Genomic DNA, 144,179 nt, shown 5'->3' with positions numbered 1-144,179 from the left:
GTGTAGTTCCCAAGGAAGGGCTTAAACCAATATGTTTCCAAAGATAGCAACAGACTGTTATAGTGTGACAAAATGACAGTCACAAAAAATGTAGCCTCATGTGGGGGCCATAGCTCGGAGTTGAACCATTGGATTTGTCTAAATTTTGGATATGTTTTTCCAAATAAATTTATTCATAATATTAATGGAGAGACTGAGGATTTTAGAACCGGGTCAAAAGTATATACCTCCGTGTATAGGTATATCTAAGAGGACAACAAGAACATAACTTTGGTTTTATTTAATCAAAGTGTTAATCATGTTTGGCTTGTGAACCTAGTTTGGATTCTAGTGGATTGTAGGGATTTAAAATGCAATGTGGGAAGAGTATAACTTGGAGTGTTGATCCTTTAGTAGGGTCCAAAGGAGTGAGTAGGTTATCAAACCTTAAGAGTGTAGTCTTAAACAAACCATGAGATGGTCAATCATGATCAATAGAAATTGGAATGGGAAGTTGGTTTCACCTATCATGTAGAAGGATCTTTTGGAGTGTCACCTTGAGTTATTGAACCCTTGAGAGGTCTAGAGTAGGGGATCCCTCTGCATCACAACCTAGATCCCCAACACTTGAGATTCTTATTATTCTTCAATATGAGGTTCTTTCCCTCACGGATAGAACTAATCTCCCTCCTAAGGAAGGTTTTCAACCTATTCATATGGATGTGACTATACCTTCTCTTGAGGAGAACAAAAATATTCCTCCTAAGGTTATACCTGTACCTCCTCCTCCTCATGATAGAACTGGCCTCCTTCCTACACCTAATATTCCTCCTTTCTATGGCGCAGTTCCACCTCCTTCCTCTTATCAAGAGAAGAGGCTTGCTTTTCCTATTGTTCAACCTAAATGACCTCAACCTAAACCTTCAACTATCAAGGAGAGAAACATTCCTACTTTTTCAAGTGTTCTTCCTCCTTCTCAACCTTCCACTAAGACTCGACAGAATCATTGTGCAAGATAACGTCGATGAAGACACTGTGTTCGATCTCGTGAATCTATCCCTCAAAATATTCAATCTCCTTAGATTGTGATAGTTGACATGATTCCCTTTTTTCCTAAGCAAGATGTTCAACCTATATCTCCAAATCATAAGTTGCACAAAACATGTGATGGTTTTACTCCTATTCATTTTATTGCTCCTCTTTCTCTAAACTTTGATGAAGAAATGGGTGAAAATGTTATTCTTAATGGCAATACAACTCCTAATGCTTCTGATAGTGAGTATGAATATGTTGATGTGTACAAGCATTTATCAATTGATTTTTCACATACCCTAATCCTAGCTCCTAGAATCGAACAAAGTGACTTACAACACGAGCATAGTCCTTGTTTGGATCTTGTGATAGCTCCATATGCTATGCTTGATGTCGCTCCTCTGGCGTGTTGCTCGCCTTCCCGAAATAGTGATTAGCAAGATCGGGAGGCGGATGTCATGCTAGATTAGCAATATTAGCAATGTAGATATTCTCTCTATCTCCTTTCTTGCTCTTTGGTGACCATTCTTCTATGTGTATCCTTGTTCTTCTATTATCCCCTTAGTGTCTACTTGGGGATGATGCAAATTATTGAGATATTTTCTTGGTCTCTTTCATGTTGACTCAAAAGACATCCTCTCTTCCCTTTATTCTAAGGTAGTGTCCTTCTTTGGGGAATGATGATTATTACATGCACATATAAATACATGATATACACGAGTTATCATACAACATATTGACCCCAAGAAAAGTGAAACAACCTTGTACCTCATGTTTTGTGTTCATTATCCTTGGGTTTATTCATTTATTGGGGCTTAAATCCTTGCGATAACATGCTTCCGCTCTTCTCTCTCTCTTGGGTGTATCCTACCTTAAAGCAATTGCTCCTGATAAGGTGTGTGTGATCGCTTTAATGTGGGGGCATGCACTTCGCTCATATTTTCTTTCTTGATACTTAAAATTACTTAGTGAACTTTGTTTTGCTTTGTAATCTTTAGTATCATTGCTTTCATGACTCATAGTGAGGGGAGCTTTGCTACTTGAAGTCATGGTTCTCCCCTTCTCGAATTCCCTTTTACTCTATCAATTGACATCGTAAGATCCTAAGTCCATTGTGAGCTTGGTGCATCTTACCTCCTTGATGTGGTAAAATCCTTTCATTCTTGTTTCCTTGTACTTTACCGACAGTATTGGCATACAGTCATACTCTCGCTAAAGTGTGGGCTAAATATGGTGTCATAAAATTATGACCCTAGAAATTTTCGATCGTATTAGGGTCCTCACACACGCGACATCAAATCCTCTATCCGAATCAAAGATCGGAGATTGCTCAACCCTCAGAATCTGCTTCTTCCTTGGCCTCCACATCACCCTGTCTGCACTCTTCCCTGGAGACAGGGGTAGGATAGGGGTGGAATGCCCCTATCCCTGCTCTACTTTGGGGCAAGACCATTCCTAATCATGCATTGTAGGTTGTGCAGTGAGCGGTAAAACTTCCCCGATGTCGGCTTGTGATGAAAATCGGTTTCATTAACCCTAATTCACATGTATTTAAGAGGAATTTTCCCTCTCATTTGCATAAGTTTGATAAGGTGAAAATTTGCGATCAAGCATTCAAGAGCATTCAAGCATTCAAGGATTCATTTCTAGCATTGAGCATTCTCAAGTCTCCCTTCAACACTAGGTGTTGCATTCAAGTCAAGGATTCAACCATTGAAGAGGAGATTGATTCCAACATTCAATTCCACATAAGAATTTCTATCAACATTTATATCACAACCTCCCTTGAGGTGATTTACATTTCAATCTTTCATTTACATCTACTTGCAAGTAATTTCTTTCATTACTTGGTTAATTCCAAAACTAGGGTTTGACCTAAAGGCAAACCCCCAATCCCAACCCATTTTCTTCTCTTTTTTGTGTGCAAGTTGCAGGTGCACAGCTGTACTTTTAGATTTGGGCTCCATTTGTAGAGGTGGAAAAACCCTTTTCGATTCACGGATTTTTCCGAGGACCACGTACATTCCCCCCACAGTCTGGGAAACTTTTCCCCAAATTTGCAGGGTGACTTCGTCTCAACATATTACTGACTTTATCTTAAGTTATAATCAATTCTTTGTCACTTTTGCACTACATAATTCAATCAATTGCTTTTCATTTCAAATAGGAAGAGGGGGATTATCTTTTTATTCCTATTTCACTCAGAATTCTATCTTCTTCTTTGAAGGTTGAATATAGTGAATTATCCTCTCCTCTTCCAATGTAATTAGGTGAAAAGTGTTTGAAGGGAAATCCGTAGTAAAAATCTCATCTCTCCTTGGAGGGAAAGTGTGGTTTTCCTGAATTTTTTCACAAGCTCTTGAACATCTTGATTTCTGAATAGTTGCCCATTATCAGTGATAATGGAGTTGGTAATGCCATAGTCACAAATAATGTAGTTTAGGATAAAAGAAACAATCTATTTTCCTATGACCGTTGTGAGAGGCATCGCTTCAATCCATTTTGTAAAATATTCTATGGCTATCAGGATGAACTTGTGTCCATTGGAAGACGATGGATGTATTTTTCCCACAAGATCAAGACTGCATTGAGAAAAAGGCCACAAACTTGTTGAAGGATGTAGCTCTTGGGCTGGTGCATGTATGAGATTGCCATGAATTTGGCATTGTTTGCATTTCTTAGCATATTGAAAGGAGTCTTTTTCCATAGTAGGCCAATAATAGCCTAATCATATGAGTCTCTAAGCAAGAGTAAGGCTACTTGAAATGAGTGTCACAAATACCTTCATGGACCCCGTTTAGGGCCTTCTTAGGTTCTTCACGTTCAAGGTACTTGAGAAGAGTACCATTTAGCTCTCGTCGATAAAGTGTGTCAGTGATGATGGTGTAACGAATAGATTGTCAAATGAAGTTTCACTTTTGATTCCTTTATAGGTCGGGAGGCAGAGTGTTATCTATCAAGTATGTATAGATTTGGCCATAGTAAGAGGAATCATGTCCAAGTAGGTGACAAATGAATTGGGTATTAGGATAGTCATGGGTGGGGTAAAACATTTATTCTACCAGGAATTTGTAACAAATTTGATTTTCTTTTGTCTGGAGCAAAGAAGCAATTGTAGCCATGGCATCTGTTGCTTTATTGTCATTCCTTGGAGTTTGTTCAAAAGTGATTTCTACAAAATACTTTTTGAAATCATCAACCATCATTTTGTAAGGCATTAGTTTATCATATTTTGTTTGGTAATCATCATTGACTTGATTGATGACCAACTGAGAATCTCCATAAACATGTAACTGTGTGATGTTTCGTTCTATGGCCATCTTGATTCATGTGACCAATGCCTTGCATTTTGTCGTATTGTTGGTACAACTAAAGCTTAATCTGTATGACTTCGAAATGGTGTGACCTTGAGGTGTGATGAATAGGATGCCTTCTTCTGATCCATGTTGTGTATAAGAGTCGTCAACATATAACTTCTAGGTTTGCTTGGTAACCCTGAAGACATCTGCATCTAGGAATTAATTGTGCAATGGATGGTCATCATGAAGTGGCGCTTCTCCTAGTTGGTTAGAAATTAATTGACATTTAGTGGCTTTTCTATCAACATACTCAATATCAAATTCACTCAAAATCATTACCCACTTTTCTAATCTTCCTGTTAATGTCGCCTTGCTGAGAAGATATTTTAATGGATCTATTTTGGCTATCAGTTTGATTGAGTGAGTTAGCATATAGTGTCGTAGCTTTTGGAATGCAAAAACTACAACTAAAGATGCTTTCTCAGTTGTTGAGCATTTGAACTCGTATCCAACTATGGTCCTAATGATATAATAAATGGCTCATTCTTTTCCTTCATGATCCTATTGTGCGAGAGGAGCTCCCAATGATACATCAGTGACTGACATGTAAAGCAACAATGGCTTGTCTTTTATTGGTGATATTAACATAGATGGATTCATCAAATATTCCTTTATTTTGTTGAAGGCTTGTTCACACTTGTCATCCCATCTGAATGAAATTTTTTTATGTAGTACATGAGTAAATGGGTGGCGCTTATCAACCAACTGAGCAATGAACCTTGAGATAGATTGGAGTCTTCCTTGTATAGTTTGTAATTGACTGATATTTTTAGGTGATTCCATTTCCATGATTTCCTTTACTTTAGCCAAATCCACCTCTATGCCTCGAGCTGAAAGATACCAAAAGCACATTGCTTTGGACTTAACTATAGCTTGTATTTTTCTAATCGGTCAAAGATCTTTTCTAGGATCTCAATATGTTTGTCTTTGTTATATGATTTAGCCAATATATCATACACATAATCTTCCATGAATGTGTGCATCATGTCATGGAAAACTGTTGTCATCGCTCTTTGGTACGTCGTACCTGCGTTCTTTAGTCAAAAAGGCATGATGTTCCAGCAAAAAGTACCCCAAAAACATGTAAAAGTTGTATTCTCCTGATCTTCAGTTGCTATTTAATTTGATTATACCTTGAAAATCCAGCCATTAGAGAAAAAATTTTGTGTCATGTTGTTAGGTCCACAATGATGTCTATGTTTGGTAAGGGAAAGTCATCTCTTGGACACGCTTTATTGAGATCTCTAAAGTTTGTGCACACCCAAATAGTTTTGTCTGGCTTAGAAACAAGAACTCTATTTGATACCCACCTTGGATATGCTACAGGTTTGATAAACCCCACATCTAGTGGTTTCTTCAATTCTGCTTTTTAAAGTAAGGCTATGTGAGGATGCATCTTTCTTACCTTCTATTTTACTAGTTCGGCATTTGGCAAAACATTCAAGTGATGCATTATGAGTTTGGGATCCAACCCTGGCATGTCTACATATGACTAAGTAAATTTTATCTGTCTCTTTTTTAAGAACTCAATGTAGTTTTGCTTCTCTTGTTCTGATAGTGATGTTGTTGTATGCAAAATCTTTGGATTGTCTGGTGTACCAATGTTAACTGCTTCTATTGGCTCAATCAATATAGAAGATCTTTGTTGATAATACTCGAGCAGGGTGTCAAATCTTGCATCCTTTGGTGCCTCCAAGAGGTTTTCACCATTAGATATGTCCTTTCTTTTTACTTTTCCTTGATCTAATGTTGCCATTAAATGGTTTCAACATTAGACCTGATATTTATTTCTTTATTTTCACTTTTGCGACTGAGAGATTTAGCACCCCCTTGATTAGAAGATGCATTAGCGAAATCACTATTGGAAGTTGTTTTAGGTTCTACTGCATTGAGATATATGGTAATGGCATGATCATCAAGAAATGTATCTATCTCAATGGGTCCATTATTTTCCTAGTCAATAAGTTTTGGGTGTATCAAAGGTAAAGGATCATCAGATTGTTGTGTGTTAAAGGCATTAAGGGTCATAATGGAGATATCAAAATCTTCAATGATTATTTCTATGTCTAGGATGTTACCCTCCTCAAAATTACCTCTCACGAGTAGTTCTTGATCGTCCTCAATGGAGTCAGAATCAATAGATTGGAATTCTAATTCAAGTGGTTAGTACTCTGACATTTGTCCTTCATACGAGTGAACTACATCGACGTCAACATCTTTTATATAACATGAGGCTTCAGAAGATTGTCCAGAATTGTAGGAATCCTATTCCCACTCATTTGAATCCATTTCACTGGAAGCTTGCAATCTGAGGATTTACTCATAAAGGTTATGAGTAGCTTCTTCTTTCTTTATGGTGAGTTCTTCCTGTCTTCGTTCCTTTGTGTCTTCTTGTTGCTTGCAAGCTGCCTCTTCTTCCTGTTGTGTATCGATTGCTTCTTCTTGTCGTTTGCGAGCGACTTCTTCTTCCCCTTTAATGGCAAGCTCTTCCTATCTTCACTCATTTTCCTCTTCTTGTCGTCTACGTGCTACTTCTTCTTGTTGTTGATCTAGATTGTTTTGACCAAAACCTAGTGCTGATTTGTCTTTGGGATTTTGAGAAGGAGGTTGTATGGGTTCTAGGATACCTTCTTTTCTTTTTCCTATAGTGCCATTGCTGCCATATCCCATTTTTTGCATGATATCATATCCTTTTCCATACAACTCGATTAGGATACTGACATTGTTAACCTTTGGTTGAACGTCTTCTTCATCTTTGTATAGCCACTATAAAACATATTTATCCTTAGTTTCCTCAGCTAGAGTCCCTGCTTTGACAAATGATCTGTCAATTATTTTAAGTGGTTTTGAGGTTGGTTGTTGTTTTGACACCAATGGCTTTCCATATGATTTTGGAGAGAGTAGTAAATTTGGTAATGAATATTATCCTACCCTTTGTCTTCTAGTTGTAATTTTTTCTCAAAACTTTCCAAGATTGAAGCAAACACTTTCTCTTTGGGTGGTACACTAGAAGAAGATGCTTCTTTGTTGTGTGGAACAATTACTTCTTGCACTAGTTTCAAATTACTGCCATTTTGAAATGGATTTGTGTCTTCTAAAATTGTGATCTCTTGTCCATTGTAGAGAAACTTTAAGCACTAATGATAAGTTGAAGGAATATCTTGCATGTCATGGATTGATGGTCTTCCCAAAAGTATATTGTTAGACAAACACAGATCCAAAACTTGACACACTATGTTTTATTGTACAGGTCCTATTTTGATCGGTAACACCATTGTTCCTTTGGAAGAGCGCTCTTCTTCATCATAAGATTTTATTGTGATCTTTTTGCGAGGTTCAACTGCATCTTTGGAGTAGCCTAAGGTACAAACAAGACTTATGAGAAAATATTTAGGCCACCTCCTCCATCTATCAGGACACATTTAACACACGTTTTATGGATGAGAATTTCGATATGCAAAGGAGCGTTATGTGGATGTTGCAAAGACGTGTCATCATTTTCAGTGAAGGATAGGCAATGAGGCATTGTTAGGTGTCCCACCATGGTTTGGAATTGATCAACACCAAGATCTTTGGGGACTGTAGTATCTACTAGAGCTTTTTCTGAAATCTCTTTATGCATGGGCGAAAGTTTTTAAAGCTCTAGTATTGATTTTTGTGTGGGGGTCTTTTGCAACTGGTCCTATATATTATATTATTTATAAGTGGATGATGTGTTGGTTGTAGGACCCAACAAAGTTACCTTAACCTTACTCCTAGTGATGGCATGTGCTGGTTCTAGTTGTGGTTTCTCTTTAACAACAATAACATTAACCATGTTATCATAGGCATGAGTATAGTTGACTTTTTCTTTTCCATCTCATCTTGTTGATGCTTCACCATTCTTATAATTTGGGAGTGGGGTATTAAATTTCGTGTTGGATTCATTTGTTTTATGCCCATATATAGTTATAACTCCGTTATCTATTTATTCATGAATGACATGTTTCAATCGTTGGCAATAATTTGTTTGATGTCCCTTACTTCGATGATACTCACAATAATGATTGTCATTCCACCATGCAAGTCTAACTTTTGGCTCAAAATCCCTTACTTCTAGTAAGATGATCAATTTATTTGCAAGAAGTGGTTTCAATGCCGATTCACGTGGTTTGCCAATGTTAGTAAATTTTATACAAAAATTAGAAAAAGATGGTTTTGGTTTCTTATTATTTTGATTAACCATCATTGTGTGACTTGATAGATTGAATATGGGATATTTTGGTTTTGAATTGTTAGCATCCACTATTCTATCATTGACAATGTTTCTATTCCTATTCTAAAACTTGGGTTTGTCATTGTTGTTGGAATAATTAGCCTCTTCTTTATAAAGTGTCAACACTCCTTTCTTAACCATAATTTCTTCAATTTTGATTCCATTTTCAATCATCTTGTCAAAGCTTGTTGGACATTGCAATTTTAGTCTATATCTCATTTCCTCACTTATATTGTCAATGAAAATGTCCTTCTTTTCATTATCAGCCACAGGATGAGGATATCTTGCAAACAATCGTCTCCACCTTTGTTAAAATGTCACGAATGGTTCTTTTTTTTTTGTGTGTGTGTGTTGCACAAATCTAACATGGTTATCTCATGTTGAATGTTATATGAGTATTGAGAAATGAATTTATCCACCAATTCTGTAAACGTTCTAATACCAGGTGGAAGTTTAGAGAGCCACTCCATGGCTTGTCCACTTAAACTCTTTGGGGATAACCTCATTAGATGGGTGTCTTCATGGGAAAAATCCATGCTCATTGTACAAAATTCCCTTACATATTCTTGTGGATCAGTTCGATCATTATATTTGTCATATTTAGGGATTTCACAGGTTGGATGGAATTGTATCGTGTTTAGATTTATGTCAAACGAATAAGGACAAATATCTTGCAGCGAGTACCACTTTGTGGTTCCCCTTTTCATATCTTGAATTTGTGTTTGAAGATCTTACATTTGTTGAGTGAGAGCCAAAAGGGGATTATCCACATTGTTCCTTGTTTCACTATCTTGACTTCTTTCATTATGTGTCTCACTAGTATTAATTCAAGTCTCACTTGTTCTTTCACTTTGTTTCAATCATGTGACATAAAAGTCTTGAGGAAACTTAACACCTTGATGTGCTAACATGAGGAAGTATTTCTCTTTATTCATTTCTAAGACCTTTTCCATGAATTTACCAGATTTTAGGTCTTTTTGCACTTCTTTGATAGTCTCTTCAGTTATTTCCTCATCATCGTCATATTGATTGCATGATATATAGAAAGGATTTTCCTCAGCCATCATAGGTTTTTGTTTTTATTTTCACTATTTTTCGTTTCTTTTGTTAATATCTAGTCAAAACCGTTATACAAGTATTTGAGATTTTTTAAGTTTTTGATTTGTGTTTGAAATGCAAGTTTTTGATATACTTTGACCAAGTCCAATAGGAAAGATCTATCCTATTGATAATGACAAGGTTAATCTAATCTGAACATTTTAGTTTTGTGATGAAGGATGATAAATCTTGATAAAGAAACTATGTCTAAGAGATCAGATATCAAAGATGTTGATTCTGCACTTAAGATGTTTGGATCCTAACTTTATTAAAATTATGCACTTGTAAAACCTATTTTTATCGTTTCAAATTATCCTGACAAAAATAACCTTAGAAGTACTCTAAAAAGTGTATCCAGAACTATGTTTAAGTTTATGAGAAAAGTTTTATTTTTCTCTCTGCCTGTGATACAAATCCATGGATGCGCTAAAATAAGGTACGCAAATGATACAATGTCAATGCACAACCTTACTCTAGACATTGAAAATGCTATGTTATCCTAGGAGAACGCTAATCTACTTTACTAAAACGCCAATTCTAGGTCTTAAAGTGTTATTATGCTCTATGGACTGAGAACGCTAGAGAATGAACTGAGAATGCTAGAATATGACTTGGGAATGCTAGAGTATGACCTGAGAACGCTAGAGTTTCAGCTTGGAATGCTAGTGTTTCCCTTGAGAATACTAAAGTTTCACCTAAGATCGCTATAGTTTCACCTGAGAATACTAAATTGTTGTGTGATGGGTATTTTGACAGTTTGATGTTTGTAGTTAAATTTTGATGAGTCTCAATGAATGATATTATGATTTGATTAAAAAACACAGAAGTTGGATTTTTAATAGATTGTCTTTGTCTCAAAGTATAATATTATGTGCATGTTTGAGGCTTGAATAAACCCCAAGTTTCCATGACTATATAACATAAAAACACTTCAAGTAGTTCTAGCCTAAGGAGAATTGGCTTCACTATTATTTCTCAGCCCACAACTTGGTACCCTTTTGGCTCACACAACCTTGTTATCTAAAAGGCGCTCGTGTTTTTTCCTTTGTGAGAGCTAGTAGAATCCCTTTAGGATCCTTGCAATAAGTACTCAAAAGGGGAGTTCACATGTACACTCAAGTGGGACATATGGTGAGTGTCTTTGGGAGAGATTATTCCCCCTCCCTACACTAAGAGAATAAAAGTGTTTGGAGGTGAACTGGGTAGCTTCTAGCTAAAAGAGATACTAGTAAGGGTATCTGTTCGATGTGTTGGGGTATAAATTCAAATAAAAGGTCTCCCAGCCTTGGAAACCAAGGTTTGATATACCTGAAGGTACGAAGGAGATCTATTCCCAAGCATTGTCGTTGACTTCAACTTTTATCGAAATCACTTTTATTTTAGAGTGGGTTAGATAAACTTGGCATTAGTCGTTCCCACTTGGGTTGTTCCCCTCTCACCCAGCCTTATGGGCTACTCGGGAGGGCATGCCCACTAAATATATTGCATTAATGAAATGAAAAATGATGAGTCTAGCTTTCTGATCACCCAATGAAGGGGAGAGCATACTCACCTATCATCTCAGACACACAAGACATGTTGTTCTTTGATCTTTTAATTAATCTATGTTCCTATTTAAAACAATAAAAGGCAATATCCCATGGTTGCACACAATGTTAGTAGTTTATAATTGAGTCTTTGGTAGCAAAAAGTTTTGTAACTACGATCTTTGACAACGAAAAGGTACCTAAAAAGAATGATGCGAATTAGTTATGGAAAAATGAAATTCTGGAAGAAAAACTAAAAACATTGAAGAAAATCATCTAAGTGCTATTTTGGACTATGAAAACGCTACTCTATGAACCCAAAACATTTTTCTGTGAAACCAAAACACTAAAATATGAAACCAGAACCCTAAAATATCAAATCAAGGTGCTAATCTGTCAAACCAAAATACTATTTTGTGAAATAAATTCGCTAAACTATCAAAGCAAAATCCCAATATATCAAATTAGAACAATATTTCGTAAAACCAGAACACTAATCTAGTAGATGTATGTGATGGAACGAAAGCTGAATACACCAATTTTAGTCACCAAAATGCTAGAATGGATTTTCAGATGTACCTGTTAAGAAAGAAAATCCTACATGAAAAGATATCAAAATTCGGGGCAAGGGCCCCACGGTGGCTGCCAGAAAATGTGTATGTAAATAATGTGCTAATCATCAAACTATTCTACACAACACATAAATGAGACAATAATAAAGTGGATAGAAAAGTAGAGACAAGCAATACAAATTCAACCCTCCTTGTGATGCCCCATTTTCCTCTAATTCCAAGGATCATAGATCTTTTGAGGTGGCTCTCAATAGCAACAAGATCAACAAAATGACTACCTAGAATATGAGTAGGTACATGATATTATGTTAAATGCGTGATGGATGTGGTATGATGCTAAAATACTATGTTAATTTGCTATGATAATTGCTAATTTCTCAAATGATAAATGTATAATTAAACTAGCATGAAGAAGCTAAAAACATGAGGGGGAGCCAAATTGAATGCAAATGAGATGCTTTTATAGATTTTCCAAGGCCAAGATTGAGGTGGCAGGAATCAATGGTTGAGATCTGATCTAGAGATATTGAAGCCTGAAAATGAAGTTGGAAAAGAGGTTGAGAGAAGGGACACTTGTTATCCCTAGAGTGACAAGTGTCAAGGAATCTCCACCAAGTTCCAACAAAGAGGCAAGTTGCAAGCAGGGGAGGGACAAGTAGAAAAGGTGACATGTGTTCTCAAGAGAGGGTGGACACTCCAAAGAGGTTGGAAAGAGATTAGGATGAGCAAGCTAGAAGGGATAGGGTTAGTTAGACCCAGGGTTAGACTAAATGGGTTAGGTTAGAGGGTGGTTAGGATTAGAAGCCATGTACTCATTTGAATTATAAAATCAAATTAAATGAAAAGGGATAAATAAATTCAACAAATAATTAAATTTGTTTATTTAATTATGGAATAGAATAAATGAATTATGATGGGAAGGATTAATTAATTCACGGGATTATTGAAATGAACCGTATAAATAAATCCTTAGATTTACTTACAAGTAGAAGAATAAAAGGCTAATTAATTAAATCACTTTGTATTAATTAATTAACAAGGCTTATAATAATTAAATCACTTCATGTTTAATTAATTATCTCTAGGTCAATTTTAGGTGTATAAACCTATGTATGATATATCAATGCCGCAATTGTTGTAGATGCAAATAATATGATTGCAATTGATTTTTGGATGTCTAAATGGTCTAGTGGTTTGTTTTTAATATAACACCCTTAAATTTAAACTTCAATATTATGTGGATGAGTTGGTGGATATTCACTAGTTAAGCTAGAGCCAAGTTAGACACATAATTAAATTTGAATTTAGAAGAGATAATGAGTGTTTCCCTAATGATCTTAATCAAGTATCAAGAGGACCAAAAAAATCTCTATCTAAACCTTGAACACATTAATTAAAAATGGATTTGAACCACTAAAAATAGACTTTAAATTTAAATTAGCTACAAATTAAATATGTATTCTTTTTTTATCAATACAAGATTAAATACTTAACTATTATAATATTAAATTCTCTATGAACTATTATGTACTTTCCACTTTAGTATTTTGTTTTCAATTTAGAAAGTTTCAACCTCAAACTAGTGTTCAATTTGAATGAGCTTTTTGAAGAGACATGGCTTCACAACGACGAGTTTCTTACTTGAAATTCATAACTAAATAAGAGTGGGTATTCTCTCCTTCACATCTTCTTTCCATATAGAAGATATAGAGGAGATACAAAGATAGTAGCGGAACATCGAGAGTATAGGAACACGAAGCACAAGGAGTGAAACCCAAAACATGGGGAGAACACAGGATACAAGACATACATCCTGGTAGGAAAGACTGCCCATCAGTCTCTCTCGTGATAGTCAAAAAGGGATGAGAATTTTTTTTTCGAAGCATACAAGGGTAAAAGGGTCCCACATGCCAGCTATAGAAGACACAAAGTCCAGGTCCTTCTTGTGTCTTTTCCCATTTCTCTTTATTTTATGGTTTTTCTATCTTCCTTCTGCAAAAGAGGACAAATCAAACAAAACTTGAAAATTGGCAAACCCACATTTTATATCACATTATATGATCAAATGTTAGTAAAACAAAAGTGGTTGAATGAAAACTTAGGCCTGACAGGTCAAGGTTTCAGTCATGTTGGGGCTTAGAAGTCGACTTTTAAAAACGTCCTCTTAGACAAAAATTAGTGCTCATAAACCCTAGGGGTTGAGAAATGGACACCAAACAATTTCAAATCAACACAAGGGTCTCCAAAACCATGCTTAGGCTCTAAATGGGGAGACTATGTTAGACCATGGAAGTTTCTTTTACTAGATTTGCATCAGTGGAACGAAGACAACATAAGAGATAATCTAATTTTTGTGAAAGAAAAGCAGTATTTTGGGATATTAAGATGTAGGAAAATACGTAAGAGGAGGCAGGTGCAGAAAAGAGACTTATTATGATTCTACCAAAGTCAACTAAAAACAACTCCACTGTGGTTGCTAAGATGTAGTGCCTCTCCCTAAGCCATCTAGCTCTTTTGTACAATAATAGATCTCTTTGTTATATCTTAGTCTACTTAATGTTGATTTGATGATATTATATGATGTACTTACCCTAATTCATGATGTGAGATCTATTATGAGATTGTTTGATTGTTTGTAGGTGTCTTCTACTGTCTTTGTGATAGGGATGATGTCACATCACTCATTTGCAAGCGAGATGTGTCATTGTGATTCTCTATCACTTGCCTGTATTATATATTGTATATGTGGTATCGTGGATTTGTGGATGCAAGATTTGTAGGTACCAGACATCGACTCCACCTTGCTTCACAGGTCTGAGTGTGTCTTATCCCAATGACAAGTTGATCAAAGATGACATGAAAGCCCATTCTACACTCTAGGTTTAAGTTGATTACCCTTGTCGGTTTGGTGTCTTGGTGCGAGATGTTATTTAGCATCTAGTGATCTCTTGAGTTGCCCTTTGTTATCTTGCGTGGCATATTGTGTTTATTGTTTGATTTAATTATTACTATTTAATTAATTGAGTTATATAGTTTAATAATGCTAAATTAAATTAATAGATTTATATAGTTTATAATAAAATAAATAAATATAGTTGGCAATAATAAATTAAATAAATATTTGGTAATAATATTTAATATAACTAAGAAAACAATGTTGGTAAATGATTTTATAATCATTGAATGTTTACTATTTATTATTTATTATTTATTAAATTTTGGTATTATTATTAATATTGCTTTGTAATACTAAGGCTTAGATATTTAATTAATTAAATAGCCTTTGATTATTTATTGTGGCTTTAATCTATTTATAGTCCTTGGTTTATTATATTTAATTATTTGTTGATCTTTATAGTTAATTGTGCCCATGAGTATTATTTTATTGATTGATTTATTATTTATCTTCTTGGGTTGATTAAATATTATACTACCTACCCTTTTCTATGATTGGTTGAGTTATTGGGTAAGTAAATTAACTATTATTTTATTTATATTTACCTCAATTTTTTATATGGGTTGGTAAGAAATATTATTTAGTCTAATATTTTGATTGGCCGACATGTTCTATGGTTTTGGCCTTGTTTTCTATTTATTTGCTTTCCCAAAATTTCACAGGGGTTGGCTGGAAATGCATTTTGCGTGACCTTGGATTTTGGAGTTTCTTTGAGGAGCTTGGATTGTTCTGGTTAATCTTGGTCGGATTCCTTCTTCCTCAAATTTTCATCTCAACATGTTTTTTTTACCAGGTTGGAGGTTCTTGCTTCTGCATTTTCCATTCAAAAAGATTGTCTTCTTCGTGGCTATATGCAGGGGTTGGGAGAAATAATTTTAATCATATAGTTTTATATAGTTTCTGAATATAGTTTTATTGAAATATTATTATTCTGGAAATTATTGTTGTTGTGAGTGCACTTCTCTATGAAGGCTTGTCTGAGATTTCTTTGTGCTTGTGTTTGTGATTTGGATTATGTTGGTTTTGAGAGGCTTATTGCATTTTAGAGGAATGCCTTTTTGTATTTCACTTTTTGTGTAGTTTTTGGTTGGAAGTTGTGAGGCTTTGATGTGTGAGGTCTTTCACTATGATTTATGTTTAATCAACTTGATTACGCCTTTCTTTTGGTATTGGTTGGGCATCACTTTTTAGTCTGATTTTGAGACTTAGATCTTTTTCCCCGATTTTTGAATTTGAAGTCGTAACTTAGCATTTTCCATCAGTTTTTGCATTCTGTGTCATATGCGTTATTTCCTGTCATAAATGTGCCATGAGATGTTCTATATGCACCACTTCCTATCGCAGATGCGCCAGACTGGGTGGCAAATGTGCCAGGAGATATATGCACATTCCTATCGCAAATGCGCCTAGGAGATGTTTCATATGCGCTAATCTGGACATTTTTTACTTCTGGGTCTGTTTTCCGTGTTTTCAGAATTTTAGTTGGTTTTTCTGGTTTCCTCGGATCGTTATGATGTCTGTCCAGAGGCTTTGCCTTGGTCTTGAGTGACTCTTGAATGTCTGGAGTAGTGTTTTGATACATTATTTGATCATTTGTATTATTGCAAGATGAGTAATTCCTTGTTATATTAATGGTTCTTTTCTCTATGATGTTGTGGGATCTATGTGACTATGTGATATATGTTGTTGGCTCCATGTGCATTGATGAGACTTTATCTTGGTTAGTCGGATTGTGCTTTTTTGAGCCTTCTTATTTTGATTTCATGTGTTGTTGAGGCCTAGGTGCATGATTAGGGGGAGTGGGTTTCCATGAGTCTGTCGAGGTCACGAGGAATAGACTGCTAGGATTCTTGAGTAATAGAGTCGAGGTCTGGACCATTTGGATAGCTCATTGGAGGTTTTCCTATAGCTTAATAAGTGATAACATAATAATTAATCTTAGGTGAGTTGGGTAGTAGTAACTCATCTAAGTAATATAAGAAATGAGTTTAGTATTACCTGTATCATGGATCGAAGACCTGAGTGAGGTGGTAGATCTTGCAACTGGATAAATCGAACTCCCTTGATTTCTTCAAAGGTTGAGATGGTTTCACAAGCGTATCCTATGTGGTAGCATGTGATGTCACTCTTTCCTTACATGTTGGTCCTAGTTCCTTATGTCTTGATGTTGAGTTGCCTCTGAAGGTCTCTTGGTTGTTTGGTATGTTTTACTTGGTTGTGTTAGAGTTGTTTCCTCATTGGTTGATAGATGTCAACTTAGATCTAGAGTGTGTGTGGGATCTTGTGTCATCTCCTAGCACGGGGGGGGGAGTGGTTCCTTTGGTTCCACATGGTAAGGTGGTTGGTGCCTTTCTTCCATTGGGATGTTCTTCAGTGGATGCTTTGCGTGGATGTGGATCTTTTATCTCCTCATCTCATGGATGGATATTCGTAGTAGCTTTTGATCATATTTTATTAGACCTGTATATGTAATTGTATTTGATAGCTATGCTCATTGTTGTAAAAGACATTGTATTCATGTATCTAGTAGATGTTATTAAGGGAAATAATGTATCATATGTATCTTGAGAATGTTTAATAATGAGATTAATGGATATTTAATCCATGGGTGTGTACTTAGTGCTATGCTTTTATGATGTAATTAGTTTATATTGCTATGATTTAATAATGTGGTAATTGGCATTGAAAAGGTTATCCGATGTTAAAAGAAATGAATGGTTTGGTTTAGGGACATTTGGTATTGGTGTTTTAAATGAACCTCATGGGATGTTTTGAGTAATCATAGAGGGATGTAATCATCTTGGGTTAAGTAACAAATCATATATGATTGTGTGAAGGAATTATTGATAGTAAGTTTAGACTGCATTTGGATTATGAAAATAAATATGTTATCATGTTTAGGAATTGTGAAGTGTTAGTATAAGTAATGGTGTTGAGATACCCTAGGGAAGTTAGATGTTATTGATGTAGTTGTGTTCAATTCTGCTTGCGTGTCTTAATGGCGTTCATGTTCATATTGATTTAATACTATTAAAATAATGAATGTTATTGCACATGATAAGTTATTGTATTGGATGCATGTATAGATTAAAAAAAAAAAATTGTTCTCTATTTTTGTATGTTAGTTAGTGTATTTCTCTAGGGTATTTTGGCGCGCATTACATAAGATGTGTGACCTGACTGTTGATCAGATATGTCAGGAGTGGGACAAAGGTAAAAAGAAAGAGGTTTTATATTTCAAGGATGAATATGAGGTAGTACAAACTAAACATGGAACTTTCTCCTAAAACAAGGGGACAAGGGAGGAAGTTCATTAAGGCAATAAAGAAGTATACAACCCAACAACCTCTCCTTTGCTATGTTCGTCAGAAGTCTATGTAAGTGAGCTCATGAACGAAGAGGAGGATTGAAGTTTTAGAAGCAAAGGGGCAACATGAAGGCAAAATATTAAGGGAAATCATAAAAGCTAGGGGAAACCTTGAAAAGGAGAACAAGATGCTAAAAGAGCAGATAATAAGTCTACAAAACAATTTAGAAAGAGGACAGGAAGAGTTAAACAATGTAAAGCAAGGGATAGAAAAAATGAAAGCAGCAGGGAAACATAACTTAGAGTCAATGAAAATAGATATCATGGCATAGTTAGAGGAGTTTCAATATATAGTAGAAGATATGACAATGAGAGAGTACAAGATAAAAGAGAAAATAAAAGAAGTCAAATCTTGGATGAAAGTGGTAAAAGAACTGACAATGGGTCAAAAGGAGATCATAGAAAAAGAAATCAAGAGACAAATAAGAGAAGAAAAAGACAAACAAGACAAGGAGGTAAATATTATCATCAAAGGTTTGAAATAATTTGGTGATAAGGAAAGAACAAATATTCTAGCAAGGGATTTTGTCAAGGACAAGATGAAGTGGACACGTTGTCTTCAAACAAGAAATAGGATTAGAAAGAAGATAAGAGAAGGAAGGGATATGCATGTGAGAGTTACTTTGAGAAGCTTGGAGGATAAACCTATGACCCTAAAAAGTAGGGGGTTGCTTAGAGGTACTTATATTTACTTAGATGATGATTTGACTTTTTCTCCACAAGAAGAATGAGGAAAGAATGGGAGAAAGCAAAATCAACAAGAGATGCGGGAATGTGGGCATGGTTAAAAAATGGGAAAGCTCAAATTAACGAGCAGTGGACACATAAGAAATAGGGACTCGAGGCCCCACAATAATATATAAACATGGTAAATTGGAATCACAAAGGTTACCCATGGAGAATAGGACCAGGGTTGGGGCTCATAGCAGAGGGGAAAGACATTATTTTTCTTATCGAAACACATGAACATGAGGGATGTAGGATCCCAGACTTTGAAGGATACATTAAAATTTTTATGTGGAATGAAGAGATCGAAATAGGTAAAGGACATGGAGGGATAACAATCCTAATAAAAGAAATATAGAGAAATATTGTGAAGTTAGAGAAAGAAGACCTAAATAAATAGCTTATATGGTTGAAAATAATAGACACCGAGGATACAATTTGGATGGCATTTTGTTATTTTTCTCCAGAAAGTTCAAAAGTCTATAAGAAGATAGATTTAGATAACGAAGATCCCTATGTTGCGCTAAAGAGATATATCTCAACTTTTCAACAATGTAGGAGGTATTATCCTAATTGGCGACTTCGACACTAGGACAATGAACAATCAATCTATTCAGTTGAGCAACAATGTGGAGGAAGATACCAACCCCTTATGGTTAGGGGAAAATGTGGTCCTTATTTGGAAAAAGACTTCACAAGATTGGAATGAGAGTGTATCACACTTTGGGGTTGAGTTGTTAGGCCTTTGTAGCTTATATAGTATGGACATATGTAATGGCATGAAGAATTGGTCGAGATCCAATAGTATCACTTGCAAAACTTACAATGGAAAAAGTGTGGTAGACTATGTGATATGTTCTCAGAGCTCTAATTCCAGGCTGTTGGACTTCATTATTGAAGGTTGTCCCATAGATATGAATTTTGATATGGCCCTTTTGTATTAAGTTTGACATTAGTACTAAAGGCCTACGAGAAAAGCAAAATCAACATCCCCTTAGGAAGGTCAACACATGAGGTAAAATCCTTATAAATCAAGAAAACTAGGGGCTCTTCAAGGTAGCTCTATAAAAACACTTGCAGTTGGCAAAAAACAGTATAGGGAACAAGGGAAACAAGAGGGAGAAAGAGTATGTTTGTAGTAGCATGTTGATCCATTTAATACATAATGCTTTGAAGGTCTGTAGGAATTCTAAACCTGTGAATAAGGTATCAAATACCTTTCTAGCTAATCCTTGGTATGATAAAGAATGCAAGGCATCAAAAAAATATCTTCAAGGGAAGGAATCAAACAAGGAAAACAAGCTAATATAGAAGCAATTAATAAAATAGAAATAAGAAAGATGTGTACTTTCAAAAAGGAAAGACTTGATTGCCTTAGGGAAACACATCCCCAAAGGTTTTTGGAGGGAGCTACAAAAAATAAACAACAAATAGAAAATAATATCACAGATGCCCAGTGGCCGGAATATGTGAAGCTCCTCTCTGAAAGAGTAGATGATAAAAATAATCCACCCACAATTGACACTTCAACTGAGATTTTTTTTAGTAACAGACATCAAAGAAGGTATAAAGAATTTGGAAAGTGATAAAGCACAAGATATTAATGGTCTATAGGCAAAATTTTTAAAGTGAGGAGTTGATCTCCTAGCTCCACATATCAAGAAGATCTTTAACAGATTTATCCAAAATATCTTTCCGGTTGAAAGGACAACTAGTGTTGTCATACCGCTTCACAAAAGTGGAGACATCAATAACCCTTCTAATTACCGTACTATCATGGTCAAACCTCTCTTTTGAAATCTTTTTGGGAGTATGCTAGAGCGTAGAATTAGTAAATAGGCAAAAAAAGAGGGAAAAAGGGCTAGAGGGTAGGCTGGTTTCTGGCCTAAACATGCCACCATTGACCATTGTATCACTCTAAGGCATTTTGTTGAAAAAGTTTGGGATAGCTAAGGTGAAGAAGCCTTTTGCTGCTTCATGGATTTCAAAAAAGCTTTTGCATGTTGGACATTGTTGTTCCTAGGATATGTTGTTGTCATTGATGTCAACATATTCCTGTGATTTATTGCTCCGGTGATTGTAGATTGGTTTTATCGGGATCATGGTTTGGTGTATGGAGTATTTCTAGTATCATTACATCTTTCTGTATTGGTTTTGGTGATCTGGAAATCTTAATTGATCATATCATATGATTCAGTTTGCAGTTTGTTTTTCCGATAAGTGCTTTGTAGAGTTTGGTATGTCCTTCGGTATATTCCGATGTGATTAGATCTTGAGCTGAGTTTTTGGGAGATTGTTTGGGATGGCCTTGTTTATCTTCATTTTAAATGCTTCATGATTTGGTGCTCTGCAAGTTATCTTTTTTCGTGACAGTTGTTGTTGTTAAAGTATTTCTGAGGTTTAGATGTTGATCGATGAAGATTTGATAAGTGGTGTTGGTGCAGCTATTACTGTTGATTCTAGCGTGCTTGTTGATGTTTCCTAATTGTGTCATATTTGTCTTTATGATTCACATTGATTGTTGTATGATTTTTTGGTGATTTTGCTGAACCGGTGATGTTCTTCGTGTTATGCGGTTTTCTTGGTGATGTAGCGTGTTGCGGTTGATCTCGACATGATTATTGGTGGTGATGAACATTTGAAATTTTGATTTAGGTTCATGTTATGTCATGTATATCATTATATTGGTCCAATGATCGGTCTTTGTATCGTGTGATGTAATTTTGTAATTGTTAGTTGAGGGTTTGGCCGATCTTGTTGTCAAGGTTGATGAATTGTATAAATAGGTGATATTGTCATGCAATTTAGATGTGATGGTTGTGTCTGCATTATCAGAAAGTGGTGTATGTGCGAACAAAATGATTCATCTTTCAGTATAATATATTGAGCAAAGATTGGTGTTTGTAGAGCAGACATATGTGCTTAACTGGAACTGTCATCAAGCATTAGCAGATGCTATTATTGTAGTTCATTTCTTCCGGATTGTACTCTGAATCTTGTTGTAAGTCAGTGAGACTTCCCTGAGGGTTGTAGACTTTTGGGTTATTGTATCTTGAGTTGTGAGTTCTAGGAAGTGTGCGTGAATGCTGGTGCATTCCCCATTATAATATTTTCACATACTACTGCATAGTATCATCTTATTGTGGGTAGGTTCCCACCATGGTTTTTCCCTTAACCGGGTTTTCCACGTAAAAAGCTTGGTGTTGTGATATTAATTTGTTTATCTTTGTTGTTACTGCAGTTAATCAGATATGTGATTGTGGTTAAGTTTGTAGATCTAGTAGAAAACTGATTCAACCCCCCCCCCCCCCCCCCCCCACCCATCCTCTCAGTTTTCCTTCATTGTTGTTGCCAACATTGCCACCGTCCCTAGGGATAAACTTTGACACGTGATGGAAGAATATGGGTTCCAAAGGAGTTTAGAGCTGTGTTGTCCATAAATTCTATGAGCAGGTTAGAGCTAAAATTAAAACTAAAGAAGGGATGTCTGAATGCTTTGGTAGTGACATTGGGGTCAAACAGGGGTGTCCATTATCTCCCACACCATTCAAATTATCTATTGATACAATTGAAGAGTGGCTAAGCAATACTAAGGGGGAAGGTATCTAGTTGGTAGGATACATGGTGAAATTGTTGTTATATGCACAATGATCTTATTCTTATTCCAAAACCACACAAAGTTTGAGAGAACATTTGAAGGCTCCTGAGTTATTTTGTCAAGAGGTTGGAATACAAGTGAATACCAAAAAGACCAAAGTCATGATATTTTATTTTAAAAAGAAGAAGCAATAGGTCAATTTTATCTTCGAGGGCAACCACTTGGAGGTAGTGGCAGAATACAAGTACTTAGGAATTGATTTTCACAATAGGCTCAACTGGGAGACATGTAGATCAAAGAGGATCTAAGGGGGTTGGAAGTATTTATACCTTCTTCAGAATAGATTTAGGAAAGCAGAGTTGTGGGATTGGAAGACTGAGAATTTAACCCTTTTTGGTTTATTAGTGGTGCCAGTTATCCTTTACAGGTGTGAAGTTTGGGGCAATAACATGTCAAACCTCAAATGAAGACAAATAGAAAGAATTCAAAAACATCTTATCACCAACAACCTCAAAGTCAAATCAACGATACCTTATCAAGTTCTTTTAGCAAAAGTGGGTATGTTCCCAATTAAGGCTTTGACAGTCATTTGGTTGTTATTCTACTTAAAAAAGGTAGAAAATATGGATAAACACTGGTGACCCAATTTGATTGTTGAAGAGGACCTAAGTCGTATGAAAAAGAATTGGAAGAAACAAAATAACAAGTGGATGAAGTGGCATAAATTACCATGATTGTCTTAGTAGTAAAGAGGCGATAAAAAGTAGGTGTTAGAGAATTTTAGGAATGCCATGTGGACAAAATAGCTAGGAAGGAAAAAAAATGTACTATATTAAAGAATTCAACCCTACTTGGGAACATAATGAAAAAGTTTATCTAAGATCTATGATCAATGGAAAACCAAAATTCTAATTGCACAATTATGGACTAGATCTTACCATTTGAGATGTGAAATGGGTCGATGGAAAGTGCCCAAAGAAGACTGGGAAGAAAGGACATGCATTTTTTGCAGCAAGAGGACAATAGAAACAAAATGATATTTTATTAAGGAATGTGTAGCGTATGAAAATATTCACAGCCAGTTTGATAATGAATTAAAGGTGGATAGTCTGAATGAGCTTTTCAAAGAGTCAAGGCATTACAAAACAACATGTCTCTTACTCAAGATTCATAAGAGAAGAATTGACATGGAAAAGAACTTGAAATTTGGCTAACTTTGTACATCTTGGTCTCTTACCCCATGTCCCCATGCGGCTGCTTGTGAGCATTTTCTGCTTAAATTTAAGCAGCTAGAGTGTTCCCATGTAAAATTTTAATTAAGGGAAAAGGATAAATTGGAATCTTTCGCTATTTTAGTGGAGCAACAACTGCTTAAAAAATGAAAATAAGCTTTGAAAAAAAGGGGGGCTAGAAATAAGCAGTGGCTGCTTATTGAAAAAAAAGACACATGGCTTCATCATATTTTTTTGCTCTCCTATTTACTTGCCTAAAATTTTGCTTATGAATTTTATTTGTAAAACATATTAGGGCAGGTCCCCATGCGGCTGCTTAGCTTATTTTAGCTAGCAGTCACTGCTCAACATTTTAAGGAGCATTTTGTGGAGCTGGTGGCCCCATGAAATATTATTTTTTCTGCTTATTTTTAAGCAATCAGTTTAAAATTAATTTTTTTAATTATATAATTTCTTTTTTAATTATTGTTTATTTATAACTATGCTAGTTTCTAAAGATATTGAATTGCATCTTTGTCTTTTTGCATTAACAATATTATGATATCTATTATATTTGTTGCAGTGTTGTGGCAGAGATTGGGCACCAATCTTATGGTTTCATGGAGGTTTTTAATATTCAGCGAGCAATATTTTTTTATAATAAAAATACACCTAGAAATTGCCACTTCGTCATCACAAAAGAATTTTTTGTTTCTCATAGTTTTTATAGTAGCTTCTGTACTTTTGCTTGAGCAACAAATGTATTGAACTTATGAAAAATAGAAAATGGTAATGGCATCAAATTATTTTTTAAAAGCAAAATCAATCTACAATTTTTGGGTTGCAATTTACTGTAGCAATTATAATATGCAAATGATTCATACCTTATCAAATTTATCAAAATTTAGTAGATAGATACGCTTACTGGAATCACGGTTTTTTAATTTTGTTTAGCTTTCATTTTACTACGGGGATGAATAAATTTAAACCTTCATTATGCATGTTCAATTCATTTTTGTATGAAATAGATGGCAATTAAAATGGCATAGTAGATATACTGGCACTAATTATATATTTGTATCATAAATGAAATTAAATACTTGAATTTCAACTGGAAACACCCTACTCTTGAAACAATATGCTACAGTTAATAACTCAATAAATTTATTGTACTGATACTTCCAAGATCAGGTAAACTAAACTCCTGGAAGCAGAATGTAGGAAGCTACAAATGGCTTAGGAGCATTAGGAGATCCCATTATTTTACGGAAACCCATAGAAGGTGAATATTACTATTGTAGAAAAACAACTTAATTCATCCAGTTTGATTGCAACAGAGAATACAAGAAAAATAAACAATTTCCATATGTCACAAGAAGAATGTTAGCAACAGAGAGTACAAGAAAAATAAAAAAATTACCATATGTCACAAGAAGACAATAATGTAAAAGTAATCATTAACAGATTTTAATTAGTCTTCAGTTGTTGTGCATAATATTTTTATTACATTGGGCAATAATATTTCAAGGAGGCTTGATCAGAATTCAACCTTTAATTGTTTGGATGCACATTATAATCATTGCCATTAACGAATTCCATTAAGGCCATTCGGGCTAACCCTGTAATAGAATCCCTTGGTATTGCTTCATTGTTTGGTATATTATTCTCATGTTCATCCAAGTAACTAGGTTCATTGTCATTTTCTTCACATGTCAACATAATATTATGCAAAATACAACACACAAAAACAGTTTTTGGCAGCATTTGTAAATTTGGATGACACACTTTTGAATTTAAAATTATCCAAACACCTTTTAGCTTTCCAAATGCACGTTCAACAACAATGCGAGTTGAAGATAGTTTAAATTTGAATGATTTTTTATCATCTGTTGCAGCTCCACTGAAAGGTGTGGTTAACCATGGTAGCAATGGATATCCCCCATCACCAATAATGTATTCTCTTACACTTGATGAACCAATAGAAACTGGCATTCCATTTAACCTCTCTCCACCTTCACATAACCTTTAGAAGGCAAAATTTCTTTGGAGCCTAGCATCATTGATAGATCCAAGCCAACCTGTAAAAACATCATGAAACACATATTACTATCAACAATGGCTTGTAATGGCATACTGTAGTTGTGATCATGATCATACTAATCAGATGAACATTCATTAGCTGGAAGCTCAAAATCAATATGAGTTACATCTATAGCCCCACAACAATTTGGAAAGCCTTGTTTTTGGTGAAATCCTTGCTTTACAAGTTCAAGTGTTGAATGGTCACTTGGCCATTGTATATAGTTTCGAAAATTAACATGCATAACATTAATGAATTTTGTCACAATTCTTGCAGCTGTTGACTTTCCACACCCAAAAAGTTCACTAATGTTAATCATAGACATTCCAGATGATAGTCTTAAAAGAGCAATAGCAACTTGTTTTTCAATTGGAAGCACCCTACTCTTGATAGATGTTGCTAAGGATAGAGGTATATCACCTTGCTTAAGATCTTTAGATAATGACTCACACAGAAACTGAAACAATGCATATGGTAGCCTAAAGATGCTTCGAAATCGTTTATCATCACATTTAACTTCAAAAATATAATGGTTCCACCAATGCAATGAACATGGCTTGACATACCACTCACCACTAATTTTCCCTTCCCATTGAGAATTTGAAAAATCTGAATTGAGTAAATTTTGTTGTTCAGAACATATTGCATAAAGCTCTAAATCTACTTCATCTTCCACCACATCATCTAAACATTGAGAAGATTGAGATGATTCTTTCTTATTTTTCTTTAATATGTTTGTTGAATCCTCAACATCACACCACACTTGCAAGGTTATTTGTTGTATCACTGCAAGGCATTCTAACAAGACTCTTTTTCTGTTATTTGAATCCATCACCTATGTTGCAAAATTAGAACTAATCAATAAAAAAATGTACTAAAAAAGAAAGCAAGATCTATTATCTAAATATACATTATAAATATGGTAATTGTAAATACAATGATACCATTTACGATAACAATATGTACCAAGACATACAAGAAAAATACAAGAATCACTACAAAAAGATGCAAGTATTATATAGATAAGTGTTATTACAATGAAAAAGATAAACTTTATTCATAAGCAACTCTATACATCTTATTTATTTTGTTTTCTGTTGTTTGAATCCATCACCTATGCTGCAAAATTATAAGTAATCAATACAAAATTGTACTGAAAAAGAAAGCAAGATCTATGCTCTAAATATACATTATAAATATTATAATTGTAAATACAATGATACCATTTAAGATAACAATATGTACCAAGACATACAAGAAAAATACAAGAATCACTACAAAAAGATGCAAGTATTATATAGATAAGTGTTATTACAATGAAAAAGATAAACTTTATTCATAAGCAACTCTATACATCTTATTTATTTTGTTTTGTAGATGTATACTACTAACAAACGAAAAATCAATCTTCTTTTGCTTATGATTGACTGATTTTTAACATTGCTTGACCAATATTTTTTAGTGCTGAAACCATGCTCATTTGGACATTAATTTTCTACTCTTCAAGTTTCAATAACTTTTCCTCAATCAAATCATCCTTATTCATGCGTTGTTCATGGCGTTTCATGCACCCCTCTTCGCCCATTTGTAGAGTTGAAATCAACAACTTATTGTTATCAACAATAACATCCTTCATCCCTGTTACATTTGATATTGATTTTCGTTTTTTCCCTGTACATTGTTTGTCCTTTTCACTGCCATTTTTAGATTGCTCATAACTTCCCATATTTCGTGTTTCAAGTTCATCCAATGGATCATCTTCATTTGGAAGATTGTTCTCATCAAATGCAAAACTTGTATTAGAGGAGTCAATGGTGATATTTCCTGGATTGATGGATCGATCTCTACAAAATGTGCCCTCCATTGCATCATAAAGTTCAGCAACAAACTTTGTAGGAAGTTTTTTTTCAATCCTTTCTCGACTTGTCATATTCCAGTAACTGTCATGCCTAGATGAAATATTGTGTTCATATTCTCTAATTCTTTTGTAATTAGGCTGAATATGCTCCCAACGATCTCAACATTGGTTTGTTGTGCGAGGAACACCATGAGAAGAGCAATATTCTTGAATAATTTTCCACTTTTTAGTGGAACTTAATGCTTTTCTTGTTGCACTACCAGATGATTGTGTTTCTCTCTCAATTCTTTTAGCTTCAATCAAAACCATCATGTTTGCAATGCTCCAACGTACTCTACTTTTTGTTTGAGGAGTTGTTTGAAGAGGTTCATTAGACTGGTTTTCTGTGACTTCAACTTCATTGGTTGGAATTTCCTTTTCAATTATCACTTCATCAGTGACCCCTTCTTTAATGTTCACTTGTGTACTAGGAACAAAGTCTGGGAAATAGTCATCATTTGAGGAAATCAAATTTTCATCCATGCTGTCTTGTGAAAGCATTGAAGTGAAATCTATGAAACCATGTTGAGGAATGGGACGATATGTAGATTTATCCATGAAAAGTAATTGATGGCACCTACATTAAAAAAACTAAGTTTGTGAGAAACAAAGCTGGTAGTCCTATAAAATTATTATCATTAATTTTGAAAACCCCAACAAGGAATAAAATTGTCATTATTTAACATGTTTATTGAATTCTTTTATATCTTTATTCTTTGTTTCTTCCAAAAATCTGTCTTAATTTGATATAGGATCCAAATAAAAGCCTTGAACAAAAATGTCTAATAGCACATCATTGTTCCAAAAATCTGTCTAAATGCGTATTGTTTTGAGTTGTGAAACAATAATCAAACGTCAACAACAACTAAATTGAAAATCAAAAGTTGATAACAACTTCAAGTGGCTAGAAAAATATGAATCAAATTCTCATACGTTGACATAATCCGTCAAATTCATGACAAGAACAAATCTAACTAGTTTCAATCAATGTGATTTTGATTTATTAATTAACAACAATGAAACTCTAGAACAACAATTGATATCAAATATGCTTGTTGATTTGTGAATGGACAACAAGTATGAGACCCTAGAACAACAATGAAATCAAATAGTGCTTGCTAATTTGTGAATGAACAACAATATATTTTAAGACAATAATTATAATGAGATCTGAGACAATAATCACAGTTAGATCTAAAACAATAATTACACTTAAATAACATGATTACAATTGGTAATATATTAAAATTCCACAAAATTTATGCAAAATAAACAATTGAAAATCATTCATAAATATTGAATTGTGGAGATCCAATGGAAAGGTAGATGCTGATAGTATATTTATGACAGCTAGAAACACGATTACAATTGCTGATATACTAAAATTCCACAAAATTTGTGCAAAATAAACAATCTAAAATTGCTCAAAAATACTGAATTGTGCAGATCTAATGGAAAGGTTGATCCTTTGACTTAAAAAAACCAAAATGTTGATGGTATAGCAGCAGGTACAATGGCAAGACCTTGGGTAAATTCTAATACTTGTGCACAGGGTTAAGATTCAACATGGTCATGAGATAAACACAAGACTATACAAAAATTGGTTCTTAAGACTTTGAAGAAAAAACTAAAGATATGAATCCCCAAAAATATCAAATCACAAACATACCTTCAAATGATGCCAATGAAATACTTGGCATTTTTTTTAATATGTAGTTGGTGCTTAATTTCAGCCCCTCCTTTTTTTTCCAGCCTATTTTCAATAATCAAGCAGCCGCATGGGGACATTGGGTTATCAATTATTTCTTTTACAAAAGATTGCATAAAAATAAGCCGGCATTTGACTATCCATGGGGCCACCTGCTCCACAAATTGCTCCTTAAAAAGTTGAGCAGCAGCTGCTAGCCAAAATAAGCTAAGCAGCAGCATGGGGACATGCCCTTAGACTGTTGGATCTCGTGGGCGTCATTAAAATTCATTCATTCATTCATTCAACCCTAAAAAGAGAATTAAAAAAACATACTAGAGATGTAAAGAAATAAAAAAATCTAATAGTCTGATATAAAAAACTCAAAATAAAAATATTGGAGGTGTACAGAAAAAAAATCTAATAAAGACGTCTGTTTATTTATTTAGAAAATTTAAAAGGTATAAGCAGCCGTCTTATTTTGTTGCTTGGTTAAACGAACAGCAAACAAATACGGAGCTATTTTTACGATATGCTTTTTGGAGAAATGATAATAAGGTTGGTGATGAGTAACTGTTTGAAATTCGAACTGGGAGCCCAACCCATCATTGCTCTCTGTTAATATTTCAGCGAAAGATAAATTTCAGATGATCAAATGAAGTGTTGTAGATAGTGTTGAGCATGGCGGGCGGTGTGTCGCTTCTGGCAGCTTGCGGAGGGGACAGCGTAAAGCTCTTTGATGTATCGGTGGAAGCAGGGGATCCTTGCTCTTTTCATTACACTCCTACGCCAGCCTCCCAAATTAACTGCGCCAAATGGAACCATACCAGTCGGTTTAGTTCCTTTTTCCCAATTCCTTTTGTTTTCAGTCTCGATTCCGTCTAGTTATTGTTTCGAGCAATTTAATGCAGATCTCGTAGTTGCCAGTGCGGGTGAGGATCGGAAAATCTCTCTGTGGATGAAGAATGGGCAGAGCGTGACAACTGTCTCGCAATCCGTTAACGATGGCGGCGATTATATCGACGTAAGTGCAAGGAAGTCGTCGCATTTTTTTAGTTCTTTAATTGCTCTTTTGGCTGTATCTGCTTTTTGGGAATTTTCACCTGGAGCTTTGGTGCAGATTTTTAGGGTTTTAGTTAATGCTAACTTGATCTAGGTAGAATTCTGGTTAATTTGATCGCCTTGAAATTTTGGTAAATGTAGTATACCAAAATTTAATCAGTGCACAATGCACTTGAGAGAGTTGTCTGCGACTCCATTTGCCATGCAAGTTACACTAAAATCTGTCTTTTTGGGTCACTGTTATTAGTTTTATCATTATCCAAGATGTCTGTGGCATTTTTTTTATCATTAATCCCATGGCCAGATCATAAATATTTGCTGTTCCTTTTAGAAAAATAATACTTAATGCTTTCAGTTTGTTGGGTTGTGGTCTAGTGGTAAGTTGGTACTCTTCTGGCAGTGCTTTTTCTAAGTTCAACTCTTCACATGCTGATTTATGTATACCACCATTGCCAAATCACAAGTGCTAGGCATTTCAGTTATAGGCAATATTCCCAAATCACAAATTTTAGGCATATCAGTTAGAAGCAATGTTTTCGTTTTAGTCTATTGGGTTGTCGTCTTGATATTTGTTGGAGCACTCAGAGCCATGATGAACTGGGTTAAACTCCTATCATACTGCCTTATCAGTGCCGCTATGTCCAGCTCTCAAATGCTGGACATTCATTTAGAAACACAAATGCCAGTCACTTTAGGTAGAGGTTTTGGAGAATTTATGACTTACCTATGGCAGAGGCCTAATCTTCAAAAAGGCTTCTCTTCTTTTGTAGTTTTATCGCCTTTTCTTTATCCTTCCTATTATTTATTTCAACACATTCTGTATCATGGCTACCCCTCCTTGGTTAGAAGTTGCAATATTCTGGTAGATGTTGTTGCCATGAAGCCTTCCCATTCAAAAGCTGGAAGGTAATTGGACCTTAGCCTTTTTTATTTCATTTTCAAAATTTCAGTTTCTTGTCCTTAAAAGTCTTGATTGAATCCTTCAGGACTTGAAGAATGGTAATATCAAAATCTTGTTGCCATAATAATCTTTCTTTGACAGGGAGTATTATGTGAAATTGGCCTAGAGGGCCATACGTGTATATCGAACCATAGAAAATTATTGGTATTCGGCTGCTCTATTTAGGAGGGCCATATTATGAAAATTCCAATTGGGGTATATTTAATGCAAAATTTCCATTCAGGGGTAAAACAAGAGTCTACTGTTATCTAACAGCTACCTTTCTGCATTTTAGGCTACAATTATATGAAACAGAGCAACAATTATACACTATATTTAGAAGTATTTCACACCATTCTTAAGCCTGCTGAACGACATCTTCCTCCTTGTTGCTTTTTGAAGGCACATCATCATCAACAAAGGACCAGCTGATACTTGAAGAAGGCGGGCCCCAATGGCAAATTTGAGAAACCCAATTCCCCATTTAGATTGATGCTTCCACAATTCATCATTTGTCCCAATTGGTGGGATAATAAAGGGAATCTAGAGAGAAGCCAAGACAGGATTTAAGACCGGCCAAAAAGCCTAAAGCCTTGGCGCCATCTGGGTCTGATTAAAGACTTGACAACAGCTCTCATTATGTCTTTTGATTCCCTGGCTTCCAAAAACACAGCAACAAACATCAAGGAAATGCTTATGTTGACTCTATATATATGCATTGTGGTAAGGACGAGATCTCCCAATGTCACACAAACATCATGGATCAGAATTTGAGCACTAATCTTGAAAACCTTCCTCAAACAAAGATCAAAGATATCCCCCAGAAAAGAAATCTGTATCTTTTTTGCCCACCATGGTATCCATCTTCTTATAAAGACAAATGTGGAATGGTTGCAAATGAAGAGCAGCAATAATACAATTGCCTCCCAATCTCTCCTCATATCTTTCCATAATGATGCGAGTATCAAAGCTACAATTGAAGAACATTCAAACTTCAATTTGCCTGCATAGCCACTTTCTTGCTGCCATTTCAAAGGGCTCGTTCTCCTCAATTAATGATGCCGTTATTAAAATGATTTGGATTTAGTTCCTTCTACTTGTCCAAACACTTGTGAACCAATTGTGGCATCTCTATATCAATGGCAAAATTCACTAGCTTATCCGTGAGAGTAATATTTGCTTGATAAACATGGTTTATTTCACAATCTTCTTGTAATGTAGGAAAATGGGATTTAGCTTAAGGATGCAAACTAGACACCATTTCCAAACACTTACTAGAAACCATTTCCAAACACTTACTTTAGAGAACAATCAGTTAGGCTCAACTTTAGCCCCTTAGGAGAGCTGGGCGCTTGTGGATTGATTGTTCTCTTATGATTTGATTGATTTGATATGATTTAGATATGAAAATGCAAGAACTAGGTATCAAGATGTCAATTTGACAATAATCAGCATGAACAGTAAGCTATAGAACGGATATGCAAACTTTGAGAGCAGATCTAGAAATAGGAATTAGAAAGGAACATGTGTCTGTAATTTGAGCCCAAAAGTGCCAGACTATGTGGCTAGGCATCACCGTCTTGAAGAAATCTGATGCAGATATCGCAAATAGATTCTGAATTAGGATGTCTCACAGATTATCCCCTTGAAATTTCGTCAGAAAAGTTTCCAACATTGTGGCTAAGTCACAGTCTAGAGTTTTCTGCTTCTTCAACATCTGGATCTCTGTCTCATTCTGCACTTTATGAATCTATAATTCTTCTTTGCCAGATCTGAATCCTACACATAGAAGAGAGAGAAAATGGTGTTGGGTTGTATAAGTGCTTGCCCAAGTCAATCCTCAGGTAGGAATTAACCTCCATTACAACAATAATGATTAGAAGGAGAGCTTTCGTGAAATATGCTAGGTATGCAAAAAGAAACTCCCAGTATCTAATATTGCAATTTATAAACTAATTTCCAGCTTAACATATCAACTGAGAAAAATACAAGTGATTTAGAATATTAGCTCACAAACATAATCAGACCCTTCCATTTATGAAATCATTTTGATATATATATAGTCTGCAACAAATATGTCTAATTATCTATAACAGAATAACATTTAGGACCTGCAGCTCATGAATTCATACAATGGGAGTGCGGCATGAATAACATACTGTCTCTTTGATATACATGCTGCTCCATAGTCCTGTTTGATCAGTTGATATCACATAGACAACATGCGTTCCAAGGCGCAAGCACCCACAACCTTATAACCTTGATATGTTGTGATTTTTGGGAATCCTCTTCCTGTGACTTCAATCTGACTCCAACTATAGCTTCAGCCAGCTACCAAATAGAGAGACTCGAGCTCTTATGCCTCAGGTGTAGTTATGTGGATTTAGCCCTTGTGTATTTGCTGCAATCTTTGTGTATTGAATGCCAACCATCTGCACTCCACAGAAGCTCCTACGCTTTCCCAAATACTTGTGGACTGGTACTCAGATTGCTAGTCAATTTTGGAATGATATCTCAGCCTGTATTGTCCTTCAAGAAGCTTGGCCTTTAGTTTCGTCCCTCATGCAAAATACTTGCTCTTCTAATAATTCCGTTCTCCAGGGAAGCTTCATCTCAAACTCTTGGATCTCTGTTATGAATTGATGCGACCCATATTTTTAATATCTCTAACAATACTAAGTCTGCCCAGTGATCAGAGGCTTTCGATTTGATATATGCCTCGACTCTTTAAAGAGATCACCAGCTTTTGTGCTAAAGTTAAGGGGCCGTGATTTCACTAAGAGCCATGCCACAACACAAAGCAATACCAAGAAATAATATCTGGGATGATCTTCGATCCTTTCCTCCAAAGGAAATTTCTCCCTAAGTCTTCACGATAGGAATTATAAATGAAGTGGCAAACCAATATTGTGATTGTTAATTTAATCAAGCAGTCAGACAACTAGTTCGCCAACAATATAGAAGGTCCCTCTATTATTTGATCCAATATAATTTCAAATTTAGAAACTGATAATATGAAAGAGATTCACTAGATGAAATAGAACTATCAACAAACCCACATCTGCAAATATCTTTATTAAATCAACTTATTTGAAAATTTGTCTCCAACTGAGACTTTACAAATTTGGCCTAGCTATGAACTCTGTTGCGAGCCCACTCCCAGTAAGAGTCAAGTTTTCATCCAACCCTTTTGATCAAATGAAGGTTTTCGTCCTCAGCTTCTCATATACCATCATATCAAATCCAAAAGCATGATTTGCCACAACCCTAGGAACCTCTTTATAAAGACCTCCAAGAACTTTCTAGAAGCTTAGGCCGATTTTATTATTTGTCATGACTAGAGAACTATAATTAATAAAGTGACTTATTTTATTATTTTATTATTTTCACTTTATTTTATAATTATATTAATTAATTAAAGTTCATCCTTTAGAAATAAAACTGATTTTTGGACAACTTAACTAATCAATTTAATTATGCCACTTTATAAAAATTTGGGGACATTACATTACCCCTGTTACGACAGATTCTAAATCTGAAATGAATTGCTTGAGTGGAAATGCTGAATTGTAATGATTATACCTTTGATTGGTGATATAATGCTCTTTGGAAAAGCCCTCCAAGTGTTGATTCAATAACATGATAAATCATAACAAAATCCATCATGAAAACATACTTGATGATAATTTGCTATAGCTTGATGCTCCTTGTACTCAAATTTGCTCTTGAGGAAGAATATTTGCACTTGAATTTGAGTGATAGCTTATGAAGGGATGATCAAATGAATTAGAAATGATGCCTTTGTATAGGGTTCTCAAGGTATTTTCACTTTTAGGCTGACTTCCATCAGTCATATCAATTTATTGGGATCAGATCACAAATGGTGGGAACAGACAGTCTGACAAGTTCAAATTTGGGCCGTTTTGGGAGAGACTATGGTGCTAGGCGCTCTAGTCCAACATGACTATGGTGCCTAGTGCCATAGTCCACCTAGAAAGGGGTGGAATAGAGGCAGGTGTTGAGTGTGCAGGTCCAGGACATTGAATCAGGTCACTTCATGAGCTTATGATGACAATTTGAACGTGAAAACACAAAATAGGCTTAAGAAGACCTAGAAGGAGGCACACGAAAGCAAGGGCCTGTTGACGTGTATTTTGTACACCATCATACACAGAATAAAATACCAATAGGCATCTTATCCTCTCTTGAGAAAATAGTCTCTAACTGCTGAAGATACGCATAAAGGATCAGTTAGGTAGACTCCAAGGTTCTTTTAGTAGGGTCTCTACGTGTGGACAAGCTTTTTAGTGGTATGATGTGATTTGCTGTTTCCTCCAAGGGGCCTTACGTAATCCAAAAGCTCAAAATTTTTCTAAACTAAAGAAACTTTCAAAAAAAAAGCAAAAGGAGTAGGGTTTAAAAGAGGTCTAATCTAGCCTAACCCTATGAATGACTTAGTATGGACGAGACTTGGCAAGATTCAACCAACTTCAATTTTGCCATAAGATAACAACTTCAATTGAAATTAGTGCGATCTTCTAAGGTAATATAATGATATTCAATGCATCAAAGATCAAGGACATTACTACGAAGGTACATATCCAAGATACAACAATGATTGAGGATTATGGGACTCAAAGTTTTCTCCAGTCGACCACGCAAGGCGTTCCTACAATCAGCAAGAAGCTAGTGGTTTGGATTACGAATCCTACCAAATATCAAATCTCACACTTTGTCCTTCAAATTAACAAACTACTTTGATTGAGCACGATTCAAGTAGATCAAACAACCATGAAGATAACTCAAGAAATTTGCAACAAAACACCATAACTTCAATATTTTATTGATTTCCAAGTCATCATGTACAACAATTGCTTGAATTTCTCTCTTCAAAACTCAATCTTGCTACAAAATAAAATTACTTCTAACTCTAATCTCTCTTACATCAACTATTAACTCTTACTCTATTTCACTATTTCTCTATTACCCAATGAAATGAAAAATGGGGGTATAAATAGCATCCCCAATTACAATGAAAGGTCCAGATTGAAAGTAAATCAATGGACAAGATCATGACACCTAAACCCTAATTAGGGTTTGTTACAAATGGCCTCCTTTTTACTGAACAATATTAAATACATAGCCAAATATTAAATTTGGCACAAAAACCTAGGAGGTATAAACCAATGAGAAATAAGATGTCATGTCATCTGTAACAACCTTTCATCTAGAATCTTATTCCCTTTCCAATTCTCTTTCTTAGCATATGCAATGAATTTTGTCACGATTCCTTCGATTTCTGCGATTGGAATCTCGGGAAGATTCTTCATACTCTCCTCTAAGTGGATGACCTGATCGAATGCATCTAGAAGAGCTGCGTCCCAAGTAGATTCAAGTTCCTTCGTTCTCTCAATCAGGAGCATGATGGCGAACATCTGATCATACTGCTCATCTGTAACATTTGCGTCCTTGCAAAAGATGACCTTGATTCTATCCTCTAGTTCCTGCATATCCACATCTGTCTCGACCTCGATCCTTCTGCCAAGAATGGTACGAAGTACCTCAAATACTCTGTCCTGGATCGGATTGATCACCTCCTCAACTTGGCTACATCTAGTACTGATGTCCTCAAAGAAAACATTCTTCATATGGAGTAAGGTTGACCAATGAAACAAATTGTGAGGTTCTCCATCCAAGATCCTCTCCTGCGTTAAAATCTTCCTTGATGTGTGTCTAATAACTTTCAAAACAGGAATGATAACGTCCTTGGTATGGGCGAATGCAGCTACTGTTATCATCAAATTGTGGATCATCTCAAGAACCTGGATAGCTTGATGAATAAACTTCATCATCCTCGTTACAAACTCTATGGCCACTGTATGAGATCTATCCATCCAATTACTTGTATGTTGGACCATGTTCCTGAATCTTTCTGCTTCATTGATTGATTGAAGCGGCAATGCTTGTACTGGTGATCTAACTGGATCCTGACGTCCCAAAGGTTCATTGATGTGACTGAAATATGTCCTCCATGCACCGACCTCTCTCTCAAGCTTTCTATTCTTCTCCATTTCTTCTCTAAGCTTGTCTTTCAATGCCTCAAATGGATCGGTAGCATCATCTAGAGTCTGTTCTGCTGTAGGTGGTCCTAACTCGAAAGTCTGTATATCATATTCTTCTGCTAGGATCTCACCTTCATATTTGTCTGCTGCCGGTGTAGCTATCTGCAATTTCCTGGATCCAGTCCCATCTCGAATCATCTTGGACATCTTGGTAGCCTTTCTCTTCTCTGTTACTTCGTGTGAACGTCCAACAAGGCTCCCTAAATCAATTGCATTGTCTTCGTCCTCTACTACGATCACCTTGGTTAATCTTTCCTTCAACCAATCTGGGATAATTGATCTTGTTTCTTGAACTTGAATCTCTTTATGTACTATTTCTTCTTGTCTGGGAGGAGATGTTATTTCATTGTCTTCTTTGCCTTCATCTAACTCATAGTCTTGGAGAGATCCATCTGGTGAACCATGCTGTGCCTGTCCTTCCTCCTGTCTATCGTTCTGTACCATCGACTCCATGGATTCTTCCACTTGAATTGTTCTCTTCTCAGGTCTAGAAGAAGTACCGGATGATCGATCTCTGTTAGCTTCTTGTTTCTTCTTGGAAGACTCTCTCTTTCCAGGTCTCTCTTTCCTCTTCGAACCTCTTGGATGGAGATTGCCCTCACTGGCACATCGAAGGTTACCTTCACCTGAATTTCTAGGATTAGGATTGCCTTCACTCACACTAGCTCCACCTTCGGCAGGTTTCTCTTCCAAAGTGAAAGACATATCTATGCCTTGTTCTCTCAACTTCTGATGCTGAATGTCAACCCATCTGCGAGTACAAGACAAGACTGGTGCCATCAAAGTATCTAAATCCACGACCTCGGGCTCATTCCAATCCAACCTTATTGATTTGCTTTCTCGATCATAGGAAGACTGGATATGTCTGCCACTGTCCTGAGCTTGGTCGGCCACTCTGTAAATCTTGCATTTTCTGATGAAATCCAAAGGCAATCTAGAATGCATTTTCCGTTTCACTTCAAGATCATCTAAGAGATTCATCATAAAATCTTCAATCTGGTACTCATGCCTAAACTTCCTGCCGACTGTCTCCTCCAAATGTCCATGTGGATCAAAGCTTTCTCTTAGAGCAAAAGATGAAAAAGAATACAAGGCTAACTCCTTCTCTGCGTCATCCATGGCTAAAGCATTAGGACATACCTCAACTGAATTACCCAAAATAATGGGTACTGGAACTCCATTCTGATGTCTGTGTCTGAATGCCTTCACATATGCTGCCAACTGTCTTGTTACTTCAAGTAACACAATTCTGTCTGTCGGATATCTCGGCAACATGTATGGTGGTAAAGGACATCCATGCACTCTAATATAAGTGAACTTCGGAAACTGAATGAACCAAGCACCGTACCTCTTTATGAATTCCTGGGCATCCTGAGATAACCTGTTGTGAATCCCACCTTGCAACGTCCTTGTGATGTTCATCGTGAAAGTATCATTAACCAACTTATAGTTGCTCCCTGGCGGATGATGCAAGTAGGCATAGGAATCACAAGCTCTGACCTCGCCGGGTCCTCTTCCAATCACTCCTCTGTGAGGTAGTCCTGCGTATTTAACACTCCTGATCAAGGCATAGATGACATATGAACTCATGTGGAAGGACTTAGTAGCCTTGAGTCTCCTCAACTGTACGTCCAAGCAATGGCTAATCATCCTAGCCCAATGTATTGTACCTTTCCCTTGAACAATCACCTGGATGAAGTAAAACATCCACTTCTCGAAATAGAAGGCATGAGGGGCTCCTGTAACTCGGTTGAGCATGGTAATCAAATCTCTGTACTCCTCCTGGAAATCAATCCTGTGCGGTGTGTTCGGGACCTTGCTCAGACGGGGACGGCTTTTGAGTAGCCAGTTCTTATTGATAATGCTTAGACAAGCATTTGGATCATCTTCGTACATTGATCTAGCTCCTTCTATGCTCTTGTATATCATGTCCCTGTGCTTTGGAAGATGGAAAGCTTCACTTATAGCTTCCTCTGAAAGGTATGCCAAAGTGCTTCCCTCATTGGACACGATCGTTCTGGACTGTGGATCATAGTGACGGGCACACTTGATCATCAATTCATGGCACTGAACAGCTGGAGGAAAGCCGGCCGCCTTAATGATACCACTCTCGATTATTCTCCGGGCGACAGGTGATGGCTTACCAATGTAAGGGACCTCTCGAAACTTCCTCGTGCTGAAGTTCCCCAAGTTGGTATCTCCAATGTTGTTCCACTTTGACACGATCTTGGTCTCCACCTCTTCGGTTTTCTGATCTTCTTTCATGAGAGCTGAGCGACTGGTGGATGCTCCCGCCTTCAGGGTCGCCATACCTACACAACATTTCATAATGAGAAGCTAGATTTTGCAATAAATAACATAGATTAGAGGAGAAATTTTAGGAAACTTCATGATAAGTCTTTGAGTTATCATTTCCTAAAATAAAACGATTGAGCTAGGAATTCAAAATTCAAAATTCAAAACTTAAAAATATGACGATGAATAAATAAAGCAATAAAAATCAAATCACCATACCTCAATAGAGAGCTAACTCTAGAATGCAAAAAGACAAAATTCGCCTAGGCAAAATTGAGGTATGAATGATCTTCAACGTTATCTCCTCAAGAAATCAATTTCGCCACCTTTGTCTTCAATGTGATCTTCAAGTTCACCTTTAACGTGGTCTTCAAATTCTGGCAAATTCGCTCAATATAGATCTATCGCACCACCTTTGATTACTAACGCCACCTTTGGATGAAATTCGCACCACCTCAAACACACTTCGCACTTCCTTCGATTGGGATGAAAGCTCGCACTTTGAATGACAAAACAATGATGTAGAAATAATAGTTTTTACCCCCCTTATATAGCGTTCACATCACAATTCACCCTCAAGGCCGACTTGATAAAATATAGCAATTTCAAACGATAACAAGGCCGACTTACATGCATGAGCGCTCTTATTCGATTTTTTAATGATTAATTGATAATTAATTAAATGCCTTTCGTTTTTTAATTTATAAATTTCGATTTTTAATAAAGGCAAAATAATTAATAAATGCCTAACGCCATATTAAATGCTAATTAAATAGGATTTTCAAAACTCATCGATCTTAGCATTTAAAATAAATTTAAAAAGGTTTATTTGGCGCCAAAAATTTGAAAATGAAGAGGACGTACCTCATCGCCCTGGTCCCTTGGAGAGGGACAGGAGCGATTCACCATTTTTGTCATGATTCTTGCGTTTTCAACGTTCAACTCCTTCATTTCCACGTTCCAAATCGATCATCTTGTTGGGTTCTTCGAATTAGATTGCCCTGCATGTACGCATGAGTGTCTTTAGATGTACCATCGCCCTTGTCCCTTGGAGAGGGACAGGAGCGATCCTAAGGTTTTCGCTTGAAATTCTCCATTTTAATACGGATTTTTCCTTGTATCATCTTCCAAATGCCATTTAAAACCTTGTGCGTCTTTATCTTAACGTGATTGTCAAAGGATATCATGTGTTTTGGCTAACATCGCCCTTGTCCCTTGGAGAGGGACAGGAGCGATCTCCATGTTTTCACGTTCATCTTGCATCTTTGATCTTCGAACTTCCATCGCTAGGCGAATAACATCATTGCTAGTCCATTCCACGCACGTCCCACTTGCTTTCATGAGGTGTTTGGATGTTATAAGGATCATCGCCCTTGTCCCTTGGAGAGGGACAGGAGCGATCCATGTTTTTTCTCCGTTTTGAGCTCAAGTTGGTAACATTTAACCTTGGTTCATCGTTTATTGCCTTTCAAATAGCGTCCTTTACCTCGTCCATCCTTGCCTTGCCTTGACTTTGAAGGAGTATGAGTGTTTTTAATGAAATCGCTTTGGTCCTTGTCCAAAGGACAGGAGCGATATGAGCTCTTTAGCTTGTTTGGCAACATTCGGACGTTCAAAACCTTTGCATATCACCTTCTAATCATACCACGGACCTTGTATGACCTTGAAAAACTTTGACCTTACGTGATTCTTGCATGAGCTGGCCAATATACCTAATATCGCTCTGGTCCCTTCCTGAGGGACAGGAGCGAAGTTCATCATTATGAGCTTGTTCTTGTTTATTTCAACTTACAATTATCTTCAACGCGTGAAATGATGTCCTTTCGATCCTTGTGGTAGCTTGATATTTGCTTGTCTCTTGAAATCTATGCCTTAATGGAAATATCGCTCTGGTCCCTTCCCATGGGACAGGAGCGATCTGGGGTCTTAGAGTGCAAATCCTTCCAACGTGACGACCTTGATGCTTGTGTTTGATTGAAAATGTCTTAAGACGTTCTTGCCACCTTGTTCCTTGTCTTGGAAGGTCCTGAACTTGAAGGAACGACCTTGAACTCGCAAAAGAAGCAACATAACCATGGTATCGCCCTGGTCCCTTGGAGAGGGACAGGAGCGAACTTGCTCTTGTGGTCTTCATTTCACTTTGCTAGCTTCCAAATTTATATTCAACGGATTTGTCATGCTCTACTCCATTCATCCATGCCTTGAAATTGTTTGCAACTTGACAAGAAAATCGTTTATAACAAAAATCGCTCTGGTCCCTTCCTGAGGGACAGGAGCGAACTAGGCATTTTGGGACCCTTGTTGACATTTTAAAATATTCAATTTATATTCAATGAGTTCATTTCACCGTCTTCCTTGCTTTCAAACGTAAACTTGTCTTGATCTTGGCCTGGATTTTACTCTATGAAGAATATCGCTCTGGTCCCTGGGAGAGGGACGGGAGCTATAACATACTTCGCCCTGGTCCCTTCCTGAGGGACAGGAGCGATTTTAGCATTCTGAGTCATTCTTCTTCATATTTGCATTTCAAATTATATTCATCTGATAAAACATCTCCCTTTGGACCTCTTCAAATCGTCAAGTCGTCGAAATCCCGCAAGGACAAAGCAAAATTTGATTTGTAGCTCTGGTCCTTCACTGAGGGACAGGAGCGATTTTACTCCTGGAGGCATTTCTTTGTTCGTGAAAATCTTCAATTTATATTCAATGGAAAGATCTCGCCTTTCTCTATCACTTCCAACTCGAAATTCATCTTGACTCTGCAGGGACAGTAAAATATTTGAAAACGAGCTCCCGTCCTTCACTGAGGGATAGGAGCGATTTTGCTCCTACAGGCCAAAATAACATGATTTTACAAGTTTAATCAATTCACGAGGCAAAAACAAATCATTCTCAATGCCCGGGATCAAAAATAAAAAAAAGTCAAAATTTGGTCAAAATATTCAATTGGACAAAAATTCACAATTCCCTTATCAACACTTAGAAAAGATTAAGCTCTGCACTCAAAATTCCAATTGAAAAATAGACCAATCTGGCGAAATCATTGCATTCAAAATTGCATCCTAGAAAAGAAGCTCAAAGCTCTCAAAACTGACTGGATTCTGGCTTAAAAAGACGTTAACGAAAACCCTAAGGCTTAACCCTAAATCCAGACAACTGACTGACTAACAAAATCCTAAAAAACGAAGCGAAAGGCGAGCAAAAAGAGGGGGTCCCCATTTTCAATGGGGCGATGTGTGAAATGGTCACAACAGGGCCCAAAAAGGAGTGTGAAATTGTAAGTGTTTACAATTTACAACACTACAGTTCTAAACGATTGGGAGAAGAAATTTTTGACTTAAAACTCAATTTATTCCTATTTGGAGATCCCTTCTTTCTTATGGCATTAACAATGATCATTAAATTGCCCTCCACTTGCACCTTCTTTATGTTAAATTCTTGCACATTTAAGTCTCAGGAGCAACCCTTGGGCCTTTGCTTTGTTGTTTGTTCCAGCAACTAGCCCCAACAAAGCAACTCCAATTACCAATCCGTTGCGATGTCTTAGGACACATCCTGCCCTAGAAGCATTGAGGTTTAACTTGGAAGCTGAATCGAATTTGAGCTTACTCCATCCATTAGGTGGCAGAATCCAACCTCCTCCTTTAGTCCTTAGGGGAGAAGTCAAATTATCTTGACTAGCCCCTTGTATGTGGTTTCTATTGTTATTGCTTCTTAGATTTGCACTCTTATATGAAGGGTTACCTTTAAAAATATTTGATCAATGCTCGCATTATGATGTATAGTCAACTTATCGTTTTCCTTATATTCTTGTTGGACAAGGAAGAGTGAAATGGCCCATTTCAAAGGAATTATTGTATTGAAAGGCTTGCTCTTATGCTCTAGTAGTTGTTCCAAACTATAATTTTTAGTTGAAGTTCCTTTGAAGTTGGAAGAGATTCTTCAATTGTTCAACTTTACATAGTATTGTATTATCCAAATTTCTATATTTTGTAGTAGTGTGACAGGATAGTTTCAAGGATGTTATGCCTTTGTTTAGATATTGAATGGTGCAAATACTTAAAGGTGATAGGGAACGTTACCATATGGACACTTAGCAGCAAAATGTCCTACTTTTCCACTGTTAAAGCATTTAAAGGGTAATTTACTTTTTTATTTGTCGGATCCTTTCATGAGCTTTCTCACTAAATGGGCTTCCTTTGCATCCTGTTCATCACTGGAGCTTGTTGGTGTATGTTTTATCATTCACCGAACATTAGAATAAAATGTCAAGGACACTCTACCCTCTCTTGAACAAAATCATTACGTGTGCCAAGATTGCAAAGAAACACCACATGGCGATTCCAAGGTCTATATGTGCGAACAGGCGACTTTATGTTGGATAGCTTCCTTGGTTATGTATGCTGAAATACAAGGGGGAGTTACGCTCAACTGATACTGGTCACAAATTAGGACTTAGACGAATATTACAATGAATGCTCTTTTTTTTTTAATTTTCAATTTTAGACTTTAAAAAAGGATAAAAAGGATGAGGGTTTAGAAGTTTTATGCTACCCTTATGAATTCAAGAGACTGGGTGAAACCAATAACAATACTTTGCTTCGCCACTCTTAAGACAACTAAACAAAGTAGGTGCAATCTTCTAAGGTTGTGCTCAAAATTTTCATACTTGTGAATAATATCATCAATCGAACAATATTTACTCAAAGTAGAAGTTAAAGCATCCACATCATAAGCTCAGGGTAACTTTACACATTGAACGAAAATTATTCATCCAAAGAAAGTATGAGCAAGAGTTTCACCAATCTAAACTATCAAATCCTTCATTCATTTAACAACTTTGAAAGCAAATTTACCATAAACAAAACTATTCTATTGTTGAAGAAAGTATGTAACCATGCAACCACTTGATAACAATAAGGCTTCAAAGCAAAACTGCAAATGAACTTTTATTATCAAAATAGCTTTGAGCAACAAATTCATAAATCTCTCCACAACAAAATGAAATGAGAGATTGGGAGTCTATATAGAGTTCTGAAAAAAAATGAAAGGCCGAGATCAATCTAAGATCAACGGCTGAGATTAAGACAACACAACCCTAATTAGGGTTTCCCAAAATAAAACCATAGACAAATGCATGCTAGACAAGTGGCATGAAGAGCTATCTTTTAGGAAGGCACATCCTTATCCTGCTGAGCAGCAGAATGTTCAATGAATCTGAACACAATTAGGTTGACCTCCTCCATCCTTACATGTGGCAACATATTGACCTTGAAATCCAACCCATCCGATTCATCTCCACACAAGCAAAAGCAATTTCCCACTCCAATTCCTGTCTTTGGAAGGCATCTTGGATGGACAAGAGGTTCGATGCGTTAGTCAAATTCTGCTTCAGGACTGGTCTAGTGATGGGGAAGAAAATCTCCTGAGTTCTGAGCTTTAAACTTTCCAGTTGCATATCATTTTCTCGGATTGTTTCCTTCTCAAGCACATCTGCAACTACAAGGAAGATTTTTTTTTGAATCTCTTTTATCTGCTCCTCAGCTTTGACACCATCAACCTTCACTTTTTCCAAGACTTTGCTTTGTGCAACCAATGTCCAGTGCCAACTGTTGAAGTCATATGCAGCCTTTGCCGCAATCACGTTTCCATTAACCAATTCCTGCTTCAAAATTCCTTTCAACACTCTAAGGCAAGAGATAATTCTGTCTTGAACATCTTGGAGGCCAGCCCATGCTTCCGCCATGTTTGCAATTCTGGAGAGTAAATAGGAGTTTTGTCCATATTCGCGACTTCCTTCCCTTTTGACCTTGAAGGGTCATCAACTGCTTCCTTCCTTTTTCTTGAATTGATGCTTTCAATTGGGCTGACACTTTCTTCATTGGAAGAGTATGATTCCATGGCGCCCATTAGGTTATACGTGAGTCACACCTCTTCGCTTCAGCCCTTGGACTTGTTGGTCAACCCACCATTGAGAATATTTGACAACTGGGAGCATCAAGGTGGTTAGATCAGCGAGTTTTGGTGTTGACCACTTCATAGGAGAAAGAGGCCAATTTTCATCAAAGCGCAGCTGAGTGTATTCTCCATCGTCTTCCAATTGATCAGGCACACGGAAGAGCTCGGTTGTTCTGATCAAGCCTACCGGCAGTCTAGACCATAGTCTTTTCTTGACTTCGAACTCATCTGCAACATTTGCCCAAAAATCTTCTAAGTCAATCTTGTGTCTGTACTTTTCTCCATTCACTGATCCAATGTGGTTATGAGGATCAAAATCAGCCCGAGATCGTTAGAATGTGAATGGATACCATTGCATCTCCAACCTGGCACTCTTAGTTGCCTGTGTTGTTGGACAAGACTCTAGCATATTCCCAATGAAAAATGGAAAGGAAATAGCCGCTTCTCTACTTTGCTCTTTGGAAGCCCTGATATGTTTCCAGCTGCCTAAGGACTTCAAGCAAGATCATTCTATTGGTGGGATAAATCGGAAGCTGATAAGGATAGTCGGTAAACCATTGGACTCTTATGTATGTGAATCTTGGAAATTGGATAAACCAGGATCCTTACTTATTAAACTTTTGGCTTCTGGAGTGAGTCTTTGATGGGTTCCTCGCAATGTTCTAGTCATATACATTAGGAACGCATCATTTACCTGCCTGAAGTGGGCCTTCTCGCTCAGCTGCAATTGCCGATAACAGTCATAGGACTTAAACTCATTTTCACCATTGCCTACCACGCTTGTGCAAATCAATCCAGTGTATCTCCAATTTCTTGCTAGTAGGTAGACTATGTAAGAGCTCATCTAAAAGGACTTCGTCCTTTCCAAATTCTTCAGCTATTTGTCAAGATTATCATTCATTATTTGGGACCAATTGAATATTTTAACACCTGAGGTGATCTCATCAATGAAGTAGTACATCCATGTTTCAAATGGCGTACCTTGAGGGCTGCCCATTACTTTGTTCAACAGCAAGATGAGATCCCCATAGTCTTCTTTGAAGTCAGTGCGGAATGATTTCTTTGGTACCTTCTTGAGACTCGGTCTCGGCTTCTCTAGCCATGACTTATTGACATTGGTTGCACAGAGTTCAGGTTGATCTTCATAGAGTCTTTTGGTTTTCTCCTTAGTTTTATAGGAAGTCCTATTGTAGCTCGGAATCCCGAATGCTTCCTGAATGGCTAATTCTCCAAGATGAGCAAGACTCTTCCATTTGGTGCAACAATTTCTCTCTTGGGTATTATAGTGTATGGCACATTCGACCATAAGTTTTGCACATTCCATAGCTGGTGAAAATCCAGCCACTTGAAGGATGCCATTTCTCATCATCCAGTGAGCAATAGGTGTTGGCAAAAATCCATCTAGGCCATATATTCTCTTTCTGAAATGTTTGAAGTCTACATGCCCGAGGTTGGTGTCTGTGACATTTTTCCATTTGGAATTGATGTTTGATTCCGGCTGCAACCCTTTACTGGCAAACTTCATTTGGATTTTTTGTGAAGGTCCTCCTTTGGTGGCCATTAACCTGAAATACATGAAAATTTTCGAGAAAACTTAAAGTTTTAGCTCTGATTTTGGATGTTTTACTTCGAAATTTCACTTTTGGCTAAGCATTTAGTAAATTTCAAGAAATAAATGATTAAGACAGAAGAAATCCGTCAAAAACATGGATTTTTCGAACTTCTAGAATTTACTTTTGATTGAGTTTGGCGAAAATTTGCCTTCAATTCTTTCTTTAATTCAGAAAAAGCACCTTATTCTCTAGGATTTATGCCCTCCGCCTAGAAAATTTTACTTATTCTCTGTCCTCCACTTCGAAAATTTACTCTTTCTTCAAAAATTCTTCTTTAAAAAAAATCTATCTTTCACCCTTTGCAATCGAACTTCACAACTCGATAGTGAATTGAGAGTGACAGGTTGAATAGATATAGAGTTGAGAAGTTCGATTTTTAGGAACTTTTTTTTTTTTTTTTATGTTTTGTCCTTAGGTTCATTGAACTTCACCTTGTTTTATCTCTTTAAAAATGGAAACTCAATCTTCCCTATGGGCGAGTTGGCATGGAACCTTCTAGACTCTTCCTAAGCATTGGATTTTTGAAAATTGTTCTAAGTGTTGGACATTTTTTTTTTTGAAAATAATTTCTAAGTGTTGGAAAAATACAAAAATATTCCAAGTGTTGAATTTTATTTTTCCAACTTGGCCAAACTTTTATCCACGTCAAATTTATTCATATGCCAAGACACTTTCACATGTCAACTTCATCTAGGCGAATTTCGTATTTTGCCAAGCCATTTGCCATTGGTGGCATGGCGAACTTCATTTGAACATTGCTTTTCTACTTCCCTTGGCGAACTTGATCATCTTTCTACCATAATCTACCTAGGCAGACTTTATGATTATCTTGCCATCTTTATTTAGTCATGGTGGACTTGACACATAGTTTGTACATTCTTTTCATGCTTTTCTCCTATCTTCCTAGGCGGACTTTGTCTTTGTTAGGCCAAGGCGGACTTGACATTATCTTTGCCATCTTTTCTTTGGCATGGCAGGCTTTGAAGTTGATTGGATGTGTCTTGCGTAGGAGGGCAGACTTTGAGGTTGATAAGCCAACTCCACACTTTCCCTTGGGTGGACTTTATCCTCTCTTAGGCAAGGCGGACTTTGAGTTGTGCTTGCCATGTTCATCTTTACCTTGGTCAGACTTCCTCATGTCTTGGACGTTGCTATTCATGCCTAGGCGGACTTGGAGATAGTTTAGACATGTCCCCTTGGGTGGACTTTGTGAGTCTTGTGCCAAGGTGGACTTGGTCTTTGTCTTGCCATTTTTTCCATATGCGTAGCAGACTTCATACTTCTTCATGCCATGCTCTTTCAAGTGTTGGGCGGACTTTGCTAGGCCTTGGACATGTTTGCACTTGCTTGGGTGGACTTGACTTCATGTTAGGCATGGCGGACTTGATGCTTGAGCAGACTTGACTAATCTTCTGCCATTCCCTCTTTGGTGGACTTGACTGCTTGACTGTGTTGTGAAATATGGATCGAAGAATAATGACAGCAATTCTGGAAGACTGATTGCCTTAAGTTATCGATCGTCTCCATCATTGAATCCGGTTTTTAAATACAAGAGGAAAGGTTGCCTACGTAGGGACATGTCCATATGTGGCAGTTGCCACGTATGGACATGCCCCTACGGAGGCAACCGTTCATAACAATTAGTTTGTTTATGTTTAATTTCCGAACTGCATGCTCCGTTAATATAATGCGATCGAGAATCACATGGGCATGATATATATAAAATAATCGATTTACCATCAGTTAGATTCACGAGGGCTATATCTTAACACTCCCTCTTAGCAGGAGTGGATCTAAGTAATTTTCTTGGGAGCATATTCTGTCATGACTTCCGACACAATTCGGGACAACATTTAATATAGTCTTGTCATAAACTCAATATCATGATATCCGGCTTAGTCCGGGACAATCACTTAAGAAGTCAATCATGAGATGATCACATACTTTAGGATCAAGATATCCGGCACAGTCCGGGACAACAACTTAATGTAGTCAATCTTGACACTTGGTCAACTATTGTCAAGATCGTCACCTTGAAATAGTAAACTTAAACATAAGAAGATCGTCATCTTCTTGAACACAGTGAGAATATTGCAATATACATTTTATTTATTTATTCATGAACAAATTACACATGGTAGGAATTTCATCCTAATAATCTCAATTATAATCTAGTCATACCAAGTTTACTTCTGAAGTATTCTATCTTCAATCTTGCAAGTGGCTTGGTGAAGATATCAGCATTTTGTTCTTCAGTACTGATGTACACTAGTTTTATGATGTTTCGATATACCATATCTCTTATGTAGTGATAAGGGATCTCAATATGTTTGGATCGATTGTGAAAAACTGGATTTACTGAGAGCTTGATACAACTCTAATTATCACAGTGAATTATGGTTGAATTTAGAGTTTTTCCAAATAATCCAAATAATAACTTTCTTAGCCATACCGCTTCACGAGCTCCCATGGAGGCTGCCGTATATTTTGCTTCGGTGGAGCTTTGTGCAACTGCTGACTGTTTTCTGCTGAACCAAGATATCATAGCAAAACCAAGACTGAAGCAACACCCTGTAGTACTTTTACGGTCAGTGGTACTTCCGGCCCAATTAGAATCAAAATATCCTTCAAGTTGAATCTCAACATTTTCATACTTTAAGCCAAGTCCGATTGTGCCTCGTAAATATCTTAGAATGTGTTTAGTAGCCATTAGATGTATCTTCTTAGGTTCACACATGAAGTGACTTAATACATTTGTAGCATAGCAGATATCAGGACGAGTATTTACCAAATACATGAGTGAACCGATGATTTGTCTGTAGAGTGTGGGATATGTAGGTTTTGAATCTTTTGCCTCAATTTTTAGCTTGTGTAAATTAGTTTCCATTGGTGTAGTTAATGGCTTACACTCCATCATCCCAAATCTAGTTAGAATATCTGTGGTGTACTTTCCTTGATTTAGGAAAATATAGTTTTTCTTCTGCCATACTTCTAATCCCAGAAAATAATGCAGAAGCCCTAGATCCTTCATATCGAATTTTGTTGCCAGATCTTGCTTACAATTCACAATGAGATTATCCTCTCCTGTTATCAAAAGATCATCCACATAAAGGACCAATATAATCATATTGCCATTTGAAGCCTAAGCCTTGAAGTAGATGTTGGGATCTGCTAGGTTCTTGGAGTACTCTAGTTTGGAGAGATAGTTGTCTATCCTTGCATACCAGGCCCTAGGTGCTTGTTTTAGCCCATAGAGAGCTTTCTTTAGTTTACAAACATAGCAATTTTTATCACGTATGGTGAATCCTTCTGGTTGTTCTATATATACTTCTTCTTCAATTGAACCATTTAGGAAGGTAGTCTTTACGTCCATTTGGTGAATTTTCCATCCTTTGGATGCTGCAATTGCAATGATTGTTCTTACTAACGTATACCGGGCAACTGGGGCAAATGCCTCTTCATAATCAATTCTTGCTTTCTGAGAGAATCCCCTGGCCACAAAGCGAGCTTTATGTTTTTCAATGCTGCCATCAGATGCATATTTGATCTTGAATAACCACTTGGATGAGACAACTGATTTGTCTTTTGGTCGAGGCACTATATCCCAAACATCATTCTTTAGCATAGATTGATATTCTTCAACCATAACATCTTTCCAAGTCTGTTTTGATAAAGCTTCTCTGACACTTGTTGGTTTAGAATTTGTGAGTTCGGTTAGAAGTGCAGCATAACATTTTAGAGTTCTTGTTCTCTTATTTTCTTTGGAAATTTCATTTGGTTCTACATAGTGTTCCACGGAAACGCGTTTCCCCCTCCCAGGCCCAAGTCCCCCTGTCCCCGAAACCCGTCCCCGAAACTTTTTCCCTTTGTCCCCCCGTTCCTGAAGCCCGTCCCTGCGTCCCCCCATCTCCCTGTCCCCAACATCCGTGGAACACTGGACTTCTACATTATTCTCTTCAATCATTTTCCTTGCCCATAGAGTTCTTTTCTTGTTATTGAGTGTTTCAATATTTTCATCAACAAGAGGATCAGAAGCTCTTATGATGTCCTCCCTCTCAGTGTTTGAAGGTTCGGAATTTTCTATGATATTCTCGCTCTCAATCTCAGTTACTTGATCTTCTTCTTCTTTAGTAATGTTATCATCCTCAGGTTCTTTGAGTGTAGTGTTTTCTTCAAACTTTACATCTCTACTTATCTCAACAGATTTTTTCCCTGGAATGTAAATGCGATATCCTTTAGTATTTTCACTATAGCCAATGAAGATACCTCTTTTTCCGGATGGTTCTAGTTTTGTCCTCTTTTCTTTAGGAACATGTATATATACGGGACATCCAAATATCCTTAAATGACTTAAGTCTGGTTTGTTCCCTGTAAAAGCTTCTTTAGGAGTTATGTTTTCTAGAACTGAGTGCGGACATCTGTTTTGAATGTAGACTGCTGTATTTGAAGCTTCTGCCTAGAATGAAGTGTGTAAGTTTTGGTCATGCATCATGGCTTTTGCTGCTTCAATTATGGTTTTGTTCTTTCTTTCTGCTACTCCATTCTGTTGTGGATTATATGGTACAATATACTCCCTCTTAATCCCAACAGAATTACAAAAGTCTTTGAAGTTGTCAGATGTATATTCTCCCCCATTGTCGGATCTTAACACCTTAATTTTCTTCCCTGATTGGTTTTCTACTAGTGCCTTGAATTCTTTGAACTTAGATAGTACTTCATTTGAGTCTTTGCACTTTAGAAAATATATCCATGTTTTTCGAGAGTAGTCGTCAACAAAGATTATGTAGTATAAGGATCCAGTTAGGGATGGTGTTGACATGGGACCGCATAGGTCCGAGTGAATTAGTTCTAAAATAACTTTTGATTTGTGCTCGCTTGAGGGAAAAGAAACTTTCACATTCTTTCCCAAGGCACATCCTTTGCAAATGCCTGTGTGTTCAGATTTTAGTTGGGGCAGTCCTGAAGTAATCTTCTTTATGTTGGATAGAGCACTATATCTTAGGTGTCCTAATCTTTTGTGCCATAATTTATTATTATTTGAAACTTCAAGATTTAGTGCTTCCTTTTGATCACTGCATAGTTTGTATAGGCTACCATCTCTTGAACCTACTGTTATGGCATTTTGGATATTTGTATTTTTAGGCCAGAGTAGAACTTTATCTTCATTTAAGGTAACCCGATATCCTTGATCAGCTAGGCTTGAGATTGAGACTAGATTTCTTTTTATTCCAGGTACAAACAGAACATCCTTTAATTGTAGAGATACTCCATTTCTTAGTTTGATAGTACAGGTCCCAATTCCTTTCACAGGATATGTGGAGTTTGTTGGTTATAATTAGGGCCTGGCGGATTCCTATTGCCTTGGGCAACATTGGAATCCGCCAAAGGGGGCCAGCTCCTTCTCCTATATATAGGGCCAGGCCCCATACCTCTCGGCTCCACCAAAAGTCTTCACGCCACATCCAAACTCACCACGCCTCCTTGATAGGGCCGACCCTATCCATTTCGGTTAAAAGGAATTAAATGAATTAAATGTTAATTGCAAGAAGGCCGACATGATTAAGAAGTTATCTACTCCTATAAATAAAGCCTACACTTCACACAACATCAATCCAATTCAGTCCTTTGCAATAAGGTGCGAAATATTCTAAGGAAGCGAATTTGATATGTGCGAAATATTCTAAGGAAGCGAAATTGATATTCAAGTCAATTAACTTACAGCGAACTATACTAAGAGGTGTGCAGATCAGCAACAAAAGACAGCGAACTTAAGCAAGGCAGCAGATCATCTTCAAGAGATAAAGAACTCCATAGAAGGGTTGCTGCTACCATTGTTACATACAGCCAGTCAGATTAGAAGAACTGCAATTCATGACCTCCATTAGCAAACTAATTGTGAAGGCTCTATGTCATCTCCCTTTGTGACTGCAACATCTATACTCCAGATAAGTGTGTAATCATCAGTTGAATTCAAAACCATAATCAGATCTGTGGATCTTTTCAGGCTGGGTTTTTCCTCCTAGGAGGTTTTCCCAGGGTATCTTTGTCTTGTCTTTATGCATTCATTTTCTGTTTCTATGCTTAAATCTGAAAACAATAAATCTAATTAAACCTAGTTATCAACAATTCTAATTTTCTAAGTGTTATCTAATCTGAAAGTACTAAAATTAACATGGTATCAAAGCTTTAGGTTAGATCAAACTTCAAATTTAGAATTTAGTACTCTTTTATTTTCAGATTGTTGTCGCATTTGCAGGTCAGGTCAATGGGGTTGAAAATTGAAGATAGGCTTGATGGGAATCTAAATTTTACTGCATTGAAAATTCGAATCAAGTTGGCTCTTGAGGAAGAAGATCTTCTCCAATTCATAGAAGCAAAAGAGCTAACTGAGCCTATGGATGCAGCTGAGTTAAAACAATTCAAAAAGGATGCTGTCAAGGCCAGGAAGATTCTCATTGATTCAGTCAAAGATCACCTCGTCACCTCTATTGCCTCATTTACCACTGCAAGGGAAATGTTCAGTCATCTACAAGGTACATATGAAGTTAACAATCTCAGTAGGGCAATTACTTTAAGACAACAACTACTTAATATCAAAATGGCTAAATAAGATTCTGTTATTTCCTACTTTATGAGAATTTCAGAACTAAAGAATCAGCTAGGTTTAATTGGCCATAACATGGAAGACAAAGACCTTGTCATGATTGCCCTTAATGGTCTACCTCACTCATGGGAGTCATTTATCCAAACCATAAGTGGCAGGTCTGAGTTACCTACCCTTGATCGTGTTAAGAATGATTGCATCCAAGAAGAGTCTCGCCTCATCACAAGAGGTCAAACCAAGAGCCCCCATGTAGATGATCATCACATGCTTACAGCTCAATGCAAGAAAGGGGGAAATTGGAAGCAACCTTATCATAAAAGAAATAGGGAATTCAGACCATTTAGTTCCCAACACCCTTGGAAGAAACCAAGAGATACTTCGCGTGTGCGATGTTTTAGATGTGACAAATTTGGTCACTATGCTAAGGAATGTCAAAATAACCCTAACCAAAGTGAAGCAAACCTAAATGAAGTCTCAGAACAAAATGATGACTTCTTATTCATCTCCGCTCTATCTAGCAGTGTTCCCTCAGATAGCAATACATGGTTGATTGACAGTGGTGCCTCCAGACACATCACAGGTTACTGTGATCACCTTTCAGGCCTAGTAGAAAAGGATACCAGCCTTCACGTGGTAATTGGTGATGACGCTCGTTATTCAATAAGAGGTTCTGGCTCTACTTCTCTAAATTTAGATTTTGGTATTTCCTTGCATCTCAGTGATATATTGTTTGTTCCTGGAATTAAAAGAAACCTAATTTCCATTTCTGCTCTAGAAGATAAAGGTTATCAAATTGCATTTTTTGAGGGAAAAGTTCTTGCTTGGTCTAAGAAAGCTAGTTTTAAATCTGCTCGTATAATTGGTCATAGATATGATAGTCTTTATAAACTCTCTACTAACCCTATTCAAGCCCTCATTAATGAGGCTCCAGAATCCTGTGAGTTATGGCATAGAAGACTTGGACATCTACATTATCAAGCTCTTCCTTCCCTTGAAAGGTTAGTCAAAGGTATGCCTAAACTCAGTCAAGTTCATGATAACACTTGTAAAGGTTGTGCTATTGGCAAGAATGTTAAAAGTCCATTTCATAAAAGTGAAAATAGAGCTAAAGACAAACTAGAACTTGTTCACTCTGATTTATGTGGTCCTATGTCTATAGCATCTCCTAGTGGATTTCTTTATTATGTAATCTTCATAGATGATTTCTCTAGGAAAACTTGGATCTACTTCTTGAAATCTAAAGAATCTGATGAAGTCTTAAGTAAATTTAAGGAGTTTAAAGCATTAACTGAAAACTCCTCTGGTAAAAGAATTAAATGTTTAAGATCTGACAATGGAGGTGAGTACACATCTGGTAGCTTTTATGATTTTTGTGTTGAGTCAGGAATTAAGAGGGAGTTTTGTGCTCCATAAAATCCTCAACAAAATGGTGTTGCTGAAAGGAAGAATAGGACCATTGTAGAGGCTGCAAAGGCTATGATCCACGATCAAGACTTGCAGACCTTTCTATGGGCTGAGGCTTCTAGAACAGCAGTGTATATCCAGAATAGATGTCCTCATCGTGCTCTAAAGAACATGACCCTGGAAGAAGCCTTCACGGGATCCAAACCAGACATTAGTCACCTCAGAATCTTTGGAAGTCTCGTCTATGTTCATGTGCCCAAGGAAAAGCGATCAAAGTTGGAACCCTCCAGAAAGAAGGGCATGCTAGTCGGATACAGTGAATCCTCCAAGGCATTCAGGATTTACATCCCAGGTCAAAGGTATGTTGAGGTAAGTAGGGATGTTACATTTGAAGAAGACATTGCTTTTAAGAAATCGAAAGGTTCTTGTGTTATTGATGAATCTAATGATAATCAAAATATAAATGTTGATACTAACCCTGAGATTCAGAGGGAGCAAGTTGAACCTCCACCTCAAGATGATCATGATGATCCTCCAGAACCCATGAATCCCACTGATATTCCTAGTGACATTGTCGTTACCAAAAAGAGGCCACTTTGGGTAAGAAACACCATTCAAGAAGCTGAAAGATTTGCTGCTCCAAGTGGCACCTTCCGTGAAACTAAGAAACCTCAGGTATTTTCCAACTACGTTTCTTTAATGTGTAATCTCATTGAAACTGAACCTTGCAATGTTGAAGAAGCCTTAAGTCATCATGCCTGGAAGCTTGCTATGGATGAAGAATATCAGTCAATCATCAAGAACGATGTATGGGACATTGTGCCCAGACCCAAAGGTAAATCTGTTGTTTCCTCTAAATGGTTATTTAAAATTAAACATAATGCCGATGGTAGTATTGAAAAATACAAGGCTAGATTTGTAGCGCGTGGCTTTTCCCAAAAGGAAGGCATAGACTATGAAGAAACATTTGCTTCTGTTGCTAGATATACTTCCATTAGAACGATAATTGCTATTGCTGCTGCTAAGGATTGGAAACTACATCAGATGGATGTTAAGACTGCCTTCCTCAATGGTGTCATTGAGGAAGAAGTCTATATTGAGCAACCTGAGGGATATGAGATTCAGGATAGATTAACCCATGTGTGCAGGTTAAAGAAAGCTCTGTATGGTCTTAAACAAGCTCCTCGTGTTTGGTATGAAAGAATTGATAAATATTTGCTAAGTCTAAGCTTTTGTAAAAATGATGCTGACTCTAACATTTACTTTAAAGTAGCCAATGATGAAATGCTAATTCTAGTTCTTTATGTGGATGACTTATTTCTTACTGGTAAAGATGAACTTATTATTAGATGCAAGAAAGAACTAGCTTCAGAATTTGAAATGAAAGATTTAGGTCTAATGCATTATTTCCTAGGTCTAGAAGTATGACAAAGATCTAATGAAATTTTTCTAAGTCAAGGAAAATATACTATTGACATTTTGAAAAGATTTAGAATGATGGATTGTAAACCAATGTCTACTCTTATGGAATCTAACTTAAAGAAGTAAAGTGTTTCTGCAGCTAACTCTGAATTTGCAGATCCATCCGAGTACCGACAGTTGATTGGATCACTGATGTATCTAGTTAACACTAGACCAGACATATGTTTTGCTGTGAATGCTCTCAGCTAGTTCATGAGCTTGCCCAAGCATGCTCACTTTGTTGCAGCCAAGCATATCCTAAGATACTTGCGAGGCACAATTGGTTTTGGGCTGAAGTATCCACTTAACACTCCAATAACCTTGGAAGGTTATTCTGATGCAGACTGGGCTAGAAGCGTCAAAGACAGGAAAAGCACCTTCGGTATTTGTTTTAGCTTGGGTTCTGCAGTGATCTCTTGGGCTTGCAGAAAACAATCCTCAGTGGCATTGAGTACTGCTGAAGCTGAGTATATTGCAGCAAGTGTAGCCTCCAGAGAAGCAGTGTGGCTTCGTAAGCTTCTTGCTGGGCTGTTTGGTCAGCCATGGGATCCTACAGTTATTCACTGTGATAACCAGAGTTGTATTAGAATGTCTATCAATCCAGTGTTTCATGATAGGTCAAAACATGTGGAAACCCATTATCATTTCATTCGGGATATGGTGCAAAGAGGTGCTATTCAGCTGAAGTATGTCAGCACTGATGAGCAGGTTGCAGATATTCTTACCAAGCCTCTATCCAAAGTGAAGTTTGTGTACTTCAGGGATAGACTTGGTATTGTGGAAAATGAAAACTCCAATTGAGAGGGAGTCTCAATTTCAGTGATACTTTGTATTGTATAAAACCACCCTCTGCGGGCAATGTAAGGTGGTATTGTAAACTTCTCAGGGAGAAGTATAATCATTAACCATCCTCTGCGGGCAATGTAAGATGGTATTGTAAATGTTAACCACCCTCTGCGGGCAATGTAAGGTGGTATTGTAAACTTCTCAGGGAGAAGTATAATTATTAACCATCCTCTACGGGCAATGTAAGATGGTATTGTAAATGTTAAACACCCTCTGTGGGCAATGCAAGGTGGTATTGTAAACTTCTTAGGGAGAAGTGTAATTGTTAAACCATCCTCTGCGGGCATCCGCTGCGGGCAATGCAAGGTGGATCCAGTCTATGCTTGTGTGCAAGACGAAAGATTATGGTTATGATTCTCTGCCCTAATTAAGAGGGAGTGTTGGTTATAATTAGGGCCTGGCGGATTCCTATTGCCTTGGGCAACATTGGAATCCGGCAAAGGGGGCCAGCTCCTTCTCCTATATATAGAGCCAGGCCCCATACCTCTTGGCTCCACTAGAAGTCTTCACGCCACATCCAAACTCACCACGCCTCCTTGATAGGGCCGACCCTATCCATTTCGGTTAAAAGGAATTAAATGAATTAAATGTTAATTGCAAGAAGGCCGACATGATTAAGAAGTTAGCTACTCCTATAAATAAAGCCTACACTTCACACAACATCAATCCAATTCAGTCCTTTGCAATAAGGTGCGAAATATTCTAAGGAAGCGAAATTGATATGTGCGAAATATTCTAAGGAAGCGAAATTGATATTCAAGTCAATTAACTTACAACGAACTATACTAAGAGGTGTGCAGATCAGCAATAGAAGACAGCGAACTTAAGCAAGGCAGCAGATCATCTTCAAGAGATAAAGAACTCCATAGAAGGGTTGCTGCTACCATTGTTACATACAGTCAGTCAGATTAGAAGAACTGCAATTCATGACCTCCATTAGCAAACTAATTGTGAAGGCTCTATGTCATCTCCCTTTGTGACCGCAACATCTATACTCCAGATAAGTGTGTAATCATCAGTTGAATTCAAAACCATAATCAGATCTGTGGATCTTTTCTGGCTGGGTTTTTCCTCCTAGGAGGTTTTCCCAGGGTATCTTTGTCTTGTCTTTATGCATTCATTTTCTGTTTCTATGCTTAAATCTGAAAACAATAAATCTAATTAAACCTAGTTATCAACCATTCTAATTTTCTAAGTGTTATCTAATTTGAAAGTACTAAAATTAACAGAGTTATCTCCAATAGTAACCTCCTCACTTGAGTGCCTGTCAAGTGTTTCAAATTGATTTCTGAATCCAATTATATGCCTTGATGCTCCACTGTCTATGATCCAAGTGTTTTTATTTGTATTTATTTCGCTTGATAGGGCTAAGAAGAAAAGTGAGTTTTCTCCTTTGACTTCGACTAGAGTAGCTTGTGTTTTCTTCCTTTCTGGACAATTCCTGTGAGTGTGCCCATATTTGTCGCATTTGTAACACTGAATTTTAGATATATCTCTTTTCTGATGGTTTTTATTTCCTCTCTTCCGTTTGGAGAACTTTTTCTTTTTGTTGAAGGAATTTGTATTAAGTGCTTGGATTTCTCCTTCTTTATTTGGCCCTAATCCTCTTGAGATTAGGCGAGATTCCTCTTGAATGCACTCATTCTTAAGTTGTTCAAATTTGGGTAAGGGGGGTGTTCTGCTAATACATTGAATGTAGGATTCCCATGAAATTGGTAATCCTCTTAGGGCTATGAGAGAGATTTCTTGATCATCTACCTCATTTCCAATAGTTTGTAATTGGTCTTTTACTTCAGATATCCTTGAAAAGCATGTAGATATTGTATCATCTTTATTCATCTTTATGTTTAAAAGTTGTTGTTTCAAGGTTAACATTCTGCTCGCATTGTTAACTTCATATGTATTTTTAATGGTTTTAAATAATTCATATGCTTTAGGTAGTCTGGCTATAGATGGAAGAATATGATCTTTGACTGAGTCAATAATTATTTTCTTTGCTTTATTATTATGCCTTTTCCAGGTAGATTTCTTTGGTTCATCATTTGGCATGTCTAGATTTTCTTTTATGTAAGACTCTAATTCTAGTTCTTCAAGAATGGCAATGATTCGTATCTTCCAGGAAACGAAGTTGGAGGCTCCTTCGAGTCTATCTTCCACTCTCATATTACTTGACATTTTGAATATTTTCTTAGTCGGATATATCCTCTGCGTATATAGCCTCTGCGTCGATTTGTTATTTACTTCTGATAAATGCTTATTAGTAATATGGCTGTCTAATTTATTCTCTTAATATGCTGGCTCCGATACCATGTTGTGAAATATGGATCGAAGAATAATGACAGCGATTCTGGAAGACTGATTGCCGTAAGTTATTGATCATCTCCATCATTGAATCCGGTTTTTAAATACAAGAGGAAAGGTTGCCTACGTAGGGACATGTCCATACGTGGCAGTTGCCATGTATGGACATGCCCCTACGAAGGCAACCGTTCATAACAATTAGTTTGTTTATGTTTAATTTCCGAACTGCATGCTCCGTTAATATAATGCGATCGAGAATCACATGGGCATTATATATATAAAATAATCGATTTACCATCAGTTAGATTCATGAGGGCTATATCTTAACATACTGCCATGGCAGACCTCATGTTCATCCTGCCAAGGCAGACTTCACTTATGTTTGGCCATCTCCTCTTACCTCCTTCCTTGGCGGACTTGGTGAATGTCTTGGACAACCATTGTGAATTTCCTCCTTTGCTAACTTCAAGTTTGATCTGCCATGTTGATTATTTGGAACATCTGGAACACAAACCCCAGTCTGGAGGTTTTACCTAGCTTTTTGCATTTGGGGGCACAAATTTTTGATTCTGAATACATGACCGCTGTTGCCATGACTTGAGGGACCCAATCCTAGCTCTACTTTCAAAAAAGCAAAAAAACAAAAAGCAAGCCAAAAAAGTTGCGTCTCGGATTGGTCCCAAAGTGCCAAAAATAAAAAAACAGAATTCCTAAAAAATCGGAAGGTGTCAGAATTGACCCAAAGCAATTGCGATCTTTGTTCTTTGGGCCTTCTGAGTGCTTTGGTGGAGTCCAAACACTGATCAAGGCATGGTTTCTCTATTTGGCTCGGATGACTTTTCAAAAATTCTAACTTGAACTCTCAAAAATAGAGACTTATGAAATTGCAATGCTAAGACGAATCCCTAAAAAGCAAACTACTGGGGGTCCCCATTTGCAATGGGGCGATGTGTGAAATAGGTCACAATAGAGCTATCGCTTGATTCAGGGTCTTTATTCTTCATCTTCTTTGAACCTTTGAAGGTTGCTTCTTGCTTTGATGACTTCTCCTTTTTAGTCTTAATTTCATTTGTTGTAAGGATCCCATGGAATTCATCCATTTTTAGTGTGTCTAGATCCTTTATTTCTTCAATGGTGGAAACTTTTGCATCAAATCTTCAACCTTTTGCATGATTGTTGAATCTTCAACCTTTTCACCAAGCCCTTTGATGGTGTTTACAATTTCATCCACACGAAGGAGATAGGATTCAATTTTTTCCTCGTCTTCCATTGTCAAGCCCTCAAATTGTCTTCTATGGGTTTGGAGCTTAGTCGATAACTTTGTGATCACCTTCATAGATGTTCTTAGATTTGTTGCAAATTTCTTTTGTTAAGTCATAGTGCATTACCTTAACAAACTCAAATTTAGATAGATAACACAAGATAGCATTCATAGTTTTTGCGTTGTTTTCACTAGCCTTTTTTTTAGTCATATTCATTTGTAGAGATGATGGAGCTACATAACCACTCACTACTGATTGCCAATATAAAAGCCAAGAGCCATTAAATAAGTTTGCATCCTTATGCTTCAGAATGCATAGTTTGTTCCATCAAATAGTGGAGCTCTATTTGAGGAGAACCTTTCTTGACTAGCCATGTGTGCTCCCTAGATCCATCTTCTAGTAGATGACTATTCTTGGAGTAACTAGCTCTAATACCAATTGATGAGTACACACTTATATTGAGAGAGGGGGGGGGGATTGAATCAATACAAGACAATATTTTAAGTATTAAAAATAATCAACCACAATACAACATTCACACAAGATCTAACGACTAGGAAACACAAGATTTACATGAAATCCCTTTCGGGAGAAAACCACAAAGAAGGATTGCTTGGATCTAGTTTGCAAATCCAACCACACATATAATAATTTTCTTACAAATCTGTTTAGGCACTTAGTATTTGCATCATGCATTTAATATTTGTATCAAGTGTAGTTGTTATCCTACATCATCACCTTGCCTTTATAAGCAAGGCTTCTCATTGTACATTGTATGTCCATTATCAATATTCAATTAATCTTGCATTGTTGGGATCTTTCTTGTCATTCTCTCTTGTGGAAGTTGTTTTGGTCTTTCATGGATCGTGGGGGTGTTGTGGTGTCACCTAATTACTCCAACATAGTATTAGAGCATTAGATTTGAAGACTCCTTCCTTTGAAAGTTGTGTTTTGGCTTGAGTTGTTATTGGGTGTAGTTTGAGGTGAAAAGGGCATCACCGTTGCATACAGAGGGCCCAAAAACCCCTATTTCCATATAAGGCAAGTCTATTTTAGGGAAAAATTGTTTTTGCAGCAATTTTTTTTGCCTAGAGAACCTGTACAACCTCCTCAAGCGTAGGGTACGGATTTTTTTTCGTCATTGTTATTTTACTTGCATTTATCATTCTAGGCAAAATTTTATGTAACGGGTGATTTCATTTACTAGTCCGCGTTTTCGTTTCATTAGTCGACACTTTCTATAAATTGTTTGGAGATCCACCCTTCATTTCCATTGGTTCCGTAGGGTTTGTATTTCTTTGACAGTTTGTATTGTGCTTTTATTTGTGGCTGTGAGTAATTTCCTTGGTTGACGTTCTCCTACTTGTTTGCAGGCTGTATGTGTAGTCTGGTCAGCTTTTGTTTGTATTTGTGATAGATTGGTACTCTCTTTTACCTTTATCAAGTGGTTATCTATTGTTGGCAGGTCTGTATTTCCTTGACCGATGGGTGCTTGTATTTCCTTGGCGGTTTCTTTGTTTGTTGGCCGTGTGTTTTATGGTTCAGGTGGCTCTTTGGATGGTTATTGGCACACTATTGGCTTTCCACGGGCGGTTTACTCTAACCACGGTTTTATATTGTATGGTTTGTGGCTTGTTTAATCCTTGATAGGAGTAATTCTTCCGAGGCATTTATTTCTTTGATCTATCGTATATGTGCTCACTTGCAGACGAAAATATTTGTACGTTGTTTTTGCTTAGTGGTCAGTTGAATTCCTTAGCTTGTTTGGCAGGTTTATTGGTAGTTGGTCACTATTCTTATCAAGTTTGCACCGTTAATTGGGCCAGATTGTTTGTAAGGGCTGTAGGTGCTTTTGTTGAAAACCCTGTGTTTATATGCTTGGTCAGCACATTTTTATTTGAGTAACATTTTCTTGCACGTGTACTTCCATTGATGGCCGACATTATATTTGATCCATGGTTTAGCTGTTTGGTCTGCTCGTGCTTTCTTTGGCCGAGTGTTTAGAGTTTTTCATCGCCTCTTTTATTGTCCGGTGGCCGAGTCGTATATCGCATTGTGGTGGATTTGTTTATTGGTCACATGCTTTTATTGGAGTCAAACTTTATTTGAATGCATGGTATATGTTTCTTGGTGCTTGGCCCGCATTACTTTATTGGACGATGCATCAATTCTATTGGTTGAGGTCGGCTTTTATTACTTCAAAAGCACTTATTTGGTATTGACGACGTACTTACCTTTACGTCAACTTGTTCTATCTCTGTTTGGTGCTTGCTTGGTGGTCAATTTTCTTTTTTGATTGACGAGTCATCTTTTATAGTCGGAAAGTTTTGGTCATCATCTCTTGTTTTCACCGGTGGTTTTGTTTATAAGAGACTCACATTCACTTGTCTTGTCTGTCACTTCTTGTATTGCTAATGTTTTATATTGGTGGATGTATTATTTAGGCCATGGTTATATGTGGGTTTGGCGCTAGAACCACCCACATAAGCATTTTTTATTTTTTTGCCTAGCTGTTCGTGTGGTCAGATGGAAGACTAGGGTTTGATTGTTTAAGCTCGTGTGTGTTGGCCTCTCTATGTCCCTCTAAAGGGGGGGTCATTTTCTTTTGTTCATAACTTGGGCAAATGGATGTGGATTTTTGAAATGAGATATCGTTGGAAAGCTTGTCCAGTCAACTTTTCAGTTGTTGCAAAGAATTCTCTTTTTTGTTGTTATTTGAAGTTAGATCTTCATTTTTGGCTCTCAAGCTTGTAACTTTTTGCCACTATCTTTGATTTTCGCAATTCTTGTGGCGTTAGAAAGGTATTAAGGAGCTCTACAAAGTCATCCGTGTACTTTGTCCATATTTTGTCCTAGGTACATGTGTGATTCAGTTATGCTTTTTTGCATACTGGTGGGTTACTTGGATGTTTTGACAGTTGAGGAGGTGCTTCTTTGATCTAGTTACTTCATTTCAGCTATATTTCTTGTGATTGATGTCTATTTGTCATTTGAGATGTGTATCATTGATGTAATCATGGGTTATGCAATACATCCTAAGGACAAATACGAGTCATTGGCAAAAGGCATTATAACACATTGTAGGTGGGTTAATCTCTTGCCTTATCTTTATGGACCCAATCCTAAGCCAAAGACAAAATAGAAGTATTTAATCTCTCTTTTTTATTTTATTTTTGGTGCTTGTCTCTTTATTCCTTGTACTGGATCCATACTTGGACCTCGTGTCATCTCTCCTCTAACCTTTTCTTCTTTTTATGCATGGTTCTAGTCTGTAGCTTATCATTTTATGTTTCTCAACTCTCTTTATCCTGATGATGGATCACAGAGTGTGATCCGAAACGTTATATTAATATGATTCAAAAACTCTTTCACAATCGAATCTAGAAATTAGAATCACATCAAATTATGGATTGTGGAAATCTGATATCATTAATTTGTTTGGGATAAAAAGAATGATCATATCATAGGGTTGATTGGTTGTAGTATCAATAAGACATTTTAGATTTGGGAGTCACATTTGAGGGTTTATCTCTCCTATTTGTGACAATCATAGCACAAATGTTGTCACATCATCTTTGTCTTTGGAGCTTGTTTGACATTAGTTTCTATTGGTTCCTTGTTTGTTACCTTCTATTGTGATTGGGTATGTACCTGGTTTGTTTGTGGCGTTTTCATCATCCAAGGACTTGACGACACACGAGCAATTTTTTAGAGGCTTCGTCGTATATCTGGATTCTACTTCCTACCAATTCCTATGTAGAATGGGAAGCATTCTTGCATTTGTACTTGATCTTCTTCCATAGGGGAGAAATGTTGTTTGTAGGAATTGGACTATGTTTTGTCTTCAAGAACCCATTGTCTTTGTAGGACATTATCCATTATGGGGGGGCTTTGTAGTCTCTCTCTTTTCTTCCTATGGGGGGATTCTTGATTATATATACATGATGTATGTAGTCCTTGGGGGGTATCATTGAGTCCTCCATTCATCTTCATTTGTTGTTTCTTTTCTCTCTTTTGGATAGGAGTTCTGTCCCAATGGGTTTTTTCCTTTCTCCTTTTGTAAGAGATTGCATTGCATTTGCATTGCATTTGCATTGTGCATGGGTACCTAACATGACCCAGTTGTCGGGACCCATATTGCATCTTGCTCAAATTGCATAATATTCTTCTCCCTAGGTTGCACTTAAGGGGGGGTGTTAGTCGGAATGAGGTTATTACCTATCTAGTTATTGGTGGGAACCTATTCACATCTTAAGTTTATTTAGGCTCTAAGTTAGTTATCCTAGGTGGCATTCTAGAAGTTCCATATAATGGGGCCATGTCTCATTATTTACTTTTGGTCACTTAGCATTTGATATTTGCATCATGTATTTAATGTTTGTATCAAGGGTATTTGTTATCCTACCTCATCACCTTGCCTTTATTAGCAAGACTTCTCGTTGTACATTGTATGTCCATAATTAATATTCAATCAATCTTGCGTTGTTGAAGCAATCTTTATTGCCATTCTCTCTTGTTGAAGTTATTTTGGTCTTTTAGGGATCTTGGGGGTGTTGTGGAGTCACCTAATTACTCCAGCAGCAACAACCCATTGGATACACTAATCTCAATTACTAAGCACCAACTTAGCAAGAGACATCAATCTCTTTTATTACGAGGCACTATTGGTGTTTGTTTTATCATTCACCAAACTCAAAATAAAATGTCCAAAGACGCTATCCTCTCTTTAAAAATCACCGCTTATGCTAAGATTGCGAGAAGATCATATGGCAATTCCAAGGTTTCTTTTGCCAAGTCTTGACGTGTGGATAAGCTCAATGGGCGTTGTGATATGCTGGTAATACACAAAGGGACTTACGCTTGGATTGTTCATAATCTTAGGACTTGGACAAATTTAATGATTGATGCTCTTCTCTTCTTTTTTTTATTTTTATTTTCAGACTTAGACTTTCAAAAGAAAGGGAAAAAAGATAAGGGTTTAGAAGGTTTATTCTACTCCTAAGAATTCAAGAGATGGTATTGACTGGGTGAACTTAATAACCACACTTTGCTTTGCCTCGCTTAGGACAACTGCACAAAGCGGATGCAATCTTCAAGGGATGTGCTTATGATCGGAAATTAAGCATACACAAAGGAAAGCTCATACTAACTTTACACAATGAACAAAAATCATCTATTCATCAAAAGTATGAGCGAAGATACACCACAAATCAATACCTATCAAATCTTGCATTCAATCTAACATATATTAAATAAAATGTAATCTATTGTGTTGAAGAAATTGAAAACCTTGCTAATCATTCAAATAATAGAGATTACAAAGACTAAAAAGCACACAAGCAATATGTTATCTAAAAATGACCTCTCGCAACAACATTTCAAAAACCTCTCTCTCTCTCCAAATGAGAGGAGGAAACCTTATATAGTCTCAAAAGTTTTGAAAGGCCGAGATTGAACAATGATCAAGGGCCCAAATTGAAAGATGAAAACCCTAATTAGGGTTTCCTAAAACTCTATTAGTTTGAACAAGAGAAAACAAGACAAGTGGCACAACTGCTAATTTCAGTGAAGTGGGTGTCTAGTTTCCTTTCGGGAAGCTGCAATTTCAATGTATCTAGACATGAGCAGTCGAACTTCCTCCATGGTGACATGTGGCAAGCTGCGAATTTGGTAATCAACCATGTCCACGTCATCGGTACATGTGGCGAGAGTTCTCCCAATCAACTGCCTGTGCTAGGAAGTTCTCATCAATGCGCAAGAAACTTGAAATCTTGGTGAGATCATCCTTGAGAATCGACCCTGAAACTTTGAAGTTCCCTTGAATCTTGGCTCTTAGGTTCTCTGCACGTAAATGTTTCTCTCGCACTTCATCTTGCTGCAATATCTCAGCTGCTACAAAGAAAACTTTGTCCTGAATACTCTTGTCAGTCTTTTCTATCTCCAAACATTTAGCTTTTGACTTTCTTAGAGATTCAAGTCTGGTAATCAAAGCAAAGTACCAAGTGTTGAAGTCATATATGTCACTGGGTTGAATGACTTTTTGTCTACTAGATCCTACTGGGAAATCCCTCTGATGGTTTTCAAGCATGGGATTATTCTGTTTTGTATATCTTCAATATCCTCCCAAGCTTCAGCTATGTCCTGGATTCTGCTCAATAAGGAAGAGGTGGAGTCATATGCCGATACTAGGTTCTCAACAATTATTTCAGCACTCTCCGAGGCATCAGAAGTCCATCCTTTGACTTCTCCGAAAGTTGTCCTCATATCCTCATAGTCTTTCATTGATTCCTGTGGAAGGGGCATGGGTGGAGCAACTAGTACCTCCTCCTGATCAATAGGGTTTGTTAAGTGCTGTACATACTTCTTCCATTGCTCATTCTCATCTTCTAACTTCGTTCTTTTCTCGACTTCTTTGTTTAACCTCCTCTTCATGGTATTGCAGGAATCATCAAATTCTTGGACCTCTTGGATCTTAGTGGTTTTACCTACACTTATGGTAGTGACCTCATATTCCTCAGCAGTGATACTGTCTTGAGCTTTATCTACTTTTGGTACTACCACCTGAATTGATCTGAATCCTGCACTATTTCTTTGAATTAAAGAAAACTTCTTGGTTGGCTTGGGTTGTCTCATTTCACTTGGTTTATTCAATTCAGCCAAGAATGCTGTTAGGTTATCTTCCTGATGAACTTTCTCAGAAACCTTGGTTTTCATCCTCTCCTTCAACCATTCAGGGATGGTTGACTGTTCCATACCACTTTCATCAAAATTATCTTCAACTCCAGTAGGCGTAGAGTTTATGCCATTTAGGAATTCTGTCTCAGGTTTAGGGTTTTCAACTTCTACAACCTTAGTGAAAATGGGCTCCTGAATTGGTTCCTAAACTGGATTCTCAATTATGGGAGAAGGAACCTGTTGACGTGTTTTTTATGACAGTGTCGAACACAGAATAAAGTTGCCTAATGGTCACTTCACTCTCTCTTGATCAAAGTACGATTGCATGCTAAGATTGCAAGAAGTTCAAACAATCGACTCCAAGGTTCCTTCAATGCGTGGATGTGACTCAGTTGGCTGATGTGATTGCTGGTAATCCAAGGGGCCTTACGTTTGCATCATTCTTTCACTTCTTTGTTGTGGCTGGAACTCCATCATTGGATATGACAATTCTGCGATGCTGCTGCTTTGAACGGACTAAAACGAACTGAAAGTAAAAGGGAAAGGGTTCAGAAGGATCTAAATCTACTCCTAAGAGCAGTGATAACAATGAATAGTGCTTTGGTGGACAAATTCCAAATAAACCAAGCTCTGCTTCGCCAAGATCAACTACAACTCCGCAAGAACCGGTGCAATCTTCTGGGGATGTGTTGAGGTGTATTTTGTACACGACCAAACACAGAATAAAATACGTAAAGGTACCTTATCCTCTCTTGAGCAAAGTTTCCCGACTATTGAAGATATCGCAGAAGGATCACTTGGAGAAGCTTCAAGGTTCTTGTTATGTAGGATCTCTACTCGCGGATAAGCTCTTTGTGGTATGATGTGATTTTGCTGGAATCACAAGGGGACTTACACTCGATGACGTGAACGTCTGATTTGCTGGAGTCACAGGATTTCACTAGCCTAGATTTTTAAAAAAGGGAAAAAGGGATGAGGGTGAGGGAAGGATCTAATTCTGACACTAAGAATGTAGGAGCAATGAATGATCTTTGATGAAATTCTAACTAAGTCTTGTTTTGACATCCCAGGACCATCTCCACAAGATTAGTGCGATCTTCAAAGGAAAGCTTTATGATGTTCAGATCATCACTACAGGCATAGACACCATCAGGCTGATGCATATCAATGAAGAAGCGACAATTGAAGTTAAACTTAAGCTGAATGATTCCAGTTGACTACACAAGGCAAGTCTACAATCAACAAACTGCTAGTAGTATGGATATACAAATTTCACCATCAATCCAACACATTTCTTCCACTCATCTAATAACATGAAATCAAATCTGAGAAGTATAAAGACCATGCAAATTGTTGAATCGACCCATAGATTTCACCATTTCTTCAATGAAGTTTACAAGCCTTTTACAACAACATCTTGGCAACAATCTTTGCCTTCTCTTTCTATTCTACTTTAATTACTATTCTATCAACTAACTATTCACTATTTCTAACTACTGACTAACTATTTGCCCTTACAAATGAGGAGCCAGGGCTTATATAGTGCCCTCCATACAATTCAATGGCTCAGATGAACTTAAGATCAATGGCCGAGATTTTACAATGAAAACCCTAATTAGGGTTTGTTACAACAAACTTAATTCTGACCAATGAAATAATTGCATTATTTGGACACATGTCTTCTCTGGAATATTCGACCAATGGATAGCCGGGGTAGGTACATCGAAGTTAGTGCCATCTTTGATGAGTCAGGTACATTGAATCTGGACATGCTGAAGTGGACCAACCCGATTGGAGGAGTGATGATTGGGATGCCACCTTGTCTGACACTTGTAACTTGGTAGATATTCAATTTGATGTTGCTGAGAAGCTAGCTTTAATTAACTCTTCTGAAACTGTCTACTTCTTCAACGAACCCTTGCTTCAACTTCCTTTGTCTTTGATGTGCAGGATGGATGGTGTACCTTTCCTTCGAATGCTGGACTGGAAGAGGTCGTCCTTGATGATGCTGGACCGGAGAAGGTCGTCCTTATTGATGCTGGCTTGGAGAAGGTCGTCCTTGTTGATGCTGGGCTGGAGAAAGCCGTCCTTGATGATGTTGGGCTGGAGAAGGTCGTCCTTTTAACTGCAAGACAAACAAAAAGATGATTAAGGACACATAATAAATTCATTTCAACATAGCATTTTATACCTTAAATCATCAACAAGAAGACATCAAAATTAAGTTTGTTCAAGAGTCTTTCCAGGGACAGGCCCTATAAGAATTTCGCCTTGGATCCTCTGGAAGGGTCAGGAGCGAATTTTTTGCTTGTAGCTCACTTCTCCATCATTTCAACTTGAATTCACCTCACAAGGCAAGGAAACACCTCTCTTCTCTCTTCCAACCCAAGTTTGACTTGATTTTGGAAGGAGAAAAGGTGATTTTAAGATTTTCGCTCTGGATCCTTTGGAAGGGTCAGAAGCGAAAATCACTTTTTGGCTCAATTCCCTCCATCTTGATAATAATTGGCAATTTGGAGTCATTCCTAATGCCTTCTTTAATCATGATCCACACTAGATTTGGCATGAAACTAAGGGAAAAGATAGGTTTTGCACAATTTCACCCTGGACCCTCTGGAAGGGTCAGGAGCGAATTTCCCTTTCTAGCCCAAAATCATAATTTTTTGAGACAACAATCAATTCAAGGACAATCTCAAGGGCATCCCTCACTTTGGTCTAGGCATGGCTTGGTACAAATTTTGGAGAAAATGATGGGTTTTAGGATTTTCGCTTTGGACCCTTTGGAAGGGTCAGGAGTGAAAATCTTGTTTTAGGCTTATTCCTCCATCATTTCAACTTGAATCCACCTTAAAAGGCAAGAAAACATTTCTCCTCACCCATCCAAGTTACAAAAACCCAAGTTTGACTTGACTTTGCTAGGAAAATAAGGGATTTTAGGAATTTCACTCTGGACCATTTGGAAGGGTTAGGAGCGAAAATCTCATTTGGCTTAAAAATTTGCATTCTTGGTGACCAAAATCCACTCCAAAGCAATCCAAATGACCTCTCTCATGCTTGTCCAAGCTTTGCTTTGCTCAAAATTTGGAAGAAAATATGATTTTAAGGATTTTCGCTCTGGACCCTTTGGAAGGGTCGGGAGCAAAAATCACTTTTAGGCTCAATTCCTTCATCTTTCATGGTTTCTAGCAACTAAAAGTCACTCTTATGGGAAACTTCCTCTTGATTTTACCTTATCCTACACTTGATCTAGCAAAACTTGATAGCAAAAAGAGGTTTTGAGAAAATTCGCTCTGGACCCTTTGGAAGGGTCAGGAGCGAAATTCTCATTCTTGACCAAAAATCATCATTTTTTCAACTTGAAACTTCTTTGCAAGGTAGGATTTCATCTTTCATTGCCCTAGAAACAAGGTTTCATGTCCAAGGAAGGTCAAAAAGTAGGTTTATAAGGAATTTCGCTTTGGACCCTTTGGAAGGGTCAGGAGTGAAATTTCCTTTCCTGGCTAGAATCCTTCATTTTCATAACTTCCAAACATTCTCAAAGGCTAAATCATGCTCATTCTTCTTCTCATCATGTCTTGGTCATCAAGATTTGGCTAAACAAGGAAAGAAATGCCTCTTAGAGAGATTTTCGCTCTGGACCCTTTGGAAGGGTCAGGAGCGAAAATCTTGACTTGGGCTAGATTCTTCATTTCTCCCTTTCAAAATGACCTCAAGAGGTAAATACAAGTTATTTCTCTTCCATCCACGTCATAACAAATCAAAACTTGATCTTCTTCATTGCAAAAATAAGAGCTTTTAGGAATTTCGCTCTGGACCCTTTGGAAGGGTCAGGAGCGAAATTTCCCTTTTGGTCCAAAATCCTTCATTTCTCAACGCTTTCAAACACCTCAAAGGCAACAAGAATGTCCATCCTTCCTTCCAAGATACCCTGCAAGTCAAAAATTAGTCAAACTTAGGAGGAAATGAGCTTTAAGAAGATTTTCGCTCTGGACCCTTTGGAAGTGTCAGGAGCGAAAATCTCATTCTAGGCTAGATTACTCACTTTTCAAACTTCAAACCACTTCAAGAAGCAAACTTAGATCATTTTCCACCTGAGGAAGAAAGTTTCAAGGTCAAACAACATAGCAAATGAAGTTTATGATGAATTTCGCTCTGGACCCTTTGGAAGGGTCAGGAGCGAAATTCTCCTTTAGGCCAAAATCTTGTTCTTCAAAATCAATCGAACTCCCTCTCAAGGCAAAAACATACCCATTCATCTCCCATCAAGCCAACGCCTAGCCAAAATAAGGAGGAAAACAAGAGTTATAAAGATTTTTGCTCTGGACCCTTTGGAATGGTCAGGAGCGAAATTCCTAATCTTGGCCAAGATCCTGACTTCATTTTCACATTTCTTCATTCAAACTAGCGTTTTTACCTTCATTCAAGCCCGAGAATGCGTTAGTTCTAGGTTTTGGTCAAAGTAGAATGTCTTATGGAGAATTTCGTTCTGGACCCTTTGGAAGGGTCAGGAGCGAAATTCGCTTTGGACCCTTTGGAAGGGTCAGGAGCGAAATTTGACATTTTGGACTCTCCGTCAGGATCATTTTATGGAATATAACATTTAAGTATAAGTGAAATGTCACTTATACTTAAGTTATATTCTATATATACTTTCAGGATGTTTGAGAGTGGTTTCGGACCTCTAGGAGTTATATTGCAAAGTCTAGTTTTTGGAGGATTCTTCAGTTTTCCAGACTTAGTCAAATTTCAGGATCAGGACATTCCAGACTTAGCCAAATTTCAGGATCAAGACATTCCAGACAGCCAAATTTCAGGGCGTTTGAAGGTCAGGATGACATTTCAGACTTCATCACTCACCAACTTGACCTAGCTCGGACCTTCAAGAATGATACCCACTCACAAAGCAAGACACAATTAGCAACGAGAGCAAAACTAGGCCTTGAGGAAGACTCTCAGAGAAACCCTAATTCTGGGGCCCTGTGGACTCACCCTGGCTCAAGCAAAGCCTGTAATCCAACGATCCCCTCGACAACACTCATCCTGCAAAGGCTAACAGACAAAACCCTAAAAAACCTAGAAAACAAACCCCAGAAAGCAAAAAGCAGGGGTCCCCATTTGCAATGGGGCGATGTGTGAATATGTCACAACAGGATGCTAGAGTATTTTCAAATCGAGAAAGTACATTTGAATACCCAAAACGGTGCAATCCAAACGACTATCCACAATCGAACTTAGCACGAATTTAGGGGGCTCAGACTAACTTTACACTGCAACTTACAATCAGCAAGATGCAAAAAGTATGAACCAGGGAAATTCATCAAACACCATTACATTTTCCATTGCAATCAAAGAATTATACTACTTCTACTCTAAGCGAGGAAGGTGAAACCATGCAAGCTTTGAAAAAATAATTCAAGTGGACACCATCAGAGAACAATGTTTCACTATTATTTTCTCAAAAAACTTATCGCAACAATTTCAAAGAAAGCTCCCTCCTCCTTTACAAATGAGGGGGGTCACCCCTTTATATAGGCCGCAGGCCATGATTACATGCAAAACCCTAATTAGGGTTTGCCCAAAAGATTCTCCACACATGATGCAACAAGGCGGGAATCTCCAATTAATAACCCATCATGCCCATATACAATTAATTCAAAAGTACCCAAAATAGCATCCATTGCGCATTAAATGCACCACCTCCTTCAAATTCGTCCAACATGTGTTGAATATTCATCCATGCAAAAATCACCCCACTATGTCATAAATGATCCATCATTTCCACATGCAGCGGCTGCATGCAAAAGGAATCTGCCATAAATTGAACATGCAATGACTGGGTTGCCATTTGGTCAAATATTCCGGTAATGAATGCGCCACTTTATTGCCACGTGTTCAATAGATCCTCGCTATGCAAGTGGACCCCGTCGTCATATATCCGCTCCCGCACATTTGGAATTGTTGGAGAGGGAAAATTCGATTCAGGAAGAGTTTTCCTGAAGTCTCTTCAACTTTCCTTGCTCAGAGAAGGTTTTTTCATCAATTTTGCACATTTCCTATTTTTTAGGAAAATTTCCAAATTAGGGTTCCACGGTCCAGGAGAGAGAAAATTCTCCTACGAATCCAAATCTGTAAAACGTTTTGAAATTTGGATGTGATTTGATGCCCGAGAATGGATTTTTAAAAACTTTTCCTGGGGGAAATTTCTTGTTTAGTTCATCCTTGATTCCTTCCTTGCCTTATAAATTTTATCTTCAATTCATCCTTGGGTGTGATTTCTTGTTGTGGAGGAATTCTCCATTGGAAAGAAATTTGTTCCTTACCCTTTTCTGGAATTTCTTCTTCTTGGGTGCAATTCTTCCCTGATGAAGGAATTCATCTCTTTGTGCAGTGTCCATGAGAAGATCATTTTGGCGCACTCCTGTGTTCGTAGGCGGCATTTTACACTTGGTGGGGAATTCTTTCAATTCCATGGATTCCTTGCATCCCTCTATCTGGCGCTCCTCTCACTTGGGTGCTAAAATGCCTTGGTCAAGGATTCTTGCAATTTGCCTGTTTCTCCATGCACTCTTCATTCTGGCGCTCTCCACAAGGCTGGGGCGGGAATTCCTCCTGAGGAAGGAATTCATTGTTTTGTGAATTGTCCATGTCTTCTTTTCAACATCCCTATTTTTTAGGGATCCTCCTAAAATTTAGGAGCTAGGTTCATTGGATGGAGAATTCTAGCACGATTCCGAATCTATAACAATTTCCTCATTCTGGCGAGATTCGGTGTCTAAAAATAGCAAATTCAAAAATTTGCCCGAGGGGAATTTTATTTTCTATTCCTCCTTGACCCCTTGGATTCCGTGCCTTAGGCAAAATTTCAATTTTTTAGCTTGGGTGAAATTTTCACCATGCCAAGGATTCATGGATTTTTCTTCTCTCCTTGGGAATCTCATTCCAGCGCTTGACTCCAGACTTGGGTGCATTTTTGCTTTGTCCATGGACTCGCGGATTTTTCCACCTCTCCTTGGCTTCTCCATTTCAGCGCCTGACTCCAGACTTGGGCGCATTTTTGCCAGTGCCAGGGATTCATGGATTTTCCTTTTGTCCTTGCCTCCCTCAGTTTGGCGCCCAACTGCATCCTGGGGCGGAATTTTCACTATGTGAAGGATTCATGGAATTTTTTTACAAGTTCCAGGCTCTTCGTCAGGATATAGATATGAAATATAACATTTAAGTATAAGTGTATACTTTAAGTTATATTTCATATATATTGTCAGGATGTTTGAGAGTGGTTTCAGGTCCATAAGAATCATAATGCAAATTCTGGATTTTGGAAGATCTTCCAAAATTCCAGACTTAGTCAAATTTCAGGCCAATTTCGGATCAGGATGACATTGGTGGATTGATGTGAATTTCTGGACTTGGATGATTTTGCATGCTTTCCTCTTTTGGAATAGGAGTTCCAAACTTAACCATTTTTATCCAACTTGTTTGCCTTCTGACTTTTCGAGATTTAGAAATGGTCTTCAAAAACATTCAGTCTTCAGAGATATTCAGCTTTCAGTGTTTTCCTGTGAAGAACCTGCCAAAAATAGATTTTTCCAAATAGTAAGTGTTTCAAAATGTCAAGGTTTGGGCAAAATAGGTTAGAAAAGCACTTACTAAAAATAGAAACTTACTAAAAATAAAAACTTACTAAAAATAGTAAGTTTAATTTTTGGCAAAATTAGACCAATCCGAGACTTAGTAAAATCCCTAAAAAATAGGAAATTTCTAAAAATAGGAAATTTCTAAAAATAGAAAGTTGCTTCGTTTTGGCTCAAATTTTACTGGGAGGTTCCTTGAAGGGTCCTGATTCCATTTGTATGTTCATTTTTCCCAAAACCCTAACGGAAACCCCTAAAATCTAGGACAGAAGGCAAAAACCCCTAAAATTCACAAAATGAGTCCTAGACTTAGCCGAGTTTGCTCAAACGAAAGGCAGACTTGACCAATATGATCCTCGAACACCTGCAAAGCAGAGGGACTGACGAGACTGCTGCGAAAAGACCACAAAAACGCAAGCCAAAAGACAGGCAGGGCCTAAAAAGAAGGGGGTCCCCATTTGCAATGGGGCGACGTGTGAAAACGTCACAATAGAACCCTCATCTCGTTGCCTCCCATTTCACTCTCTAACTCTTGCTCATCAATCAAAATTCTAATTGGAGCAGTGGATGAAGCACTTATGGTTGAATGACCTTCATTTGACTTCTACCGACTACTCATATCTACTTCTCCATGAATCTTCTTTTGCTTTGCCCTTATTGAGTTCTCAGTGGGCTTCTTCCTCTTCCTTGATCCAACACTTTCTGGATTCCTTGGACCACTGGATGTCACGTAGTGATTAGAAGACATGGATTCATCAGTCCCCATGATATCATATGTGAGGGTGATATTCCTTGCTTTGAGCTCTTTTGTTCTTTGAGCTGCCCACCATTTGGAGTATTCGATCACATGCCTCATTAGATCTCCCAGGTCAGATCTTTCAGAATCTATCCAATCAACTAGAGCAAGAGGCTCGTTTTTCAAATTAGCAAAATGTGGTTGTTCATATTCATTTCCTTCCTCAAGTTGGTTTGCCACTCGGAAGACTTCAGATGCCCTGATCAAGTTCAATTGGATTCTAGACTAGTATCTCTTTCTTATCTCGAAGTTATCAGTGGCGTTGGTCCAATAGTCCTTGAGGTCCAACCTGTGCTCAAACTTCTATCCATTAACCATTCCCATCCGATGAAAAGGATCAAAATGACTCCTTGCTTGATATTGAAAGAATGGGTACCATTGAATTTCCTTATCGGCATGTGTGGCAACTTGGGTTAATGGATAGGTCTCCAACCCTTTTCCGATATTGAGAGGAAAAGATGCCCCTGTCTTTTGCTTTCCTCTTTGCACTGTCATAAAGTTTTCCAATTGTCTTACTACCTCAAGTAGTACCATTTTGTTTGTAGGAAACATGGGCAATTTGTACGGGGGTCCAAAGAATCCTTGGATCCTCAAGTAGGTGAACGTGGGATATTGGATATACCAATGCCCAAACTTGCTGATCAAATCTTTTGACTCATGAGAGAGTCGCTGATGAAGGCCTCCCTGAAGAGTTCTTGTGATATGCATAAGGAATGCATCATTGACCCATTTTAAATGAAATTTCTCCTCCAGGTGCAATTGTGGGTTGCAGTCATAAACAACAAATTGGTTGTCCTTGTTTCCTATTGCTCCTTTGCACACTAGGCCTCTGTATCTATATGTTCTGGCCAAGGAATAGATCAAGTAGGAACTCATGTAAAATGTTCTATTCTTCTCCAGGTTCCTAAGTTGATCATCAAAATTATCACTGATGATCCTAGCCCAGTTGATCATCTTCACGCCAACTGTAATTGCATTTATACAGTAGTACATCTACGGCTCGACAAGAGCACCTTGCTGGCTGCCCATAGCTCTATTTAGCAAGACGATGAGGTCTCCATAGTCCTCTTTGAAATAAGGCCTGAGAAGGGTTTTAGGCATATTTGAAATACTTTTCTAGGCTTCTCCAACCATGAATGGTTGATGTTAGCCTCATACTCCTCCGTATTATCCTTGTATAGCTAGGTTGCTTCATCCCTGGTCATATAGACCGTGTTGTGGTATTCAGGGATGCTAAGGCCTCTTTGATTGTGGATTATAATGTTTGAAGCATTCTGCAATCAATTTAGTACATTGAACTGCTGGAAGGAAACCAGCATCCTGCACTATCCCATTTCGCATAATTTTCCGTGCAATTGGATTGGGTAACTGTGTATCCGTGCCGTGCATTCTCTTTTTGAACTCTCGAAGATTGATGTGCTCAAGGTTGGTATCTCCAACTTGCTTCCATTTGGAGTTAATCTTTGATTCCGGAGGGGAATCCTTATCAACTTGAAACTTCATCTGGACTTTGCGTGATGGTCCAACTTTCGAGGTCATCCAAATCTGCAAAGATTGAACAAAATTAAGTTAAAATCTACGTTTTAAGTCTGAATTTAAAGTTTTAGCAGCTAAGTGTATTATGATTTTTACTCTTTTTTTCCAACACTTAGCATTAAAGGGGTGTTTCAACACTTAGGTATTCTTGAAAATTTCAGAAAAACCCTTGAATATGACCAAACTTAGGAACTTGCATGTTTGATTTTAATCAAAATCAGAACTGAGAATAAACTAAGTCTAAGAAATTCGTTAAAGTGTGCATCAATACTGGTTTATAGGGCAGAAAATTCAGAAAGAATATAAGGAGAAAATGTTGTATTAGTTCTTTCTCTTGAAAAACCTTGAAAAATCAGGTTAGGAAACCTAATATCCTGCCTATGAAACCAAATTCACCTTCAAAAGAATGAGAAAAAAGAGAGGAATGCTGTTCGTGATGGAAAATCAGAGGTTGTGCTTCAAAATGCTATGAAATTACTCTTTGAAACAGTCAAAATCCTTCTCCAAACTGTGTATAAATCCTTGAAATCTCGCTGGAAACCTTAAAACCTGCACAAAACCTCTCTCAAAACCTTCTAAACTTGCTCTCTCAAGTTCGAACTTCTTATGAAAGAATGAGAGAATGAATTGGTATCTGTATAAAATCTTTATGAAGTTCGAATTTTCATTTAGAAACATAGCTTGTCTTCTTTGATTTGTTTCTAATTCCTCTTTAGTCTTCGAATTTGCAAAAGAAAGCTTCTATTTTAATTTTCAGTTGAGTGAAAATCCTTTTGGCAAGTTCAATTTATGAATTTCTGTCCAAGAGGAAGTTTCTAATTTGATTCTAAGTTGATGAATCAAACTTAATCTTCAAACTTCCATTTTGAAAAACTTTCCAAAATTGCACTTAGTTCGAACTTGGACCAAAAAAATCTTGTTGACAGCCATGGGAATATTTTCCAACTCCCAATTTACCAAGTTTCTCATGAAAGCGAACTTAATGAATTTGTTTCCATTTTGCAGTTGTAGGGCGGACTTGGCTAGACTTGTGCATCATTCACTATGGTGGACTTCATGGGATTTGTGCTTCATGTTTGTTGTGTTAGGCGGACTTCTTTCATTTTATGCATTCGGTCTTTGTAGGAGGGTGGACTTGGTGTGCTTGTGCACCATTCACTTGCTTCTTACCTCACTTTAGGGCAGACTTGCTCATGTCTTTGCACCCTTTTACCTTACACTTGGTGGACTTCTTCAATATTGTGCACTCCATTTCCAACAGACTTTATTCATTCTTTGCACTACATAAGCTGAACTTGAGGGGAGTTGTGCACCATAGGCAAGCGGACTTCATGGGACTTGTGCACCTTCTCCATGGGCGGGGTTCATCAGCTTCATTCCCTCTTCATGCCATCAAGGCGGATTTAGACATGCTCTTGCTCTTACCACATGGGCGGACTTCATGACTTCCTTGCACCAAGGTGAGGGCGGAGTTGCTTGATATATTGACCATGCTCACACATCTCTAGGTGGATTTCATTGTTTCCTTGACCAACTCAAGGCGGACTTGGAGAGATCTCTTCTTCTTGCATACATCATAAGGGCGGACTTGATCAAACTCATGACCCCATGAACCTCCTTGCTGGGCAGACTTGAAGACATTTGATCTCCATGATAACCAGATTCAAATTCTTCATAACTTATGCGTTTAAACTCAGATCTTTTTGAAATTTGAAATTCATACACCATTCATCCTTCGAATTCCTTTGGATCCCTAAAATCTAGGAACTTAGCTTTTTCGGGCAAAACTTGAATTTTGAGAAGAATTCTCGATTATTTTCAATATAACTTTGAGCCAACAGTGCTAACCCTAGATTCCCTTTCCAAAAATAGAAAAAGCAAGCATCTCAAAAAAAAATAGGAAAAACTTTCTAAAAATAGCCATTTCGGGGATTGTGTTTAAAGTGCCAAAAACAAAACTTCCTAAAAAATAGGAAAAAGCAAAAAGCAAAACTTTCCAAAAATAGAAAGTTGTCCAAATTTACTCAAATCAATTGCAATTTTGTCCTTAAGCCTTTCTAGGCACCTTGATGGTGTCTAGACTCTGTTCCGACCATGGTTTGCACAAATTGACTTATGACTTTCAAAACTTAGACCATTCAAAATTGACAAAATTGGTGCCGAGAGGTCACAAGGCTCTAACAAAAACCCTAGAAAGCAAGAAACAAGGAGGGTCCCCATTCTCAATGGGGCGATGTGTGTGAAAAGGTCACAATAGGCATCAACCTCCAAATGAACAAAAAATTCTTCTTCTCGAATATTGCTTCTTCAAAGTATGATAATCATGTGATTCTCCTTCATAAAATCTGCTTCAAAATGGGAGTGATATTTCATTAATTGCTTGAACCACTTTCGAACCTCTATCCCATCTTCCTTTCATACCACTCCATTATGCCTCTTCACCCAAGAGAGTTGACACTTCAAAGTTGTCGGCCACAATTGAAAATAATAAATTTATTTTAATTTCCCAAGATAGGCAACCTCATTAAGAGGGTTGGCCCAAATCAAAGAGATACCCATAATATTTAATGAAATTTTCCACAAGGAAGTCGTCCATCATTTAAAAAAAATAATTCTCAATAATTTCTACGAGGGTCGGCCATTCTTTTATTGATTCCAACACAGCCTTGATTAAGTTAAAGTCTCTTTCTAAGAAGATTTTTGGCCATAAATATGTTGCAGTGTTTGGCATATGATCTCCTTTTGTAACAACTATATGTTCTACTCTCTTTTGACATCAATGACAACAATATTTCCTACAACATTTATTAACTAAAAAATAACAACTGCTCTGTAACTCAGCTTTCTCCTTAGGTAGTATCTCGTAAAGTGTTTTCCTCTCTTCTTGATGCTGACATTCAAAAATAATGAGGTCTTGATCAAGGAATAAATTATTTGGATTCCTACTAACTTTTCATACTTCAAACATGGATTGATGGAGGAAAAATGTGAGTGATAGACCTATGATCTATAAATGGCATTGCTGTACCATGATAGAGTTAAAGATGCAGACAAGCATTTGAATGTTTGTGACATTGTTTGTAATTTGAATGTGGAATTGATCCAATTCAGAGGTTACAGGAAATTGCATCAATCCTGCAAGGATGCACTTTAGATTGGTACCTCAAGTATGATAAAGGCGCCAAAGTTGAGTCTTGACTTCAAGGTGGTGATTAAAGTATTCCTGTAGAAGCTGTATCCTAAGTTGGAGTAATAAAGCTTTGCAGATCTGAAGTATATTCATCAGTGCATAGGAGAGAAATTCATACAGTATGACTAGAGATTCAGGGAACAAATTCTTCTATAAGATTGGAGATGTCCAGTACAGATTTGTTTTCATTGGTTGTCTAATGTTCCTCATTAAAGAGATGGTGTTTGACAGTGAAAAGAACCCAGAACAGATAAGATTCACAACAGGGAAAAATACAGAATAAAGAGGAATTTTATACAAAAGTCGTAATCAAGTTTCATCCATATTTCTTTGGTTCATATGGATTTAGATAGATCTGAGATGATATGCAGGCCTTTCTTTGAAACAATACTTGATGTATGCCCTTACTATGGAGTAGAGCCCATTTAAGCAATTGTTTAATTTGATGACATCCTTAGCCTGGATTTGCAAAATTTCAAGATCAATATGAATGCAAGATTAATAGTAATTTACATTTGTACGCTGCTACATTTGTTTTGAACTTATATACTACAGTTTGCTTTGTGCTTTATTGGTTGGATTTAATCTTTGGTTTTAAAATTATGTATTGATTATTTTTAATGGATCACATGTATTATCAATTTTCTTGCAGTTTCTCCATCATTATTTGTTGAAACTTCAATTTTAGAAGTGGAATCCTGTCAACCCTTTTGCACAATATCTGGATGTTTTCCATTTCAGAATTGTCCTCTTTAATAAACCCAATTTTAACATAGGCAATCTTCTCATTGTGTTGTCGAGGAAAAAGCATTTCAAATTTCTCCATAATTGATTTCTCCAGTCTCTTAACTCCCCTCATTGTCAATGGTGCCTCTTTCTAGCTCTAGTATTGTGTTCAAGGGAGTCCTGAATAATTTTGAGCTCATATATCTTCGTGGCAAGTCCACTGGAGGTTCAGTCAATTTCCCTATATACAGAAATCTGAGAAGAGTGCCAGGAAAATCAAATATTTTGTTTTACTGTTTTGGTTCAATAAACAACTCCTGACATATATTTCTGAGAATCTTCTCAACAAAGATAGACATAGTCTGTGGGATGTACCTAGTGAGTCTGTTTCCTGAAAGTGTCTTTGGTTAATTTTTTTTCCAGTGGGATATTAAGTTTCAATAAACAACCACCCTTTTTTTCCTCCTATACCCCTTTAATTGTCAAAAGGTCCATATTTTACTCCTGGTGTAGATGGGTTGGCAAGTTCGAGTTTACTATATAGCTTGGTCATGAGTCAAAACCCAGGAGTGCAAAATTTGAATAACATATTAGATAAATGGGAAACAATCTGCTTTTGGGCTTCCACAATTATAGTCTTATATGCCAAATCAGTGTCTTGCTTGGGGAGCTAAAAACTATCCCCCTGAATTGTTAGCTGGACAGGCAGTATAGTGCTAAAGTGTCTCTGTCTGCTTTGGGTGACCGATTTGTGCTCAGGTGGCTTGTGGTATTAACATCCAATGGAAGTCTTCCTCCTTTTAGGCATTTTATAACAAATGAAGCCTTATGTGCTGCTGTTGTGCTTTTATCTTGATGAAGATATGCTAAGAAAAGAAATGAAGCCTTATGTGCTGCTGCTGTTGTACTGCCATTTTATATTTTTATAGTGCACCAATATGTGTATTTTGACATTTTGCATGGTAACAAAATGATGGTTTGTATTTTTTTCGTGAGATATTAACCTTTTCAACATGGCAAAAGTCATTATATCAATTGGTCCTATCTGTTATAAATCCTAAAAAATAATGTTCTGGTAAAAGAGCAGAGTGAAATAAAATATTAGCTATAAAATATTATAACTTTTACCAAACTAAAGGTTCACCAGACTGAAGAAACACACACACTATAGTGAGAGGGGGGGTGAATCAGTATAAGACCAAATTTTCATTTATTTAAAACTTTAGCAACTATAATGAAATAATTGAGAGCATCCACAGAAATAAGAGACTCGAGATTTTACATGGAAACCCTTTCGGGAGAAATCATGATGAATAACTGCTTGGATCTACTGTCCAAATCCAGCCTCAACAAAATGAAATCTTCTTTACAATAATTTGTAGGCACCAACCCATAGGAGACACCAATGCCCTACAATTGGACACCAATCTAGCAAGAAAAACCAATCTCTTTTCAAAGAGAGGCGCCAACTTCCCAATCTCATGGAATAGATGGCACTGACCTTCAAAATACAACATAACAATTTGTTTTTGACTTCTTCTTGGATCTGCCCTAAATCACCTTCAAAAATCTGCTCACTACTCCACTAAGATCAGCCTTAAAACTCTGCTCTTAAATCTGCAATATATCTTCACACAGATCTGCAACATGATCTTCAATAATTGCTCATAAATCTGCAATATCTTCACACAAATCTGCACACCTGCAATAAAATTCTTTAACGCATCTTGCATAAGTTCACTCCAATGTCTTCCACAAAGATGAGGTCATATAGTCGTTTATTCTGCTCAAACATTCCTTGCAAATTTGCTCAAATAGTCTTTTATTTCTGCTCTTCATACACAAAGATATTATTGAATTGCTTGTTGGGCAATAATCTTCAAGTGTCTTCTATTTATACCCTCCATGGTGCACCTTTTCACCAAAAGATATGCTTCTCCAAGGTGGTCGGCCAAGAGGCATGAATATTATTGTTTTATCGTTTTTAATTGCATTGCCCAAGGTGGGCGCTTGCTCCAAGGAGGTCGGCCAAGAAAGACTTTTTTTAATTTAATTTAAATGCAACCCTACTTGGGGCACACCTCTTCAAGGGGTTGTCCCTCATTAGCACAATATTAAATACAAGTTTTTTGTTCCCATAAATGGTTCAGCCCAAGTGGGAGGTCAGCCACAATAGTAAATAATTATTTTGCAACTTTGAACTCAACAATTTAACACCTCCTTGCTTGAAGACAAATCAATCATAGTGCCATAAATTCGGCACAAGTTCTCCAATCATTTCGCCACATATTTGCCCTTTGACATCAATGACAATAATCCAATGCAGACTTAATGCTTGTCATAAAGCTGGAAATTCATATTGCATTCCAGTTTTCACTAAAACAAGCTCTTCAAGCTTAATGGAAGTTACTATTTCCTTACCTTATCATGCTAAAGCATTTCACTTACATTTATACTAACCAAGGATTTATTATGGCAAAAATAAATTCTTATTTGGAAGTTGATGTTGCAGTGCACCATATAATGTTTGTATGTGCTTTTGCAGGAGTCAATTTTGGCCATTTGCTTCAGCAGCAAGGGTTCCAGATACCTATGCTCAGGTGGTACAGGGAAAGTTGTTAGGATCTGGGATTTGCAACGGAGGAGATGCATCAAATGGTTGAAAGGGCACACAGACACAATTACAGGAGTGATGTATAATTGCAAAGATGAGCATTTAGCATCCATCAGTCTTAAAGGGGATCTAATTCTTCATAATCTTGCTTCTGGGGCAAGGGCTGCAGAATTGAAGGATCCACATGAGCAGGTGCATTTAGTCTCTTATGTGGAACAACTTATTATTAGTTAATGCATCTATTGTATTTTGTTGTTTTAAGTTTATGTTAATACATAGTTTGTTGTTTATGAAGAGCATAGTTTGCAGTAAGATGTTTTACATGTCTGTTATATAAGTCATGGATTTCCCATAACAGGTCCTTAGAGTGCTGGATTACTCTCGATCAAGCAGACATATCTTGGCAACTGCAGGGGATGATGGTTCAGTACATATCTGGGATACTATTAGTCGTTCTCCTAAGGTAGCTGCATAATCTGCCTTGTAAACTAGTTGAATTCTTTTTTGGCCAGAGTTACTGCTAAAAAAACTAGCTGAGGGTTTTATAGAGTATGATTAATCTATTGGAATTTTTAATTTTCATCGGGTCTTCAATAAATGTTGCAATGGTTGGCTATACTTGTTATTGGCAATGCCTTGAGTTATGACAAGACCTTCATAACTGATCTGAACATTTTATTATTCTTCTATATGATAGTTTCCTTTCTGTACATTAAGCTATGGTACCATTGCCATTATTGAAGCAAAAGGGTTCAACATGAGGTATGCTTAGAGTATGCAGTGCAATAATGCAAACATGGATATTTTTACGAATTTTCTGTTTCATCTTCTTCTATGACTTATCATCTGTATAACTTTTTGAGATAATTCCAAATTATAATATGTAGTCTATGTTACATTTCTGCTCTGTTGTTGGATTTATTAAGATTAGATTGAATGTTTTGTGTTGCTAACTTTAAATTTTAAATGCCACTCTTTTCATCAAGATTGTTGTATAAGAATGAGGATGACTTTTTATTTCTTCTGAATATACTGATAAAAATAGTAACCACTTTTTTCACATATTAGTTTGAATGTTTGAAGAGTATAGTGCATTGATGAGAGTTCTCAATTCACAAACTCTTTTTTTTATTTTTTAATTCAACGTTTTGTAAGCCATTCTTAGCATTCACATTTTGTCCAAAACACGAAGACTGATTGGAATATTAGTGCAGCTGGCTGTATAATTTTGTGTGAGATGTGGCACTTTTAGGTGCTATGAATACAGACAAAAATAGTAATCACTTTCTTCAGATAATTTGTTTGTACTTTGTCCTTTAGGAGAATGCTTTTATATAGATTAGAATTCTATTCACAAAATGGATTATTTATTCAGGCTTTTGCGAGCCACTCAATTGGCATTTGCATTCTGTTGAAAACAATAAGATTGTGATTCAAGTATTAGTGCAACCACCAGTATTATTTTGTATGAGATGCGATGGTTTCAGATGCCATGATGCCAGGTATTTATTTTCTTCATGCTTTAACATTCTTGAGATCATCTCTTCTACAAGTTGGGCAATAGCATGCCTCGACATTATAGTAGAAGGCATAGATATCTAACTACTTAATGCAAGAGCTTTCAATGTTGCAAAATATTACCTGGTTTTCAGCATCATTTTATCATGTTGGTACTGAAATTGCACCTTCTAACGCTGATGTTAAAAACATAGTACTTCTAGCTGAGTTTTATAAGGAAAGAAAGGAAGAGATTGCATTAATTCCCACAAAGGACCAAGGTTAAAGGGACTGGAACAGTTATGATAGCAAAGAACTAGGGTAAAATGGGTCGTAGATTCAAAGCAATTACATTAAAGCCAAAAAAAAACAGGAAAACCAATAAAATAGACTAAACAAGGGTTATTCCACAAAATAGTGTAAATGTAATTAAGACTGAGAGGGGAATACCTTGCAAAGTAGAGGAAGTAGAGGAAGGCCACCCAAGCAAGGAATGAACAACCTTAGGTACAAGCAATCCGGGATGTGTTGGAAGAGCCTACAATATTATCATCAATCGTTGTAGGAGCACTAATGTAAAGTTTGAGAATATTTGCTAGGGCTAAGGGGGATGTGCCGGACAATCCTAACTAGTAGCCTACATGGAACCTCTCTTAACACTTAAAGCCAAAGGATTACTTGTTGTAAAGAAGAAAGTAATAATATGAGCTTACCCCCTTGAGATCTCTTGTGAGAGGGTTGTCAGAGGGTCCTTGGTGTTGAGGAGTCTTAGTCATTGTAGGTTGCAAGGAAGAACAACGTCTCCCTAATTTGCCTCCCATCTATATGTGACCAAATAGTTCCAAAACACACTTAATGCCTCTAATATTTGTGATGGGGTGGAAGAAGGAAGTAATCAATTTGGTAGATCTTGGACCACCGTAGAGAGATATATGCCCAAAAGTGGCAACGATGATCTTGGGGTATATCTTGAAGCTTTTGTTGTTATCTAAATGCAATTGTATGCCTATATTAGTCATCTTGTAGGTATGCGCTATTCTCTTAGTTACATCTTGAACTAAAGATTGTATCCCAAAATTTTGCTTTGAAACCAAATGTAATGTCCCTACTGATTAGAGATCATTAACCTGCAAAACAGATTGTTAGAACACAACAAACATATATATATATATAAGTAATCTAAATTGCAATCTAACTTTAATACTTAATTAACATAATCATAATTTTCATCTAATAAAAAGGATACGAATGCCATATGAAAGTATGTCTTTAGGCGGCCGTGAAGCTCGCCTTCTTGGAACCCCTTGGTTCCAAGCCCTTCAGGAAATCGAAGTTGAGTTCGAATCCTCTCTTGGGTGTAACCTCCAAGCCCTTCAAGGAAGACCCTTGTCTATTCCTTGCCTTGGGTGATGCCTCCATCATCCAAGTCCTCAGAGGGGACCGGCCAGATCCGTCTCTTCTTGGTGAACTTAGTCAACCAAGCCATACATATGCATATAGGTATTCAGTATATATACTGCCCTAGGGATTATCATAATCCCTTCCTTAGACTAAGGGAGTTTCCTCCCTATAGCCTCCAACATGTGATTACATTTATAATACATTTTTGCATTTGATTACTATTTTCCATTCCATAATCCACATTTACAAATTCCTGATTTAACATGTATTCCCTAACATATATTCATAAAGTGTTTATTAATCAATATTCACATTGATCTCTTCAACATATATCTCTACTATTCATTGATATGTATTTATTACTTATGTTCATACATATTCATTAACACCTAAGAACCATTCGTTAACATATATATTAAAATGTTCGTTACTTATATTCCTCAACATATGTATTAAAATGTTCATTATTAATATTCTTTAATATATATATTAAAATTTTCATTATTAATATTCATTAATATATATATATTAAAATATTCATTAATATATGTGTTAAAACATTTATTAATAATGTTTATTAATATATATATTCTAATATTCATTATTAATATTCATTAATATATATATTAAAATATTTATTATTGATATTCATTAATATATATATTAGAATATTTATTGACTATATTCCCTTATATATACATTGTGACATCCTTACTTATCTGCACCCGCAGTAGTAAATTCTGGTCTGCAGTTCCTTGTTGCTGTTCACAGTGTTCCTTACACCTTCCCCCCTTTTCCAAATGGATGGGATGTCTTTATATATGGTGGGATAGAATGTTCTAAGAGACACGTCTCTTGTCTCTTGGCAATTGTTGATCATTGCCCCCCCCTTCAACATTGCCTTATCTATCCTTAATTGCTCATTGGAAGACAAATCAATCATCAAACGATCGTTGCCATAAGATATCAAAAAGAATACCAACAACCTTCCAATACCTCCAACAAGTACGGACTGAAGGGAGATCTAATATCCACACCTCATTATCGCTATCAGAGAGAACATTAATTACCATCCTATAAGAGGGAGTTCGAATAAACAATACCGATGAAGGGAACTGAGCATTTCATTTGTTAATTATTTACAATACGATTTTATCAACTCTGATCAAACAATGATTAAATAATAACTGACAAATGATCATCGATTAGTAGCTTGTGGTAAGGGTGCAATGGATGTAAGAGCTATTATTATGATTACCTCTTCATTGGCTATGTCTTTGCCTTAACAGATCGGCTAGTATTAAGTCTGTAATATAATCGCATCCTTTCATGTATTGATAAACCGTGGGTGTGTGTTAATCATTTTATCACACCATTCCATTATTAAACTTATCGGGCTTGCCCCTTGATGTTTGACTAGTCTAAATAATCGCTGTAATATCTTTACTATAATAAGTTGCTGACGTGCCCTTTTAAACTGCTACGTGCAAACACATGGATCGTTGTTCTTAATCGCTGAGTTTTATTAATGTTTGATCTTAATCATTGGTACTCTATAAACTTAATGTTATACTTATAATATCTATTAGTTGAAAGAGATGAAAAATCAGTAGTTAAAACTATTTAATTTGTATTAGTTTTATCAACTTTTACATTACTGAATATCACTGTCTATTATGAGGGAACAATCTCTGACAACAACAGCAGTTTATTTATATTTGATTTAATAATAATCTTTATTAACCATAGAGTCATCTTTAATGAGACTATCGTAATTGTTTTCTTCTTCCTATGTCTTTGTATGAGTTCCTTGATGTCTTATATTATATATAAAGGAGTTTTCTTTTAGTTGTTCGGTTCTAGAGACGTTGCACTTGTTTATGGTTAAGAATAAATTTATGATTATAATTTATAATATATAAATTATGTTTATAATATAATATTAATTTATTTTTTATTTGAATATTTTCGGAATATTATTAGATATTAAATAAATAACATATTCAATAAAAATTCAAATAGTAATTAATTGTTATTATTATATTAATTAATAATAATAATTACTTCATTTAGGATATATATAACGATCAAGGAGGGGGCATGACACCAAATATTGAATGCTGACTACACTCTTGTAGTAAGCACAAGTTTCTAATTTTGATAAATGTCTTAATCAATAAGAGCTTTAAGTGCTTCCACAACTGTGTGAAGGCCAAGTTGCCAACTCGTTGTTATTGAATGGTTACTATTGATGTAAAGCACATATAGGATCATGATGGATTGAGATTCTAGCATGTGTTGTATATTTGTTCACTATGAGATAGTTTTCCAAAGTTTGTCTTTTTATTGGAATGGAAAACCTTTGGGATTGCTTGAAACTATGTTACACCACATGGAAGGTACTTGTTTACTTTAACATTTATTTTGAAAAAAAATGTTTGAAGGTTAAGAATGGATATGTTAGGGAAAGCATGCTTTTAGATTAAGAAAGTGATTCAATCTTGTAAACTTTGGAGTTTTGGAAAGGCTTTGATGTAAAAGCTAAGTTACCAGTCCTAGTACTAGTTCAGGTTCGAGGTTTTGGCTTGTGGGTTTAGTCAATTTTTTTTTGGGGTTGGGTTCTGTTGTGACGTTTTCACACATCGCCCCATTGCAAATGGGGACCCCTGCTTTTTTTTGCTTTTTAGGGTTTGTTTTTAGGTCTTTTAGGGTTTTGTCTGTTAGCCTTTGCATTTTGAGTGTCGCCAAGGGGATCACATGGATAGCAGGTCCGGCTTGAGTGATGTCCTGATCCTGAAATTTGGCTAGGTCTGAAAGTCCCAATCCTGAAATTTGACTAAGTCTGGAAACTAAAAAACCTCAAAAAACTAGATTTTGCAATATAACTCCTGGAGGTCTGAAACCACTCTCAAACATCCTGAAAGTATATATGGAATATAACTTAAAGTATAAGTCACTTATACTTAAATGTTATATTCCATAAAAATTATCCTGATAGAGAGTTCAAAAAGTCAAATTTCGCTCCTGTCCTTCACTGAGGATCCAGAGCGAATTTCGCTCCTGACCCTCTCAGGAGGACCAAGGCGAATCGCTCCTGTCCCTCACCAAGGGTCCAGGGCGAAAAGGCTTATTGGAGTCATTCCTGACCTTGTTTGGTCAAATTGAGATATCAAAGGCATGGTGGAGGACGAAATGAATGTGATAAAGCATCCAGATTTGGTTAAAGACAATGAAATGATGGAGTTTTGCCTAGAAGGGTAATTTCGCTCCTGTCCCTCATTGAAGGACCAGAGCGATTTTCTTTATATACACATTTTTAGACCTTTCTTGGACTTGAACTCTTATTCATGGCGTGTAACAAGATGAAATCTTCCCTAGCAAAGACATTTCATGGTGAGAAGTGAAGCATTTTGGCCTAGAAGACAAAATTCGCTCCTATCCCTCACTGAAGGACTGGAGCTTGATTTTCAAATTTGCACTATTTTTGCAAGATCAAAATGATTTTATGATTTGAAGAGATCAAGAAAAACATGATTTGTGTGTTGAATATAATTTGAGTGGTCCACAAACAAGAAAATATACCAAGATGACAAAAGGCGCTCCTGTCCCTTGCTGAAGGTCTAGAGCGATTTTCCAAAAGTGCAATTTTCTTGCAAGGACAAAACAAGTTTTGTGATTGAAACGAATGAAAGAAGGCATGTTTAGCCCATTGAAGATAATTTGGAGGGCTAGCAAAGGACGGATAGACTTGAATTTGCAAAATCGCTCCTGTCCCTCTCCAAGGGACCAGGGTGAAAAACCTAATATCCACCCTTTCTCTTCAAGTTTGGACAAATCTAAGCCTTGACATAAGTTTGAAATGAGGTTTAAAATGCCTAGAGGTGGAATTGAGATGCAAAGATTACAAATTTTGATGACAATGGGGAAAAGCGCTCCTGTCCCTCACTGAAGGACCAGGGCGAAAAGCTTTGGAACACCTATTTTGCCTTGCAAAAACGAGTTAAGCATGCATAGAATGAATGAAAGGGATCATTGCTTACCCCACAACGAGAGTTGGCAATTTAAAGACAAAGGAATAAGAGCAAAAGTAAAAATCGCTCCTGTCCCTCTCCAAGGGTCTAGGGCGAAAAAGTCTTAAAGGCACGTCCCTTTTTGAGATCAAGTGGAATTAAACTCAAAACTCCAATTAAAAATGCCATTTTAAAAGCTCAGATGAAGTTTTGAACGTGGAAAATAAGGAATGCAAGGGCTAAATTAAAAGTTCGCTCCTAGCCCTCTCCAAGGGACCAGGGCGAAGTTAGTGGCATTCATTATTTTTTACCATATTTAAGCGCTAATATCCTCCAAAATTGCATTAAATGCCAAATTGCTAACTTCAAAATATTTGAAAAAGTTAAATCACATTGGCATTTAATAAATTAATTTTGAGCCTCAAAAAATCGAATTTTTATAAAGGCATTTAAAATTAATTTTTTATTAAATTAAAATTGAAAATGGAGCACTTGAGATCTTATTTTTATTTATTTTGCTAAGTCGGCCTCTCCTTTTTGCAATTTTATTTATTTTTTTAGCCTATTTTGCCAAGTCGGCTCATGGGTAAGTGGAAGGTGAGCGCTCTATATATTGGAGGTGTTTTTTCATTATCCAAATCATTCAATCATCCTTTCAAGTGCGAATTTGGAGAGCTAATTGAAGGTGCGAAATCTAGCTGGAGTGGAGCGAATTTCGACTAAGTGTGGAGACTAAGGGGGGCGAAATTCATATTGAAGGCTATTGGAGAGGCGTATTTCTTGCTAGTTTGGAGGATAATTTCCAGATTTTTTGAAGACATTTGAAGGCGAATTTCCAGATCTTGAGGAGGCTAGTGGAATTTGTTCTTTTCCAAGCTAGAGGAGGCGTAATTCATCCAAGGGAGGACTATAATCTAAGCTTGTCGATCAAAATCCGGTTTTCTTCCTTCATTTTTTCAAGGTTTTGTACTTAAATACTCAAAGGGAAGGTATGAAGAATTACTTTTTTGAAGATCTCATTCAAGACTTATTATGATCCCATTGCAATTTTGTAAAGTCAAGTCTTGAAGATCCAAATTCCATTCATGATTAATTTGAAAATGTATAATTCTTGATTTATCATGACTTTTTTCAAATTAATATCTTAAGTTTTACCTTTGAAAGGTCTTAAATTTCATACTTTAAGGTTTGATACTCAAAAGACTAACTTTAATATTTTGTGTAGGCATCAAATGGAGATCCCAGAGTTGGAAAATCAAGCCAGATCAAGGACGTTCTCCTCCAAGAAGATCAAGCAAGGACAAGGGTGACCTCCTCTAGCCTAGCATCGACAAGGACGACCTCTTCCAATCCAGCATTTCAAGGCGAGGTACATCAACATCCTGCACATCAAAGACAAAAGAAGTCAGAGCAAGGGTTCGTTGAAGAAGCAGATAGTTCCAGATGAATTAATTAAAGCTAGCTTCTCAACAACATCAAATCGAATATCTACCAAGTTACAAGTGTCAGACAAGGTGGTATCCTAGTCATCACTTCTCCAGTCGGTGTGGTCCACCTCAGCATGTCTAGATTCAATGTACCTAACTCATGGAAGGTGGCACAAACTTCGATGTACCTACCCCAGCTATCCATTGGTCGAATTTTCCATAGAAGACATGTGTACAATTAATGTAATTTTATCATTGGTCAAGCATTAAATGTTATGTAATGGTTGTAACAAACCCTAATTAGGGTTTTCATTATTGAATCTTGGCCATTGATCTCGAATTGATCTTAGCCATTGAATTGTATTGTGGGCACTATATAAGCCCCGACTCTTCATTTTGTAAAGGCAGTAAGTTAGAGAGTTAGAAGGGATTTAGTAAGTAGAGAGTAGTTAGAAGGTGATTAGCAGTTGATAGAATAGCAATTAGAGTAGAGTAGAGAGAGAAGGCAAAGATTGTTGCCAAGATGTTGTTGTAAGAGACTTGTAAAACTTCATTGAAGAAATGGTGAAATTTATGGGTCGATTCGACAATTTGCATGGTCTTTATACTTCTCATATTTGATTTCATGTTATTAGATGAGTGGAAGAAATGTGCTTGATTGATGGTGAAATTCGTATATCCATACTACTAGCAGTTTGTTGATTGCAGACTTGCCTTGTGTAGTCAACTGGAATCATTCAGCTTAAGCTTAACTTCAATTGTCACTTCTTCATTGATATGCATCAACCTGATGGTGTCTATGCCTGCAGTGATGATTTGAACATCATAAAGCTTTCCTTCGAAGATCGCACTAACCTTGTGGAGATGGTCCTGTGATGTCAAAACAAGACTTAGTTAGAATTTCATCAAAGATCATTCATTGCTCTTACATTCTTAGTGTTAGGATTAGATCCTTTCCTCGCCCTCATCTTTTTTTCTTTTTTCAAATCTAAGGCAGTAAAATCCTATGTTCCAGCAATATTCAAAGCAAATCAAAAGTTCAGTTATCAAGTGTAAGTCCCCTTGTGATTCCAGCAAATCACATCATACCACAGAGAGCTTATCCACACGTAGAGATCCTACAACGAAGAACCTTGAAGTCACCCTGATTGATCCTTGTCGCGATATCTTCAGCATTCAGAGGCTTTACTCAAGAGAGGATAAGGTACCCTTGAGTATTTTATTCTGTGTTTGATAGTGTACAAAATACACGTCAACAGGTTCATTTTGGGTTTGTCGATCCAAAATCTATCTATCTATCTATCAATCTATCTATCTATCTATCTATCTATATGTATGTATGTATAATAATTAATTTATTAATATATATTATTAATAAATAAATATAGTATTATTAAATTATTAATATAAGTATAATATATGAAATATGTAAATATAGTATATATTAATATTAATAATATATTAGTATATTAATAAATTAATTATTAATATAAAAAAATATCAATATTAATATATGTGTGTGGCTGGATACAACAATTCTCTTTATCTGTGTGTCAATATATTTAAGATGATTTTAATATTAAAACTTATATAAATTTCCATAATTTTAAAATAGTAAAATATTTTCACATTTACATTTAAAATAATAAATAATAGCTAAACATTTAAATGTAAATATTTATCTGCATGAAAGGAAAGTTCATTGGGTTATGTATGTTCATCTGCATGAAAGGAAAGTGTTGGAATTGATCAGGAACCAACATGGGGAAATAAGGATGGAGTGCTTTTGAACATATGCTTTGCATAGCTTATGGGGAAACAAACTAATTATAGCACAGCGCCACCCGACACCTTTTGATTACCCCACGCGACGATTTTTCACTAGCAGGTGGACACGTGGCCGCAATTGATTTGTCCATGTAGCGCCCAGTTGGCGCTTATTCAGCAAGCCACACAGACGTACGGCTGCCATGTCAGCATCCAGTCAACGCCCAGTCATTTGACACGTCACCTGCACAGTCAACAACCATGTTATCGACCGTATGCTCAGCAAGAAGACACGTCAACAAGTTCGTACTGTACGGACCCAATCAGATTCTACCACGTGATCTGCTGACATCATCCTCTGCACTTGTTAACGTCATCATTCGTACGATTAGCCAAAAGGGGCACGACGGTTTTGTGATAGTCATACGACCGTCAAATTTAACCCAGTGGTTTGCTGACGTCATCATTTTTTGAAATTTTTGAAGACCCCTCTCCGTTGAGTAGTTTTGATTTTTGGCTCAACTTTGAAGGTCTATATCTTGCTCATTTTGGCTCCTTTTTGAGTGCAATTTTTTGTGTACTTTCACGTGGTGGTATTATTTTTTGATTTGGGTTGACAAATTTTTCAGAATATTCAGTTTTTGGTGACTGTAATAACCCACCATATTTAACCCAACAAAATTTGACCATTTTTTTTTTTGTTAAATTTAATCATTTGTATTTGATTCAATCGCATACTCTGGGCATCCATCCATTTGGATTAGGCATTCATCCATACGGGATGAGCATCTAACCATACGGGTTAGGCACTTGTCCATACGGGACATAAGATTTCATCTATCCAATACGGGATAGGCATCTACCCATACGGGGTAGGCATCTATCCAAATCGGGATAGGCATCTACCCATGCGGGGTAGGCATCTATCCAATCAGGATAGGAGGTGCTCTGGCCAGAGACTTAGACTCATCGGGACCATTCGGGTCCTGAGCCACTCGCTAAGTACTACACTCTTCTAACAAAAGTGCACCGAGGTCGCCGTCCTTAGGAGTAATTGAATAACATAATACAAGCTTGAATTCCGCCTCGGAATTTGGCTTAAAGCCTCGGGAAGTCAAGCGAATCCATACGAGATTCCTTCCGAGTATGCATTGAATTACCTTTTTCCAATTTTAATTATCTTATCTTTCAAAATAGGATTCTTACTCAATCTTTCTTTTACCAAGCCTAGACCCCACCCACGAACACCTGAGTACGAGGGACAACTCCATCCCAAGACTGCCTACATACCCGCTTCGGCACGGGATCAAGGCGTAAAGTATGTAGTTCTATTTTCTACTCTATGGTTTGATGTAAACTGATTAGTGGGTACGCAACCCTTTCTAGGGTCAATGTCCCAGATAGTTTCTCTGCGGTTGCTACCCACGATGGTAGCGCTTAAGCAAAAGCTCAAGATGGCCTATTGCTTGTGGCCTAAAACAACTAGATCCTAATTCTTATCATGAGCGTCACCCTTGACCAATTGCCAATCGACAATAATTCTTCGAGATTAAATCGGTTTTATAAAAGCATTTCACTCATCATCCCTATAGGGGTTTACTATATTTTAATTCAGCGAATGAAAGATTGTTTTAGAATTATCTTATTAAATTATCGATCCAAGGGGGATTACCCGCCCCTTGGATTTAACTTCCAAGTGTCCCTTATTACTCACCGACAATTTATAGGGACGATGCCACAGAGTTGTTGATGTAGCTTTATTAGGCGTTAAGTGCAGTAGTTCAACACGACGGCATTACCTGTAAGCGTGACCCAGAGGCACTGTATATACCGAACGCTACTAGGTTTTGGTTTTCCAACTTCCTTTATTTAATTTTTTAACTTATGATAAACATCAAGCTTGAAAAATAATTATGAATTGAACGCGTATATTTAGTCATTGCAAAGCTCAATTAATTGAAATAACTACTTGATGAATGACATGGAATAAAACCATAACTAAAATTATTTTTATTATTCAAAACTTGAATATAACTTGCATAATAATGACAGTTAGGTAACTTGCATAATAACAATTAAACGTGTAATTTGCATGAAGATGGGAACACCAATAATTGAAATCAATGTAAAGACATTTGAATGAAGTGAAGGTAGGGTAAGTTACATGCGAGAATATTGCTTATAAAACCACTAATCCCAACATAGAATTTAGCTTCAAATCATTTAATTGCTAAGTGGATCTTAAGAAGATCTAAGTATCATTTAATATAAATTTGTTAAAACTAGTTATAAATCTAATAATTACCTAAGTTTAAAAATTTTATTAACTAAGATTTATATATATACAAAAAAAGAAGGAATTAAAATAAACTAAAATTTTAAACATATATGAAAAAAAGAATTTCTTTTTAAAAGCTAACATTGCCTTCGAACTATGTTTGATTGGCATTAATAAGGGTTAATGGGAGTGGGACCCCACGGGTCCCCCCCACTACCCTGCGGAGTATTAACTCCGTCCTTCACCTGCGAGCGGGTACGCACAGGCACTATAAACATTAATCACTTCGCATAAATTTTATTAATACATAATGCATATATATATATATTTTATAGTTCATTCCAGGATATTAAATTGAATATAAAGAGAATACATAAACAGGTATGAATACATAAGAAGATATTAATGTAAGAGAGAACATCATATTAATCCCAGGGACGAAATAAAACAGAGAAATAAAAATAACCAGAGAAGTAAATTTGCTCCAGTGATGCACAGATTATCCAGAAGTAGGTAGGTGTTTAAACTGAGAAATACAAGTTAACACAGAGGGATTATATTCTATTTCTCAACCAATGTCCAGAGAGGGGGATAGAGAGTTATTTACAGGAAGATTATTTATTTTCAGATTTCACAGGGAGAGAGTTTGTTCGACTGATATTCACAGAGATTCAGCTAATATTCACAGAGAAAGTTATTCAACTCATTTAACTAATATTCACAGAGAAATTTTATTCAACTCATTTAACTAATATTCATAGAGATTCAGCTAATATTCACAGAGAAATTTTATACAACTCATTTAACTAATATTCACAGAGGTTCAATCCAATATTCACAGAGAGATTTTATTTATTCATTCACAGAGAGGGAGATTTATTTATTTTTATATTCAATATCATCTAAGAGAAAACAGAAAAGCAAAAATCTGATTTTCTACCTTTTAAATTAGATTAAATAAGATATGCAAGAGAAATCTGCATTTGTAAAAAAAAAAGAGAAGAAACTATATCACTGCATTTCTTAAAGAAAACAAAAATAGATTTTTTCCTCCCTATCTAGAAATTGAGAAATGATTTCTTCAGAATACTATATTCAACCAAAGAATCTAAAAACTATATATTTGGATAATACAAATTCCTCATATGATAAAAGGAGAGACCCTGGTTTACTGAAGCTCGAAGTTGAATCCTCTAGCTATTCTTTGATCCTTCCTTGCAACTTTGAGAGAAACCTTCAACAACAACTTAAAAATTCCTGCAACGAAAATGAGACTAACAAAGAGAATCCTACTTCTAAACTTGGGAAATTTTTTTCAAAACATAACCAACTCCCTTCTTTGAAACTTGCATATAATTTTATAAGAGAATTCCCTCCATTCCACTATCTGGAAAATTTAATTAAAAAGGAGATTCTTTCCCAATTTTGGACTTCATGCAAATTGATTAGACTTAGTAGAGGAGTTACATGCAAGGTGGTGGATAATCCTCTAGAAGCTTCTTATTCTTCCTACAACATGTGCCATAATTGGATGTGGAAAATAAATAAATAAAAAATAATGTATATTTTCCATGTGTGTGTGTGTGTGTGTATTATTATTTTATCCTTTTATAATATTCATTCAATCATTTAAATAGCTTATCCAAAAATATAATAGAGTTGTATTTTAAATCCAAAAGTGATAAAGGAGGGTTGTGACAGTGACTGCGCCTTTTCAATCCTCGTTTTTGCAACTTCCGGGACTCTGTTCGGGCTCATACGAACTCCTTTTCAGTTGCCTTTTTTTTTTGAAAGTGCATGATTTTTTCGTTTACTTTCATAATCTACTATTAGTTTGTAGTGATTTTGAGTAGAAATTGTTCTTTCAGTATTTGGTCATTTTTGGCCTATTTGGTACTTGTATTTTGGCTTGGATCTCAGTTTAGATCACTTGCAGTATTTGTTGGTGTCTTTTTTAGCCTATTTGAGGCAATTGCAAAGTTGAAATCAGAAGTCCACCTTGCCTTGCTTTACAAGTAGCCTATTGTACATGCACTACATATAAAGTGCCAAAATCATCATTTTGGGGGAGTACTTTGATTGAGTGAATTTGGGGGGTGTCTCTTGTGCTCTTGTGTTCTTTCGTTTTTCTTCTATGAGTTCTCCTAAGTTTCCTCTTTTAACTCCAGATAATTATGCTACTTGGAAAATTGATGTATGGAGTAAACTAATGGAAAAATGATTAACTCATTACATTGATGGAACCATTGTTGCTCCCGCTGATCCTAAGGCTGATCCCAATGGTCACTTGGATTGGCTCACTAAGAACATCATGGCAATTGGTACCTTAAGAAAGTATGTATCAAAGGATCTCATCTTTCATATTGAGAAATGTACTACAATTAAGGATTCTTGGCAAAAGTTTCAAGACTTGTATGGTCAAATTGATGAGATTAGGGGATATCAAATTGAAAGTGATCTCGCCATGTTAGATCCCAAGAACTTTGATACAATACAAGATTATGTCACTAAAGCAAATGAGTTGAGGGCACAACTCAAAGATTGTGGCATTGATAAGAAGGATACTCAATTGATCTACAATTTGATGGGCAAACTTCCACAAGAATATGCAGCATTTGTTTCTAGTTTCCAAACCCATAGGATGACAATGGGTTCAAGCTACAAAATGCCTACATTTGATGCTTTCACAGACATGTTGATGATGGAGCAAACTAAGTTGATAAGCATGGGCATTCTTAAGACTCCTAAGTCTCAAGCATATGTGGCAACTCAAGGGAACAAAGGAAATCAAGGAAAGGACAACTCAAACAAGAAGAAATGGCAGTCAAAGCCTAAGAACAAAGCACCAAATTCTCCACAAGGGGATTCATCCTCTTCCAAGAAGGACAATTCACCAAAGAAGGAGAGACCAACTTGTGCCTATTGTAAAAAGGTTGGTCACGAGGAGTGTCATTGCCATTCTAAGAAGATTGATGAGCTCCTCCATATCCTCAAAAAGAACAACGTCGATTTGCCTAATGCCTACAAGAAGGAGGATTCGTCACCTTTCACTTCCTCACAATCAAAGGGGAAAGGACAAGCATTTATGGCAGCAACAAGTGGGAAGACTCACTCTTTTTGGACAAGAAAAGGACAAGCTCTTTGTGCTACTACAAGTCATGATTCAGGGAGATGGCTTCTAGATTCAGGAGCTTCTCATCATATGGCATCTTCGTAGTCTATGTTTTCTACATTTGAGCCTTGCACCATGCCGTAGATTTTGATGGACAATCATACATACATGGATGTGATTGGGAAATGATCTATTGCCATTGGGGATAACTCCTCCAATGATGCGTTGTTTTGTACCCCATTTGACAAACAATCTTTTTTCCATCTATCAAATCACACAAGGGGCAACAAAGAAAACTGTGGAGTTCACACTTGAGTCAATTATCATTAGAGACTTGGAGAGTAGAGCTATCATTGCAACTGGGGTTGTGGATCATGCATCTCGGTTATATTCCCTTTCAAATTTTGTTCCTATTGATGAGGATGATTTTACATATGATGATCACACTTCTTGTGATGATTTAGATTTTGAGAACTTTGGGTACTTGAACTTGGGGATTCTCACATGTGACCCCGTTCTTGAGCCTTGCATTTTATCTCCTCCTCTTGATATCACATCGCCTATTGCACCTGATGATGTAGATGATGCGACAGTTTTGCCTTCTTGTGATTCATTGCAACATGATATATGTTGTCTTCCAACTTCAGTTCATTGGGATGAGTACTTGACAAACATTGTAGGTTTGTTTGTAGAGTCCTACATTACAAATTTTGGAGACAAAATTGATGATATTCATCTTCTCTTTGATGAAGATGATCCTTCTTCGATTGTTGCGAGGGAAAACTCTAACCCTCTTGTTCATTCTCTACATGATCATTCTTTCGAGGTTGACATTATTGTGGATTCTTATGTACAACAGTTGGAGGAGGTCTCTTTATCCTTAGAGGAGACATCTGAGTCTTTGGATCATATTCGACATTCTTCTCCACTAGATCTTGGAGTGCCTTTTTAAGCAGTTTGGATGAGTACACCACCCTTGGAGGGGGTAACTTTCAAAAATGACATGGGGACACGTGAGCAATTTTCAGAGATTCCATTCATCTTGTGTTTTTTTCCTATATCTTCCCTTCATGATTAGGGAGACTTCATGGATATACCTTTGGTTTTGTTTCTTCCTAAGGGGAGGAGCGTTGTTCGACGTTCATGGAGTAGTTGCTTCATTCAGTTTTGAGCTTTTGCCATTGGTGTCGATTCTACATTGAGGGGGGGCTACCTAGTCTCTCTTCTCTCATATGGGGGGGACTTTTTACTCAGATGGGGTTTTGTCCTCCACATAATTCTTTGAGAGTTCTTTGTATAGTTTCCATCTCTCTTTTGGGGGAGGGTTTTTTCTCATTGGGTCTTTCTCTCTTTCCCCGCTTTATGGGAGATTGCATTTGCATTTGTACATGGGTACCTAACATGGCCTTGTAGCCGGGACCCATCTTGCATTGCTCAGTTGCATTGTAGACTTAAGTGCATTCCCCGAAGTTGCACTTAAGGGGGGGTGTTGGTGTAATTATTTATGCACTTAAGGGGGGGTGTTGGTGTAATTATTTATTCATGTTGGATATTATTACACTTTACTTAAGTTTACTTAGGTACATGCATAACATTGTAGTTTGCATATGAGACACTTAGGGAGGTGTGCATACATTGGGAGTCTGTATGTAGGAGAATTTCCACCTTTTAGGGTGTGATCTTGTTGTTACTTTATCATATCCACTTATTGTGGGGTGATAATTCCACCTTCGGTGGGTGATCCACCTCTTGTGGAATATTTTATTGTTTCTCCTACCTACCCCTACCTACCCTTGCATCTCATTGAGCCACATTTCATCTTTATGTGCTCTCTCGTCTCTCAGCCTTGCCTTTATAAGAAGGCTTTTATAATGATCCAGTTGATCTCGTTTGCATCTTGATTAGAATACAATTTATTCTCATCAAATATTTTATCTCTCTTGTTATTGTGCTATCTTTTGGTCTCTTTGATCTTGGTTGCTTCAAGCATAATCTCATAGATCCTTTGAAGACTTACAATATTATTATTCTATGAAGTTGTTTGATTTAATTGGACCATTGCTGGATGTAGAGCAGAACAATTCACCCTCGCACCCCGAATTATAATGGGGCTAAAGTAGGGGTGGGAAGTTAGGAGGATATAGTAGGACGGACCCTACTATTCTAATAAGGTAGCCGAGGTGCTTAATTATTCAGTAGGGTGATAAATTAGAAACTATTCTATCTTAGGGTAAGGGCGGGGTAGGTTAACAATACTCGAAGAAACAAAACAGAGCGGGGTTGTTTATGACTTAGAGGCATTCTCATCACTTGCTAGATCAGGTTCATGTCCTAATTCAGGTTCACTTGGAGCTTTGGCAACCACAGTCGGAGGTGTTATGTACATGCACTCATTCATGGGGGGTTCAACATTCCTCAGTTTGGGCTTGATCTTCATCCTTATACCATGTTTGTGTGGCGGCGTGATGCGATCCGTGAATCCATGTTGGAGGGACATCACACCAAAGTCATACATTTTGACTTTGATATGGTTTTATTCCTTCATTGTATTGGAGGTCATGCTCCCCTTTGCTTTGTTCTGGTCTTTTTTCCATTACCGTTTGATGCTTGTGGTAGACATTGGAGGTTTGCCTAGGGCACTGCCTGGCGTCCTATGTATGTGTGCAGAACATCCAAGCTGTGTGCTGGGAAGGCTTTTGGGGGATCCAGAAACAGACCCCCAGACCTGAACCCATTCGGGCTGGGTATGGGGGCCTTTTGCAGTGAACCGGGCAACAGAGGTTTACCTTAATGGATCAAGACATCATTCATGGAAAATCATATCAAAGAGGTATGCTGAATCTTTTTTGTTTTTCTTTTTTTGAGAATTCTGGGCATTAGGAAGAAATGTCATGTGTGAATTTCTTGAGTCGTTGAGTATTCTTGTAGCTCTAATGCAATTTTTGGATTCTTACAAATTTGTCAAATGCTGCATTTAGGATGTCAGAGAAAACAAATCTGCAAGATAATTTTATTTGCTTGTCAGAATTATGTATTTACCATTTAGTCAGTATATCAGAAATGGGTTCTTTAATATTTTGTTAAATATTTCTTTGGTTAGATGCAATATATGCTAGGAGATCAAAGGAATATCATAGATGATGTGTATTTAGCAGATATATGTGCTGAATGAATAGATCCATTTTTGATTTGTATAGACTATAGATTTAAACTGATTTATTTAAGTGGCATTTAGGTTGCTTGTTACAAATAATTGGGCAAATAAATGTCTAGGAGTCTATCAAGGCTTCAAAGTGGTTATTCTAATGGTGTTTAATACTTTGTTTATTTAGGTAAGGTTTTGTGTCCATTTTTGCTAGTCTGAGTTGCGTAAGTATAACAAATTTCACCTTATAGAGTAACCAGTTATTAGGACTAGGTTTTCCAGCAAGATGCCATATTTCAGGTCCAATGAAACAGCCAAAAATGTTTGACTGAAATGTTATAGGCCGTATACATGTTTAGTAATAGCTCATATTGATCTCGTTGTCAATGCCTAACATGTTTTTTGCTCCCAGTTTTCTTCTTTAAATTTTGTAATAATGTACACTCATGGATCAAGTGTATGTTGCATGAATAAAAAAAAAATTTTTTTCTTTTGTTTTCACATTGCAAAAGGTTAAAACTGTGTTAGGAGTTTTCTAAATTTGATTCATTAAAGCCATAATCAAGTATAAAGAATTCTAACTCAACTTTTAATTTTGCAGATTTCTTGGTTAAAGCAACATTCAGCACCTACATCCGGTGTTTGTTTTTCACCTTCCAATGATAAGGTTGCTTAACTTGTAACATTCCACTATAATTTGTGAGACATGGAAAAATTCCAAAAAACATAAAGGAATGTGAAAAAATTCAAACTAAAATGGATTTGTTTTCTCTTTGCTATAAACCTTACTAAAAATAGAAGATTTGAAAACTAATGGTATCATCCGTTTTAGAAGCAGTCATGTATGATATTTCGTTTATAAATGTGCAGATTGTTGTTAGTGTGGGCCTGGATAAGAAGCTCTACTTATATGATCCAGCGGTAAAAAAGCCCGTGTTTTGTGTTCCATGTGAAGCACCATTTTCTTCATTGGCTTTCAAAGATGATGGTTTGACAATAGCTGCTGGGACTAATAGTGGGCGTGTTGTATTTTATGATGTTCGGGGAAAACCACAACCTTTTACAATTCTTCGTGCTTATAATACTTCGGAGGTAGGATCATCTCTAAGAATGGCAGATATGAAGAGCTTTGTAGGGATCTTGCTAGATTTGTTATTGGATTCTTTCCTTTTTTAACCATCCAGTTTGTTTGTAAGTAGGAATTATTTGTCTCTATATTAGATACTTTCTACTGCCAAAATGAAAGAATTTTTTGAAAACAAACCGATAATAATGACCTAGCTGATTTTTCCCAATATATTGGTTCTGCTAGAAACATTTCTGTGATTACAGGAATAAGTTTTTTCCATAATATATATATATATATATAAAATCCTAGAAACAAATCCTTTCTTAAAAGGAAATGCTAATTTAGCATAAACATGCCAATTTGATTTCATTAAAACCTAGCACAATGGTACTGGGCGCGGACAGAGGCAAGGTAAAATTGTATGTTACTGCACTTTTGAGTTTCATTGATGCACTTTTTCCATTTGTGGACATTAATATAAGTTTGTTCTTTCATTTTTCCTTCCTCATCTTTTTAAAACATTCTCAGAGATTATCTTATTAAATCTTATATGTATAAGATATCAGCTGAAGAGAAGTAATCAAATTTCTGGGGTGACAATATCAGATTCACTAGATTTGACAAAGACTTTAAGTTGTTTGCTCTGAAAGATCTTTTTTATTATTGCTAGTTGTGCATAAGTGTGGATGTTGTATCAACTTTGGATAATTTTTACTCATCTGTTTGCACATGTGATTATAATTTTTTCAATAAATGTGTATCAGTTCGCCTTTTTAACAGAAACTATGAGCAGTAATGGGAGCAAGTCTCTGATAAAACAACAGAGCGACTGACCCAAAAAAGCCTCATTGAGGAAGAGTAAATGAATCCTCACTAATTCAAAACAAACTTTAGGTGAGCTATAACTTTGCTGAACACATTGAATACCATGCTACGGAGCAGCTTAAATCAAACAGTAAGTAATGAGATTGGCTGGAGGGAAGCAAGTCAATATTGAAGTACCCATCAAAAAATTAATCAAGTCAATATTGAAGTACCCATCAAAAAATTAATCATATGCTGGGTGCCGTGCAACTTATGCTATGAATAAATATTTATTCACATCATGCTAGTGTGGCCCAAATCTGATACAAGAAGAAAGCGCAATCCCAAAAAGGGAGGATAGAAACAAACTGGAGAGCCTAGCTATGAAATGCAGAGCAACACGTTGAATTGTTCCCTCACTGTGGCACCAAAAATAGACAATGCTATGCTTCATAGACTTTGAACCTTTTCCCTTTCCCATTACCCTTCTACCTCATTTCAATGTCCAACCATCAATACTTCATTGCCCCAACACGTCCCCTTGAAATTCATGTTCACTTTTTGTGGTTTAATAACCATGCTCATAGTTTGCAATCTTCCAGCATTAACACTACAAGTTTTTGCTTTTTTTCATTTGCCACAGTCCTCAATGCCTATCATTGCTTAATCTTTCGGTCCTTTAATCTATATTAGTTCAAGCTTAATCCACTTCTTCAGTGCCACAAGTTTAGTATGAGCCGGTCAAAGCTGGATGGTTCATGATGTTGTCTGTAATTCTAAAGTTAATTATAGGTAATGTTACAACTTCTATATGGTGCCATATCAGCGTTTTAGCAGTAACATAGTGTGGATATATTTATAGAAAAAAGGATTTAAATATATGGACAAGACAATGATGCCATTCAAACCTGGGCCCTTCCATTATCGTGTGGTGAATACATTAAAATTAGAATCACATGGGTATGTGTTCCCGGGGGTCCTGGTGACATTCTGTACATCCCAGGGACTTTGGGGACTTAGAAGGGATGCCCCCTTTTAGCAGGACTTGAGAGCATGCTCCATTTGGTACATAAAAATAAAAAAGGTATAACTCGAGGTAAAAAATGTTAAAAACCCCCCAAAATGTAAATGGGGGAGGGCTCTCATTGCATATGCTACACATTGTATTTACTTTTTAAAACTTCAGCTGCTTTCAGTTTGTGCATGTTATTTCAATAGCTGCCCCCTGCTGTCCCCAAGATTTGGGGAAATTTTTGCTGTTATCAAAACATTGTGCCCTCTTATCGGACATTTGGAGAAACACTGATTGAAATGTATGTCATTACTTACTCCATTACCTTGGTATGCAGTTGCATCCACTGTTTAATATTAGATGCTTGATACCATCTTAAATTTGTTTACCTATGATATCATGAGGTGCACCTATGCAACCAGTTGATCAGATCCTGAGCAGGCAAGATTTTGACACCTTGTTATTGTTCTTTACTTGATCTGCCATAAGTTAGCCCTACACAACTAGTTGATCTACCCTATGAACAATGGGCATGGGCCCCTATTGATACTATCAAGTTTTAACTAACTATTGTCTCAAGTTGTCAAGCAAGTTAAAACCCACCACATGTCAATACGTTAGCTTATTTAATAGGTAGTTAAATTACTTTGTTTAGCTCAACTATGTATAATTAATTTGAAATTAGAATTTTCATGTGGTAGTCAACTGGATATGTGCATGCCTTACAAGGCTGTCATTTTATTTCTAATTTCTTCCTTTCATATGGTGTAATTTAATTTTTTATACGTTTTGCATGTACATGACATTTATAACACGAATAACACAACAAAAAGATGACGTATAAAAAAGCTATTAGTATTCATAAATATATTGTTTGTAAACAAGAAAAAAAACATACCTGCATTAAATATGAAAATGATAAAATTTACGATCAAAATGTTGATAAACAGAAAATGGGTCAATGCCGTAACCCATGAAATCCGGAATTCTAGAATGCTATCTAGATTTGAAACAGTGATGTTACAGTCCATGTTATGGATTCTTTAGAAGAACCTAGAGGGACAGACATGAGGGGAAGTAAACAAGTAACCCATGAAATCCGGAATTCTAGAATGCTATCTAGATTTTGAAACAGTGATGTTACAGTCCATGTTATACATTCTTTAGAAGAACCTAGAGGGACAGACATGAGGGGAAGTAAACAATTAACCCCTTAAACTATGAGGCTATTGGGTACAAAATTGTAGGTCTTAGCATTGTTGACATTTTACCAGTGTCTCATTTAAATGGCCCTTACCTCATCTAAAAACAAGGCTCATTATATAGAGAGCTACATTCTGAATTTACAATAAGTTTTATTGACCAATTCTGATTAAGGTTACCCAATATTATATGGTTTCATTACAATAAGATAAACCTCAAAGTTAGAGTGCTGATAATTCAAATACGTCATAATTTATAACTTGTGATTGATTTCTAACTTTAGTCTTTTCACTTAGTAATTTCTTAATGACATTTAAGGAGGTTGTTATTGAATATTGGATCATTCATTTGCTTCTTGGAGTATATATATTCAAATAGAACCCAAGAACTCTCACAAACCAATTGAAATGAAAAATATGATAAAGCTACATGTAAAGAAAAGCTATATTTACAAAATCCTAAATGCAATAGAAATAAAGAATGGCACACTCTTAGTATACCAATTGATTTTAAAATGGGGAAAAACCAACAAAAACGGTTTATTGTTTCAAATTATTAATTCAACCAATTCAAAATACAACAAGATATTTCACACTTGTGCTTATCCTAATCCCTGTGTATACAAAATTGCTAATTGGTATTCCTATACAATGGATATAAAAGTATGGGCTGAAATACTATCAATGAGGGCCCCAAAAGATTTTCTGAAGTTCCCGCCTTTGTACCCCTCTTGAGGTCTCTTTGGCTACCCATACCACCAATCCAAGGTGATGCTCCAAACCCCCACTAGTTGTGATGGTGTGTAGTGTGTACAATGAATATGGGGTGTAAAACATACAAAGTATACAACACATTGAACGTGTTAAACCTTTGCAAGATAAGCAATGCTGACAAAATCTTGAATATAATAGAATTATAATAATATCACATTCACAATATAACAAGAGAAATTAGCTTGGGCTTTTCAAGAAAAAAATCTACCGAAAATAAGACCCACTTATTGTATAAATTCAATTGTTCACAATGCAATAAGATATTTAACACTTGTGGTTATAACTCTAATTCATGTGCAAGTATTTATAGGCACATTTGTATGGGAAAGTACTAAGTAGTATCACAATATAATGAATGTAAAACCATATGTCGCAAAACCACCTATAAGCTACATAAAAACTTTTTTGAGGGGTTCCTGCCTCAACACCTTCATGAAGAGCCCTAGTCCCCGATATTCCCAATTGAGGTAATGGCCTAGACCAACCCCACTAGTTGTGGTTGGTTGTACAATCTATATAGGGTGTAAAACATGCAAAGTATACAACACATGTTTAACACTACAATGTTGGTTTAATTTTTAATTTTAGAAATTTAATTAAAATTAGAACTAAAAGAAAAAAGAAAATGCTAATTCAAAATTCATTCCCAACATATATTCTTTTGTTGCTTCAGTGGCACTTGGGCAGAGAAAAACTTAATTTTCTTGCTGAATTGTAATTGCTAAATAACTTTTAGTGGGAAGGTAAGAACTATGTAGGTTTTCTATACTTGCAAGTTGCAAATAATCTTTTTTCATTTTTGGCCCACAATGGCATGTGTTTATCCTCATCATGCCTATATGTGGACTTGATTGTTTCCTTCATACCATCCATTACCTCCAAAAGAAAATCAATGGGTAGTTTTTCCCAGTGTTCCACGGAAACGCGTTTCCCCCCGCTAGGCCCAAGTCCCCCAGGTCCCTGAAACTCGTTCCCCAAACTTTTTCCCTTTGCCCCCCTGTCCCTAAAGCCCGCCCCCCCGTCCCCCCGTCTCCCCGTCCCCAATGGCTATGGAACACTGGTTTTTTCATTAAGCATCATCAACGCTTGCACAATTGTCTTTGAAATTCACAAGCTCTTTTACACTTTTCTAAAAGGTCATAAAAAAACAAGACATGAAGCATTCATGACATCCATAATTGGCAAAACAAATATTATATGTTTAGAAGAAATGAACTCTTTCAGGTTCATTGTGAACAAATGTTCTGCAGCCCGAGAAAAAATGGTTGGAAAATTCAGTGACACTTTGGCAAACAAGTGCCTTTCCCTTTGTAAAAGTCCTTATTATATTCAGAATCCTACTGTGATTTAAATATATTTTGTTTCCCTTCTTTACAACATAGTTAACCCATGCAAGTTTGCTAATATTGTCTTGGATTAAGTACATGCAATGTGCGACAAATAAGCTCCAAAATAAGCTGGTGAATGTCTCCATCAAAGATTCAAAAGTTTGTTGGCAACCATTGATCCATAATTTTCTACAATATCATGCTTGAGAAATCAACAGTCAAAACTAATCACCTGTGTTATATCAATTGAGATATCGTCCAAATGGTAAAGGAATTCCTTTAAGTTAGTGTTAGAGTGTGCATTCAAAGTGTGGAAGGATGATATATGCTTCATAAACAAGTACAAACAAAAGCAAATCACATCAATGAGACTCAAATTTATCTTGAAAACCTTAAGGCAAGGGAAACCGGTAGGAAGCAGCAATTGTACATTACAAACAATTACTAGTATGAAGAATTCACTCATTGTGTTAGCTATCTTTCCAGTACTCTCTGGCATCAAGTATTTCCAATCACACAAGCTGTATACTCTACTTGGGAATCCCTCCTTGTACTGCACTGTTTTCTCTGTACTGTGCTTGGATATGAAAGATTGGATTGTTCTCATAATTTGCTCTCTCCATGACTTCATATAGGTGCTGTGTAGTGACAAGTCTTCTTACCTGGAAATGAAGAGACAAAGTCGAACTGGTTTTTTCATCCTCTTAACTCGTTGAATTGGAACAAAACTGCTCCTTTCATCAGATTGGTGGTTTCATAATAGTTTCGAAACTGCCCTTTCATATCAGATTGGCATCGCTCCCTGTTGGAACCAATAACCAATGGTTTCATAGAGCTAGTTTCTCTGGGGTGTTTCTGAGCCTAAAACTTAAAAGTAAATCCTCCTGCTGATGTGCTATCATTTCATGTACCTTTATGGGTCAACTAAACATTTTTCAAGATTGCCTTTAATAAATTGCTTTAAATTTTGCAGTCTAACCTTCTTCAAGAACTTGAATCGATTTTGTTTTGTCCGAGGCATGACTGTCTCTGAATGAGGCTACGAGGAAGTTAGTTAATTTTTTATTCCTCTCGTCTCTCCACACACCTTAATCAATTTTTAATTCCTCTAGTCTCTCCACACACCAGACATAATTGTAGAACCTGCTTTATGGATTCTTTGTGGTGATCAAGAACAACTTGATCCACATATCTCACTGTTGCATCCCAACCTCGTTCACAATTCCTTCAAGAATGTGGGCTGATTTTATTTGGTCCAAGGCATGACTGTGTATCTGAATGAGGCTATCAGTAAGTTAATCAATGTTTAGCTCCTTTTATCTCTCCACCCATCAGAAATGACCGTAGGACCTATTTTATCTGTTCTTTGTGGTGATCACCAACAACTTTATCTACATATCTCAGTGTCTTTCAACATATGAAACCTGATGGCTTCATATGGAGGGGCATTAAAGCTAGGACCAGCAATGGTAATTGCTTCTACCATAGACTGCCTATAGGGGGACCTCACATTTAAAAGAATACTGGTGCAGTATCAAAAATTGACTAGACTTTTTCTGTCCACTAGATGGACATAATCAGATAGGACTCACATAGGTTCACTGAGATCTAGATTTATTATGGGGTGTAAAAATGACATTGACATTGCTGACATTAGCATTAGTTTTAGGTGAACAAAAGTGTGTATATATCTGGGTTGAGATATTCTTAGCATAGGATTGATAAGATTTGTTTTCTTGTATTTCAATCCAGCTGTAGTGAAGGACCTTGTGGCAAAGTTGGGCTATTGATCTAATTGTAGCAGTCGTCCTAGTCTCTTTGATTCTACTTCACAAAGGCCTCAAGAGCAACTAGTGCCTAGTAGATTTCATTGCCAGGGATTTTCTTTGTACAAAGATTAACATCATGCCCTGAACGTGTTTTCTCAAAAACTAGTGTCTCGGTCCCTTTCTTACCATCAACCATGTTTTCTCAAAAAATAGTTTTGCAGTTCTGTCTCGTGGTGAGTGGTCCTCTCTTGCCAGACGAGTACCTGTCTCCGTACCTGTCCCTGGGTGAATACCTTTTCCCTTCCACATCACTAGATGATTATGTTTAAAATTTTCTGGCTTTGATTGGGGATTTCTTAATTGTAGGGTTATGCACTGTAACTTTGTTTCTTAGCTCAATGTTTACACTTCTGTTTCACAACTTGGTCTGTAATGTTGGTTCTCTTTGAAGGAAAAATGATCCCACAAGGAAACTTTTGTTTCACAACTTCTTGTGTACTATTAATTTTGAACTTGAAGTAGGAACAAATTTAGGGGCTGCGTCCTTGTCTCTTTTTGCTGTTCAGAAAATACTAGGTTTGAGACTTCATTCGGTACATGCTGGTTTCTCTTGTTTTTCTCAGTCCTTCTATATCCACAAGCATTTGGCTTTACAGAACCAGAACTTCATTGAGTTAATCGGGAAAATTCTTGACAACAAATAGAAACTCTAATGAGTTCTGCTCCATTTCTGCTAAGCAGTATATCCTGGAGATGTCTCAGTTTGTTCTAGACCATGATCTTGAGGTATTTATTAATTATGGGGAGTTAGATTTTTCATGAAGTACTGTACAGTTATGATCAACTCCCTATAGGATTCAGCGTGAGTTCCAGTTTGGATAATGATATGAAAGATCTCTTTATATCATTTATATTTTGACTCCATAAATAGAAATACTACAAGAATTAATTTTGTGAAGTTGAACAATATAGTTAAAAATATATGAAAATTTTGCATCCTGACTATACTTCAAAAGATGTGTGAATATTATTTCCATGAAGATAATTGATCTTGTGAACAGGAAGAGTAAATGATAAATCGTACATTGCTTTCGGCTTGAAGTGTTTCAGGATAGGAAGTTGTAAAAAATATATATATATGTTTTTGAAATCTCAGAGATGTCCCCGTGACTTACTTGCGACCCAGCTACCCAGTCAGTTCAAGCAAGGCGAGACAAGTTCTCTGGGCTGCACGCTGAACCCACAGACCCCACCTGGGCGTGGCTGGGTAAATCGGCTCTTTCGGCCGGGACAAGGTTTGAACCTGCGTCGGTTGTCCGTGTCTTTCAACGGCTGAACCAACTGGTCTACACCCCGGGGGTGTTGTAACAAATATTATTAAGGAACTAATAATGATAGTAATAATTATGCTGTAGAGTTATAATACTTCATTAAACATCATACAGATGATATTTTTGTCCTCAGATTGCAACAAGTATCATTTTAACAATGGATAAATACTTCAGATATCTTTTCTGTGAAATGGGGCATTTTTTGATGGACATTTTCTTCTAAATTGGTCTTCAACTACTGATTCCTAGAATATTTTTCTGAAGGATTTTTTTCCCATCACTCAAACTTCAAAGGCCACAAGTCATTTTCTGGTGAATTTACCCCTACAGTCCTATGATCTTTGATAGAATGATATTGCCTTATCAGTCCTTGATGAATCTCATTACCAATAGTAGATCTCACAATCTCTCTCTAGGAGTACAGGTTTTGTGATTCATAATATTAATGGTGTGTACAAAACAATTAGAGAGAGAGGCCCAGAACAATAAAGAGTTAAAAGGGTTATTGATGTAGGAGCATCTGATCATCCTTATATCCTGCTGTTTGCTGAGTTTTGGTAATGATTTCCTCTTGTTTGCCTTATTTTATTTCTTTCGTTTTTTTGTGTTTGCAGATTCGGGGTTGGATTTTATTCCAGTTTGCTTCTATGCCTGACTGATTTATTCTATTTTTAGCTCTCTTTGGGGCTGTTAGGCTGTTGTAGTGACTGGGAAGTGCCATTTGCTATTTTTGGCTGTTGGGTACTCAGGGCATATTATTTGACCATGTAGAGTTGACTGCTACGCTGGCGCAATCATTTATTCCCTCTAATTTCTGATTGACAGAGTGTAACTGACCCTGCATTTACCTCTTATTAGTTAAGTTTTTGTATTTGGTGAGTGGGGTGGCTATCAGGTTTAATTTTAGGCCGGGCAGTTTCAGATGCCTTTCCTTTTACGAAGAATGCTATTTAAAAAGGAATGCAGCAGTGGGAGAGCGGCATGCTAGAAATTGAATAATAAAATGGTTTTACGAAGGAGAAGGAACAAAAAGCAGAGAGAAGAAAGATGCTGTTGGTTGGATCTAGAAATGTGGTTTTGACAGAGTTGAACCTGTAGGATGCTTAGGAATGCAAATTGTCATGTTTTAATAAAGATTTTTTTTTTTAATTAAGTGTCGTAGGCTGAATGCCTGGGCTTGAGAGCTGATTCTAGAATAGTGATGGAAGTGTTGTTCTGTTATTTTGAGTTACTGAAATGTCTTTATGTACTTGTTGAAATTGTGTTACAATTTTTGTGAAAGAGCTGCCTGGTTCATAGGCTATAATTGGGTTTTCAAACCTGGACTTCATTAGTTATGTAATCATATATTCCTGGGCATGTTCACATGGCAATATTTGATACTATGAATTATTCTTTTGGTTATCCCTCCTTATTCTATCTCTCACCATATGAATTAGCTTACTTATCACCTATTGGGCTGGTAAATTGCAGTTTGGGTGATAACATGTTATAAGTTATCATGAATTTATCTTCTGTTATGTATCATTTTATCCAGAATCTGTCTGCCTCTTTGCATCTATTTAGTGCATCTTTGTCTCTCTACTCTTTTGATGTTCTGAAAGAGTTAGATGCTTTATACATGAAATTTATTCTGTATTCATCCCATGTAAATTTTGACCCTTGCAAACAGTTTATTGGTATTGCATTTTTTTATGGTAAATCTACGTTGTATGATCTGATTCAGGTAATTTTTTCAGTATTGTTAGTCTCTTATTATATATATCTAATATCAACATACCATGTATATGTACTTTTAATAAATGATAAAAGTAATTAAAAACACTTTAACATTATATTTTTCCTATGGTGGTTTACTTATTTTGGTAGTTTTTGTATTAGCTTTTTTATTTACATTTTCTTTCATATCTCATTTACATTTTGTCATTTGAATTGATTATTCAGTCTTTCGTTACTAAGGATCCAATTACTTGATCAGGCAGTTACTAGCTTATGTTGGCAGTGGTCGAAGCCCATACTTGTGAATGATGTAAACTGCTCACTTGAGGCTGCTCTTCTAGGAGGAACAGGGGAAGATTCAATTCTTATGCCAGATCCACTTCCTGCATCTACGAACTCATCCCATGGTTCCACTTCCATGTCAGCTGCACCTGCTCGTACTTCTGGACGTCTTGCTTTCAGCACAACAGATAATTCTCCCATAGGTGTGGTATCGCCTGCTAAACGATCACCAGTAGAGGAGAGTCAAGATGGGAATCATTTGTGGACTAATGGGACAGTTTCACGGTTACAGACCAGTAATAATTTCAATTTTAAGGATGACATGGAGGTCTTTTCCCCTTTGGTGGATGTTCAACCAATTACTCCCTCTGTTGGAAGCTTCTGGGACAATCGTGATGATCTGAAGAAAGAAGGCACTCTCAGTGACAATTCTCGAAAGCCAGCCTGGGTCCCATCACCATCAAGTTCTGTAAGGAGATTTCCCTCAATTGAAGAACTGGGCCCTGAATCTTACCTATCCTTTGAGCGGAAATCAAGCTTAAGACAGGTGGGCATATTTATGTATTTTCTGAGTAAAAGACATTTCAAATTGTATTAGAGAGAATCAACTAATAGAATAAATACATTAAAAATAGCTAAAATTATCTCTGGTGAAATAATATGCATTTAGATTGTAGACATGTGAGTTCCTTGTTTGACTAAGAAGAACAACATCACACTAGTACAAGTCAGTTGAAGCTCTTCTCTCATTCTTTCCATGGGTTCTTGATAAAAATAAATGGCCATGTAAAACAAATACTTATATGATCTCCCTTTTGCAAACATCTGATTTGAGAGTTTGGACACAAACAATTGATTGGAAGAACAAAAGAGAGAACATGAAAAGTAGCACAGTTTACCTGTGGCTTCATTTTATACAATCTTGTTATTGTTGGAGGATAAACATTTGCATTCTTTCAGTGAAGGCTTCCTGTTTCTGTCTACTGTTGGCTGTGCGCTGTGGTCACGACCATGCTTTCAATAACTTAATTTTTATGCTCATTTACTGCACGGTCACAAGAAACTGTCATTTTTTCAGATCTTCAAGCAAAACTTATTTTGCAACAGTATAATGTACTTTTTAAATTTTAAAATTATTGCTTGAAATCTTAGAATTTAGAATCCAGATATGTATGATAACCTCTATACTGTTTTTTTGTTATGTCATATTATTTTTAGGATTGCCTCTTTTGATTTATCTTATTTCAGATTTCATATCAAACATGGCTTTTAAATTTTTTTTAATCCCATGTTTAGTTGGGGAATTTCAAAAGTGGAGCATATCTTTTATCCACTGAGCCTTGTGTTTGTTATTGCATCCTTATCCATCCTACAGAGCAGAAAGTGCAACATGATTATATAATAATATTGATGTACTGGTGATGTCTGTTCGTATCTCCGAAGAAGTATATTTAGACAGAGTATATATTGAAGAACTTTTGAAAATGGGAAGGAAGGTTGAAAATATTATCTTAGTATTGCCTCTTTGCAGAACATATAAAACAACAAATAAATTAATTTTTGTAGGATGTGAATTGAGATGTTTTTAAATAGGGAGAAGAGGTGGGATGATTTGTCGTAGTGAGGATTTTTGACTGGAGTTACATAATCTAAAGGAATTTGCTGAATTGGTAATGAAAATCTGTATTGTTTGTGTAATTGTTAAAACTAAAGAAGAGTGTGATAATATTCATTCTTAAGATATATTGGTTTTATCTTTTCATTGTCGCCTGGATTGTTAGTACAAGGTACATTTGTTTGGGATTCAAGGCTGATGTGCTTATGGCATGCAGGAAGATTCCCAAATGAGGAATTCATCACCAAAGCTAGCTACTCCTCCGCCTGGGATATCTTTGAAGAGTGATAGATCTCCATCTGTGACACCTCCAGAAGCCTGGGGCGGAGATCTACAAATGGAAAAGTTTAGCATTCGTCAACACTCTGTTCATAATATATCAAGATTTTCCTCTTCTTCGCCTCTGGATTCTGGTCCTATTTTATCTAGCACAGTCTCGTCTGTCTCACAGGATAGATTGCCGTCTACCATCTCTGGTATAGCAGATTTATCAACAAATGTGCATTTAATTAGTTCGCAAACCACAGGAACAGTGTTGACAAACACGGAGAATGTTGCAAGTTCTGAAACTCTGCCTTCACTCACAATTAGTGGAGTTTCTTCTTCCTTAATATCAAAACACACAACAGGACAGTCTAATAGTGAAATATCAACAACAATGCCAATGGGGCTACCAAAGAAGTACATGGCGTATGTTGACAGAAAAGCAAATTCCAGTTTGTCCAGGGGTATTTCATTTCCTGGTGATGGATCTTTGCCTAGTGCAGGCTCACCTAAACAAAAGAAAACAGGTGCAGAGAAAAGGGAGGATAGAAACAGTCTGGATACAAACTTGGATGGAAAAAAGGAGCTAGAGAATATAGCTTACATAAGGCCGGATGTTACTTCAACTACAGTTTCTTCTATACCAATCAATGTAAGTTTCTACTTTCTAATTATTAGGTCTATACTTTAAACATCTCTTAATGTGGACTGCTTCTGGTGAGTAGCCTAGATTAGAGTCAATTCGCTTGAATAGTAATAACTAATATATAAAGAGTCAATTTGCTTGGATATTCATTTTAAAGTATTGTCCAACAAGGTTTTGGGGTTGATCTACATGTTTTTTTCTTCTGAAATGTTGCTCAGCAAAAAGGTTGCACATTGAATTTGAGGTAGGACATGATTATGTAAGTCATTCACTTATCACATGTTGAGTTTTATCTGTCTAAGAATATGATAGCTGGCACCGGTGTTTGAAAATAAATTAACTTTATCATTTGAAAGACACCTCATCATGCCCTGCACTGATTGTTAGTTTTTAGTGATCAGATTAACAAATAGGTAGCAGAAACAAAATTCTCCTTTTTTCCTTGCAATTTAAGACAAGATTTTGGTTTTCATGACTTGGAGAGGAGTGAGGCAAGATGTTCTATGCATTGGAGGTGATTTGAAGATGAAAGGATGGGAAAATTGCCCTAAAACGAGATTTTCGCTCCTGACCCTTCCAAAGGGTCCAGAGCGAAAATCCTAAAACCTATGTGTTCCTTTCAAGTTTATGCTAAGACAAGACTAGACCAAGGTAGAAATTGCCCTTGAGACCACCTTTGAGTTGATGTTGGCTTCCAAAAGTGATGATTCTAGGTCAGAGTAAGATTTTCGCTCTGGACCCTTTGGGTCAGAGTAAGATTTTCGCTCCTGACCCTTCCAAAGGGTCCAGAGCGAAAATCATAAAATCCCCTATTTTGCCTTGCAAAAACAAATCAAACTTGGATTGGGTGAAAGAAGAGGACTATTTCCTAGCCTTGAGTGGTGGATTCAAGATAAAATGATGGAGGAGTAAGCCCAAGCAAAGAAAATCGCTCCTGACCCTTCCAAAGGGTCCAGGGCGAAAAACCCTAAAGTCACCTTTTCCTCCAAAATTTAAGTAAAGCTAGGCCTGGACTACAGTGAAAGAAGCCATTTAGAATGCCTTGGAAAGATTTGGACCTCCAAAAAATGTGAATTTTTGAGCTCAAGAGAGAATTTCGCTCTTGACCCTTCCAAAGGGTCCAGAGCGAAATTCCCAAAAGGGTGGTATTTCCTTCAAAATATTGATGAGTCAACTGAGTAGGTGAGATGAATAGATCCTGGAAATTGTCTTGGAGGAGGTCAATGATCAAACTAAGGTGAATTTTGACCTCAAAAGAGAAAATCGCTCCTGACCCTTCCAAAGGATCCAGGGCGAAATTCACATTTTTCACCTAATTTACTCATGTGAAATGCTAAAATTTGAAATGCAAGACTTTGATTAGGTCAAAACAAACATGAGCTTGCCTTCTGGAAGATTTTGGAGTCAAGAAAACAAGGTACTCAAGTCCTAATTAGAAAAATCGCTCCTGACCCTTCCAAAGGGTCCAGGGCGAAATCATCAAAAAGCCTATCATTCAACCTTGTTAGATTGAGTCAAAGCAAGCTACAAGATTGTGAAGACAAGGACATCGGAATTTGCAAATCTAGGTTGTGAAGATTTTGATTTATGAAGTGAGCAAGTCGAGATAAGGGGTTCAAACCATCACTTTGGATATTTTGATGCCTAAGGAGGAAAGAAGCTTTATTAAGCCTTGATCAAACCTTGACAGTCCTAAGCTAGCCCATAATTTTTATTAAATTCGCCAATTTCAAGACATTTGGGAAGCTAAATCAAGTTCGCATGAATTAAGGCATTTGCAATTTAATTAATTAATTTTTTAAGCCTTAAAATAAATAAAAATTCACCTTTCAAGCCTTGAAATTAATTTTAAAATTTAAAAAATTAAGGTGAGTGCTCAAGCCTATTATTTTGTTTTTTTTAAGCAAGTCGGCCATCCTTTGAAAGGGATTTTGATTTATTTTATTGCTAATTTGCTAAGTCGGCCTCATGGAGAATTAGGGTGAGCGCCCTATATAAGGGAGATGTATTGTAGCAAATGTAAATCATTCATTCAATTCTTCTCATGCGAATTTGAAGAGCAGATTAGAGGAGTGAATTCTACCTGATTTGGAGGTGAATTTCTTGCTAAGTTGGAGGATAATTTCCAGAATTTGCTAAGTGTTTGGAGGTGAGTGGAAGGCGAAGTTTTTTGAAGGCTGATTGAAGCATAGTTCATACAAAGGAAGACCAGAAATTCAATCCTTATCCAGCAAATTCTGATCTCCTTTTATTCATTTTCCAAGGTTGATAGTTAAGCATTCAAAGAGGAGGTATGAAGAATCAGATTTTTGAAGTTTTTATTCAAGGTTTATTTTGATTTCCATAGCAATCTTTAAAAATCTAAGTCTTGTAAAATCTGATTTCCATTCATAATTAATTTGAAAATTCATAATTCTTGGATTTATCATGTCATTTTCAAATTAATATCTAAATTATTCCCTTGAAAGGTCTTAGATCTTATACCTTAAGATATTATGCTCAAAGCCTAACTTTAATCTTTTGTGTAGGCACCAAATGATGACCCCCAAAGCCGGAGGATCTACTACTCGGCAGGCTCTCATCAAAGAAGATCAGAGGAATGACGAATTGGAGACCAGGATCGTGTCCAAGTGGAGTAATATTGACACCAACCTACGAAACTTCAATGTGAGGAAGTTTCGAGAGGCCCCCTACATCGGAAAGCCATCACTTGTTGCAAAGAAGATAATTGAGAGTGGCATCATCAAAGCTGCAGGTTTCCCTCCTGTAGTCAAGTGTCATGAGTTGATGATTGAGTGCGCCCGACACTATGATTCACACTCAAGGACGATCGTGGCCGATGATGGAACTATCTTAGCCTATCTTTCGGAGGAAGCTATAAGTGAGATTTTTCATCTCCTGGAACATAGAGACATGGTCTGCAAAAGTCTAGAAGGAGCTAGGTCGATCTATGAGGATGATCCCGATTCCTGCTTGAACTACATCAACAAGAATTGGTTACTCAAGAGCAGACCTCGCCTGAACAAGATTCCCAATGCACCGCACAGAATCGACTTCTAAGAAGAGTTCAAGGATTTGATAACCTTGCTCAATCGGGTCACAGGTGCTTCTCAAGCTTTCTTCTTTGATAAATGGATGTTCTTCTTCATACAGTTGATCGTCCAAGGAAAGGGAATGCTCAATTGGGCCAGAATCATTAGTAACAGTCTGGACGTACAGTTGAGAAGACTAAGACCTACCAAGTCATTCCACATGAGTTCATATGTTGTATACGCCTTGATCAGAGGTTTTGAGTATGCAGGACTACCTCATAGGGGAGTTGTTGGAAGAGGACCTGGAGAAATAAGAGTTTGTGATTCTTATGTTCAACTACATCATCCGTCCAGAAGTGACTACAAGCTAGTCAATGACACCTTCACGATGAATATTACCAGGATATTGCAAGGTGGGATTCACAATCGACTGTCTCTGGACGCACAAGAGCTCGTGAAGAAGCATGGTGCATGGTTCATTCAGTTTCCAAAATTCACATACATCAGAGTTCATGGGTGTCCTTCACCTCCCTACATGTTGCCAAGATATCCTACTGATAGGATAATACTACTTGAGGTGACTAGACAGTTGGCAGCCTATGCGAAGGCATCCAGACACAAGCATGGAAATGGAATTCCCATACCCATCATACTAGGGAACTCAGTTGAAGTGTGTCCTAATACTCAAGCCGCGGAAGATGCAGAGAAGGAATTATCTCTATACTCATTCACATCTTTTGCCCCAAGAGAGAATTTTGATCCCCATGGTCATATAGAAGAAACAGTTGGGAAGAAATACAGGCATGAGTCTCAGGTGGAGGACTTTTGGATGAATGTCCAAGATGATGTCGAGGTCAAAAGAAAGATGCATACCAGGTTGCCCTTGGATCTCATCAGGAAATGCAAAATTTATAGAGTAGCCGATCAAGCCCAGGATAATGGTAGATACCTCCAGTCATCCTATGAGAAGGAAGACAAAGAAGTGAAGGTAGATTGGAATGAGCCCGAGGTTTTAGACTTGAGAGCTTTGATGGCCCCCGTTTTATCTTGCACTCGCAGATGGGTGGATGTACAACATCAAAAGTTGAAGGAGCAGAATGTATCTATGACATTCACCTTGGAAGCAAGACCAAAAGAAGGAGAGACAAGTATGAGTGAGAATACTTCTCATTCCAAAGGCTCAAAGAGGAAAGAAGGACCTCAGAAGAGAGAACCTTCCAAGAAGAAGCAAAAACCGAATCTTGATTGCCCACCAAGCACATCTTCTAGGCATGAAAAGGAAGCAAGTCAAGGGGAAGATCAGAGGCAGAAAGTATATGAAATTGACGAGTCTATGGAATCCATGGTACAGAATGATAAACAAGGGAAAGGACAGACACCTCAGCATTCATCAAGTCAATCTCCCCAAGTTGGTGCTAATGAGCAACATGAAGAAAAGAATGATGATGAAGCAGCATCTCCTTTCCGAGAAGATATACCTCTACCTAAAGAAATACAAGTGAGGGAAACAAGATTTGCCATTCTTGATTGGCTGAAAGGGAGGCTGACGAGGGTAGTTGTGGTTGAAGAGGAAGAAGATGTATTTGACTTGGAAAGCCTTATAGGAAATTCTCATGAAATAATAGAGAAGAAGAAGGCCACAAAGATGTCAAAGGTAATTAGAGATGAGATAGGATCCAAAAAAGTGCAAATAGCTACACCAGTGGCGGACAAATATGAGGATGAGATTCTAGCGGAAGAATACGATCTAGAAACATTTGATCTTGGTCCACTTACCACCGAGCAGGCTATGGAAGAAGCAATTGATTCATTGAAAACACTCAAAGACAAACTCAAAGAGGAAGTGGAAAAGAATAAGAAGCTTGAAAAGGAGGTCAGTGCTTGGAGGAATTATTTTAGCCATCTTAACTAGCCTTTGAGACGACAGGATCCAACAATATCTCCTTTACATGCACTTCCTCTTGAATCAATAAGTGAGGCAAAAAGGGCGAAGAACCTAGTTCAACTCATGAGTTCTTGGATTGATGAATCTCACAAGGTAGCTGTTGAATTTGCAACAAGAATGATGAAGACAGTTCATCGAGCTATCCAGGTCCTTGAGATTATCCATAATCTAATGATAACTGTAGCTGCATTCACCCACACTAGAAATGTTATCATCCCGATCTTACAAGTGATAAGAGAAACACCAAGACGGATTCTGACGCAAGAAAAGATAATGGATGGAGGAACCCATAGCCTCCTATAGTGGTCAGCTTTGCTTCAGATGAAAGAAGTCCTTTTTGAAGACGTTAACACCAGATGTAGCCGAGTTGAAGGCATCATCCATCCAATTCAAGACAAGGTGTTTGAGGTGTTGTGTACCATCCTTGACAGGCGGATTGAGATCGAGACAGATGTGGACATACAAGAGTTGGAGGATAGAATCAAGGTCATCTTTTGCAAGGAAGAGAACATCATCACAAAAAGGCAACGAGATCAAACGTATACTACTATGTTCCTGATTGAGAAGACCAAAGAACTTGAACCTGGATGGGAGACAACTCTTCTCACTGCTTTTGATCAAGTCCTTCACTTGGAAGAATGAATGAAGAATCTTCCTGAGATTCCCATTGCTGAGATTGAGGGAATTGTGTCCAGATTCATTGAATATGCTAAGAAAGAGCATAGGAAAGGGAACAAAGTTCTAGATGAAAAGTTGTTATAGGATGATGTGGCAACTTAATTCCTATTGGTCTATGTCTCCTCGGTATTTGTGCCAATTTTTTATTGGCTATGGATTAATAATGTTTATCTAAATGGGGACTTTTTTGTAACAAACCCTAATTAGGGTTTAGGTGTCAAAATCTCAGCCGTTGATCTTCTTTTGATCCAGGCCAATCATTGTATTTGAGGATGCTATATAAGCCCTCACTCATTTCATTTTAAAGAGTTAGAGAGTTTAGAGTGAAGAAAGTTAAAAAGTTGGAGAGAAATAAGTTATTGTTGTAGCAAAATTGAGTAGTGAAGAGAGAAATTTGAACAATTGTTGTCCATTTGGTTATGAGATCAATAAAATATTGAAGTTATGGTATTTTATTGCAATACTTGTGGCTATCTTCATGAATTTTTATCTTCTTGAATCACTTTCAATTGAAATAGCATTTAAATTTTAAGTTTGAAGGACGAATTGTTGTGCTTGATCTTTGATAAGATTCACATTCCAAACCACTAGCTTCTTACTGATTGTAAGAACACCTTGTGTGGTCAACTGGAAACATTGAGATTGATTAAGAATTCAATCATCATTAGAAGTATTGATATGTATCTCCTTGATAGTATCTATATCCTTGATGATTTGAAAGTTATTGAATCCCCTTAGAAGATCGCATCAATTCCAGTAGAGTTGTAATCTCTTGGCGATACTGAAATTGGTAGAATCTTATCAAGTCTGGCCTTCATTGAGTCATTCTTAGGATTAGTTTAAGTATCTCTTCCTTGAAACCCTTATCTTTTGATATTTTTGAAAATCTGTCAGCATTAGGAAAATCCTGTTCCCTCATTTGAAAGGAAGTAGCACGGACAAGCTTTCTCTAAAAGTACGTAAGGCCCCTTGAAGAAACAGTAAACACAACGACCACTGGTGCTTATCCACAAGTAGAGATCCTACAAAGCAGAACCTTGAAGTCATCCCGATTGATCCTTTTTGCGACATCTTCAGCATTCAAAGACTTTATTCAAGAGAGGATAAGATACCTCTGGGTATTTTATTCTGTGTTTGGTCATGTACAAAATACACATCAACACAACCCTAATTTTAGATTGTTTTTAATCACAAAAACACTTAGAAAAATAAGTCAACTGTCTAGACTAAGTAGAAAATGAATAAAGCAGAATACCAATTTGCATAAAATAAAGTAAAACGTCGCTAACAATAGTGGCTTTGACTTCTAATATTTAGTGCCAAATATCAGGAAAAAATGGCTTTGCACATTCACATTCTGTTTCTGCACTTGCGCAACAACACTGGTGATAGGACAAAAATTTAACACTCCCTCTTCACGAGGAAGCTGTTCACCATTAACCCAAATTTCTTACTTAGCAGTTCAAACCAAGGAAGCAATAATCGTTTGGGGATTTAATCGGCAAAACAAAAGTATAAGATTTTTTCAAAAACTCCGGAAAAAATCAGATTTACAAAAAAAAGTAAAAAACTGCAGAAAAACAATCAAAAACTTTTTTTTTTTTGATATTTTAGGGCATTTCCATAGCATAGAGATATTGTAGGCAAATAAAATAAACACTTGAACACATGAATTGCAGTAAATAGATTTTTGTTGTTTATATTCATATCACTGATTACATTGCACAAAATATACTACACCATAAATAATATCTAGATGGTGATAGATGTTAAAATGTCAATTACAATATAGTTTGACTTTGAACAAAGTCAACCTGTAAACTAAGTACAAAATTTCAAAATATCAAATTTAGGCAATGACATGCTAGAGGGTAGAAGGCCCTGATGATGAAGCTCTCGGGTGAGAGCCTGTCCTAATTCGATCAACCCATTCAGGATCAAAGTTAGCTTGCCTCATGAGATCAAAATCTTCAGTCTCAAGCGGACGATCATCAACAACAACAACATCATCATCATCATCATCAACATCAACATCAACATCATCAACAACAATCAACTCACAATCTGGATATATCTCATTGAGGTCAATTGGCAAGCCTTCCTCAATAGTTCTTGATTTTGCCCATGTAGAAATTAGCGTTTGCCTTACAAGTGAAAAACACAATGAATAGTGAATACAATTTAAAAAACCGCAACTATATATTAATATTCTCACCTTGAGCTTTCCTTATCTTCAAGCGGAGGTTGTGATGAACAAATACCAATTCATTCAGCCGTTGTTGTGATAGGCGGTTGCGTTTCTTGGAATGGATGTGTTCAAAAACACTCCAATTACGCTCACAAGCTGATGAGCTGCATGGTTGGCTCAAAATGCGCATTGCCATCCACCTTAAATTTGGTATTTCGTCTCCAAAAGAAGCCCACCATACAACTAAAAAACACATTATATGGAGATGATAATTTAAGACTAAGAATATCTTATAATCGTAACAAACTTAATGAGCATGTTGGCAAAATAAAGAGATTGTCAAAGGTTTATAGAGTCTACCTGGTTGAATGGTCTTTCTCCTTTGTATAGCAGCCCTAGAAGAGAGAAAACCCTTAACATGCCTGTACACTTCCAACTCTATCGTAGCCGCATCTAATTTTTCCATGCACTTGTAGAAGCCTTGTTTGATCTCAACATCAATTTCCATGAAGTCAGTTTTATAGAATAACAAAGGATTGAGAAAGTATCCCGCAACATGGAGAGGAGTGTGCATCTGTCCAGCCCATCTCCTATCAATTATGTCCCACAACGACATATACCCATCCCTGTTATTTTTCAGCTTACTCCTTATCACCTCCTTGGCCCTATCCATGGCCTCATACACATATCCCATGGGAGCTTTTTCCCCATCCACTAGTCTCAAGACTTTTACTAAAGGCTCTGAAAATTCTGCAATCTGTTCAATCGATCTCCAAAAGGTGGTAGAATACATATACTTTGCCACTGCTATGCCATTTGCTTGAGTTGTGAAGCCAGACTCCATCCACTCAGCTGAAACAAACATTCGCCTCAAATTACCTTTTTGTTCACATAATGTTTGTAATGCAAGGAAATATGTTGCAAATCTTGTCACCCCTGGTCAAACTAGCTACTTGCCTTTTGTGAAAGAGCGCATTATAGCCAAAACCCTTGTGTGATTATAAACAAATTTGGTAACCTTGTGAGCCTTCCGAAATGCCGCCTTAACCCATTCAATTTTTCCAATGTCCTCTAGGGTTAGATCAAGGCAATGTGCTACACATGGTGTAAAAAACATGGAAGGGTATTTATCTGTCAGAAGTCTCCCTGCAGCAACACAAGCTACAACATTGTCTGTGATAAATTGAACCACATTTTGTGGCCCTACATCCGTAACTGCCACATCATACTTCTCAAACAATGCATTTGTGGATTTCATCATATTAGATGCATCCATAGATTTCTAAAAAATAGTGCCAATCTCACCAAAGACAATGAAGTTAATGAGAGTTCGGTTCCTTCTATCTGTCCAACCATCTGACATGATGCTGCAACCAGTTCTAGGCCACGTAACTGATGTTATTTAACATCTTGAACATCCTCTACTGCATCTTTCAGCATACCAATGCTCAATGACTCATAAGATGGGGCTTGAAACCTAGGTCCTACAACTGCAATAGCATCTACCATGGGTTGCCAATATGGATTTCTGGGAGCATGGAATGCCGTGTGAGAGGAGTACCAATAATTACCAATTGCCTTCTTTGCTTGTTCAGTGACAGTTTTCCTCCATCCCGTACTCTCCAAAGTGGTTTGTGATCCTGGTGTAATACGAGATTGGAAGAAAGTATTAATGTTGTGTTTGGTCCACGTGCTATAGAATTAGGTGTTGACCCACATTCCCTGAAACTCCCATCTTCGCCATCTTCCTCACCCAGATGGTTCTTCTTGGGATCTGTAGAACTAGAACCTAGTTCAACCCCAATTCTCGTCTCTTTGGCCTTACTATCAGCAATCCCGTCAAGAGATTGCTTTGCCTGATACGAGACATCTGCAGGGCATTTTTTGCATATCTCGGTGTTATTTCCTCGTTGTTTTCACAAATGCCATTTGAAATGAGAAATTCCACCATTGATATCTTCTAGACACCAATTGCACTTGACCTTCGTTCTACCTCGAATTGCTGTGCAATGTGTCCACGCAAAGTCTTTTTGACGTGGCATTGTGATCAAGAATCAGATCTGCAAAGACATTACACTCAGTCTTTAACTTTTGAGTGAGAAAATCAAATTTTTGAGTTGAGGATTTTGATGCAACAGGTTATGATGGTTTTGGCTTGTTTGAACATGTTAGAAAAATATGACTGTTTGCTGATTGCTTTGTTTTTCTAAAGTTCATTCATCATTTAAGAACATTCATATGAAACAGTGCATTTGAAGACAATTTAAGCCAAATTGCATCGAACAACAAATTCACTTTATTTCATGAGTAAGCACATAGCATACAATCTGAAATTGAGAATGTAATTAAAATTGCAGACCTGGAAATTAAGCCGTTGAAGAAGAATTTCAGACCCACTAGAAACAGCAATACATTCTTCTTAACCTTATATACAGTTAAATTATACTTTTTGGGAAGACAAATTTCTGTCTAACAGTAAAATATATACAGTATATATTTTATATTCAGTAAAAAATTATCTGTTAAAACTTATATTTTACTCAGAAACTTACAGATATATACACTATATACTTTAAGTTTTAACAATATATACAGTATATACTTATTGTTTAACAGTAAAATATATGAAGAATGAAGAATAAGTACTCAGAAAGATGTACTTAGACAGATTGTAACAGTATATTTAGACAAATTTTCCGATTTTAACAGAGTTTATTTTAAGAATATAGTTAGACAAATTTTAATAGTATATATTTTAACAGATAAATATAAGTATATACAGTAAAAATTTAACAGTAAAATATATACAGTATACTGTTAAATTTTAACTGTATATACTTATATTTAATTGTATAAATTTAACAGTTAAATTGAATTTTATATTAGTCTATTTTACAGTTAAATTTATTAGTAATATAATATATACTGTTAAATTTTATATTTATCTATTCTACTGTTAATTTTATTAGTAAGATAATATATACTGTTAAATTTAATTTAACAGTATATACTTAACAGTAAAATATATACTTATATATTTTACTGTTAAATTTAATATACTGTATATTATACAGTGTATTAATTAAATTCTATAAAACAAACTAATAAATTTAATTTGTATAAACAAAAATATTAAATAAATTCTATAAAACAAAACTACTCGATAAAATTTGTAAAACAAAAATATAATTTGTAAATACTTGGATGAATGCAGTGCTGGCTTGCCGCTTGGTGACCCCTCTGTACTAAACCTGAAGATACAGTCGGTGACCAATGACGAACAGGGACTTCCAATTGTGCTTGATTGAAGAAGATCCAAGAGACGTTCTATGCCTTCAACAATCAATCTCTGCGATAAAACTTATTGTCGGGCTTCCTATTTCCGACCTGCAGACTTTGGATGAAAAACAACAGGGAGGCGACGTCCATTTGTAGATTTTTCCGCAAAAAATTGGTGCCTTTTTCATGTTTTTAGGGTTTTCACACGGATATTTGCGATTTTTTTTTCCGATTAATCTGCAGATATTAATTACAATTAATCGTGTTTTGAGCAGGAAAAAATCATTGACTGCGGTCAACATGTATTTCGCGATTTTTAGAGGGCAAAAATCGGGACCCTCTGTGATTCCCAATTAATCGCGATTTTTTGCAGATCATTGCTTCTATGGTTCAAACAACCCTTTTAATAGAGGTTTTGTCCAAATTTTTGCAACTTGCCCTTCTAAAGGAACCTACTGAAGAATGATTGGTTCCTTTGGAACTTTTCGAAGAAAATTATAATGAACATCAATGTGCTTGGAGCATTTGTCAAATATTGGATTTGTAGATAGCTTAATACAATTTTGACTGCAACAGTACACTATGGTTAGCTCCAATATCTGATTAATAAGTTTTACAATCAACTTGCAAAGCCAGATAGCTCACAGTAGCCGAAGAAGTTTCTATGTACTCTGTTTTAGTTGAATGCAATGTAACAATTCATTTCTTGCTAAATTAGGATATCATGCTTGACCCCAAGCTGAAACAAAACATTGAATTGCTCTTAGTAGCATTAGTATAACTTGCCTAGTCTGAATCTACAAAACCATTCAACATTAACTCTTCATTTCTAACATACTCCAACCCATAATGAACTGTGTCTTTCAAGTATCTAAGCACATGCTTTGTAGCAGTCAGATGAATTTACTTTGGCTAAACCATAAACTAACTTGACATGTTCACTGCAAAACAAATATTAGTTCTGATATTGCTGAAGTACTTGGAGAACCAATCAGCTGCCTGTATATAAATTGATCCACCAAATCAGGTAAATTAGGAATTAGAGTACATGTTAACTCCCTTAATTGATAGGATTCTTTGCCACCTCTACCTCATTCGTCTGTTTGATTGATGGTAGTTAGGTACCACTTCTACCTCGTCAAGATTAGTTCACTTGACACTTCTGCCCTTACATGTTGAACCAGACCACAAATTACAATGGGTAATTCAACCTTTTCTAGGGCACTTGTCACCTTGATTTGTGCATGCCTAGAATGTATAAATTGTAGTTCATTTCCTTTGTTTTACACATTTTGAAGCCACAGGTGATGTTATTCTCATCTTGTTTGCATTTGAATTAGTGTCATGCTGTCGTTTTTGTTTCTAGAGAGATTTAATAATTGCTTAGTCTTTATTAAATCTAAATGTATCACAGTAGGGCAATGTAGGTGCAAGTTGATTCAATCTAGAAAAACACTCAATTTGTAGGAGGCCTTGGGGATCAAATAGATTGTTCCATTGTATTTTTAGGAGAGTCAAATTAGCTTGGACAGGCTCTCATTTGTCCCCATTAGACATTAGGAAGTTAATCTAGTGTAGATTTTCCTATAGGTTTTGATTTTGCTTTCTACAAACAACATGCATTTTGAGATAATTTTTAGTGAAGTGGACAATGCCTTTGTGTCCATCAAATCTTATAGATTGACATAAAATTCATCCCATTTGGAGCAACTCCAAGATTTTTTTTGCCTAGGGATGCATTATGATCTCCTTTTGCATTACTGTATAGGTATGATTCAAATTTTTTTTTGTGCATTAGCATAAGTTTTATAATTTAAAAAAAAAAGTAAAAATAAAACTTTTTTTTTTTGATCGGTGAAACGAAAGGGTTTTTAGCTTGACTTGCACTAGGTGAGGCCACAAGCGGGGGACCTCATCCCCGGCATTAACGCAACAACAACAACTTAGACTCGCGAGCACAAAAGCCTAGTAGGGGCACAAAGCCCACGAACACAACAGCCCAACAAAGGTTTGGCACAGGCATAAATGCCCGAGAAACCATCAACATGAATGCCGCAACAGTTCATAATCCATGAGCACACTGGAACAACAAAGGCACAAGCTTGTGCTCATAGTAGCCCAGCGGGATTTGAACCTTGGTGGCAATATCAACAATGCCACAACTTAACCAACACATTGCATGATGAACCTTAATTAAAATAAAACAATTAAAAGAAGATTAAAGCACATAACAAATTTTTGAAGTGCTTAGAGTGTTTTCATATTGAACAAAGGTGGTATCTTGTACCCTACCACTTTAGAGTACGACGCCTACCATAAGCAGGGATTGTTGGGTACCCCTGCACCCCCACATTTAAAGTAGTGTCAAAATGATAGATATTTCGGTAGTTGCCACTTGTTCTCTGCTTGAGTGGTAACATTTGCTACTTGTCCACCTATCGACTACTTTGCCACGTGTTCTACCTTGAATCTATTGTCACCACTACATTGCTTTACTACCACCATCTTGTTGCCATCCACCATACATAGATTACATTGCTTTTTTGCTGCTTGCTAGCCATTAAGCCTTAAGGCATGACTAGGGTTAGGGATCCCTCTTCATTGTAGTTTTCAAATTTGAAGGGCAACATTGGAATGCCTTTTCGAGGTCATATTTGTTGGTGTGAATAGAGGTGTTTTCTATCCATTTTCTTGCTTTGTAGTGTGAACAAGGTACATTATCCAACAAGTTCCTAGTTAGGACTTTGTCACACATGTTCACATCTTAAGTTTACTTAGTGAGATATGAATCTTTCTAGAAGGTCTTAGGTGTTGGGTGAGCTTATCCTATTTAATCACTAGTTGACATATGACATAGGATTAAGGCACTTGTCATCATCCTCGTGAGTTCCATCTCTCAACCTTGCATATGCACATCATTGAACATATTGATCTAATATACTTTGCATCAATTTTTGGAAAATTTTGCTCTTGCTTTTCTCTTTTGTAGAAGGTTATTTTGGTTTTTGCAGGTCATCTTGGGAGCTTGAGCCCTTGAGTGATTCTAACATGGTATCAAAGCCTTAGATTTGCAAAGCCTCTTCTTAGATCTGGGAGGTAATCAAGTAAATCTTTTGGTGGATCTTGAAAAGTTGATTTTACTCTCCTCTTGCATCATATGATGAATTGGAGAATCAGAAAAAAACTTTATAGAAATTCCAGATTTGGGTTTTTTTGTGGTGTATTATCGCAGGTTCATTTTGGAGCATTTTGGTTTAAAACAGACCCTTCTATTGAATTCAGAAATCCCCAAAACCATTATTTTCATATATAATACTTTGCGGCAAATTATTTTTCAGCATTTTTCTTGCAACAATCTTAAATTTGATGGCCAAATGACAGTCAGTGGAACACTCTTAAATTTGACAGCCAAATGAGTGTTAGAAGACACTATTAAATTCGACGACCAAATGACTATCAGCAAGTTGCTCCAATCTGCCCCCCTCTCCATCAATAGTTTTGATTTTTCAGTTCAACTTCAAAGGGCCATATCTTAGTCATGTGGACTCCTTTTTTTGAGCAATTTTTTTGATTTGGAGGAATTTCGTGTTCTTTGTGGCGGTGCATTTACATATGGTTTTGGTACTTGATATTTTCAGAAATTGCAAGATTTTCACAGCTGTTGTTGAACGGTTCTTGTTTTGGTAACTTCTGGGGCTCCATTCTTGCTCCTACGGTAACATTTTTGGGTGCCATTTTTTTTGAAATTGCATGATTTTTTGTGTACTTTTGAGTTTTGTGATCATATATATCTCATTCTGTGTAAAAAACTATACTTTGAGCTTGTTGCCAAATTTGGCATTTGCATGTACTAAGATCAAGTCTAGTTTGCTGTTTTTTGCATCTAGCTTCTGTAATTGCATTGAGTATGAAGTTCCAAACTTTTATGTTTTTTTGGGGGGGGGATCTTTGCACAAACATGCGACCTCCAGTTAAGGTATAGATTGAATTTATTACAAACTATGATTTTATGTTCACATTTCTTGCATGGCAAGAGATATAAAAATAGGTGATTTAAAAATAGTCGACTCCAAGTTATAAATATCATAAATCTGGAAATAATACATGCTCCTTGTGCTTAAAATACATCTGAAAATAACGCATGCTCCTTGTGCTTAAAAAGAGACCACTAAAAATAGCACAGGCTAAAAATAGGTCTTTCTAAAAACAACAAATCTTGGAATATGCTCTTTTAAAATAGTGATGGCTAGAAATAGACTAACCCTATGAAAACTTTGGAAATCTACTTGTACATCACTCCTTTTAGTGCAGGCTAAAGATAGGCTTCTGGTTAGGTAGCTCTTGATGACTTTGCACACTGGTCCAAATCAGCTGGTCGTTTTGGAGTCATTAAGACTTTGGAAGCACTTCAACAACATTTCTATCGGCCATGCATGCACAAACACATTAAAGCTCACATTATGTTCTATGTTCCCTGCAACATAGCCAAGCCAACAAACCACAAGTTGGGATGGTACACCCCACTTCCAGCTTTGCCTAGACCATGGGAATCTATCAACAGAAATTTCTGATCTGGCTTGGCAAGGATCAAACATTAACATGACTCCATGCTTCTTGTTGATAATCTTATTATGATGGTGATCATAGTTGCGTGCAAGACGATAATTAGTGCTCCTAAAACAATCAAACTCTTCATCCAACATGTTTTGTTAGTCATTTCTACAAAGCTTTGTGACAAATGTTAAGACACAGCTTTATAGATTAATAACATCCTATCCTCAAACTGATGGAAAAACTGAAGTGGTAAATGACATCCTAATCTAAATGTTGGGAATGCACAATAATGCTCATCCTTACACTTGGAATGATGATATTCGATACATTTGACATGCTTACAATAGGGCTATCCCTAGTTTGAAGGAATAAACCCTTTTTGCATGTTATGGGGTCTTCCTTGTAGCATTTTTGACATGGATTTTGACACTCCTTAAGTTCTAGAGACAATTGCAAAGGGCAAGGATTTGGAAATGGTGGGTAATTACTTAAGCGTACTCAACAAGTGCATCGACACGTTAAACAAATTTGAGTTACTAATGGCAGGACAAGAATTGTCATGATTCCCATTGCACTCCAGCTGCTTCTCAAATTGGCGAGGCTCCATGACAAGGGGAGAAGATGAAGCTTTATATCCTATCTCTTTGTTGAACTGAGATCTAGCTAAAGAGTCGGCCATATAATATGTATATTTTGTGAGTGGTTTAATGCATGGTCTTAATAAGATCATTATGAGACTTCTGAAGGTTAAAATCAAACTATATCATTAGCCTATGTATAGAGGGGCTCATGATATAGTTTGATTTAACCTTCATAAGTCTCACACTGATCTTTTGTGTAGTTTGGGTTTAATCTCAATAAGTTTTATAATGATATTATGTTTCTAGTTTCAAGTTTAGTGTCCTTCAGTTATAATGTTACAAGATACTCAAGTTTGGAGATTTGCAGTTGCACACAGCTTACCCTTGCACCCTTCATACCCCTCCATCCTCGCACTTGTTTACTCAACTTTTGTTCACACCATCACATCCCACACCTATGTGCCCATGTAAACTTGATCTCTAGTTTTGTGGCCATGATATAAGTAGAATGTTCAAATATAGTAGAACATTTAAAATGTGTGTGTGTTTGTGCGTGTGCGTGTAAAAATATTTAAAGAAAATATTTTTGAAAATTTTTATATTCATTTCTATGCCTGACCAAGGTATGCTAGGCATTCTCCATTCCCTAGATGCTGGGGAAACTCCCGATACCCCTCCTACATTTCTTGCATTTAGGGGATATCTGATGATGTCTGGGATGTGTGACCCCATCCCCAAAATGCAAGAAAAGTGCGTGGGTGTGGGTGTGTAAAATATTATTTAAAGATTGTTTTTTTGAAATTTTTATATTCATTTCTATGCCTGACCATGGGATGTTAGGCATTCTCTATCCCCAAGATGCTGGGGAAGCTCCTGACATCCCCTCCTGCATTTCTTGCATTTAAGGGATAACTGATGATGTCTGGGATGTGTACCCTATCTCCAAAATGCAAGAATTGTGTGGTAGCATTTTTGAACACATGGAAATGCCCCTTGCGCATGATACTGATACAAGCAAAGAGGAGACCCATTGTTCATTTTAATGGCTGTTTCTCTGTTCACTTAGACATATTCCTATGCAATGGTGGCTGCAACGCCATCTGTTACTCTTGCTGTTTTCTCAGTCTTTTTTAGCCTGTTTCTTCCTTTGTTTCGAAGGATTTCATGAGCTGTGCCCCATGAAAAGAAAGGGTTTTCTTTGTTGAAAGTTCTTAGATCTTATAAACCCCAATTCCTTCAGCAAGACTTAAGTTCTACTATGTCTCATCACAGATTTGTATAATGTTGTAAACATAATTGATGGTGAAACAAAAATTCTACGATGAATTTTACTGTCAAACACACAATTAGTCGAAGATGGCAGGATGGAAATTTATGTTAACAGATATTTTCACCAAAAATCTTTTTCTGAGCCACAAAACTCCCTGGGCTTGTTTCTCCATTTCTTATTTCATTCAACACAGCTGTAATCAGTTTGCTATTGGAAAAGCTGTAACCTTCTAATTTAAAAAACTAAGCTGATTTAACTTGTTTATTGGGACGTCTCATAAGCCAGGGGTGGGGCTCTATTTGCAGTACATGGGTAGCTTTTCAATCAGTGGGCACTGAGTTGAGTATTTCTTATAATCTATGCATTTCGAGATGATGCATTTTTGGCTACCTTGACTGTTAATCTTATGTCTTCCCTGTTTTGCTTGTATATAATGAACAAAATTTGTGTGATTCATAATGCCATTAATGTTTTCATAGGTAATATTTTTAACCAGTGTACACTAAAATGTAAAATCTCTTCCCACTCTCCACACTGCCCCAGCCTGCCTCTTCTCTTCTTCCTCTCTGCTTCATGCACGCACATACAGTCATGCAAACTCTCCTCCACAATGATCACAACACACACACAAATAGAGACAGGGAAATCATTTGTATTTACGCACTCAAGAAAAAGAGTAATCCTGGCAACTTCTATTTACGAGCGTATCATGCATTGAAAAGCATTGAGATAGGTTAACATTCTCTTTTGAGGAATTCTATAAATGCATTAATGTGAAAGTTTATTGCAGTTGGAACACAGTCAACAAGGGCACTCATCATTTGCACTTCAGTTGGTACAACGCACACTTGAGGAAAGTCTTGGTTCTGTACAGAGGGCAATCCATGAAGATGTACAGAATCTTCACCTTGAACTATTACGCCAATTTCACTTACAGCAGGTATGATGATTATTATTATTTTTTTGTACACTGGTAAGAGATAATTCATGGAGATCATTTCTGTGTTTGGTATAATGCTCATGCTACGAATTTTCATTCTGGGTGTTTCCTGGTCTGAACTAGCAGACAGAAATGAGTACCTTTATGAAAAAGGTGCTGGAAAAGCAATCAGATTTAATGAAAGAAGTGCAAGCCCTACGAATAGAAAATGAGCAGATGCGCCGGCTTCTTTAGAAAAAGAGCTTTGCATTTTTGTACAGGCTTCAGAGATAAGAGATATGTTGCAATATCCTTGCTGAGGAATGTGAATTTGGAGTTAACTAATTATTCATGAGTTCAGTATGCGATTTGTCTCAGAATTGCCTCTGTGTTACACTATCTGGTTTCAGGCCTTTCTATTGTTCTAGTAGATCATGACTGAGGCCATACAAGCGTTGGTAGTAGATGTTATGACATTAATTTCAATTATACCTTACCAATTTTTTCAATACTCCAACATGGATTTCTTCACTAATTGTATTTCTTGGGGCAAGGCTTTGTACGTGGATGAATTTCCCCTACAAGCTGGGACACAAATGAACAGTATCCGGAGAGTTTGTTGTGGTGGTGGGGGTGAGGTGCGATAGGGAAGTGTGTGTATAAATAGAGAAGTGGGCTGGTTGCTTATTTTCTTGTTTAGAGCAGATAACGAGGACTTCCAGTCAGTAAATGGGAAGTAGTTTAATCTTTATTTTGTGTTTGTTTAATTCCTTTGATCAGTTTTGTTGTATGGATTTCAGAAAAGGTTTTATTCCTAGTCTTACCGCTGCTGGTTTCCATTTAGCTCTATGGGACCGTGTTTTTTAATGCACAAGCTTGGAATCTGATGTTTTGTCCCATGATGTTTTCTTTGTATTCATAGGTGGATGCTTCACATAGTGGTTATTCTCTACCGCTGGGCCATTTCAAAATTGAAAACGTTATTATTGCCAGCTTAAGAATGTATTAATTTCTATTAGTAATTTTAATTCAACGGATGATACAATGTTTAATCAGAACATATTTTAAAAAGTGAAGTCTGTAGTTCCCCTAGTTTCCAGTTTAAAACAGTCTCATCAATATTTATGAAAATTTAATGCTCGCGGTTATGAATATCACTAGGCATGTAAGGTATGAAAATCAATTTTTTTAATTACCTGGCCCTATTGATGTCCTCAACTCTTTGTTTTCATTATTATTGTTGCTTGTTCTTTTTTTAAATTTGTGCTAGGATAGTTACGGGTTATTCAATCTCACCACAATTATACTAGCACTTGCAGCGGGAGGAGGTGCAATTTTTACACGATTGTAATTTATAACAATTAAATTCTACCAACAGAGCTGTCATACCAGCCATAGATGAAACTAAACGGTTTCATTCAAGCAAATTAAATTCACAGGTGTAAAGAATACCAGCATAAATCCCTACCTGCATCAAAATGGAAGCTTTAGAATGGCTTAAGAATGGCCATCAAGATGTAAAGGACAAATAATGTGCCAAGAGTTGGGAGTTGAAATTGCTATGGGCATCTATTAAGGCATGGGAGATAAGTATGTGTATACAGAAGTTAATAAGGAAAAGTATGTATCTGTTTAAACTATAGTTGAACTACTTGCCAAAATGAAAAACTTGCCAAGGCCCGAAAAAAAACTCAAGAATAACTTGGCCAATACTTGGCAAAATTCTCGGGAACTTAAAAAATTGCTTAAATTTAATTGGAAATGTATTTTTTTTTGCAAAATTCAATGAGAAGATGCATCCCATTAGTCAATAAATGAGAAAACAAAAGAAAGAAGTTCAGTCTAGATATATTTAAATGCAAAGTGGGTACAAAATCACATTCTCATGAGGAATGCTGATGGTTGGAAGCAAAATAGTTAATAGTTTTTGTAGAACTAAAAGTAAATAAATCAATACAATTACATCTTCCTCTTCCCAATTCTAGTAAAAACTAAGGGAGAGATAGAACTATAGGGTCTAGTCCTAGAAGTTTGTTGTGGGCATGACTATGACTCTTTGCTCGGTATGACTGGCTCTAGCTGCACCTGGCACTGACAATGACTCTTAATCCCCCTCATCCTCAATGTCATTTAGTGTGAAACCAAATCCACCCCTCTCCTCCGTAGCTTGCCTCTCCAAATCATTGATGTCATCTTTTGTAAACAATGGAGGCTACTCTTGTAATGTCCAATCACTGTAAGGATCTATATCATCCAAATCAATTGGACCAGTTGGTGCTTCCTTTAGCTTCCTTATGCACAACCAAAGATTATATTGCACAAAGACAAGGTCATTGAAGTGTTTTTGAGTTAAGTTGCTCCTCTTCTTCGTGTGGATGGCCTCAAACAAGCTCCAATTGTATTCACAACTAGATGAACTACAAGACCGACATAAGATTTTGAGGGCAATTTTTTTGAGATTTGGGGTATTTCCACTCCAACTTTGACACCAAGCATCTGCAAAATAAAATTAGGTTGAGGCTAGCACCCCTTGCGGGAGTTTGAGGGTGAGAAAGAGAGGGGTAGAGAGATAGGTCTAGATCTTGGGGGAGAGAGGAGATGTGAGATGGAGAGTGGTAGAGAGGGGGATACATGAAGAGTGACAAGGAGATAGATAGGTTTAAAATTTGGGGCAGATAAAGTGTGTGAGATAGAGAGAGCGAGAGAATACCAATAGGAGCTTACTGTTTATTGAAATTTGACTAAGTCTAAAAATTTAAAAGATCTTCTAAAACCTAGAATTTGCATTGTATCTCCTAGAAATCTGAAACCACTCCCAAACATCCTGCCAATATATACATGAACTATAACATTTAAGCACTTAAATGTTATATTTCATGTATATATTCTGATGAAGAGAATGAGATTGACTTGAAAAAAAAAAAAGATAATTTTTTGACATGTTTGGGCCTCTTTTTAATCCAGCTGAGTTTTTTCTAGAAACTCGTCGAGTTTTTGTGAAAAACTCGACAAGTTTCTTTTGCGAGTCAATGGCGTTACTACTCGTTGGCCAAAAAAACTCGCGAGTTTTTAGAAACTCAACGAGTTTTCAGCGAGTAGTCCAACTATGTTAAACACAAAGTGGGTGAACTATGAAGCGTGGATTACTACCAAGAATCATTTGGTAAGAACAAAGACTCGTTAAATCTCTAGCTTTCTTATAACCACAACAAAGTTTGCTTGTAAGGTGGGGGACCTTTTAAATTATATGAAATGTAGATCTTGTATTTCTATCACATATTTACAAAAATATGCAAATTTAAAACAAAATCACACATAAATGGGTAGAAGGCATTTCAAGTTTAGGTAAGCATGATATAAAAGGAGTATTATTACGACTGTCGGGTTGTGGGTCTTTTAGACCATAAGATAAAAGGGAAAATATTCAATCTCAAATTGATGTTGTTACTTGGAAGCTACACATAATTGAGCTCAAAGTCTACCAAATTAAAAGTCATCCAATCAATGGTCACTGGAACATTTATTGGAGTATAATGGTTGGAGCAAGAAAGACAAATATTTTGCATGAGCTTGGGTACAACCATAGTGCGACATTTTGGAACTCCACAACACAATATTATAGATATATTATAAATTCTTCAAACATTCACACAACAAAATGCCTATCAGCTAATGAGGTGACACGTTATGATCAAGTAAAGTAAGTGAAAAGTTTTCGACATTGATTTCACATGCATGCGATTAAAATATCCATGCATAAGCACACATTTCACGTTTGTAGCTACATGTCTTCCAAGTTTTTGACCTCAAAAATTCTTTGCAAAGAGCTAAATACTACCACACAAGGCTTTTGTAATGAGCATCTAGTGGGCTAGGGGGTTTTAGATGGGTTTACAAAGGAGTTCTCTCCAAAAGTAGCTAGCAAATTAAAAGCATGTCTAACATTGCATAACGCTTCTATTTTGAAAAAATATCTTAATTGGTATATACATGAAAGTTGTGAGATTTTGCCAAGATCTAGAGGCAATGGAAAGCACAAATAAGAGAGAACAAAATATATGATGGTAATAAACTGTATTCTATAGAGATGAAAAATATGATCAACTAGATCATTATAAGATGTTGATTGATTGCCCGTACAAACAATGTAGATGAGCATGCTTATATAGGCAAGGCTTATGGATATGTGAACACACAAACATGACATGTGGCTCAATAAGAAACAAAGGTAGGTAAGAAATAGGTGTGGTAGGTAGGAGAAACAATATAACATTCCACATGAGGTGGAATGTAACAACAAGATCACACCATAAAAGGTGGAAATTCTCCTACACACACTATCCCAATGTGACACAAACAACCAAGTGTCTCATACCCAAACTACTATTAAATGCATATACTAAGTAAACTTAAGTAAGGTGTAATAATATCCATGATGAATAATTATTTACACCAACACCCCCCCTTAAGTGCTACTTAGGGGAATGCACTGAAGTCTACAATGCAACTAAGCAATGCAAGATGGGTCTCGGCTACGAGGCCATGTTAGGTACCCATGTACAAATGCAAATGCAATCTCCCATAAACGGAGAAAGAGAGAAAAACCCAATGGGAAAAAACCCTTCCCCAAAAGAGAGATGAAGAAAGCACACAATGCTCTCAATGATGAAAAGAAGAAACCCTGAAGCCCTCCCTCAATGCCGAATCTCCTGCAAAGATGGTCCAATGATGATGACCAAAATACCTCCCCATAAGGAAGAAAAAGAGCCAATGCTGCACCAATAATGTCAAAGTGTGATAAAACCAGGTACAAAGTCAATGACGATGAATCACTCGCTGCAACATGATAAAAATTAGGCATGGAGACAACCTGCTTTGAGCATCATCTAGATACTCATAAATAGTAGAAATACTGGTACAATCCAAGTCCCATGGGAGCCATGCACAAATGTGTACAATCTAAGTCTCAACTGGAGCCATGCACCAAGTCTCACAAGATATTCCTTAATCTACGTGTACAAGAGGATTACATCAAATAGTCAACAATAACAAGATACAAAGAGGTGTGACACTTTATGATAGTGCGAGTACAACATTGTTCAAGCAAGATCATACATCATGATAAAATATTCAAATGTGGAAACATGAAAATGATGCCACCAACAAAGAAGCCCCGTAGAGTATTGCAGATGAAGATGCCTCCGAATGTAATTTCACCAAGAGATATAAATGAACAACTGACCCCCCATAAAAAGATCATGTTGGCACTTGCAAATAATGACAAAGTGGTCTTCTAATTTCAATGATTACAACTTCTCAAAATGAGATATAAGAGACTTCAACAAATACTGCTAGTGATCTAAACTGAGATCCAAACAAAATAAAAATACCAAATAGGCCAAAAAATGACCAAATACTGAAAGTACAATTTCTACTCACAATCACTGCAAACTAATGGCAGATTATGAAAGTAGACAAAAAATTATGCACTCTTAAAAAAAACGACACCTGAAAAGGAGTCCGTATGAGCCCAAATGAAACCTCCAAAATTGTAAAAATCGGGATTTCATGATTTCCGAACGTGTATCCGAAAAACAAAAAAATCCTATACCACTGTACAAATCACGAAATTCTACCCCAAAACAAAAAAAATTGCTCAAAAAAAGGAGTCTGGATGAGTGAGATATCACTATTTGAAAATTGCATGCAAAATTATAATTTCTGAAAAATTTCCACCACAACTTCAAACTTCAAATGCCTCTAGATTTGGCCTCCGAAATCCGATTTGGATGAAACAAAAGGCAAAACTGATTTTCTTTGAAACAAAAGGCAAAACTGATTTTTTTTGACCTCCTCAATCCGATGGTAATCTCATATTTGACCCATCAAGCTTCAATAATAACCTGCAATAGAAAACTCCAAAATATACAACCTTAAATAGCATCAAATTTCTCTCAATTGGCAAACCAATGACACTCTAATGGGTTTGATACCATGTGAGATTTTGCCAAGCTTTAGAGGCAATGGAAAACACAAATAAGAGAGAACAAAATAGATGACAGTAATAAACTGTATTCTATCAAGATGAAAAATATGATCAACTGGATCATTACAAGATGTTGATTGATTGCCCGTACAAACAATGTAGATGAGTCTGCTTATATAGACAAGGCTTATGGATATGTGTGAGCACACAAACATGACATGTGGTTCAATAAGAAACACGGGTAGGTAGGAAATAGGTGTGATTGTTAGGAGAAACAATATAATATTTCACATGAGGTGGAATGTGATGCTCTACAAAATGGAAGGATTTGTAACAACCTGTTTTGATAGCTAAACACACACAAGCAAGCACAAGAGATGAGTTAGTCATTAGTGTTAGCAAATCAATTTAGTCATTAGTGTTAGCAAATCAAAGATTGAATACTATCTTAAGCAAGCATATCAAGAAAGACCCTACTAAACAAATAGAAAGCTAAAGGAATCTACAAAAAGTAAATAAACATCTCTATATGCTCTCTACCATGCTGGTAGCTTCTCCTTGTTCCTCTCCTCTCCAAGTTCCAAATTAGTGTAGCTTTCAGCAGCTTTTTGCACTATGGATGCCTTATGGAGGTTTAAGATTGAAAACTGATTAATCTAATGCTATGCAAGTATGAACAAAAACTAAAATGAGAGATTATCTAATTAGCTAGTGTTGATTTTAAGCCAAAAGAGTGAATATGAATGATTTATGCTAATTTCTCTTTATCTAAAAATGACTATAATGTAAATGCATACAAGTTTTCAGGATCTGGATTATGAAGAAATGGGCTCTATTTATAGGAAAAATGGAGCAATGGAGGGTTGAGATTGAGTAATCTCAACAAGGGTCGGGATTGAATGATTTGAGATCCATGTGAGATCTTCCAACCCAATCCCAGGATGACAAGGGTCAACATGAGATGGGTTGAGAGGAGAGGGAAGAAGCATTAAATGCTTGACATGACCTGAGAGTTAACTTGGGAGGTAAGGTTAAGGTTGGGTTGAGTGAATAAATTCATTATTCAAAGAATAATGGTTTTATCCAATGGATAAACTTTTGTGTGAGAATTAGTGAGGATAACCATGGTCAAAACAATAAATGCTTAAGAAGACACATGGGTCACATGAGGGTTAAGTTAGGGGTCAAAGTCCCTAACCATGTGGGTGAGTTGAGTTTAACCATTAATGGTCATGTAAGAGCCATAAGTGGTTTGGAAGACTTAAGAGGTTAGCTTGTTGGATACATAAAACATTAAATACTTTTCAAAGACTTTTGAGTCTTTGAGAAGTGACTCCAAGTTGCTTAAGAATATGACAATATTTAGGGGATGAATTAGGCTAATTAGGAAAAGGTTAGAAGAATCTAAAAAGGGGTTAGGATTGCAAGTGGGTTTGGTGAGTGAGGGAAAATAAGATTTTTGTTAAAATAAAATTCATTTATTTCAACAAATAGGTGCAAGTTGCATTTTTAGGAGAATGCAAGTGGGGGGATTTTAATGATTTAAATAAATGTTTTATTTATTTATTTAATAGAGGAAAAGAGATTAAATTGAATAAATAAGATTTATTCATTTAATTGATTGTGATTTTGGTTTAATGAATGAATTAAAATAAATTGAATAATTTATTTAATTAATAGGAGAATGTTTGAAGATGAATTAATTAAATGTTAATTTAATTAACTGATGGCTAGTGGATTTTTAATCAAATAAATAGCAAATATTCATTTAATTAAAATGGACAGATTTATGTGACTACATTTGCCCCTTTTTGAGACGGTGCGGTTTATCGCGTCGTTTCAAAGAAAAAAAATAGGTGTGAAAAAATATGCCCCATAAAATATTAATTTAATGGGTGGTATGCCCCCTCGAGATATGGGTCGAAAAATTTCGAAAAATCGGGCGATCTCTTGAAAAAGAATGAAAATTGGTTGGGTGGTAGAAGAGAATATTTTAGCAATACTGGTGAAAGAATAGAAGAAATCAGAGTTAAAATGGAAAAATGGGAGGCTCTGGAAGTTCATGGGGACCACGACGGTGAGAGGGGTAAAATTAGGGTTACGGTGAAGGGTATATATGAGGGAAAAGGGGTGAAAATAGGTTCATTTGCATTCATCTCCATATTGATTTTTGGAGCTCTGATAGTGACCTTTTGAAAGAGCAAGCAATAGTCAGGATGCCGGTTCCTATAACAGATCATTGTCTAGAGTGAGTTCGTCGATTTCAGTGGCCAAACGACTATGGACCAGCGGTATGTAAATTTGAATTTTTGATTTTTATGCATTTTTGATGGGTTTTTAAGCGTGTCGAAGTTGAGTCAGAACAATAGCGCTAAAACTATGTTTTGGCGCTGTTGTCAATTTCTTTAGCGCTATTGTGTCGCTATAGCGCTTTTGCATAGTGGTTTTAGTGCTTTTGTCAAATCTAGCGCTATGGTATAGTTGTTTTAGCGTTGTTGTGTTTGTAGCGCTAGTGAACATGGCTTGTAGCGCTTTTGTTTTTTGTGGCGCTATTGTATAGTTGATTTAGCGCTATTGTTGGTTTAGCGCTATTAGGTAGTGGATTTAGCACTGTTGTTGGTTTAGCGCCAGTGTGTGTAGAGTAGCGCTTTTGTTAGGAAGGTAGATGCCCCAGTGTGTTGAAAAAAAATCTCTTGATGCCAATGATGGATGGATGAAGATGTGATTTTGAGTTTTGTTTTGAACCATAGCAGCCCTGATGAGACTTAGGTCATTAGGATAAATGCCTGTTGTAGTCTAGGTGTGCCATGATTGCTTACTTTTTGAGACCCGAATATACTTGATCAAAGTATCTGTTGATAGTCTAGGTTTAAACTTAAGAAAGTTTGAAACAAAACAACTGATGATGATGGTTGA

At 36.7% G+C, this 144,179-nt stretch overlaps 1 protein-coding gene across 1 annotated transcript; it reads left to right on the top strand.

Annotated features, from left to right (window-relative positions):
* The first annotated feature begins 29,818 nt into the window (after nt 1–29,818).
* Nucleotides 29,819–136,028, top strand: LOC131043459 (protein NEDD1). The gene is made up of 10 exons (XM_057976658.2): nt 29,819–30,172; nt 30,255–30,367; nt 84,311–84,571; nt 84,738–84,842; nt 103,618–103,683; nt 103,887–104,108; nt 114,284–114,853; nt 116,139–116,837; nt 135,149–135,298; nt 135,425–136,028. Exons 1-10 carry the CDS (start codon nt 30,025–30,027, stop codon nt 135,530–135,532), a joined length of 2,442 nt encoding a protein of 813 aa, XP_057832641.2. The 5' UTR covers nt 29,819–30,024; the 3' UTR covers nt 135,533–136,028.
* Nucleotides 136,029–144,179: the final 8,151 nt, after the last annotated feature.

This window comes from Cryptomeria japonica, chromosome 11, assembly GCF_030272615.1.
Source record: "Cryptomeria japonica chromosome 11, Sugi_1.0, whole genome shotgun sequence".
Lineage (NCBI taxonomy): Eukaryota > Viridiplantae > Streptophyta > Pinopsida > Cupressales > Cupressaceae > Cryptomeria > Cryptomeria japonica.
The sequence above is the reverse complement of the archived record's forward strand: the minus strand, read 5'-3'. Positions and strand labels throughout refer to the sequence as shown.

Coding starts and splice junctions, on each gene's coding strand:
- LOC131043459 (XM_057976658.2), top strand. CDS start 30,025: ATGGCGGGCGGTGTGTCGCTTCTGGCAGCTTGCGGAGGGGACAGCGTA. Junction 30,173..30,254: donor CGCCAAATGGAACCATACCA/GTCGGTTTAGTT, acceptor AATTTAATGCAG/ATCTCGTAGTTGCCAGTGCG. Junction 103,684..103,886: donor TTTCACCTTCCAATGATAAG/GTTGCTTAACTT, acceptor ATAAATGTGCAG/ATTGTTGTTAGTGTGGGCCT.